Here is a 135,686-nt window from a genome sequence, read left to right on the forward strand (position 1 = left end):
TTTTATTTTGATTCTTCTCAGGCCAGCTCAATACTTACTACTGAAATCCATTAATTTTCATTATTCATGTGACAGCATTGGCCCTCATTCAAGTCTGTAATCCCTTAAAATTTTTCATGTGAATACTGCTTAACTTTAGCAAAGTCCTCTTCTGGAATGCCATCTAGTGGTTTTACCTAGGAAAAGACCAGCTTCTGCCTTGGTAAAGACTGAAAAATCCTTCAAAACCAAACAATGAAACAAAGTATTTTTCACTTTTTTAATTTTCAAAACCTAAAAATTCCTGTAATTATAGTAATAATAGTTGGAGGAAAAAACCCAATGCTAAAGAATGCAGTGAAAATAGTTTTTTATAAGACCTTAGGAATACTGTTTTTCTTTTCTATTGACCTACCCCAATACTATTGCATAAAATATTACATAAATCTGTAATTAATAATTTATAATAATATCACAAGAAAATTTGTAGGCCTTAAAACTATGAAAAAACAGCTATGACCAAGGATATTGCGTTATGTAAGTAGTGCATATATAAATTCTTATTAAACTGCAGATTTTTGTGATATAGCTATATTCCTGTCTTTAAACTTGCAGCAATGTTACTAATGGTCTTGAAAAAAACATCAGTAAAGGCAAACCTGCACAGTACCCTTACATCTAGTTTGGATATTTTAATTTGGATTTATAATATTAAATTTCTAAACAAAAGCTTTCAAAAGAATTATAGACTATCCTGAGTTCCCAGATCACATAATATTCTGAGTTGGAAGGAACCTGCAAGGAATCATCAAGTCCAACTCTTAAATGACTGGCCCGTCCTGGGACTGGAGCCACACCCTTGGTGTCATTAGTCCCATGCTTTAACCAACTGAGCTAATCTCAGTGCTCAACCAGTCTCAGGTTGAAAAACATTTTCTAATAGCAAACCTAGACCCCTCATGATACAGCTTCATGCTGTTCCCTTGGGTCCTATCACTGGCCACCAGAAATTAGTCCCTGCTCTTCGACTTCCCCTTATGAGAATGCTGAAGATCACAATGAGGTCTGCCCTCAGTCCCCTCTGCTCCAGACTGAACAGACAACTGACCTCAGCTCTCAAGGCCCTTTGCCATCTTCCTTGCTCACCTTGGGACACTCTCTAAAGCTCTTTATCTTTCTTGTGGTGCCCAAAAACTGCACACAGCACTTGAGGTAAGGATCTCCCAGAGCAGAGCAGGACAATCCCCTCCCTTGCCTGGCTGGTGATGCAGTCCCTGATGCACCCCAGGACATGGAGGGCCCTCCTGGCTGTCAGGGCACCGCTGACTCAGATTCAGCTTCCCACTGACCAGGACTCTCAGATCCCTTTGTGTGGCACTGCTTTCCAGTATCTCATTCCACAGTCTGTCCATACATCCAGGGTTGCTCCACTCCAGGTGCAGAATCCAGCACTTGTCTCTCTTTAAGTTCCTATGCTCAGTGATTGCCCATCTCTGTAATCTGTTGAGATCTCTCTGCAAGGCCTCTCTGCCTTAGAGGGAGCCAACAGCTCCTCCCAAAGTAGTGTCATCAGCAAACTTACTTAGTATCCCTTCCTCTCCTGCATCTAAGTCATTAATGAAGATCTTGAAGAGCACTGGGCGCAAGATGGAGCCCAGTGGGAGCCAACTGGTGACCAGTAGCCACCCTGATGTCAGCCCATGTACTGCAACACTTACCACTCCAGAATCAGTAATACACCAATCAGTACAAGTCTACACAAGGACTCTGTAAGATCCCAATACTAAGGTTTGTGCCACAGGTGTTATGCCAAGTATGGCAACCTACGTGTTACTACCTGTTGCTGCCATCACTTTGAGTAGCAATCTTCTTTCTCCCCCTCACCTCTCCCATCTTCCCAGTACCTCCCACAAGCCAGAAATAGTGTTTGGTTATGTGGGCAGCAAGGTCAGCCAGTTCAGGACAGGGATTCAGCTGAAACCTAAAAACCTGTTCTTTCTTGGAAGCATTAGATCTGTCATTGTTATATTGCACTTTCCCTGGACACCTCATTGCGGTGTCTGCATGGCCATCAAGACCCTGTCAGGGGGTCACAAAAATACACAATCAAAAGTGGGACAAAATCATCCTTTCTTTCTACAACTTGGATTTTGATTTCAAGTGGCCTGTAATGTATTTTTAACATACAAATACAGATTATAGAAATAACTCAGCAAAAGGCACAAATACCTGCTAATAAAAACAAAAAATTAAATAAACAAAAGGTTGTAGGAATGCCAGAAAGAATTTTCTTAAAACCATTTCTGCAAGAAACTGGCAGCAGCCTTTAGATTGCTAAATGTAGGTGGACAAAATATATTTTAATGAAGTGATTAGCTTTAATTTAAAGACAACTGTAAGTAACAATAGATTAATAATTATTTTTTTCTTTTTACTTTCAAGAGGTTACACCATTTGAAAATTATATTGGCCATCTCCACTGATCAGAAGGAGGTTCTTCAACTAGAGGCTCCCATGGTTTCCACTGCATCATTTTTCTTGCCAAGGACAGCTCATTTTCAGCCTGTTAATAAACACCATACACAAAGTCTTAAATTCTATACAATTGCCAAAATATTAAATTACCTCTATGTCAGTTAATTATCTCAGTGATGTCATTATGTATCATGATTACAGACTACCATAAATTTTACCTATAAAAGATATCCAAGGAACTGTATGTTTTTGGGGGTTGTTTTTTTTTAAAAAATTCACATCATCCCCAATTACCCAAACAGACATTCTGTTCAGCAAGACATTCCAAATGACAACTACATGATATTTTTCACTCAGTTTGGATGATCCCCAATATTATCCAATCCTCTTTGGCCTTTTTCACTGATTTAGACTCTGTAAGAAGAAATGTAGGTATACAGCATATCTGTAAGCATCATGCAAGAAGTAGTTGTTAACTTGTTAGGTTTTAGCAAGGCCATCACACCACTACATGACAAATCGTTTTCAGGGTTTTTTTTCTGTTTGATTGTTTTGCAGCAAAGGAAGATACACAAAACTTGTAATTTTCTGAACAAAAGCTCAGACAAAGGAGCACTAAAAACCACTGCTTTATTTCAAATTTCCCCTCTTTACCTGCACAATGACTTCTTCTATCTGACCACAATTCAGTTTGTCCTGTAGTTTTTGCACATCAGTCTCCTGTGTGTTGAAATACATATAATAAAATGCTTTAGTGAGAAGTAAAAAAAAGGCATAAAAAGCATGAAAACAATAATTTAACCAGATCACACTCCAGTCTTTCTCAGAACTACTATCAAATTAGCTGTTTTTATCATTTTACATTATCAAAGAAATCTCACTTATCTGTTAGTAAAAAGCAAACATCAAACCCTCAATGATAAATACAAAGAAAAAGTTATTTAATGAATCTAAAGAAGTATTAGCAGATAAGGGCTTTAGTTTTTATCTTGAAAAAAAGTCTTCTTCTTGGATTTTTATAGAATTATATGCAAGCTTTCAATCATCACCTTAAATACACAATACCAGTATTGCAGATTTTAAAGTAATAAAACAGAGGTTGAAGGCAAGGATTGTGTTAAGATCCTACATTGGCAAGAACACATACAGTGTGAAAGAGTGTGAAAATTACCACTTTTCTATGATCTTTCAAAAGAAACTATGTTTGCTTCTAATTTTCACAAAACATCAGCAGGAAATTAACAATTCCTTTTCACATACTATCAAAATATCCCGGTCAATAACAAAAATAAACCTCGATCCTTCAGCTGTTTCTGAATTGATACCTGAAAGTTACACGTGCCCCTGAGAAACAGCCAGGCACTCAAAGGTCACTTTCTCTCCTACAATTTTTTTTCATGTGCAGCATTAACGAAACAGCACTGTACTTACCTTTTTCACCAAATCAAATCGCTCATTTACAATCTGCTCGGTGTATTTCCTGTAAGCTGCATCTTTGGGAATGTTTTGCAGGACACCAAGGATTTTTGTGTACAGTATTCGCAGGCGCTGAAGTGATCACAAAGCATGGTTAAAAGACACAACTACAATTATTTAACTTCTTGTCCTATTTCTTGTCCTACTAAACCTACTAAGCTACTGTCTGAACACAAAATATGGTATTCCATCCAGAAGTGTAAGATTAACTAATAATTAAGTCCTACTAAACCTACTAAGCTACTGTCTGAACACAAAATATGGTATTCCATCCAGAAGTGTAAGATTAACTAATAATTAAGTCTGAGCCACTGAACGCAATCTTGGGTAAAGCAGGGATTTATCAGGACTTAAAAATTACTGCTGTCCCATTCCTCAAAGAAAAAAAAAGAAAAAACAAAGACAGTTGTGATCTGAACACACTTGATGCAAAATCAAAAAAAAAAGTGGACTGTAAAGTGGTCTTAAAAGAACTAATAAAAAAAAGAGGCAAATTCATTTCAAACCCATCAGATACTGAAAATTTACCTGATGAAGATACAAAGAGATTATAATGAAGGGGTTTTTTCACTTTTCCTCGTGCTGGTGCAAAGTTCTGAGTAACAAATAGATTTAAATTAAACCTGAAACTTTTATAGCTAGGTTTAAATGCAGGGATAAAGGACACATTGTGGTGAATAAATTGACAGTTTTGTACTGGGTAATTGTATCTACCTGACAATGAATGGATGTCCTATTGGAACAATAAGAAACAGAAGTGCAAGGCAGAAAACACAGGAAGCAAAAAGAAGATTGGCAGAGAATCTGAACTTCAACTGGAACACTGTCCAGTTACTCTTAGCTTTAAGTTGCTGAAAAAACTAAAATGTAGTAAGTTCACCCAGAGGATGTCTGACAAGGCTGTAGACTGAGCTAGAATAATGTCTATCAACCAGTAGTGATTTTTTCAAGGGTTCTTTTGGACAGCATTCTTAAGTATTGGAGTCAAAAGCATTTTTGAAACAGAAATGTTGCACAAGTAATTTCAAAGTGGAGAACCTAAAAAAATTACTGAAGTTATTTCAAAGCTAATGCCTCCTGAATAAGCATGATGTGACAAACACTGCTGAGCCTGAGGAGATAAAAAGAAAACCACATATTGCTAGGAGAACCACCTAATGCAGTTCCTGAATACCACTGAAGTATTAAATCTCAGCACTACCTGCCCTCACAGGGCCTTGGTGTGGCTTTGCACCACATGGCTGGTCTCTATCATCTAAGACTAGGGTATCCCTTTAGTAGAAGTTATTTCAATACTTGCATACACAGCAAAGCAACAAAAATGGTTTTGTCTGTGAAGCAGGAATTACATTTATGCAGACCTGAATTTAAAGAGTTCTTTGTTTTGGTATTATTGATGAAGGAAATCAAATATTGGTTCATAAAGATACTTACATGAGAGAGGTTTTTGAAATCAGCACACGCCACAAAAAGAACATGTGCAAAATAACTTATAATGACACGCATTAAACCTTTATCACTGTGGACAATTTTAATTGTTTCATTAAGCTGGCACCAGATTAATATACACCTCATACCTACACTTGCAAACACATCACAAAAACCTTAGATCTCAGTGAGTTTCCATTATTACAGAACGAGATGTGTGACATACCTCGTGAGGGTTCTCAGCTACAGCCAAGCCTACAAGTCCAGTAGTCTGCAGAGAGCATAAACATAATTAACACAGCTAAGCATCCATTTCTACACTACTTAAGTTGACTCAATATACACCAGACAGGGACCATTGCATGACATCAGCCCTGCCTCCTGCCACGTGCCCGTTATCCCGGAGTTCCAGTGCTCCATGAGGAAGCAGCTCACCTTTCCAGAATCACAATCACAGAATATCCTGAGTTGGAAGGGACCCACAAGGATCATTCAGTCCAGCTCCTGCCCTGCACAGCACCATCCCCAGGAGTCACACCATGTGCCTGAGAGCATTGTCCAAGGCCTTCTGGAATTCTGTCAGGCTAGCGCTGTGACCACTTCTCTGGGGAGCCTGTTCCAGTGCCCAACCACCCTCTTGAATGAAGAATCTTTTTCTAATATCCAGCCTAAACCTCTGTGACAGAACTTCAGGCCATTCCCTCGGGTTGTGTCACTGGTCACCACAGAGATCAGTGTCTGCCCTGCTCTTCTCCTCACGAGAAAGCGGTAACTGCAACGAGGTCTCCCCTCAGCCTCCTCTTCTCCAGGCTGAACAGACCAATGACCTCAGCCGCTCGTCACAGGGCTTCCCCTACAGGCCCTTCACCATCTCCGCTGCCCTCCTTCGGATGCTCTCTAATAGCTTAGTATCTTTCTCAGATCGCCGTGACCAAAACCGCACACAACACTCAAGGTGAGGCCTCCTCAGTGCAGTACAGAGCGGGACAATCCCCTCCTTCGGCCGGCTGGCGATGCTTTACCTGATGCGCACCAAGCGGCCGCCGCGGCAGCTCCGGTGCCCCGGCTCCAGCCGCCCCACACCTCGGGCCCGCCGCCACCGGCGGCCGGGGAGGTCACCCGGGCCCTGCGCTGCCCTCGGCCTTTCCCTCGCAGGGTGCCTCGGCTCGGGCACTCCCTGCTCAGCCCCAAGAAGCACGACCCCGCGCAGGAGCAGGAGCGCCCAGGCCCCTCGGCGCTGCCTCACCTTCCGCAGCGCCCCCGCCATGGCCGCGCTCGCGGCGCCCGCAGAGGACGCAGCGGAGGGCGCCGGGCTGCGCATGCGCCGCAGCGGCGGCGGGCGGCAGCGGTGCGCGTGCGCCGCTGGCCGCTGTGGGGCGGGGCTGGCGCCGGCACCGCCGGGCCAACAGCGGTGTGTGCGGTAATGGGAGCGCTCGGGAAAGCGAAAACCGCCCTAAAACAGAGCTAGACAGAAAATAGGGAACGTAATCAAGGACCTCGAGATAGAGACAATGGGACAAGAGAACAATGAAAAGACAGTTTAAACAATTGGTAGAGGTGAACATGATGTTCATTTGAAGATCCAGGTATCCCTCTATTAAGGCTTATTCTTAGCTGCTAACTTAAAGGGTGAGTTTTGCGTAGTAATACTTTATTATAATCATGTTGTAAGTTTTTATGTTATTCTGGACAAATTTTTCTTTATAATTCCTTTGCCCTGCTCTTGAGCTCCTCTTTTCCATGACAGGTAAGCAAACTCCACAAACTGAGTTTCAGAATATTGAGTTCTCCATGGAAGCCAGTCCTTTTATAGAACATGCACTTCCCCCAATCTGCAACTAAAGCAAAGTGGTTAATACAGTTTATATCAATATTCAGGGCTTGTGTTTCACCGCACCTGGGTCCTTTGCAATTGCATCGGGAAGAGCTGGAGTTTCTTTCCAAGGTACTGAAATTCTTCCTCTTTCCAAAATACCAGTCTTTAGAGTTCCTGCTTTTTTTTATTGGAGCAGCCCTGTATTTTCTTTCCCCTTGTCTCTGATGGTCCAGCCAGATGGTCTATCTCCTGATCACACTAACAGAGCACAGCACAAATGGTTCTGCTCCTGCCAACCTTTTAACACAGTCAGCATCGTTCAAACCAGCTTTGAGTGAGTGTTTAGACAACCTAAGCACGTAGGAGTCCTTGCCACATCCTAACAAAGGGTGAAAAGCAGAAGGCCTTGTTGATGAAAATGTTACTGAAATCAAGCTCAAAGTTGTACTGTAGGAAATTCTCCAAACTGGTCAAATCCTGCTTCAATACATGATTTTAAAATATAAGGAAGCTGAAACCTGCGAAGTATTATAAATGTACAATCAACAAGTACCTGACTTTGAAAACAAACAAAAAAACTCCAAACCACCCATATAGCATTTCACAGTTTATTTATTGTCTGTTTTACTGGGGATTCTGTTAGGAGTATTATCCTATGGGTTAATATTCAGTATGTAGGTAACCTAATAAGGCCTTGCTATAGCTCTTCATCCCATGTTTGTCTCACCAATGAGTTTATTGCATGGCATGATATCTCAAATTGCCATGTGAGTTGGTATCTGGACAAAAATCTTATTTATTCTGCATAAAACATAATTGATGAATTTATATCTAGTAATTATATATGAATGGAATCAAGCACTCCATGCACAATGCATAATGTTATTACAAATATCTGAAAATCAAAACAATACCATGTTTGTAATGTGGGTATGTACTGATTCTGATGGTGTAATGGTTACATAAAGGAAATGAAAGAACTGAAAGTAAATAATTGTAATCTTTGTGTTCTTTATATGTACTATAAATAACATTTTTCATTTTTTACTTAGATAAGAATACATCTCTGTTCATATCATCTCATAGCCAGCAGTAGAGCAGGATCTCAGCATTGTTTCTGTCACCTTCTGTTATACTGGGGTTTTTTAGGGGCATGCCCCCTTTAGTTAGGTTGCACTGGCCAAAGAAGTTGCTGTGAATATTATTTATCATCATTAAATGTTTTTGTTGGTCTCGTGTTCAAATGTTGAAATGCATTTAATGCCTTAGTTAAACTTACACTTTTATGGTTCTATAAATACAAGTGAATTGAAAGTCAAGGAGGAATTCATGGTAAAATTTAATTCCATTAGAACAATAAAAGACAAATTGGAAGTTATGGGGTTTTTTCCCATTTGTTGTGTACCCTTACTGTCTGTTCATTATGGTAAAAATGGTAACTAATTGGTTAAAACCAGAACAACACAGAGGTTTTAAATCAGTGGTGTTTCCAGCTGCTTCTTCATCCCATGGCTGTGTTTAGCTTGCTGGGTACTGCTGTTCTTGATCTTTCTCTGGGGTTGTTCTGTATTTTCATCACTGCTGTCTGTGGTGCCATGCCTCTTGCTTCTTTGTCCAACTTCAAGTTATTAAACTAGTTAAATAAGTACTGTAATTGTCTGTAATTGGATCTATAAAGCTTTGCATCATGTCAGCCTCAGAGATCAGTGTTCAGTGACGTAATACGGTGGGATCTGCAACTAGGTAAATGCTAAACCTTCTCAAATTTGCTGTGATTTATGGAAATATGCTCCCATATGTTGTTAACAGAGTGCTTGAGAATAATTGGCAAATAATTAATTTTCTTAATGGGAGTTGTTTAACCAATGGGAGTACAGATAATCTTATATTCCCCAGACCTCATGTTACATTTGATGAGATTTTAGAGAAGTCATGTGTAATACTTTCCTGAGGGTCGAGTCTGCTTATGTTACAGTTGTACAAGGTCAGACCTTAATTTATCTAGCAACTGTGTATTTAATTTTAGAAGTATCACAGGACACCTCAGCTTTCAGGGCACCATTCCTGGCTGTTCAAAATGCAGGCCCCAGAGTAGCACTGGCAGGATAATGGGTTGAAATGGTGAGACTGTGGTATGCTTGCCAATTAGACTAACAGAGAAATAGTTTAAAAACATAATACTTAAGAGACTGAGTCCAAATTTAGATTGCTAGTAATTATTTTATTGCTATGAATAACCTCTGTTCATGCCTAAGTGCCTTCTATTTATAGAGAAAAGCTAAGATTGTCTAGTTTATTTTAAGGATAAGAAATTAGAATAACATTAACTCTCACATAACTTTATGTGTTTAAAAGCAATAAATGCTTGATATGCTTCTTTCCAAGGAAAGATGTAACTTCCATGATTAGCAAGTAGTTCATATTTTTTTCCTAATGAAAAAGCAGTAGTTTAGAGAGTAAAATTTTTCTAAGTAAAACATCAAGAAGTAAATCTAATTTTTCAGGTATGAATATAAAAAATACCAGAAAAATATCAGGCTTCTCAAAATGTTGTTTAAGGAAAATATTCTTTGTAATATTAAAAGCTAAAGCTCATTTAGAGTAAGGGTTTGCAATTGTTTCCGGTGATCTGGTGTGTGGGTCTGGCAATTCAGAAGCTGCCAAGGGTGAATGGAAGAAGATTTTCCTGCTGAGCTTTTTTGCCTTTCCATTGCCACATCACGTAATGTAGCAGCGATGTTTCTGTTGCTGCTCGGTGTATGGGCCACGCTGTTCTGTTCCCTGTGAGCCCTGTGGAACATCCAGGCTGTGGTCAGACCGTGTCACCTCAGCACGGTGCATCACCAGCAGTGATACAGCGAATCAGGCTCTCGCAGTGCTGCAGACCCTTGGCAGGGTGTCCAGTGCTCGTGCTCTTTGCCTTGTACTTACTCTACCCTGTCAAAGTTACTTGCTACCTTACCAACTTTCTCATTTCTCCATATATGAATTTTTGTGGGATAAGATAATTTAAAAATAGTACACACAGCAATTCTGAAACACCGCTCAGCTGAGACCTTTCTGGTTAAGTTCATGTTCAAGGGTTTTATGATGCCTCTGGTGAAATCACTCAGGGGAGTACAGCAAAGCAGGAGAAAGCTTTGGGTATGGAAACTGCATAACCAGAGAAAGTTTTCTGTAATGTCCTCTAAACTGATTTATTCCTCTCACCTTTTGGAGAGAAAGGAGTGGTAGAAAGGAAATACATGCTAATGAAAAAATAAAAGGATTTTATTACTGAGAAAACCTGTCTTGCTTAGTGTTCTTAACTCTTCCTGGAAACACTGATGATGTATTGATCATCTGGCAGGAGTAGGCCATATGTGAACATTGTTAAAAAGGTTGTGTAATACAGTAAACTGACTTTTTTTCTTTTTTTGCAGTGCGAGGGTCTGATCTAAGGCCTGTTAAATCTTCAGGAGCCTTTTTGGTTCAGACTCTGGGGTAAACATAATATTATATGATGGGCTGGAAAATAATAATTCTCAACTCTCCTAAGGACAGCAACTTTGGAAGGCTGGAGGGTCCATACATGTGGATCCAATAGGGTGATCTTGATTATTAAAAAAAAAGAAATTATCAATGGACTTCATGCCATTGGAGCATTTTCAAAATGAAAGCCATGAAAAAAGGGAAGGTAACTTTTGTCTTGAAGCAGTTGTGGAGGAAATAAGATTATGAATGTTACATATTTTGCCTTAATAAATCGTCCTACATGAATTAACTACCTCAGTTTCATTAGGAGAACCTCTTAGCTGCCAACAAGATATTAATGTACTCTAAAATGTACTTTCCTTTTAGCTGATGGCGGCTGAGGTTGTGGTTCATTGATGTGTACTTCTGAAACTGCTAGTCCAGGAGAGATTTTATCTTTGCTCTCTAAAAGGTTTGTGAGTGTTCACAACAGGAGGGCATTTGTGAGTTAAATGACAGAATCTTTAAAGTGCCATCAGAATTTGAGACCTGTTAATGAAAATGAGAGGAAAAATGCATAAAAGAACCTTGCCTCAGAATTCTCCTGCCTGTCAGTGGAGTGCATTGCCCACAAGAGTTGAGGGAGAGTACCTGTGTCCACATTAGACATCAGTCTAACTTATGTGTTAAATCTTCTTTTGGCCTGTCATGCTGAAACCTTGACTATGGACACAATAGGAGGGGACAGAGGACCTTCAGAAAAGCTTGTGCTTTTATGAACAACATATAAAGGTCTGTTTTTCTAAGCCCCAAATGAAAATGTGTTTGTGAATATTCTTTTATTATTCGTGGACTCCTTTTTTCTGTGTTCAGAGATGGCACTAAAGACCAAAGTTATATATTTTCTCCATCAGAGAAAATGGGATTGAAGTAGAGATTTTTAACATCTTCCTTCAGATTTCTTTCCTTGCAGTTAAAACCCCAGGCTATGATTCCAGTACACATTGAAAGAGATGAGAAACTGTATTATGTGGGAAACTGAATATGAGACCTTTGGTTTCAGAGTCAATCTGAATGTAAGCTCTTACTAATTTAAATTTGGTTTGCCAGCTTTATCATAATATACTCAGTAGTACGGTATTTGTGGATGGGATTATAATCCCATTGCCTATGGTACTTTGAGTGATTTACCGTTTACAAGAGCAATGAAAAAACTAGTCTGAAAAAAGAAGTTGATTAACACTTCCCCTTGAAAATAAGTTTCAGAAGATTTCTTCCAAGTAGCATTTCCAATGTTCCTTCTCTATTTGCAGGATGACTAGAACCATGATCTTTCTGTGACAAACAAGCAACAGGGACTTAGTATAATTGTGTAATATTTGTGCAACATTTTGAGAATGATAAGTGTTCAGTGTTGTAGAAAGAGCATATAACTGCACAAACTGGGGGAATAGTAGTTTAAAAAAAAAAAAAAGATTCAACAGGACAAATGTGTTAAGCCACTAAGATTGAGTCAAACAGAGAAACTATCAAAACCCAAAGCTCATTTGGAAAAACATAGGTAGGTACGGCATATATTAACTTAAAGCTTTTTTCTTTCTGCGTGTTTTACAACATGTAAAGACTGCATTTTACAGTTCAAAAACCCAGAAGGTGTTGGAAAGAGCAACATTCCTGACCCTCCAGATATAATGAGAATTTACTAGTAGGATGGTTGGTTGATGTGATATCATGAGGAAAAAGTATCGTGAACATAAGCCACAGTTACAGCTGGTGATACAAGCAGATTGAATTTAAGTTGATGACTACAGTTAAAAGGTTTGACATACTCTGTTACTAATCCACTGTGCATTTCAATGACTCTCACACCTTGAAAATAATAGCTGGCATGGCTTGAGCATTGCCTGACCTTGTGTACCAAACTCATGTGAATGTCCATTAAACTTCAAGGCTGCAGCAGTAGTGCAGAGAGTCCAAAGTCCTTTGTTTTCTTTAATAGACTGTGCTTTAGCAGTATAAAGTTAAAACAATATTTGTGAATGGTTTTGGTTTGTTTTGGAGTTTTAACATATTAAAGACCATTAAAAGAGATAATTAATGACATGAGATGAGACCATTTTATTGTATCACCTAGTGAGAATAGGAAAATTGTAACATACATGAAGCAAGGTGTCCTAGGGTAAAAACAAAAACAAAACCACAAACAAACAAACAAACCCTAAAATAAATAAAGTAGTCCCTTTGCAAATCTAAGTTTTTGCCATATTACTTTTTCAACTGCATCACGTGTATCTGATCTGATTTCTAAGGTAAAGTATCTGGGCTTCAAGAACTTGTGAACCTGACATATGTTCTGAAAGAAACGGATCAGAGAGAGAGGTTTCCACTGCACGAGGTTGCAGCTCGGCCAATTCCACGAGTATTTGAAGTCACTTTAGAGGACAAGAAAGGTTAAAATATCCCATAAGATAAGGGGAGCAGCAAAGAAACATAGAACAATAAAGACACCAACAGGCTAGAACTGTTACTTAAAAGAAGTATGACAACATCCTCCATGGGATGTCTTGCTTATGTTGTTTAAATGTTCAGGCAAATTTTCTGGTTTTGGAAAAGTTGCATCAATTTACACCAGCAAATAAGTTAGACCATTTGTAACATTTTGTTCATAAGCTTACAGATAAAGCAAAAATTACTATTCAGTATTCAGTGTGTTTGGCAGTACTGGTTAGGTTAACATAATTACAAATACCTTCATAAAATCTTAGCATTTAAGGATTTCTGATATATGTGTATGAGTTAGCAGCCCTGTGCTTTATTTTGTTTTATCTTTTTTCACTTTTTTACCTCTAGCATCTTATGAATCAATGTGGGAATACAAAACACGCAATAGAAAACAGCATTAACTTTGGCAGCAAAGACTGGCTTTGTGGAAAATGTGCAAATGATCCTGGAAAAGGGTGTTTATCCTAATACCATAAATTAGAAGGAGAAACTCCACTTCTTATTGGTAACTTCTGTCTCTTGAGTTTAAGCAACATGACTGGCAGCGCTTCTCTGTTCAACGCTCACCCTGGCACTCCTGTTGCCTTGTGCGGTTTAGCTGCTGGTCTTTATTTTAGATGAAACTAAAAGCCCAATACCTGGTGAATACTCAGCATTCTGTTCAGCACTCATCAGCTTCGGGTGATCACTGAGATTATCTTTAAGATGCTCCTTATGTTTTAGGTGAATACTGAGCTGCTTCTAAAAAAAGGGGACCAATTTTTTTACTCAAGGTACCTTCTCCATATAGTCTGGTGCTACCTTTAGCAACCTGGTCCTATTCGACCATCTTGTTTTGTACATCTTAGGGTAGATGTACAACACAAGAACAGTCCATTGTTTTACCTGGAATGTGCTTTTTCTGGAGATCTGGAGGTCAGTGGAGATTTTTGGTTTTATCAGATGTCTTCTTGAGGAGTAGGCAGGTATTTTGAAAAACTTCTCATCTCATTTCCCTCTCCTCTTGTGCTGAAAATAAATTTCAACTGCACTGTAATACTCCATTACCAAGAAAGATGATTCCTTAGGAAGATTTTATGCTATTGGTAGACTTAAATGAGTTTTACTATACATGAATAATTTAGTTATATTAGCTTCCAGTTTCTGTTAAATGTCAAAATACCTTCATGATTCTGAAGAGAATAAATCTGTGAAATTAATATGAGAAAATAAAATATATAATGCAATTATCAGAATTGAAATATTCATTTATCTGATGTTTTATTAACTTTCATCAGATGCAAATACTGTATTATCATTTTAAGCCCCTGAGTCATTTATAAGGTGTTCTTTGGAAATGTCTTACTTTCATTTCTTTTCAATAATTGTAAGTCTGTGAAACTTCAGCTATATTCAGCCATTACTTTTAGCGAATCTTGCAAAGAGTTAGCTAGAGCTGATGAAAAAGGTATTTCCCCTGATAATGACAATTTAGTTGCCTAAATATTTCTCTAGACAACCTCCTGAAAGTGATGTCTGTCATCAATGTATTGTTTATGCAATTCTTTTTGTGTTTTCCTGTCACTTAGTACTGAAAATGTGGATGTGGATATTGTTGTGCTTCAGACATTTCAATCCTGATTTCAGAGAAAGAGAGGATCGGGTGCTGCTTAACACTTACTTGATGATATGATGCTCATGATTTAGTTACTCTCTAATTTTAAAACTCTGATGAGAGATCTCTTTAGTAGAAAGGTACATGGTGAAGAGATATCTATCTACTTGGGATGATCTGAGCTCCCAGTTACATTTGGTCAGGCTACACTTCAAAGCAGTTGTGGATAATAGTGAAGACTGTTGCCTCTTGAAAACCCTCTTATATAATGGGACATTCACAAAAGTTAAATTTGCTAACCCTGTGGTGGTGATCTCCCTTCAGGTGCCCCACCAGTAAGTGATCTGCTATTCCAAAGCAGAAATTCCTTCTTTTCAGTAATAAAATAAGACTCTTACTCAGGACCACTATTTTATATGTAAATAATTTGCAAGAGTAGTGATCCATGAAAACCATGGAACCTCAAAACAACAGAATATGGCCTTTAAGTATGGCAGATGTCAACTGTACTTTGATGGACAACAACCACAGAGTACATACCAGGATTTGAACTACCAGGTGAAAAAGGAAGTTTCAAGTGGAATTTCCTTGGGACACTGTAATGTTTGCAACAACTTTAAAAGGACCATATTTGAATATTACATGATTTTAATTTTTGCTTTCCTTGTGATACACCTGCTTCTGGATTCTCAGAATCAAAGTAGCTTTGCCTTCCATGCTCCAAACTGAGGCAGTTTTGAGCACTTATTCGAGTACCTTGACTTGCCAAGCAGATGACATTACTATTTATTTGTCATGTATTGGATTCTCAGATTTCTAGGACTGGAAGTCTTTTTAATTTCCTCAAATAGAAACATGAGAGAAAGCTTTTCTAAAGCTTAGAAAAGCCTGGAAAACTTATAAGATGTGCAAAAAACATTGGTCAGCAGTGCAAGAAGCTGCAAAACAGAAATGCAAAGATGATGTTGTTCTGAAGTGTTGTTGTTTAAATTTATGGGGGGTCCCCGGGGAGTGCCCCCCGGAGACCCCCGGGGTCTTTTGGGTTCGTGGTGTTCCCGTGCTGGCAGGCAAGGAGACTCAGATGCTGGTGGGATGCTGATGAGGTGAGGGTTTATTTACTGAGGGAGAGGGAAAGGGGAGGGGGGAGGGGGAAGGGGGGGAGAGGAGAGAGGAGCGTCCAGACGCCTCCAGGGGTAGGGGGGCAAGAGGGGCAGAGCCTTCTGCCTTAGCATTCTTATCACAGAGGTTCAAAGGGGCGCGGTAACATTCTCCAGCCAATGAGGTTACAGATACAGGATACTGCAGGGAGGATACAGACTTGGGATAAACCATACATTTTCCAAGGGTGAGCCAGAGCAAACCATTTCCATAAAATGCAATCCCACACTGAAGAATGATGGCAATGTGAACATTAAGGGAAAATATTGAGTGGCACCATTAGGGGTTACAGCTGAATGTGGTCACTTGTGATGTGCTAGAGTATCTTAATCATAATCATATGTAATCAGGAAAAGAGAAACACACCTCTGCACTGGCATACATCTTGCCTGATTGCTGAGGTCTCTCAGGAAGGAAAGAGAAAATGAGCTAGAAGGAAAGGAGGCATAGGTGAGTGTTTCTGCTAGACTGGAGTGATGCTTACATGTTTCTGTAATGCGTGAGAGGAGTGGCAGAGTTGAAGGCAATCCATTTCAGTCAAGGAGAGATTGCTATACATGCCCTTTTTGCCCTTCTGTGTTTCTCTTTACTCCACTCCATCCCTCCCTCCCTCCTAGCTTTCCTTCAACATATGGAATTACATTGGTATTAATTAATGAAGTATTTTTGAAATATGCCGGTTTGAAAGTTCTCAGTTGTAATGCTTTACAGACAAAGCAGAGCCCACTCAGGTGAGCACTTGAACTTGTGTCTGTACACTTTTTATTTTGCTTTTGAGTTTTATATTTGTCACAACAAATATTTCATGCTTTAGTAAAGTTTTAATTTAAATATATCTGAAAATAAGGAGGAAAGTACTCTTGGTTTGTTTTTATGATGGTCTATAAATCACTTTGGATATAAATATAAGTTCTGTATCCTCCTTTGGGGTGGAGATATCAAGGCCTTAGCAGATGATTGCACATCAGTATTGTTTCAAGCAGCTGAAGGACATAGTCTGGACTGCATAGCTCTGTTTTTGAAATATAGAGGAAGTGGCAATGTGCCTGGTGAGGCAGGACTGCTTCCCATACACAGAGTGGCTTGTGAGGGGTATTACCTGTGAATATGAGCTTGGACTCTACATTTTCTCTAAGAAACAGTGTGGCCCAAGGTCACATCAAAGATGGCTGTAGTAAACTTGAAAACGTATTATTTATATACATTTCTGTTTCAGAAGTACCTGTGTGAAATTGCATTTAATTAACTTTTTTTTTTTTAGCATAAACAAAGCAAAATGCAAAACATGCTCCTTAGAATTAAGTGAAAGACACTGAAACAACTTAAACACAACATCTTATTTGACAGTGCTCAAAACTGGTGTTTCTGTGTTTTGATCTTTTGTAAAATGTCTAGCTGGTAATTCAGGGTCTAGCTATACGAGGGTTATTTTCTTCATGCAAGGAAGTTACACCTGCCTAGTTTTGTTCACTGTTTTTTAGGGGCAGGAAGTATCTCATTGCAGCCATATCCCAAACTTTAGTCCAGGGAAGCGAGCACTGTTCACTCTGCTGTGTATGGCCAGAACTAGTGTCTAGAGCTTGTCATTCAAAATGGTTTGGATGTCAACACTCTCTTGTCCAAACGTGTAACTTCAAATGCTTATGATGACAGAAGGAAAACTGCACTTTATTATGCATAATAATGAGATTCTTTACACCAAAATATTGCTCAAAGCAGGAGCAAATCCAAATGAGGATCCTTTAAACTGTGTTCTCATGGCAGTAAGAGCTGACAGCCATGGAATTGTAAAGCTACTCCTATCTTACGGAGCAGATGTCAACTGCTAATTTTGTTGCTTAATGATACGCATTTCCCTGGTGCACTTGGTATGCTTTGAATGGTGGCATTATGCTGAGGCTGTTGCTCAGTCATGGATATAATGTGGAGATGTGTTTGGACTTCATGTGTCAGGGTATCTTTGGAAATTAGTTTGTGTGGCCAGCTCCAGAGCACGAACCTGTTCCTGGTTGGACTACTTCTTCAGGAAAGGATAAACTAGTAAATACATTCCTTCCTTGCTTCTCTTCACTTTGCTCTTTTCATTAGCCAGGTTTAAACATTATAGTTTATGGTGTTGAATTAAGATTAACGTACTGGCAAAATCCTTTTTTGAAAACACTCTAAGAAAAAATAGCCATTTCTCATTTTCTACTTTGAGATAGCAAAAAGGATGTACATAGTGTGGTTTTATATTTGCATTCATATATTAGAGATTTAATAGGAAATTTTAAGAAATCATGAGGCGGGACTCTGGAATTTCTGTTCCTTTCTTAACCAGTGGAGTAGATGTGTTTCCAGAGAAATATTTCTGTTGAACGAAACAGTGCCACAGATTACAGCAATTTTTTTTTTTTCTTTTTGCTTTCAGGCCTGTTTGCATAAATTAAGGGTTCACAAATGTTAAACATGGAAGAAAATGCCTTTTAAAGTTTGAATGTTGAAGGCCATTGCTAGGACTTTGTTTAAATTATCTTCTGTAACTGCTTTAAAATGTGTTCTTTGGCATTCATCTGCACAAATTTTGAAATTATGACTTGATTTGTTCTTTGTTTCAGTTCTGTGAATTTATTGCTGTTCCATGATTGAGACATTTAGGACTGGAAGCCACTGGAAAAGTGGCTTGTGTTTTTATAGATGACACGGATTATGTTCGTCTAAGCACAAGAATTCAGTTTTTCATAGAAACACAGGAAGAATGAAAGAGGTACCACTGGGTAAATATCTGTCTTCCAGTTAATACTGTTATGATTTATTATAGGAAATTTTAATTGCTTGTGTCAGGTCACATACATCAAAAGTGTTGTAGCATACTTTGTACAGTAAAGATCATGGTACTATATAAAATTCTTCAAACATCTAAATGATTATTTTTAGGTATTTTTGCAAAGTATTTACTCCCAGGTACAGCTTCTGTGTGTGCATGTTTCAAGGCTTGCCAAAATTTAAGGGACTTTAGGTAGGCTCTTTTAAACAAAGAATGGATTTTCATGGGCAAACAAACCATGAAATCCAGCAGCATATCACCTTGGTTAACAAATATTGTAACTTTAATTTTGGTTCCTTCAAAATTTTGGCAGATCAGTTCTTGGACAGACTCACCCTCAGTCATACTGTCATGCAATGCACAGTATGTTTCTGCACATTTAGAGAAAAAGAATCCAACAGAATAAATTTAAAGATGTTTAATCAAAAATTGATTGCAGTTGCTTCCTTTGTTTTTCTACCATCCCTTCCATTTTGAGGAAAGAAAAAAAATTACAAACCCTCCCAACTAGGAAGATGTTTCAGTTGGTGGATGTCAAGATTATGTAGGGCATAATCCATTTAGATAAACCCACAATTATCAAATGTTTGTGTTATAAGGGACCTTAAAGATCATTTAGTTCCAATCCCCCTACCATGGGCAGGGACACTTTTCATTTAGAGCAGGTTTCTCAAAGCCATCTCCAACTTGGCCTTGAGCACTTCCAGGGATGGGGCAGCCACAGCAACTCTGGGTATCCTGTTATTTGAGAGATAGGCTGGTTATCACACACACACATGTTCACACAAACCAAAGCTCAGCTCCAGTATGCTTCTGTCCTGCCCCCTAAACCGGATCTCCACGTTCTTCAGAATTTCCCCTTATTTGCTGAATGTCATAGTCATATAAAACCTAACTTCTGAGTCAGAGATGTAAATTCCACTTCCAAAAGCAGCTATATTAGTCCTTTGTGGGTCTGTCCTTCTTTCATGACTGGAGCAAATGGAAAAAGTGAAAATTACTGGTCTGGGGAGGAGAAAGGTTTCACAGAAGGCTTAATCCATCCTTCTGCTCTCAGTAGGGCTACTGTTCATGTAGCTTTCTGAGACATAACTTCTAGGGTGTTGGCCAGAAACTTTGACCAAGATGAGAAATAATAATTTAGTCACTTATAAAAATTTCTCATCATCTGGGCCAGGCCCCTGACAGAAGGATGCCCCAGGTGACGGATGACTGCAGGCAGGGCCTGAGCACAGAGTGCCCAGTGAACCCAACACAGCCGACTGCAAGTCAAGGCTCCACTGCCAGTACCTCCTGGACATAACAGGATAAATACATGCATGCTTCCTAACCTATAAACTGATATTTCTTTGTGGGGATTCTTAATGAGAAATATGGGCCTAATCATAGTAAATGTTAAATTTTGGTAGTTTTAATACAGTGACTGCAATGCAAGGATCTGGGCAGTTGTATATCTGATACAGTATACTGCAACCAGCAAAGGAAACATGATCAAATAGGGCTTTAGACAGGAGATTTTAAACCCTTTCTGTGGCTAGAGCCAAATTCCATTAGTAATTTTAGTTCACTGGCAAAGGTTTATATTTAGGACTTCGTACAAGCATGGGGCAGTAGTTACATTGCCTGCAGCATCAAAGCATTCAGATGTAGCACTGAGCATTGCCCCAAGTGTTTGAAATACCATGAACTAGTCCTTTGAATATCATTAGGTAAGCTAAAAAGACATGGTATTTGTTGTGTTTATCTTTGAATCAATACAGACAGGCCCTTTTTTCGTTTGGTTGCCTGTTATAGGAGGCGGACTGATACTGGTTTAAAGTTTTCTGTCCTTCACCATTGAAGTTGTTTACTTATGGAAGACTTCTGCCCACCCTCACTTCCCTCCCCTCCCACCCCCCACCCCATCGACACTAAAACATTATGAAAAAGTATCTTTCATATTTTCAAGGCATCTGTGAACTGAATAGAGGGAGAAACAAAACTTTATTTTAAATTAAATATGAGATGAGGTGAGATGGTTATGGAAAGGGAGCTTTTTTCCTCAGGTCACATTTATGGCACAGCTAGGAATTAGTCACAACTCTTTCTACTCCCATATTTTGCAGCCAGACCATTTGATGCTACTTCTATGAACTTGACTATGTGGTGGTAGAAGCAGGAAATGTAACTGGACCAGAACTGGTGGTTGTGTGAAAAGACACAAAGGCGTCATCCCCAGCTGGAAGAATAAATTGGTAGGGAAAAAATTATTTTCCCTACTTGGACTGTGATTGAACCCTTGCAACACCAGAATTTAATTTTCTTGACTATTTGGGTGTGTCTCACAGGCTGTTCCAGTGCAACCCAATTCCATGGCATGCCCACCCCCAGGCAATGCTGTCTACAAGTAATTAAATGCCCTGGCACTGATTCAGGCATGCTGTGGCATAGGGACTCCTATCGATTTGGGGACAATGTTTGAAATCAGAGGTATAATTTGGTTTCTGTTTCTCATAAAATCTGACACAAGCAGCTGCACCAGGCTGTGAGCTCCCCAAGGAGCCAGACATTCAACAGTGGTTACATCAGCCTTTAGCCTTTTCAGCACTCGTGGGATGGACTTTGTAGCTGTGAGTGTTTTCAGAGCTCAGTGAAGGAGGAAGCAAACCATAGGCATGAGTCCTGTATATGACCAGCTCTTCCCTATAGAAGCCATAATGCTGTGTGTGGGTCATCTATAAACCTCCATGCACTGACTACCATCTAACTTTGGGAGTTGGCACAGCAGAGCTTGTTCTGGGTATCAAGGCGGGGGTGAGGCTGAGGTGGGAGATGAACAGTGATTTTACTGCAGCAGTCTGTGTTCTGGCATGGGCTCCAAGTGCCTGAGCTGCCCTTTGTCAGACTATTGCCATTGGTACGGGAGTCACACATGGAAAAACACAGTCACAAAGTCAGAGGCTCTCTTGTGTCTACCTTGCGGTAAGGTAAAGGGATTTTTTGTGACACATACTTAGGGCAGGAAAAAAACCCTACTAAAATATCCATGGTTTGGCTATGGCTTGCATGGACATAACTTTATGATGACTTATCTCTGTAGAACAGGTCTTATCTCTCTTGTTTTTCCATCACTTCTAGGGGCTGGAACATAAGTCTCATAAGGAATGGCTGAGAGAGCTGGGGTTCTCCTGAAAAGCAACAAAAATATATTAGTGAATTGTTAGTAGTCATAAGAATGATATAACAGTGTAGCTCTGGTGACATGTACAATGTATTTACATTTCATTTTCAAAATTCAAATTTTCAGTAGAAATCACTACATCTAATTGGGCAAACCCATTGCTGCTTGTCCACATATGTGGGCATGGTAGATATTCCCAGAACTCCTGTTATCATTAATAGGGACTAACAAAAAATAAAAACAAAACAAAACCCCTGACATAATTAAAGACAGTAGAGAATTTACCTGGTTAGTACTGCTGATTGTACTTAATTCCCTATGAAGTATAAAACTGGTCTATATTGCTGGCATTTCCTTTTTAAAAAAAATCTTCATAAACACACTCTGTTAAAAAAAGTACAAAGGAAATGCTAAATATAGTAAGTGAGTACCTGTTTTCCTCTCTGTGTATCAAGAATAGAGTAATTTTTTAAACTGAATGGCTAACCATAGGTTTGGCTAAGTTGCATGGGAGAATTGTCTGGGACTCAAGTATTAACAAAGGATGAAATCCATGCAGTTTTCAAAATCACAATTTAATAACTACCTGATATGGACACACATATTACAGTGCATTTGCAAATACCACCACAAATAATATAGTTCTTATATTGGCAGATTTTACCAATTTTATTAATCTTCATTTTTTAAAGAGTAGCTGGCTGACTGCATCCCACTGAAATTACCATTCCCAAACTCACATTTTTTGTGCATACAGCAGTTCCTCTGTTACTTTCTTTGCGATACAGTGGCCTCTACTTCCTTTCCAAACCTGTTGAGCAATACTGCGATGTAATTCCAAACAGCTGCTGTGGTCACCCTATGTCTGTACATCAGTAGCAAGTGAAACGATTTCTATATATAGGTTGTAAATCTGTTGGCAATGTTTGCAAAGCAGACTGAGATTCCTCCCGAGGAAAAAGAACAGCTATATGAAAGCAAGAGCATTAAGACCATCCTTGTGTACAAAGCAGTTTATCTTTTTGGTGTGGCAGAAATGAGGAAATGGCCAGTCTGCAGAGACATGAAGAAGCATTTGCTTTGGGCAAAACCCTGGCAGGAGTAGTTTGTTCTGTCAAAGATAAGCAGGTTCACGTCACGCTGTTGTTACAGAACATGACATTGTACTGACAGGAGATGATTAAAAAGTATTGGCTGTGTTGGAAGGAAATAAAACTAGGATTCGGAATGACATTTATTCATTAAGATTTATTTTCCCCTGTTGTCTTCCTTATTTTAGTGTGATTCAGGTATGCAAAAGATGCAATAAACCCCGAGTCTGCTGCACCTTTGGCACCCAGCAGCATCCTCTATAATGAAATAGACTTCAGGATCCATGCACAAAGGTGCCTGTGCAATGTGAGCAGTGAGTTTTCTGTCTTTTAATTAAAGGTTGAGAAATTTCTTAGTTCAGAAATGTTCTCATTTGCACTCAGATGTATTTTTCTCTCCAGTCCTTCCCTGCAGTCAGGTTGACCTCTTGACTCCCTTTCTCCGTACTATTTTCCCATCAGCAGCACTACCAGAACCCATTCACTTCTTCACTCCCTCTTGCTCTTCTGTCTTGATATGTAAGGCGATGCAAACACCCCCACCACTGACATGCATTAGATTAGTGGTTGCCCTGTGCCTTGTTGGTATATGGTTTATAGTATGTCCCCAGCAACTGCTGAGAAAGCTGTTTTCAAAACTGATCTGAGCAATAAGGCAGCCCACATGCTCATATTTTTGTGTGAAGACTGATTACTGTTTGGGATGGTCCGGTTGTTAAACTACAGCCTGGACCTGGAATCTGCCCTTCTGGTAACCAAGGGTGTGTTGCAGGGAATCTGTGGGAAAAATCTGTCTTTGAGTTAGAATGCTCAATCTGATTCCCAAGCAAAGACTGGTTTTGAATCAGGGTCATCTTTGCACTTACCCCACTTTGTGTTCCCCCAGCATGGATGGCAGAAAATACCTTTTTCTTCTGTGTTACTCCCTGTTTACAGCACCACCCGGAGAGATGGAGTGAACAACAGAATCATCTAGCATTGAGAAAAGCAGCTGAAAAATTGTTTCTTCAAATGCCTTCAGTGCATGCTTCATCCCATTTGCTCTGCTGATACCACTGTTAAATGTAGGTGGTGACACATCCTTTTCAGGCACAGTACCGTGCGCACGATTTTCGCAAGTTATGCGAGTCTCCCGAGGGAAAGAGCTGCAGCTTGTCCCATCACTCTGCCTCGTGGTCTAGTGTACTTGCCAGGCTGCTTGACCCTGTGTCTCTTCAGGATGGTTTGAATTCTGCATTCAGCCTGGGCCTGTACACGCAGCATACAAAAACTGAGACATATATAGAGATAAATATATATATTGCTATAGTGGGAGGGGGAGAGCAGGCAGTGAGGAACACGAGGGAAGGACAGAGGAGACGTGCAAGGAGGAGTAGGAGGCAGAGGTCAGCAAACAGGCTGTGGAGGTGGCTGACAACAGTGAGGGGCTTGCAGGGAATGCAGGAGCGGGGGGCCTGCAGGCCCAGGGATGGAGAAGGCAGCACAGGAGCAATAAGGCAGGAAGAGAGAACTCAGGGGCTGGTGCCTCAGGATCTGCTTGAGTGGACAGCACGAGGGAAGGAGCTGGTTGAGGAATGAGAGTTGCAAAAGTGGTGGTGGGAGGCAGGAGCAAGCAGCACAGGAGACATGGGGAAAGCCCAGCGTGCTGTGGTGCATTGTTTTTAATGTGCTCTATGGCAATTGGAGCTGTTCCTGCAGCGTGGGACTGAGCTCAGTATGAGCCAACGCATCTGTCTGACAGGCTGTCCTCGGAGCCAGGACTGAAATAGCCACTGTCCTGCGCCTGAGGACAAGGTTGTACAGCCCTTTCTTTGCCTGCCTGTAGTTTTCCCTGCACTCATCTAAGTGGAAATGTGCATTTAGCTGTGAGCGTTGTCCTGCTGAGGGATGAGCACCGCATGCCACATTTTGCTTGTGGCCTTTAAGCAATTGAGCCAATGCACCCCAATTGTAGAAATGTAAGAAGCAGAACAGAGTTTCCTAGGCTGTTGGTTGAAATAATTAATTGCTTGGAAAGGCAAAAGGACACTTGGAAGGGTTTCTTCTTGTAAAACCAAGAAAAGAAATCTTTCTACTGAGTTAGAAAAGATTGAAAGTCTTGTCTGAAATCTATCTGCTGAAAGCCAGGAACCTCGGGTGCCAAGATCTACAATGACAGAGTGAATCCTCCTCCTATAAAATGGATTCTTCCAGTTGTCGTTTTCTCTCAGCTCAGGTTCTGAAGTTAACAAACCTTTTAATAATTCTGTCGAAGGAGAGATGAGTTTTCATGGCCTCTTGGTGAAAGATCATGAAAGTAATTCCCTGCATATAGGATTTCACCAGGACATTAGGGAGGTGAGTTTGGGTTTTCTGTTAGGAATTGACAAAACACTTCATCAAATCATCACAAAGATCTTCTAGTTGATCGAGTTAAAATGTTAACCTAACACTGCTAAGACCACAACTTAACCATGTTCCTAATTGCCACATCTACACACCTTTTCGATCCATGCAGGGATGGTGATTCAACTACTTCCCTGGACCACCTGTTCCAATACTTGACAACCTCTTCCATGAAGAAATTTTTCCTAATGTCCAGTTAGAGGATTCATCCTGAACAGCAATGTAGCCATTATAAATCTGCCCTCCTGTACTACACATTGTTTGTGCTCTACTCACTGCCTCCTGTGATGGAAGGAAGTTCACTGTGCCACCTCACTAGCACACAATGGACTCTTCCTAAACTGTTTATAATTATCTGGTTGAGAACACAGCTGGGGAGATAGAACAGTTTGCTCAGATTGCTGGGAGTTTTGCTTGGTTTTTTTTAGAAATCAGAACATATATAGTGCCCGAGAAAGGAGACTGAAACAGGAAAAAAATGTTTCAGATAAGAATGTTAATAAGAGGAAAACACAATCACTCCTCTCTTTGCTGAGTTCCTCTTGGAAGTTGGAATCTGTGATTTGAAATGTTGTGGGGGTGGGAGTTCACCATGGCTTATGCCCACAGGAACTGAATCCTGATCAGCTGAAATGCTTTGCATAATGCCATATACTGCCAGAAAGGGAATCCAAAATTCCAAATTAGTGGGTACTTTAAGTCTTAAGGTTTCTGTACCTCTCTTCTTCCTTAAAAAAGTGGTAACACCTTCATGTCCTCTGAAAAGGCCACTGGACAATTAAAATCATTGATAGCTTAATAATGCTGAAGATCAGGGGTCAAATAGAATGCTGAAAGGCTATTAAATGTGTGTTATCTTTCTCATGCAATTAAAAAGAGTAAAGGTTCTGAGTACTCATGTGTCTAGGATCAAAGTATGTGATTGCAGAACTATAGAATTAAGGACTGTGTTTCAGTGTTCATCAGCAGGCAACAAAAAATACTATTCCCACATTTTCTGACCTGTGAGTACTTGTCTTTACAGTTTTAGCATTTTTTTTCACTATGTGTAATTTGCCATGAGCTACAGCCTTATTATTTTTATTAAAATTGGCCTAGAAAGTGTTCTTGGCTCTTCACCTTTGACCATTTCCATGTAAAGAATAAGTCCTAAAATACCATGACTGTCATATAGGATCACGAAGGGGCAAAACCTCTCATTACCTCACCTGACTGCCAATTTTCACCCTGTTTCAGGGAAGAAATGTACAAGAAAGTACCTTGTCAGTCTTTAGGAACATCTTTCAATTATCTAATCGCGTGACTAGAATGGACATCATTGGCATCTTGTGTAGAAAAACATCACCACTGGCCAGGGCTGTATCATGTCTCAGCAAGGAGTAGCATTGAAGAAGTTATTTAATCTTCCTTTGGAATATTATTTTATAAGTGAGTAATACATGCTGCTCTTTGAAATTTCTTTGAGTTTGGAAAATTTGTTTTATACATAGAAAACTTTGAATAGACAGTTCAGGTATCTGTATGTTTGTACTTTGTATATTGGAGTCTCAGCTCAGGAAAATTGAAAGACTTACAAATTTTTCTGTACCTGACAAAAAAGGAAAAGCAGAAAGCTGAGATTTTTTCTGGAAAACAGTGTATTTTAATAGATGTAATTTTTAACAGCATATTTTTGCTCTTAATATTGTACATATCAATGCTGTACATATCAACATTTTACTAATAAAATATAGCACATTTCTAAAAGCATTTCAGTTTCAATCAGCGTTTTCCAGCAGAAAATCTGTCCAGTTCACATTCCCTAACTCCATCAAAAAATGTTTGCAACAATGTTGTCAGCAAAAATGTGCTCAAGAAAGAGAACTTTATTGTGCTGCTTCTCCGGCTAACTCCAATGATAACAATGTAAACCATTGTCCTAGATATACTAAAGAAATAAAATTGCTTGGAGTGCAGCTATATACAGATAATTAATGCTTATGTCATCTCTACCAAAAAGCATTGATGATGCCAAGTTAAAAGAAAAAAGATACTTGTTATATTTTCCTACTCTTTCACATTTTTCAGAATTTGGCCCAGACTTCATTCTGCAGGTGCAGCTGAAAGAGTGAACAGAACTCCTATGACTGACTTGTCTGTGTGCACTTGACCCATCATGGGACTTATACCATGAAGGTATGAGGGTGAAGGTAACTCTCTTAGCTCCATAAGCCAAACATCTGCCTCCTTTGTATTGTATCCAAAGATTCTGTCAATGTAAATGACCTGAAAATATTTATATTAAGGTGTCCAATATTCTTATGTCTGCTTTATTAATGTATTTCGTAGGTTAGGAAAGACTAAGGTTTTAGGCTTTTGTATTTTGATCTTGATCAATATTTCTTGATCAAGATAACTGCATGAAGTTCATATAGACAAATGACCAAAGGAAAAATATAATTTTTTAATGAAATCTTTATGAAAATCATGCTCAATCTCCTTTCTCTACCATCAGTAAAGCTGTATGCATAATAATGAAACTAAATGAGAAATTTGGCTAAACAACATACGTCAGTTCAGGTGTCCAATCTATACTGACCAAAAAGAGATGGTGTTGGACAAGAACAATACTTCAAATTATGTTCACTTACATTTCCATTAAATATTGGCCTGTCTAAAACATACTGTGTGTTATTGTTTAAGAAGGTTGTTATAGAAGTGTTCCAACTTCCGTGTACCAAAACCTTCTCTCTTCCTCTCCCTCCCTCTCTCTCAGCATGGGTTGGCAGATATTGCTGGCCTGCATGTTCCAGAAAATGTTGCTAGTTCACATCATTCACTGCTAAAAGAAAAAACAAACAAACAAAAACACAACCAAAAAACAACTACATCAGAAAAACAATAAACAATACAAAGTTTAATCTTTCTTTTTGTTATTCTTCTTACTGAAACATGCCTGTCAATAAAAATAATATCAGAATAATATATCATCTATTAGCAGAAACTATAATGTAGCTATACATTTAGAATAAAGAACTGAAGGGCACTCTCCAGCTGCACATCAGTCAGTGACAGTGAGCAACAGCTATTAAAAGAATAGCCACTAGAGGCCTTCAGTTGCTTGGCCTGTCAGAAGTGATGAAGGCACAGCCCCCCAGCCCACCAGGGCTTGCTACCCTTAAATCTCTGGGTGACTCTGTCCCTTCCCCCCAGTGGAGCACAATTCTCCACGTGGAAAAAAATCTCACAGGTGCTCCAAATGGACATGTCCAGCTGATTCTGACTCTGATAGTCCTAGAAAAAATAAAGGAACTGATAAAAAATTCAGTTGTGTGATTTGTTACAGGCAACATGTGACACTGCAGGAGCAGTGCTCCTCACAGCTGCTGGCACGCCGACCTCCCCCCCTTGGCTGCCCTCCACTGCCTGCAAACACCTTGGTGGGATAACAGCAAAAAAACATGAAAGTGAGAGGAAGTCCACTGAACATCAGCAAGGGTGTTTTATTTCCAGCCCCTGTGACAGCTCAGGGTTAAATGGGTTTTCATTGTTCTTTCCCTAGTGCAATTTGGACATGATGCCAGTGTAAGTGCACCCAGGGTTTTATTTGGTGCCGCCCCCCCGTCTGTGAGGCTGGTATTCTCCCACTAGCTGCCTGTTCTAAATATGGCCATGGCCAGTGTGTCAATAATCCCTCTCTTTAAGGGACTTGCAAACATTAGTGTTGGGACATTCTTGCTGTTCAGATGTCTAGCTGACGTCTGATGCTTAAAACGGAGCATGCTTTCATCCCTTCATGCATTGTCGTAAGCCCCCAATGATTACTCTTAAAAGGGTGCCTCTGGCTATGCAGGGAAACAGTTGCTGACCACAGGAGACACAGCTTGCTCGCTTCAGCCTTCTTGAATGCCTAGTCACTTTAGCTTTGTACCAGCCTGACCAAGCAGGACCATGTCTACCTTTGGGTATAGAAGAGAGCTCAGTAAATATGAAGACATTGATGAAGATGAACTCCTTGCTTCTCTCACTGAAGAGGAGCTCAAGGAGCTGGAGCGGGAGCTAGAGGACATAGAGCCCGACCGTAACCTTCCAGTGGGACAACGGCAGAAGAGCCTGACAGAGAAAACACCCACAGGGACTTTCAGCAGGGAAGCACTGATGGCCTACTGGGAGAGGGAGACCAAGAAACTCCTAGAAAAAGAGAGGTTGGGTGCATGCGAGAAGGTAAGATGCTGAGGCATTTGCTGATTCCTATAGATACTTGGGTTTATTCTTCATTGGCATGATCTCACTGATGTAATTTCTTTTCAGTCTCTTGCAGCATTTTTAAGAACATTGTTAGCCATACTTGTGTGCCTGCTAAAGCAATGACTATTAACTCAAAGAGTTTTTGCTCTCTGTGGAGGAACCTTAAGTGCTTGGTTCAGAACAGAAGAAAGTGCCATAAAAACTATCATTAGTGATTAAAACAGGAAAAAAATTAAAGAGAATGTTAGAAATTAATAGGTAGAGATGTGGGCCTTTGGGTAGCATTTGACTTTTTAAGAAAGCTACACAAAATGCCTTTTCCTTGCCTTAAAAAACAGCCAGTGTTGACTGCTGAGAAGCACGTAAGGAAGAAAATTTTGAATACGTGTTATTTCAGAAGGTGAGTAAGTGGATGCCAGGCTTTGTGCTCGCTGGAAGAAAGCAGTTTATGTTGCAGTCAGCAGCTTGTATTGCTTTGTTCCTGCTGAGGATCCTTGGCATTGTTCAGGAGTCTTCTGGCAACTGTTGTCAGGGGGCAGCTGTGCATTATTTAAAAAGTGGCCTGGATAGAGTTATCAGTCAAGCCATTTAACTGCATTCCTAAAAAAACAACCAATAGTGCTTGTTAGGAAATTCATCCCCCCAAATAAAAATGTTAGTAATAAAAGCCATTTCCTGAAGTGCAAATGAACAGTACAGCTGGGCAGGAGTGAAGGGCTCAGTCTTGGCAAGCAGTGAGCACACTCAATCTCATCTGATGTCCGCATTGGCACTCCTGATCCTTGCTAAAAGTATATGTGAGACTGAGGCCAACTAAAAAGCATCTTCTATTTTCATGATGGCTCCGCGTAATTTCAAAGCAAAGTGGGAACTTGCAAATTTTTAAGCACTGTTTCATACCAAGCTCTTACTCTGTTTATAGGGACACATTTTCCCATGTTTAAGCAGATAGTAATACAACAAAGGCAAAGACAGCAAAACTGAACTCAGAACCTCTGACAGCCTTGATTCAGGAGCTTATTTCATTTGCAAGGAAATAACTGCAGTTTATACATTAGATAAAATATTGTCCTAGAGGAAAGTCAGATAGATTAATTTACCCTGCAATATTCAGGATGTTTTTACATGTAAGTATTTTCTCTTGTTTGTGACTGGTGGTATAAGGTCTTTGCAGGCAAGAGCACAGACCAGTAGCTGTCATCAGACCATTAGTATCAGCTTGCAGACATCAACTTCCCTCCCTGTTTGTCAGTCCTAGAGAGTAAATGGCAAGATTAGTGTTTATTTCCAGCTTAGCCTGGAACTCAAAACCTGAGCAGTTCTAAAAAACCTGCTGAACAGGTCTAGGTTGGTATCTTATACAATGGCAGGATCTTTTTTTTTTCTTTTTCCATGTATATAAAGCATTAATGATGGGTACTGGTTAAACCTCCAAGTCCTGGCAAAAGATTCTATATTTTTTGATCTGAGAAAAACTTCCCAAATACATCCTTAAATAAGAAAAGGTTGATATGCTGATATAAAAGTCACAAAGACTCTCTCCACGGATGGTAATAAGAAAGCTCCATGAAAACAATTTTCTTCTTGCTTTCAACTGTCTGGAAATTATGCACCTTTATCTAAGATGGTTTTTCATGCTCCTTCTATAGTTAGTGGTGACGGATCAGCTGGTCCAAAAGGCAAAGTACTTGCAGATAGCCTTTTAGGGTGAATAACTTGTCCTCCAGAGATATTTACCTCTGCATTGACTCTCTTAGTCCTACTTTTCATAAAAATCCTCCCACAAAGTAAGGTGAAGCCCTACAGGCTGCCTGCAGCAGTCCAGTACCACAGTGCTGCCAGAGTAAGAATACGTCTCTGTATTCAACTTCAAAATTATCATGCAGATTATTATGACACCAGACAATGTACATGATGGGCAACTAAATTCTGCCTTTGACCTCAGAAATGCCACTTTAAAAAAAATCAAGTATTTTTTTATTAATCTAGCATCACTAAACATATCAGTAGTGCATTTAAAGGTACCTCCTTCTGCTCATCTGTAGTATAGATTCCTCAAGATATAAAACCAAAGCCGTGAAGACAGGGTTTTGGATACCTGATGTTTTGAGGTCTTAAAGCCCTACACATCTATAGAAGATACAGATATAAATCTTAATCTCTTAATAAGCCTATATGTAGCACAGTATCTCTCAGCATAAGGGCCTTTCTGCACATGTTGTACAGGAGAAGCAGTGGGGCTGGGTCCTACAAGATCTCTGTGTGCAGGCCAGTGTAATCAGACCCTGCAAGACCCCCAGGTACTGAATGCTCAGATACATCAGGCAGAAACAGCTCAATGTCCTGTTTCATTAAGACTCATAGTTCTGCAAGCATTACAATTAGCACCTTTTTTGCATATATCCCAGCACAGAATTCTACTGAAAATTGTAAACAGTACCATGCACTTTAACAATTCTCTATTTTCAGAACCTTAGATAACTTAGCAAACCTAAAACTGCACAGGTTGTCTAAAAATAGTCTGTCCTGTTAGTAACATTTTGGTTTTCCAGAAACAGAATCACTGTGTCTCTGCAGAGTGTACTCACTCTGGAAAATACACTCTAGTATTTTACAGAGATTAAAACACCAGTGTTGCTAAAGTGCATACAGAACAATTATATTAATCTAAAATTTTATAAATATTTACAATTGTAAAGAAAAATGCATACCTATTGTTTTTCCAGTAGACAAAACATGACATGGAAGATCTTTTTGAGCAAGAGGTTGAAGGTTGGTTGTAGATTCTGGGTTCTTTCACACCCTATAGGTCCCCATCACACTACCGAAGTCTTCCATGTTGGGAGTGAGGCTTTCCTTGGGTGAAGACCTTTTCCGGCTCCTTTGTAGAGAACTCTATTTTGCAACCATAACTTCTAAAGGCAACAAGCAGAGCCTTGGGGCATGGTTCCAAATTTGCCTCCCTGGTACCCACCAAACACACTAAAATAACCTTGTGTTTCAGAAAAACAATGCATTTCCTCTGTAGACAGTGAGTGATAACCTGTGACATGTGACAGCTGGCCGTGAGCACTGGCTTAGCTCTTGAAAAACACAAAGAAATTCAGGTGTTATCGACATGTGGTTACATGTTACCTGTGGGAATGCATCTCAATCCTTTCTTCATAAATAGTTTATTAGTATGTACAGCCCATGCAGTACATCCAAAGTATTTTTGACATGACTTCTGTAATTCTGTATTGTTTTGCATGCTGGTATACCAGACAATAAGTGCAGACACTATTTGTATTTTAGATCATGGACACTTTAATTTTTTTAGACATACTAACATATCCAAGGGAGTCTGAGATGTCTAATCCTCATGAAATGAAGAAGCTTGTTGCTCATGTTCATTCTGAAATTGTTGTCTTATGTTTCTGCTGTCAAGGATCCAAATTATATCCCCTTGTAGACATGCCAACTCATAGAAAACCTGATGTTGGTGTTGTAATACCTTGTATCAAGTTTTCTCTTAGCAGAAATCACCGACATTGGTAAAGTGGTTGCAGTCTATACTAAGCATTTTCTAAAGAATGTAAAAGAAATAATGTTGAAAAGGTGTTAGATGAAACATTTTCTGTTCTCCTAACTGTATTTGTTTGATTTTAGATTTCAATATTAACTTATATAGTGTCAGTATAATTATTCCTGTGCTAAAAGACTGTAGTTACATTACTTCAATAATGTTTAACACCCACACCTACATTGCTGTTCAGGATTCTGAGCAAGAAGAAGACAATTCAGAAGAACTTCAAGAAGAATGTTTCACAGAAAGCAATAGTGAAGTGTCTGAGGAGGCATATACTGAAGAGGATGATGAAGAAGAAGATGAGGAGGAAGATGAAGATGAGAGTGATGATGAGACTGAGGAAAAGCAAAATGCTGCAGCTGGCAGGCATTCTGACCACAGCAGACACAAAAAGTGTAATGGTGCAAAGGACAGTGAAAACTTCCTCAATGGCCATGATGGAAAAGAGAGTGATAATAGGAGTTTAAAAAGCAGTGCCATCCACCCTTGTGGAAATCCAACAGTTATTGAAGATGCTTTGGAAAAAGTTAGGAGCAACGACCCTGACACCACAGAGGTCAATCTGAACAACATCGAAAACATCACTTCACAGATGCTTATACAATTTTCTCAAGCCCTGAGGGACAACACTGTGGTTAAGTCATTCAGCTTGGCTAACACCCATGCTGATGACAATGTGGCAATAGCCATTGCTGGTATGTTAAAGGTTAATCAGCATATAACTAGTCTGAATATTGAGTCAAATTTTATCACAGGCAAAGGCGTGCTGGCCATCATGAGAGCTTTGCAGCATAACAAGGTTCTAACAGAACTTCGGTTCCACAACCAAAGGCACATCATGGGCAGCCAGGTGGAAATGGACATAGTCAAATTGTTGAAAGAGAACACCACTCTGGTAAAGCTGGGGTACCACTTTGACCTCGCTGGCCCAAGAATGAGCATGACAAGTATCCTGACAAGAAATATGGATAAACAACGGCAAAAGCGTATGCAGGAGCAGCGGCAACAGGAGTCAGGTTGTGACGGAGCTATCAGTCCAAAGACCAAAGTTTTGCAGAAGGGGACACCTCGGTCCTCACCTTATGTATCGCCTAAAAGCTCACCATGGTCTTCCCCAAAGCTCCCTAAGAAAGCACTGCCAGTGAAATGTCAGCCTTCAGCACCTGCACCCCCACCTCCCCTTCCCCCCTCACCCCCACCTCCCCCTCCTCCTCCCCCTCCTCCGATTATTCCAGAGAAGAAGGCCCCTACCAGGAATATAGCTGAAGTCATCAAACAGCAAGAAAGCTCCAAAAAAGCCTTACATAATGGACAGAAAAAGAAAAAAGGCAAAAAAAGCAGAAAACATGAGAACAGCATATTGAAAGAAATTAAAGATTCTTTAAAATCAGTCTCGGACAGAAAATCAGAGGAAGGTTCACGACCCTCCACCCGGCCATCCACTCCACAAAGGTCTCTCCACGACAACCTTATGGAAGCAATTCGGGCAAGCAGCATAAAGCAATTAAGGCGGGTAAGTAAGAGATCCTAGTTCAGTGACTGATTGTGGTCCAAATTTAGCACAAGCTCAGTTTATTTTAGTACACACATTTAGTTAAAAAAAAATCTTAGAAATGTGAGCATAATAAAGCACTTGGGAGGAGGCTTCCCTCTGATTAGGCTTTTCTCAGCACAGTGATTTCTGTCTGACTGATTTTGACAGAAAGTGGGGTACTTTCCCAGGCTCAGTCTTGTTATGGGAGATGATGTGTAGCACAGAGCTCTTGGCAGTGTATATCTGGCAGGAATTTCAGGTATTTTGCAATCTAGACTGTACAGCAAATGTAATGAATGCCCTTCCCACCCCTGTTTCATAGGTGGAGGTACCAGAAGCCCTTCGGTGAAAGCCTGGATAACAGAAGCAGAGCAATGATCAAGGGGAGGCTGCTTTTCCTTTCACTGGTGGTAACATAGACTGTCTAGAGAGCAGTTTCCAAAGTACACTCTTAGGTTCAAGCCATTTCTCTTTAATTCAAAGAAATAAACCCGCTAAATACAAAGTAATGCTTTAAGGATCCATTTGCATTGTAATCTGTAAATATGGAAATAATGTTCTTTTTTATTTAATGAGATTTATATTGAGAAGTTGTTGCTTATTTAGGTATTCTTGTCAATATCTGATTGCACATCACTGGACAAGTTCCTTACACAGAGATGTAATAGTTTACCAGCCTGTGGTTTCTTCTTTTTTTTTTTCCATGAATTTACAATAAATGTGGTTTGAAGCTTTCAAGCAGACACATAGTCCTGGATTTCTGTGAGTGAAAACCCACCAGATGGCTGCATCAAGCTCATGAGCATTTGGGAAGTCTCCTGGGAAAGAACCTGAGATCTTTCTCAGCTGCACCTGAGCCTATGTGGAGGATAGTACCTGAGCCCATATGTTAGTGCAGTTTCATATTTTCATTGGAAAAATGGTTTACAAGGCTAAATATCTCTCAAACTAAGCTATGGGTTGTGTCAGGTCACCAGTGTTGCACACCAGATCCTGAACCTTGGCCTAAAGAACTGGGAGATGAATAGAGCTGCAATTCACTTTGACTTGTAGGCTGATAGTTAATGTCAATATTTTAGGGATGCAGCAGAGTTATTCAGGTGAGATCCATTCAGTACAAGTGCTGTCTGTAATCAGAACTAACCTCACTGCAATCATCCAGTCAAACAGAGAAACTTGAAAAGCAGCCTACCATCCAGGTGGAAAAAGGCTTTCCTGTGGTATCAGTTGAACAACAAGCAGGGTGTGAACTGTCAATATGATACAGTGGAAGCAGAGCCAACATCACTTGGAGATGCACGACTGGAGGTATCACATCACAGGCAATGGCACGAATAGCACTTCTTCATGTAGCACTAGACATCTCCCTCTGTCAAATTAGTTATGGTTCTGGGTGCTTCAGCTAGTGTGAAGGCAGTGATAACATGAGGAAAACTGAGTAGTGGCCAAAATGTTGAAAGGCAAGAAGAGAGAGATATTCAGAAGCACTACCAGTATTAATTAGTTTGCTCATTGCTACTATAAACAACAGAATTAGTATTTATTTTATATAAAGCCACATCAAAGAGAATTACTTAGGGTTACCTAGTAGTGGTACTTCAAAAATATGGGTAAGTTTGTCCCTACAAATATTAATGAGACAGATTTTCCCAGAAAGAGGAACAAATTACTGGAGGGAAATTAAGCCTAATGGAGAGAAGGTCTTCTAATGTATTGTCAGAAATATTACTGCCATGGCAAGAAAACAGTGAAGACACCTTTTTCTTTTGTATTTATTGACCAAAATGTACCAAAAGCAATTTATAACTAACTGAAACACTTTCCAACTATTTTCTTCTTGCTCAGGATCACAACTCATGAATATTTCTAGATCCAGTGTTACAGGAACAATTGTATATACAATTAGTCTTTAGCTGCCTTTATAATTGCATAGGCTCCCATTGCATAAAACCTACGGTCAATCTCCCATGACCAAATGGAGGGTAGAGCTTGGGATCTTCTAAGAATGGAAGCAGTACTGGGATGCAGACCACATTCAGGAGTAGCCCCGTGGCCCCAGACCTTGTATGCAGAAACTTGAGAAGGATGAGAAACATCCTGGATGTTTAATCAAATGGCAAAAGCAGCTAAGCAGCTGTAAGGGAAAATAGAAGGCAATGAGGGAATTTAGGGAAAGCACAATTGAGAGGATTTGGACAAGACAAGTAAACATTTTTAAAAAACAATACCATACTTTTGAGGAAAGAAGTAGAGCGACAAGGGAAAAAACTGTCTGTATGAGAGGTGAAAAATTATATAGAAAAAGGATATGATAAAGAAGAAAATTATAAATACTGAAAAATGGCAGATGAGAGAAGAGAAAAATGTGGAAGAAGAAAAAGCCTAGAAAAAAGGAAGAGGGTAGAATCCATTTTTCAGGTCGGTAAGAGCTGTTGGAATTACCCCTTTGCAGAAGGAGAGGACAATGGGCACAGCTCCTATGAAGCTTTGTCCAGAGCTACTGCCTGTGGGGCTGTCAAGTGGCCATCAGCTCTAGGAGTGAGCCCTGCTCTGAGGTGCCATGCAGCCACCTGCAGTTACAGAAGCTGCCGTGGCACACTCCCTCACCAAGTGTCAAGTCCTGTGCCTTAGCCAAGGTCTAATCTGGGCCATTACCTTGTGCCTACATACATTTCACAGCAGCTGCCCTTGGAGGCATTTCAAGGCACGGCTCCTGTTTGCAGAGCCACAAGGCATCCCCAAACACCTTGTTAAGGTTTTGATGCCCCACTCAAAGGAAAACCAGTCCCCTTCCCTCTGGGGTATCAGCTCTGCTGCCAGTGTTGTTGGCTTCCTCACACCTGTGTCCAAGAAGCAATCTCTTTTCCATTCAAACAGGCACGAAGCACTGTATCACAAGCATCCCAACCCCTCTGGGAGCTACTGTGCTGCCTTCCTGGATGCTAATGTGGTTTAGCAAGAGCCGAGATGTGCCAAGATATGTTGGGAACATGTCCTTGGGAACAGACACCCCTGGGCCATTTCCCCTGGGGCCCACATCCTGCCTGACAGCTCTGTTCACTTCTTTTTGGTCACAGGGAGACAATTGATCTCTGCTGGAGGCCTGACTGCCTCTTGTTTCACCTGCGGGAAAGGTGTCCCAGAGTCAGCTCCTGCACATCCTGTGCTATGCTCCCATCAGAGTTGGACACGGGAGCCCCAGGATGCAGGTATGCTCCTCATCTGGACTCGTGAGGCTCCTGCAGTGGGTGGCCATCCATTTTCTCTGAAAGACCCGTCAGAGAAACAAACACACCAGAATCCATCATCTGCGTGTTCCACGTGTAACATGGGACAACTCAGCACCGTGAGGCCGCACCTTGAATCCCACATGCCTCACTGCAAGAAGGACACTGAGGGGCTGGTGGAGGAGAAGGGAATACAGGTGACCTCACCCCTGATTAGTAACAGCTGTGTTAATTAACCACTACAGCCTAGCCCCTGATGAGGAACAGCTATATCCAATAAGGATGAGTGAGTTAAAAGAGGGAGGGAGCTGGCAAGGGGAGAAGAAACCTTAAAGAGTGTGAAGCAGGCAATCATGAAGCTGGTTCCTAGGGAGAGGGAATTGCTGCTGTGAGGTCTGTCTGGGTCTGCAGTTACAGCCTGTTGCTGGAACCTGCAATCACGGTCTAGACGGGTAAAAGCTGCAGTCAGTCTGCAAACTCATACCTGCAGTCATAGTTTAGCAGGAAATAACCTGCAGTCAGAGGCTGCAAGGGAAACCCACAGTAGGAGCTGCTGCAGCCAGAGTCAGTGAATAGTTGGAGTTAAGATGAATAAGCTGTGAAGTGGAATAAACCAGGACCCTTTTTATGCTGTGTTTAGCAAGAAGTCTCTGCCTCAGCTCATTTTTACCCTCTAATAAGAGGGCTGGAGGATGTCCAGAGAAGGCAACAGAGCTGGTGAAGAATCTAGAGAGTGAGTTATATGAGGAGTGTCTGAGGGAGCTGGGTGTGCTCTGCCTGGAGAAAAGGGAGACCTTGTTCCTCTCTATAACTGCCTGACAGAAGGCTGTAGCCAGGTGTGGGTCAGTCTCCCTTCCCACATAAAAAGTGACACAACAAGATGAAATGTCCTTGAATTTCACCAGGGGAAATTTAGACTAGTTATTAAAAATAAATTCTTCAGCAAAATGGTGATCAAGTAATAGAATAGACTGCCCAGAGAAGTGGTGGAAATGTCCCTGGAAATGTTCAGAAAAATGTGTAGGTGTGGTGCTTAGAGACAAGGTATAGAGGTGAATCTTGCAGTGCTGGGTTAAGGGTTAGACTCAATGATCTTAGAGGGTTTTTCAAACCTTAATGATTCTGTGATTCTATAAAAGAGCTGACCTTTGCAAGAACTAGAAATACTAGAGCCTGACTGCTACCTCTAAATCCAGTATGTGGCCCTTTAGCTCATGCCTCACCACCTAGGGAAGTGTCTGAAATTATAGAAAGAAAAGGAACTCACAAAAGAGCACGAAATTTTATTTTCACGTCTTCTGGAAGTTCTGCTGCCTCCTTCTGAGTCCCCTGTTGATGTTCTGGACTCACCTTGCTAGGGCTTGGCTGAGGGCAAAGGTGCTGGTCCAACTGCCCTGCAGAGGTGATTCCTTCCCACCAAACAGGGCAGGTGGCTGTGGGGGGCTCCTGCCAGGTGAAGCCACATCCATTTCTGGAGGTCAAGTCTGTGCTGCACGCGAGTGGGGAGCCAGAAGAGCTGGTGTGGGAGGGTCGCTGTATGGTGTGGTGGGAGAATGGATATCCTGCAAGGCTGTGAGGCAGAGAGGAGTGGGAAGCTGTAGCCAAGGCGTCTCCCTTGCCCACATGGCAGTACAACACAGTTACAAGGTCTTGCAGAACACAGTAGAATCTGTGACTATTGCAGACTTCCATGCCACCACTTGTACATCTTTCTCTGAAGTCCAGCAGTTCAGTGGAAGTAATGATAAGGCAGAGCAGCTCCACACCCAGAATAGAGAGGACTGTTGTTATGATTTTTGGACGGCACAGGAATAACAACATGACTCTCCATGATGGTAAAGATGAGAGCACACTTTATTCTTCTAAATTCTACTTTTATAGAGTAGTTCGGTACAAAGAACATGATTGGTTGTTCAGGGTATACACCCTTTTGTAAACATTTCTTTTGCCAGTAAATATGTTGGAAAAACACCACCTGTGGATGGTTTCTCACTTCCCAAGGTTTGTTTGAATTCCTCCTTAAGATTTCTCAGGCTAACATGAGAAAGTTGTTCGCTTGCCTTTCACACAGACACTGGCAGAGCCTGAAGCCTAAATTCAGACCAACGTCAGCCCCACAGAGGACTTGTCTGCAGGCTCTTTAGAGACTGACACAAATGACCACCATGAGTTAGCCTCGAAGGGGGTACTTGCAGTGCCTGGAGGTAAGGGGAGAGGTAGCTCCAAACAGTATTTTCACAAGTGAAACAGCATCTGGAAGGGTGTGTACAATTTCAGTGACTAACAGCCAGGAAAAATTGTTTTGAATTGGAAGAGGGACAGAAAATGGCTGGGATAATTGGGGAACTGAAGAGGCTGTCCTGTGAGAGAGATGAGAACAGGTGGTGGGATCAATCTAGCCAAACAAAGGCTCAAAGGGATTTCAGCTCATGTCTATAAATACTGCAGTGTGGAAAGAGCTGCAGGACATAGTTAGCAGTAGGAAAAAACCCCAGAAAATGTGCATGACAGCATTTGGATCAGAAATTAGAAGACATATCCAAACTCTTAGAACAAGAAGGTGCTTGGAATAGCCTTCCCATTAAAACAGAATGGGCAAATTCTTACTGGTAAAATAATGCAAGAACCTTATGAAAACAGTAATATGGTTTGATGTTTTCAGAAGCAGAAGCCTAAAACTGATGAGACAAAATCTCTGCCATTATTAAATTAATGCTCTTAAATGTGATAACTCCACAGGATCTGAAACCTGGAATAGTACTGAAAGTTGTAAAAATCTCCTACAATTTTTAGTAAGATGCTCTATTCTCAAATCCATGTAAGTAAGATTTAACTTTAGACAAAGACTATCACATGGAAACCAGTCTTCTACTAGATTCTGGCTTAATACCATCCACACTTGAGGCCAGCAGGAAACTAATAATTTACTAGAGGGAATAGAATTTGGTTCACATATTGATAAGCCCAGCACTGCACGTACACTCCCTGGTTCTGACAGGTCTGTTTGTCCAACCCTGTACTTACGACAGAATTAATTTTTAGATTCATTTCTCAAAAGTTATAAAACAAGCTTACTTTGACTTGCCAGTTCAATTACTTGGGTCTGAATTTTCATTTCTTAAATAGGACTGATAATCGTGCCACACACAGAAGGAGAAGTACTGCACCCAGGAAAAAAAGCCTTGCTTAGAAAAAAATAGTGTGCCTGTATTACTAAGATGCTCTTTAGAATCACATGGGGATTTGTGGAGTCCCCTTTTATATAAGTGGCATGAGATGTTTTTCTTTTCACACATGTAAAATATCTGCTCACTCACAGTGTTTCAAGTTAGGCACTAAATGAAGTTTCTGTTCAGGACTATTATTTTTGCAGTATTTTAGTAATTTTATTTAACTGACAGTTCTCTTGCTCTGGGAAGTACAGAGGACTCGTGTTTAAGAGCTGTTACTCAGAAAACACCATTATCAAAGGAAAATATCTCAATATCCTATCTCTTGGCTGGGACTTGAGCTTCCCAGTCCTCAGCCTCACCCTGAGCTGCCAAGACCTGGAGCCAGAAAGGAGAAGGATTGGGGACAAGGGGTGCTGTCACAGCTTGGGTAGGCAAAGTGAGGGTGTAAATCTGGACAACGCAAGGGGTGATTGATAAGAATGGGGTAGCTCCCAGCATGGACTGACCATTAGCTCCAGCTCCACGTTGCTCCCTGCCTTGCCAGGGCTGTCCTGCAAGGGCAGCATGGGCTGAAGGTCCATGGTAGTATTGGGTCTGCTGGGGGATGCAACCTTGCACTGAAAATGGAAGGCAAAGGGGAGAATTACAGTGAGAGCACAACAGCTGTGGGCTTTCTTTCAGTGTAGATAGTGAAAAAAACAGGGCAACTGTCATGCACGGGCTGCAGGTCAGCTGGGGCACAATCAGATCCAGATGTAACTCTTCTGTGTGAAAAGGATGGATCAGTCCAAAAGAAAAATGGAGACATGAAAAATTCTGTCTTTGTGGAAAGCAAGGAAACAGTCTATCTGCCAAATGCATTTATTTCTATCTGTGACCTTTGGCTATTTTCAGCTTCAAATGAATATGAATTTTATAAAGCCTTTTTAATAGCAAAAAATTGAATTATTTTCTATAGAACTATAACACAGGGAAAGATGTTTTTCTATTATTAAAATACAGGCACAGTAAAAATTCTTACTGAGTGTCTGGTAAGAGCCCAGATATGTATCACAAAGCCAGGACTGAGGGTTATGTCCTGGGCTGTTTGTTTCCTCTGGGGTATATTTTTAATTTGTTATGCCTCTACATTGCCTTGGGGAGATCAGTACTGATCCATCTCACAGTACTGCAAGGTTATGTTCACACAGACTGACACTCCAAGATCCTCAGGAATCAAGTGCTATTGGATCCATTATTACTATATTTATTTCATTTTTATTTTTGCTAACAGGAATACTTTGACTGGTGGAACATAAGTGAATATTTGTAAATGGTGAGAGAAGCACAGCCATGATCCAATGCAGGAAATTTTGTAAATGCAGATGAAGCAAGCCATTGAGGACAGGAGTCTCACAGCTGACCTGGCCATGAAAGAATGCCTGTGAAAAGGAAGACAGGCCATTTCTGCCATTTCCTCACTTAAGAAACAAGCATCTAAGGAACTGGTAGTCAGAAATGCTTATGCACTCTGAGAAGGAAAAACCTGGGATGATTCCCGGGAATGGCCTAGAAGATATTTCATTAGACAAACCAAGTATAGCCTCCATGCATGAGATTATTGTTCTTGCATGGGACATACTTGAAGCTTCAATTCTATAGGTAAGAAATTCATTCCTTCTGCACCCCATTACGTCTTTCTGCTGAGGGCATAGTTCAATCCACCCATGAAGGACTAAGTGTTTCCTGGGCTTTTCTTTCCAGTTTTTTCCAAGAAACGTTTGGAGCTATAGGTGTATTTTTTAATTCTCACACTCATGAACGTTCTTGAGGGCTGTCAATGAGCTGCAGTTAAAGCAGTGAATTTTGCAGGCACCTGAAGGAAGTGTTTATGTGTACACAGTGTGGGGTCATCCCTGTTGCTCGGTCTCAGCTTACTGCTCTCTAAATCTGCGACCCATGCATGTGTTGCTGTGTTTCACAAACAAGCTGGAAGGCAACAGTGCTCAGGTTTCATGCTCTTAATCACTTCTGCCGAATTCCAGCCCTTTGTTTTCCCCTTCACCGAGTGTGCCGGGGTGTGGCAGGTCCAAGCGAGCTCTGCCCGTACTGCCAGTGCTGGGCAGGCACCTGCACCAGTCCGGAGGGGTTGTGACTGCACAGGCAGCACCCAGACAGGGCAGGTACTCCTGCCTTTCATCCCAGTTTAGCATGGGTTTGGGTGTGTTACAAGCCCTTGTTACAAGATTTATGTCATCCTGTGCCAGGATTATCTTCTGCCTAGCCACTCATGAGCTGAACTTTTCAGTCCCTAGTTTAAAGTGACTAAAATCAGTTTGAGATCCAATCACACCAAACATCCCAATAGTTGGATTTCAGGTGCAACACCAGCTAGTGCAGCTCCAGGACAATTTTGTAGCTGTGGACCTGTACTGCAGAAAAAAAAATCAACCAACAAAGGGGAAGACTGTTCCAGTTTGCTTCTCTAGACCTCTCACTGCAGTTTCAGAGCTGTGTTTCTGGTGCAAAGGAGATGCTGGGGACCTCTAGCTAGGAACAGAGGAAGGGCAGTATTGGGCAGCATGGATTTAGCTTGGATTTAATTTTTCTGGATCAGTACCCTAAGCTCTTTGTGACTACCGAGCCACAGATGTTGATAGTTGATAGCCCAGCACAGCTGAGCAGCCTGAATAACACCACCGTGCCACTGGCTCCCACTCTCAAATTCCCACAGCAAAGAATGCCACAGGTCACATGGAGAGCTGAGCTCACAGCTGGGTGTCAGACAATCCTGAGCCCTAATCCTGCTCTGACAGCTCCCTGCTTCAAGACATGGTGTTACCTCAAGGGCACTGAGATAACTCAGCACGTTTTGTCAGCTTCCTGTCTGTAGAGCATAAAAACTCCTCCAGGCTGGCCTTTGCTCCAAGAAAACATCAAAGATAATTATACTAGCCCTTAAAAATACATAGTAGATGGACCTCCTAGTCTCCCTAAACAATGTCCATTGGAAAGTCTTATTTAGTACTTTTTCATCTTCTTAGGTGGAAAGTAAAATCACTAATAACTACACTGGACATGGAGGACCATTCACACTGGATAGCTGTCATTTGACTACCTCAGAGTGGCAATGAATCTGTGAGTGACTGTACAGCACGTCAATACTACAACTTCTGTGTTCATTCTCATGCTGAATTACCTGCAGGGTGAGCAGACCTGCTCAATGCAGAGGGCACCAGGTCCTCAGACAGCCACCCTCAGGGCCCTCAGCTCCTTTCCTGTCAGCCAGCTGTGATCCCACCTAGGGACTGATTCTGAAGCAGCCAGCTTTCCCCCTGCAGAGTGTTTCTCCTCAGCTTTATTCAACACCAGAGACATGTGGTGCTGAGTAACTGGGCGTGTGGGGTCCTTATCACATTTGGGGATCTGCATTGCCCATTACCCTCCCATCACTTGCTCTGCCTGTTGATTGTCTGATACCGTCTCATCCTTGTATTGACACTGGCAGTGCCACCTCGGATAAAGGGGCAATGGGGTGACAGATGCAGAGGTTCTTCCATCAGAGATGGGTCAACTCATCACTTCCAGGGTGGAATTTCTGGGTCTTCAGTGCTGCTGTTGTGATGAGACTCACATGCCTTAGATGGCTCAAAGCAAAGACCTGAACTTCACTCTTCATATTTCAATGAATGTTTAAATACCTGCTTTCCACGGAAGCTCAAATCAGCATCTTTCCAAGATGATAAATATTTAACCCCTCCTCCAAATGGAGGAGTGGTCTCAAAAGATTTTCAGTTTAACTATAGCTTTGTTTATAGGATATTTTCTTCTTTGAAATTCAAGGTTAATGCATTTCTTGGGCAAATTCAGGGTCTCTTTCTCATTTGATTTTAAATTAAGAAGCCTGGAGAGTTCATTACTTCTCAGGCAAATGGTAAAACTGCTCAGTTCTTCAACAAGCCATGAGGTGGAAAACTGGAGGGTTGTTCAGTCTTCTTGCTGGGCCTGGGGGAGCTGCAATGATCTGTGAAAAGAAGATTCAGATGTGGTCACCTTGTTCCAGTATTTGTCAGCAAAGGATGATGCCTGCTGTCCTGAGGTCATGGGAGGTTTCTGGGTCTGTCCTGGCATTTAAAAGCAAGCAGTGGGCTTGAGTAATTTCTGACACAGAGTATCATACTTTAAAAGCAGAACATCTGGTTTAGCTGAAACCAGCTGGGGTTGACCTGAAGGCAAATCAGGCATTGCATAATTACACTTAGCTTCTAAGTGAAATTAGGGATTTAGTGTGGAAATTCTGTTGAAGCTCTCACTCTACTCTGATCTCCTGCCTCTTACACCAGATATATTATAATCCTTCAAAATGCAAACCCTGAGCTAACCAGTGCTGGCAGAATTTCCTTCATGGCATCTGTACAGCTGCTTGTGAGCAGGGCCCACACTGTTCTGCAGAGGGGAATATATTCAAATTTATGAAGAAGAAGAGCACACCCCAGCACAGTAAGGATATCTACCTTGAAGCAAGTCCAAAAGAGGCCATCAAGTTGATTAGAGGGATGGGGCACCTTTCCTGTGTGAAAAGGCTTAGAGAAATGGGATTGTACAGCCTGGAAAAAAGGTGGCTTTGAGGTGACCTAATTGCAGCCTCCCAGTACCCAAAGGGAGCCTAAAGAAGTTTGGAGGGGACTTTTGTAGATCAGGTAGTGATAGGACAAGGGGAATGGCTTCAAACTGAAAGACAGCAGGTTTAGATTAGATATTAGGAAAAGATTCTTTACTGTGAGGGTGGTGAAACACTGGAACAGGTTGCTCAGAGGATTTGTGGATCCCCAACCCTAGAAATCTTTAAGGTCAAGTTGGATGGAGCTCTGAGAAACCTGGTCCAATGCAAGGTGTCCCTGCCCATGGCAGGAGGTTGGAACTAAATGATCTTTAAGGTCCCTTCCAACTCAGGCTCTGTGACTCTGATTTTATTTGCCTTTCCCGCAAGCAGTGTGTGAAGGATCACCTTGCTATAGGGCAGAGGTGAGCACCACCCTGCCAGTGATCTGACTTCTCACTTGAAGGGCTTTCTCACCAGCTTGGCCTCCATGCTGCACAGCACTAAGAAAAGCTTGACTTTTCTGAAGGGCCAGTTTTTCTTTTGTCTTTCCATATCTCTTGCCATTCCTCCAATTACCACTTCCAAAATTATGGAGAAATATGCTCCATCCCTTCCATTTTCTTCTGCTGACCCTTCCCTTCATTGCCGTGTTTTGCATAGAAGAGGCTCGATTTTTTTCCATGTTTGCTCTGGAGCTTTTTTCTGTTTAATAACTCTCGGAGACATAATCAGTGTGATTTGAATATTATCAGCTTGGGCTCGGGGGCTCTCATCAGTGTCAGTCCTTTCCTCACAGGTCTGTCTGCTGAAGTCCACATTTTTATGTCAAAAGACACCCTGCAACCTTGCAACCTTTTTTTTTCCTCTTTAATCTTCATCTGGTAGTGGTCAGGTAATGGGAGATGAAAGTACCTAAGGTAAGAAAAAGCCAAGCCTAACCCGTGATGACAGCCTGAATCAAAGCTTCATCAAGCTGCTTTTTCCTTCCCACTGGCTCTGAACCAAAACAAAGAATAAAACATCTTTTCATCTTATGTCTTGCTTCTGATGAAGAATATTGTCTGCTAGTAAATACCACACAATTCCTCAATAGGAAGTGTGTTTCAGGTAAAGGGTCGTGTCCTTGTGGTTGTGGTACCAAGCCCCTCAAGATCTGAGCCCCCAAAATTTGAATCAAACTGATTTTTTTGTTGTTGTTAATCAGTAGCTAGAGCTCGACAGTCACGATGAAGCAATTGCATTGTGAACACTGTGTGCTTGACTAATCTTTCAAGGGAAAGGGAAGACAGTCCCAAGCTGAATGGGCTGCTTGGACAAGAGCCACCAGGAGTGAAGTCAGCAGAACTGAGCAGTAACTGGGGGAAAGGTAATTTCAGCAGTGGGAGATCCTGACCACCAGCCCATTGACCACCTACTCCAAATGAACCCAACTCAGATGGAGGGAAGAACTGTGCATTCAGACTAATTAGCATGAGAATGAGAGAGATAACTTGGAAATAGGAGTTTCAGAACTAATTAATGAAAAAGTTATATAATCTGTAACCAATGAATGCTGATGCCTTTGTTAAAATGTATAAATAGCATAAAGTTTTGATGATTGAGGAGCCAGCCTTTTGTGAGTTACATCCCAGCTCCCTACTTTGCACAACTAGAATATAAAGGAGAAATACCTCATCTCGGTGTGAACTGGTGCTGTGCACCTGATAACAAGCCTGTATTTGGGACAATAGCTAGAAATGTGATTAACATAAATGAGAGGCTTCCTTGGCATATAAAGATAAAACTGAAACTTCCACTGTGAATCTAAATAAATGTTCTTCAGCATTAATTTCTCTAAAGCAAAACATTCACAAAGCATTTTTTAATATAGATTTGCTTCTGGTTTGTATTCTAAAAATCTTTTTTTACAGACTTTACTGGAAAGCAGTTACAGAATCACCTGCACCACATATAAAATATGTAATTGTATCTTGGAGGAAAAAATAGGCTTATTCTGGTAACAAAAATTCTCTATCGATAGAATTTTATAAATACAGTGCAGCATGAAGAATTGCCTTTTTTTTTTTTTTAATGCCTTCTCCAGTACCACAGAGGTAAGTCATCATGTAGCTCCAGTCTCTGGTCAGCCTAACAATGACCCCTGTTACTAATGCCAAATGCCAGTTTGCAAGAACCACCAAAACTGTAGCAAGAACTTGTGGAACTCTTGATATAACCTTGTACACACTGATAGCCTTCTGTGTAATGGGGCACTGCTTCAGATAGCCTGGCAAATCCCTTCTGAACTCTCTAATTCCAGTCTTTGTTTCACCCTGTGAATTCTGCCAAACCCTCGTGTGCCACAGCAGAGAGAAGGGGGCTTTGCACACTCTGCAGATTGCTTCAGATGCTCCCATCTGCAGTGTAAGCTTGTGTCTTGTATATCAGCTGTGTGCTTCTCTGAGCTAGTATACACCTCAGAAGAGAAACAGTGATGAAACGCAGAGACAACCTCATAGCACAGGTAGCTATGGCACAGGGGAGCTGCTCAGTGGTTATTAGGAAAACTAATCCTACAGGGACTCACTCTGCAGACTAACAACTCTGTTCCTGTGGTTGAAGTATCACACCAATTAAACACATATTCTTCTCTGGGACTGAGACTATTGCTAGGGAAGTACAACTGTACCTCTGCACTTGCTGCTGCAGAGCTCCCATCCTGCCTGTTTCCAGGACATCCCAACAGCACGCTCATACATGCACAGTACAACCAATATTTAAACTAAGTGGAAAAAGGTGTTAGTACCTCTATGAGCTTCTGCTGAGCAAGAGCTTAAGAAATCGTGTAGGGCAGAAACATTTTGCCAGTTTCACTCAAATTAGCAACACAAAGGACAAAGGTTTTGTTTCTTTTTTCCTTCTTTAATACAACAAAATACATGCTCCTAAATAAACACCTGTCTTCACCCCTGATCAAATAGGAGGTCAGATTTAAAAACTGCGCTTGCCCTTCTGTTTCTTAGAAGCCTTCTCTGCCTCCATGTTGACAGTGCAGCTGTTCACTGAAAATTATGCAGAAAGATTAATAAAATCTTAGCTGGAATCTAAAGATGTATGGCAAGTCCGAAAATTTTTTAAGTAAGCATGGATCATGTTGTTCAGATGCAATAGCTGACACATTTTTACCTTATGGCTGTAGTAGTTATCAAGTGCAAATTGTAAAAAAAGAAATTTAATAGAGGAAAGTAAATCAATCTGTCTTCAGTCACATCCTGTCACAATTTCTCCTAATGTCCCATGATGATCCAAGAGGCCAGGGAATATAGTGTGACTATCATCCAGCAGCAAAAATATTATCACACACTTCAAAGCTACTGTCTGCCTTTCCTCTAACAAAGCCAGGGCTCTAACACGCACTCTGATGAAAACAGGATGACAGTGACAGACAAGGCAGTAAGACGAAACCAGCAGCAGCCAGCACACACAGAGTTGCAGTAAATCTAAGCCATAAACAGAATGCCTCTTGCACTTCAAACCTTCCAAGGGCCTGCACTTTCTGAAAGCAGGGCAGCAGCACTGCTGCACCTTTGACTTGCAGACCTATAGACAGTCAGAGTAGCAATGATTCTGGCGATTTTAAAACTACTCAGGCCCATGAAACTCTCTCTTTTCACATATTTGGGGAGAAATGCGTGGCTGCCGGTGGGCAGCCAGGCAGGCAGCCTGGTGCAGCCCCGGGCACAGCCATACGATAGGGCTGCCCACACTCTGCTGCAGGACTCCCTGTTCAGGATCAGTTAAGCTTCTGACACCGTCACTCACGCCGAAGTGCTCCTGATGGGAGCTGTGCTGCAAACCTGGCTTGTAAACCAGGGGATTAGCAACTAGTCTGTAGGTCCCCAAACTCCTGTCTTTCACACAGTGTATTAAAACATTTTTAGTTATTAAAACTAAATCCATAGGGAACTGCATGCTGTGGCTGGGTTTCTAAAATATTAAATCGAAAACCAGTTTGATGCAACACTAGAGCATGACCCAATATTTGCACATACAAGTAATCAATCTGCTCAGATTAACTGCTCTACAGACATGATTCATGTTGTTTTGATTTTCATTTTGAGAGCCTAAAAATGGCTACCGATTCTGAAAACCAGACCTTGTAGAAATGAAGAAGTCTTACCTAATGTTTTTGTTCTAAGAACAGATGACTAAATTTGAACAAGAAAAATGGCATTTAAAAATATTTTAAGTGTCAAATGTCTGGACTGCAGTACATGTCTGGACTAGATGTATTTATATGCATTGTGCTATTAGCACCATTAGAAAAATGAGCAACTGAGGCACAGGGCAAACCAGATTTGGTTTCAGTTAAAACACCTGCATCCAAGTGTCTGCAGTGCAAGATGGCTCCTGCTCAGTGTCTACAGCTCATTACAGCGGGTGGAGATGGGTAAGGGTCAGGAGAGTGACTGAGTTGGACAAATGCAGTATTCCACTTTGAGCTGCATCCGTGATTGCTCAGTTACACATCACATTACTGAGAGCACAGCTACCCCTCCTGAACGCTGGGCCGTGGGGCCTGGTGTATGGGACACAACCCCCACACTGTTCTCTATCCTTTCTGTACACACTGCTGAGATAACCTGTGCACACAACCTGCCCTGATGGCCTGGTGACTCTTTGGAGTCACCTTCAAAAGAGCACCAGCAGAGAGCCTGCTTGAGGTTAGACAAGATGCTTGTCACACACAGCAGCAGTTTCATTCAAGGCTCTTTCCTCCTGCTAACAACCTGAATTCCTTTTATGGCAAAGAATGGACAAGACAGCAAATGGACAGATAGCTTGACTTTTCTGTCTTTCAGAAGGCACTAGTTCTATCTAGGCAGAGAAGGAATATTTGAAGAATGGGCCAAAGGTTAAGAGGCTTAGTACTGTAAATGGCTTGGGAAAGGTGAGAAAGAAGCATATAATCTAGTTTTGGTGGAAAGTCAGGAACTACTGGAAGATCTGTAATGATTTCATACTGTAATGATTTCATGCTGCATCACTCTTCTGGAAGATTTTAGGACCAACAGAAAGGCTATTCTGACTGAAAACACAGGCAATGCAACTCACAACTTGATCTACCACAGTATTTGATTTCAGTCAGGAGGTTGAAATTACAGCCTTTCAGAAAACAAAGACATCTTGTGTCTCCAAGTAACACTGTGACAATTCACTTCTTCTTGGCAGAATACACAGGTCTCACCAAATCGTCCCCAATGCAGCGTAGCTGAAGGTAACTCAGGTAAAACCTATCATCCAGGACACAAAGTGCAAGGAATCTGCTCTGAGCTCATTCCCAGTCCAGGCAGCTTGACTGAGGATGCATATCATATATATAAAATGCTGGAATGATGATCATCAGCCTGACTGGTTGCTGCCCAAGGTGTGCATGGTTTCCTGAGGTTTGTAAGCCAGGAGAGTGAGGCCACACAATGAACCAGGCAATGCGTCCAGTACCAGAGAAAGGCTGTAGTATTTTTTGTTTGCTTTCTATGCCAGCTGTGATCAATGTTGGGTTGATTCCTTGAAGAATGCTTCTTGGATTCCACCTATCCTTTAGCCAGCCATCCACCTCTCACAGTGCTCATGAGAGCAACCAGCACAGTGTTTTCCAAACTGGTCATTAAGGATCTCTGTTGTTCTTCACCTTGGTACACAGGTAACACCATTTTTTCCCCAAAGAGGAATCCACATCAGGACAACTTCTGTTCCCTAGTGTTAGCACACAGCTGTTGTTAAGCTGCTGAAGGTATTCTACCAGGAGGTTTAGGGGCCTTGTAGTGAAGACAAGAATGGTCAAGTAGTAAGTGCTGAGATGTGGTAACATCTGAGTTATCCAGGCAGGACATTAGTGCAGTGAGTCAGAAGAGTGTCCCAGCTTCAAGCATAGAAAATACTACAGCACAAAAGGGATCCTTTAACATTACAGAATGATTTCATACTCTTTTTCTTCTACCAACTGCAGGCCTGAGCACTGTGAACACATTGCTGACAGCACAGAGGTTTGCTCTTCAAAAACTACACTTCTTACCTGTCTCAGAGACAGCAGGTGAGTTTCAGTAGCATATTCTCTGGGGTTTAGATACTAGAAGCTACTACAGGTGAAAAAGACTACTACTAACTAGCAGATTTCTGCTTTAACCATGGGCCTTTCACATTCATACACAGGAGATGAACCACAGGAAACATGCTTTATGTTAATTCAGTGTAGTCTATTTTTTCCATTTCATTTCAAAATTAAAAATAAAGTCAGATTCTCTGTTGACAGTTGGAGAGCTGTAACTCTGAATGATTATATTCCAAGGATTATTTCTTTTCTTGATTATTAAATAAGCCCTTTTTTGATCCAAAGAACTACTACTCTGTAGTATTATTGAGAAAAGAAAAAGAACAGAAAATGTGCAAGCTTCTCAACAGTTTGTCAACCCGTGCTCCTTGTATCTACCAATAAAGTGCTCCAAATCCAGCTCAGATGCTCCAGCACTTCCCTGGTTTTTGGCATCAACATCCAGAAGAGCCAATTCCCAATTCTGTGTTCCTGCCAATGTCATTTAAGCAAATACTTTGTGTCTGATATATGATACAACCGTTATCTTATTTCTTAAGCTTTAAACATCAGATTTCATTGTGTTCCCAAAGTGGTACATACAAAAATATAATGCTGGTAATGTCTATTTTTTAAGCAAAACTTGGAATCTCTCATCTAGTCCTTAAGTGATAAATTTAGAATTCATACTGCACAAGTAACTAAACTCAAGATGATTAAGCTTCAGGGAGGAAAAAGCACACACATGAAGTAATGGCTCAAGAATCTCATTCCAGAGAGACTCCAAAAACCCTTTAGAGCACAAGAAAAAAGGCCTTAAAATATATTTGTTGATACCAATAGATAAAAAAACCCCAAAACAACCCACAATAAATGTAACATATCAAATTTCTAATTTCAGACACTGTTTATAGATGGGTAAGTCCTACAGTTGTTACCTAAATGTACGTTAGAGAAAATTTGAGTAACTCATAAATTACTAGTCTAATTCATTTTAGCAGGTTACACCCGCAAATACTGTAAAATTCAGCATAAAATAAAATTTGTTAGAAAAACACCCCACTTATTATATTTAGGCAATGATTCTATTTCTCAACATGTATGAATTATTTTCAAACAAGGAATGATTTGTTTGTCTTTTTTCTTTCAAGCACAATATAGCAGACAAGCCATAGCAATTTGGCAATTAAAAAAAAAAAAAAAAAAGGCTCCTTCACAAGTGGGTAAACATCCTCAAACTTTCAAAGACTGTCTTAGATGTGTCAGGCTAGAGGCACTGACAAGGTGCTTAAAAACATGGATATTAAACCTCCCCAGCTCACGCTCTAGTTCTGACTATCCCATCCTTTCCATCTTCTCACTCACACGAAAATTCCAAGCAGTAAACAAACACATAGCAACAGGAATCCTTACTGCAGTGCTAGAGGGTAACACTGGTCCTCTGAGAGACAAAGGCTGAATATCTTCTAAGCCTCCCTAAACCATTTTCACTTTTCTATAAATAAAGCTGCTTATCACTGTACTTAAGCTTCAGGAACTTTAATTAGACCAAGAATTCCTCTAATGATTAGATAAAGGCTGTTGCAGTGGACTGCTAACAGTCTTAAAAGCAATGGGATCTTTCCTCCTTTTTCCTCTTTACAAGAATCTTACTTGGGAAAATAACCTCTGTCAAAAAAAGTGCCTCCTTTCAAATGCCTGTTTAACCTTCTGCTTATGAAGTGGAAAGGAAATGATTATTTACTTCAGCTCATCCTGCAATTAACAACTCCAACTTCACCACACACTTAAGGCCTAGAAATCAGATAAGCACTAAACCTCAAAACAAAGTGTACATCAAGTAACAATTTGAAATGCTGGACTCTTCAGATGCTTTAGGAGACAGAAGCAAACTTCTGAAGTATCCTGAACTCAAACTCTACAACTGCAGGACAAAGATTTACATCTGTATAATCCAGGTTAAGTTAGAACATTCACTGACAAGAGTTAATTATTTAGAACTTCTTCTAGAATGTTTATTAATGATCCCATGTTTGTTTGACCTTGAAATGTTGCTGGTTTATCGCACTTGCCTGGAGCAGTAGCTGTTTCCAAGGAAGCTGCTTAGCAGCGGTGAGATCTGCCAGGAGGACAGGGTGTCACATTCTTACTCATTGTGTTTACTCAGCAGCACAATCCAACTTTCCAGAGACATGAAACTACTGCGATTTGACAGTGGCTATTTACTGCTTTGTGAACTTAGCCAGGTGACCAAAGTCACTTTTAAAGTGTGCAATCAATCTACAGATCTATTTTAAAACCTGTGCCGCAATCAGCACTTAAAAACCACACAGTTTTACACTAGTTGGGTCAAATTAATTTTATTATGCTTCATGATGAATTGCCACCAGTGCAACATCCTATTCACTGTACATTTCAAAAATTCACATACTAAAAATTTCAGTTTGATAAATGGAAAACTGAATGATTGAGAAGTTCTTACGAATTTCATACGTACAAGTGGCTAGCTGATATTGTCTATGCACATAGAGTGTTGAGATACAAAAGCCTCATGCTAGTTTGTTAATTGCTAAGGCTATCTGGACAGTCAATTAACCAGAATATATGAGAGGCCTTCATTACAATGTTTAGCAACAGTGCACCAGTATCATGAAATGCTATTTTCTGCTCGGAGTGCAAGTGGCAGAGTGCTGAAGCATGCAGCTAGGACTAACTGAACTGCCATCGCAGCCCGTACGCTGAAACTTACCATGAACAAACACGAAAGGAAATACTAACCCAGACACCACAGCTGTGAGTGTATTTTTTGTATGAAGAAATAGAAAACCCAAAAACTTTCTTTGGCCAGTATCTACAAATCAAAGTTTTATTCAATAATGCAACTTCAGAGCTCCCAAAATCCAGAATAGAAATTTGATTAATGAACTGTGATGCTTAATTATTAACTATATTACAGAAATTCCAATTCTGGGAACATAACAGCTAAACATATCTAGTAAGTAGCATGTTAGGAAAACCTCTAGGCCTCATCTGCTTAATTTTAAAATGCCCTATATGCAGTAAAAATATGAGTGCAGTGCCAGAAGTTATATGAAAGCCATACAAATATTTTCCTTATACACAAGTTGTTAACTCCACTGCTGTTAGCTACACCAGGCTGCACTTGCACTTGATTCAAAGCTCAAGCCATTACAGCAGCAAAGCTAGCACAAAGTGTTTCCAGCAAAGGAGGCCAATGCGAAAGTTACTGCAAGAAAGTGAGACCACTTGGCAATTTTTTTTCTCAAGTTATGTGCTTAAATTACTCTCGGAAGAAAGTTAGCATCCTCTGAATAATTTAACTACAACCTTACCTCTCCCACTACTTTTCAGCAACTTTCTTTTCTCCTCCTACAACTAAATTAATTTGCTAAAGACTAGGTTTTAACTGGGTTAGAAATCTGAGCCGTATCATGCAGGTCCAGCCTGTCAAGATCAGGTCAACACTGGGTTTCAGTCAGTACTTTTCTGATAACTTAAATTTCTTTTGATACCCTGACTACACTCAAAGACCCAGGACACTATGTATAAACTACACTCCAAATGTAACTGACTTAACTAAACATTCTGTGTCAGATAATGTGGTTTTTAAAAAGATTTTCTACCTGAAAATTACACTAAGTACAGTAATTAATGCTGCAGATATTAAATACCCACGTAGCATAGATTAGTACTTCATAATAGGCAGATGTGCCAATGTTTACTGCACTACAGTGTACAATGTATATAAATGTGCAAGCTGTGAAATGAAAATCCCATTTTCTGTCCACTTATTCAGATACTATTCTTGTGAATCAGGTTCTTGATCTTTATCGCAACCCTCGGTCTTAAAGCCAACATATGAAGATAAAATACTGTCATAAAGTTCAGTACTTATCCAAAGTATATTAATCTGAGTTAATGACTTTCCAACCTACAGGATGTAGGATTGGTGTTTCAGCATCTGCTGTGTACCATAAAGCAAAGACTGCAAAGTAATACCACTTGTATTTATTAGTACACCAATGTCCTACAAATTTTAAAAAGGTAATTAAATGCTATTGAAGCAAGCTTTAAATGCAGCCCTTCAGCCTAAGAACCACAAAAAACTGATTTTAAAAACAGATCAAACTGTAGTGATTGCCAGCTTCCAGTACAGCCCCCAGTAATTTAGACATCTTCATTCTGAAAGTAAGAGCAGGGAAGAAAAAAGAAACCAAACAAACAAAAAAAACAACCAACCAACAAAACCCACCCGCTCCAAAATCCCCCAGAAACCCTCCCAAAGACCCCAAACCAAAACAAACCAACCAAAAGTTGAGCTTGTCTGCATCAATGTTGCCTTTACCACTATGACAATATAGGGCCACCCTGTTTAACTTCAGATGGAGGTCCCCAGTTGAAGAATTTAATTACTACTGCTGTTCAATAGCAGTCAGTACTATAGTTAGGGCAAGGTAATTTTCACAACTAGCTGTGCATTTCTGTAGTGCTTTTGTGTTCTGTAAAGCAGACTGCTACGACTGCAATGTTTTGATGTATTTGAAATCATGCAATAGTATAAACCAGCCTCAACATTCATATAGCATTGCATTTGAAATCAAGGGGCTAAATAAACTAAGAGCTGCATCACTTAAAGAACATAGTGCTATACTAGGCTTTAATAAGAAAATTTAGATACAGAAAAAGTAGGGTATGAAAATAGTGTTTTCCTTCTTGCATTATAACTAAATTACATTAAGGTTTTTGTCAGTCTCACATATTACATTTAAACTCCCTTATTGATGGAATGGAAAGTATTCACATGTACATGATCATCCAGGTGTAAACTTGCACACATTAACAGGGAGTAGCTTTGTAGAGGATTATGACAAACCTTTACAGATTAAATGAGGTATTGCACAGATTAATAAAAAAGCAAAAGGCAACAAAAATATACAGCAAATTGGTAGAACATTTACATGATAATTTTACAGAATCCATAGACAGAAAGCAGTGTTTAGTATATCATTCACCTTAAAAAATATATATATAATAATATATGATCAATCATCCCATTCGTCATCATCCTCAAAGTCTTCTTCATCATCTTCATCCTCATCTTCATCTGTAAGACAGGAAAAGCAAGTCACTTGCATGCACAGAATTAACAAGATAAAAGTATTACTGATTTCTACCACACTCTTCTGAAACGAGAACGATCAGTTCAAGGTCGTCATGACAATACATTTCATAATACTCTATTTTAAGATTGCTAGACATGACATCCAGTTCAGATCATTACTAGATGGAAGTTAAATCTAATTTGTTTATTTTCTCACTCCTTTCTTTACATAGGAAAAACGTGTTTTGTTTTAGAGAAAAAGAAACAGAGGTTCTCATTTAACCGTTACTGCTTATTAGTCTTTCTTAAAGAATGTCCAAGTTGCCAGCTTGTTTCAGACTGGGTATTAGACTTCAGAACAGAATAATTTCTGGAATGTATAAACTGCTTCCCCAGGTTTACTACATAATGGAATTTGTTTACCTTACAAGCAGATAAAAAAACAGCCTCCCAAAAATGTCTGGTAAGCTAAAACCATCATGGATACTGGAATATTCAAAACTGTAATGAACATCAACTTCAAAGTCAATGCTTGTTTTTGGCCTTCCACTTTTTTTGTATGCATCATACTTAAAAAAATGTAGCCTGTTAAAATTAAACTACTTATCTGTTGGACAAGAGCATTTCCTTCCCATAGGAAAACACTGCATTTAGCTCCCTTCAGGTATTTAATTTATGTTAAGCACCAAAATTGGTAATTACTACGTAGGGTAGCATATCAAAGAAACATACTGCACTTGATCAGATGCTCTGCAGACTGCATACCCAGTTCTGATATCAAGGCAAGTTCTAGAAATGTATCAAAGCCTAAACAGGACAGATGTACCCAAACGGCTGCACTGCAGCTACTGAACTACATTTATCACAAGCTGGTATTTGAGAAATGCAAATCCTCTTGCAGCCCTAATTTCTCCCAGCACTTAAGCATGGAAAGTTGATTCAGTCCTAGTAGAAGCCTAGTCAAGTAACACTGAATATCTGCTCCTTATCCAGGAGGTGGCAGCCAAAGCCCACTGGGAGCCACAGCGCAGGAGCTGAATACTGACAAGAGATTTGGTGTCAACAAACAGAAAGCATAAAAAACTTTCTTCCAAAATACTTTGACAACTTATTTCGTCAGACAGCAAGTAAATAAAAACAAGTCAGTTTAAACAACAACAACAACAAAGTCTTTATAAGGATATTAACCTTGCTTAGTAACTTAGTTGAGGATTACTGCAAATTGCTACATCCCAGTAATTCAAAGCAACATGAAAGAGCCATTCAGTCCAATGCCAGGGCGCTGCTGAGAACATTCTGCCCTGCATTACATGCTGGAATCCATGGTTTTCCCCAGGAGTATTTTATGATAAATAGATGTGCTAAGTTTTGAAAACCTGATGCTTTAAGATCAGAAAAATTCCATCAAACACACCTGAAGAATGAATGGCTTTGCTCCTTTTCTGCATAACTTCCATTAATGCACCCACGATTCCTGAGGTGGGTGCAGGTGTAGGTGGTGCACTCTCCTGACCATCAGATACCTTGGAAAAAGGTTACAAAAGAAAGATGCAATTAGCAAAACAAAACCTCTGTATTGTGAGACAAACTTCCTTGTACGATTAATGAGTTTATTTTCCACCAGAAGAAAGTTTGGAACAGCTTGTTCTTTCAGCTCAAACTGCAAAATCTTTATTTAAAAAAAGTCAACTTTTTTACCATACAGCAACTGTAGTTAACCACAGGTTAACCCGAGGTTAAATATTTCAGCTTTTAGAAGTGAGTGTTCATGTAAAGGAAAGCTTCTTAATATGGTTGTACAGGCATGACTCGGCTGCATAACCATTATCTATCTTTGGTATATATCACAAAATATTTTGCATTGTTTGGGTTTGTAAACTGAGACTGCTTTGGGCTGAGAATCCCTTCTGAAGCAATTAAATTTGATAATGCCTACCTCTAACGGCAAATAAATATAAACACACCCTTAAACTTTTTACAGCAGAAGCCTCAAGTGCAGAGGAGTGGCAAAAAATAAGTACCAACAGGCAAAATAGTTTTCAAGATATTATTTTTAAGATAATCAGTGGCATCAGTAAGAAGCAGTAATAGCCTGTGCTGCAGCAAAGACAGCTAAGCCATGTCTTATGGGCAGCACTTGTCCAGCCACAGGCAGTTGCCTTCTTATAAACGTCAATATTTGCAGAACATAGGTCCATATTAAGATGAAAATAAAAACAAACTAAAATCTAGTGTTTGCCCTCCACTACCATTACTCCTAAACTCACCACCTGCGGTTTAGATTATTTTACTGAATAGTCAGGAAAGCTGCAATCTTTCATAATTCTTGCAAAAGTCCTGTACAGCCATAATGCTACAGCATCATCACTGTAGGATTTACAGATTTTACTCAAATGCGAGAAATGAGTTTGAAAGGGTAATTTCATGCACCAAGACTCATCTGTAGCAAATGTGTGTTCTTTGCATTTTCTCACTACTACTGTTTAGTCATTGCTTCAGAAACTCTAAAACTTACAATCCAGCCCCCAAAGCAGAGCCACATTTTACTGTTCACACTGCATTTGCGAGTCCCAAGGGGACCTGGTTGAGAAAGAGCTTTTACTCACAGATTTCAACTGTATACCCTGTCGTATCTGGTCTAGCAGTGCATCTCTTCCTGAGCAGGACACCGGTCGACTGTTCTGTTCTACCTTCTTTAACTGAGCTCCTTCTCTGATTTGATCCAAGAGCGCTGCTTTGTTTCCCACAAGAACTGGGAGCTGGTGATCAACCTCAGAAGGAAGGCCTGGTGGTGGAGGAGGACCAGGAGGGGGTGGAGGAGGCGGAGGGGGGGGAGGAGCAGAGGAGCCGCCTGCAGGTGGCGGTGGGGGCGGAGGAGGGCCGGACGGGGCCGATGAGGAATGCACAGGCGGTGGAGGAGGATACATCCTGTTGGGAGGAGGCGGGGGCACTGTTGCACCAGGTCGAGACGGTGGTGGGGGTGGTGCCGCTGTGGGAGCTCTCGAAGGAGGTGGAGGTGGTGCCCCTCGGCCCCTGGCAGGGGGAGGAGGAGGGCCCGAGCTGTGGGGAGGGGGAGGTGGAGGCGGAGGGGGTCCTCCTCTGCACGGTGGTGGCGGAGGTGGAGCTGAAATGAAACAAAACAACTTTGAATTACTAGCTGCTCAATACCTGCAAGTCTTTCAGAGACTAGCAGAAAAGGAACACAGGCTGTGCCTTGCCTTTTGCAAGGATCTCTGTGCCTGTGCAAATTTTACCAATTCTGGATTAAATTTGATACAGCTGAATATAAACTATATTTTTTGTCCTATAGAGCAAACCAAGCTAAACATAGCCTATGTCAGTTGTGTGTTTTGTAAGAGTCAACCACTGCAGGAAGCAGGTGCAATACATAGAATGACTGATAAAAATTCAGAAGAATTCTGTAAAATTTTGTTGAGCTAGGAAAGAATAAAAGAGAAAAGCTTTTCAGAAAATACACTGAAAGTGAAGTACAGAATTTCCACTTTCTAATCTATCCATTATTTTATTAGGTAATTATAGAAGCAAGCATTTTTTAAGCAGTATCTTCTACTAACCCCCCCCCAATGCATTATAACAGACCATAAAGTGACTCTTAGTCTCTTTTACTGAAAATTACTTCCAACAATATCTTTATGGCAGGGGCTGTAAAAAGGAAACAACTTTAGGGCTACACACAGGACCATTTCTCTGTGAAGTGGCCTTGAAATGTACTTGCTTTGCTAATGGCATTTTAAATGGCACTGTTTCATTTCCTCTTCCATTAAGCATCTAATGGCTCATGGTACTTTAGGTTGTGTGGTTGCTGCACATAACTACTTAATAATCCAGGTGCCATCATATAACTAAGAAAATTAATGTTTGATTTCACATGCCTTTATAACAAAAAGCGTATTACACTCAAGAACATACTTCTTTACCCCTTCTATTATCCCCTTCATGTCACTTGCAAAGAAAGCAGGCTGGCTACACTGGCATAGAGAAAGGAAATCCCATAAAAATGGGATTTTGGGGAAGTAAGTAGCAGTCACTAGTACCTCAATGCCTCCTTCCCTGCTCATCTTTAGAGAAAGATACTACTCTTAAAATCATGTATTATGTTCTTAAGTTCCACGAGCTGCTGTTTTTTTTCTACCCCTCCACAAGAGCAACACGGAGAGAATTGCCTCTGAAATGCCACTTGTTTTCCAAGAGACCTACTGCCAACATTCTTGATTTTAAAACCTGCCATTTTCGGCTGATATGGCTGTAGCTCCGTTTAGGGCCACTGGAAGGCGGTGTTACCAAGCGTAACAACCCGCGGAGCGACACAGACGAGTGTCTGCAATACTGAGCAGATACTCGGCACGGTCCCGGCTCCAGAGCCTGTTCTGTCCCTACATTTACAGCACAAAGTTTAGATTTTCCTGTGGGGAAATGGTTTATTCGCATTATAACTAGAGAGATATGCCATATCCAACCTGTGGAAACAGCATTCTGCCTGTCTGCACTCAACTGTAGTGAAATGAGGGTGGAGCAGCAAGGAGAGAGCACCATTAATTCATCCTCTCTCCCTTCCCCCTCAAACAGATGGTACAAGCAAAGCAAGAAAAGAATTTTAGGTTTTTTCATAAATGCACGCCAATCTGCACACTGATATTAAGAACAAAAATTGTATAATTGTCTATAGATGGTACTGTCACACAAAAAACAACCACCAGCACCAAAACTAGGGAAAGGGCAGGGGAAACAGGAAAATAATTTCCATCTCAGCAGAATAGCTTGTCTGCAACTCTCTAGTCAGCATCCTAGCAGGGTGAATATGTAAGCACAGAAATTCTTGCAATAAACACAGAAAATGCTTTTCAGTTGAGAAAGAACACTTCAAACAGCAGTCAAGCCTATACATCAAATAACACAATTATGGATAAACCCACTGAAATACTGGAGTATTTATCTACCTCTATCAAAAAAAGCACAGAGGTAGATTATCAACATGCATATTATAGATGAGGCAGTCTTTCTTTTAATTGCATACATGCAAATGGATATAGTGTGAAGTTAACACATACAAAATAGAAAAATAGGCATTTTAAAAATATTTTAAGCTAGTCATAAGACTCCAAGGCAAGTCTCCTTAAACTAGTTTTAAAGTTAGCAATCTGGGATCAACAAGCCTGTAAACCTTAAAACAGAGTTAAAATTCTATAGAGAAGCTGACAGATTTCTTACTGAGAAAAAAATTTCATAATCAGGAGTTTTGCTTGCACTTTAACTAAGAAGTTCAGATGTAATTTTTAGTATTGCATTCAAACAGGTGCAGACTAAGGTATCAGCTAGGAAAAAACAATCACACAACAGCATGAATACTTTGAAGCATACGCTTAGATGCCAGCTCAAGTACATACCGCTCCACCGCGGGGGACCTAAGGAATAAATGTAACAAGTCATTGTACCCTGATTCTGTATCTCTTCCTTCACTGAACAATTTACTCACTGCTTTCAAAACACTATAATTTCACCTTAGGTAATTTTTCTGTTGAGAAAACCTCTAAGCAAGTTTTTGAAAGTTTGACACTGGCAGTATAATTTTACATTGACTTGCTGTCTTACGCTACATAATGCATTGGCTGAGGTCACATCTAAAGGTTAGGCAGGTAGCAGCTTATTTGAGAATTATTTTGTAGCAGAAGCCTGTTCAAACCTAGTATTTTTAATTTCAAATTAGAAAAAAACTAACTTAAAAAAATATAATGGCAGGTCTGTAGCTGTTGCAAGGCTCTCTACAGAGTGCTGCCAGGGTAAACAGGCAGCATACATACTTGCCAGCCATCTACTACCACTACAGCTGACAACAGCATTATGGCTTCCAACATTTTAATTTATTTATAAGATTGAGATTATAAATAAATATTTAACATACACAGTCTGAAAAATCTGTATCAAACATATTGCATAGCTTTGCAATTAGACTAAGTGCTACTGGAAACTACTAAATTGGCATCAATATCCTTATTCCTCAGGGACAAGTACTCTCATGGGTCACGCCTGAACATTTTTACATGGCGTATAGTGTATGGAAACATGATCCAGTGCAACTGCAGTGACATGAAGCCCAGAGAAGAGAATCAAAAACTGCTCACCATCAACAGTTTCTACTGTGATCCTTAAGGCAAAAAATACCCTGTTAATTTTTATGTAGAAATAAATGGAATCCCACCTTGTCTGCGCAGTTCATTTTTAACAGCTTCCACACCTCCTGTTTTTTCAATGAAATCATATATGACCTTTGAAGTTTCTTTGTCTTTTAGCTGAGCCTCTGAAATTCCACACATATCAAACAGATTTTTCAGTTCTGGGTCTAAGTTGTTTACCTGCAAGTCAGATACATTAGTTTTAAATAGCTTGGAATGTGGAGATATTTTTAAAATATTTTTATTAGGGGAAAAAAAATCCACCCACAAACCCTCAGCCCCCCTGCTTATTCTCTTCTACTCCAACATCTCTCTGTTTACATCGTATCATAAAATCCCAAGTTATAACTATTTAATTGTACAGCTAACTTTTTCTTTAATGCAAATCTTTAATGCAAAAAGTCTCTAAAGTTTAAATCACTGTCTTCAGTAACTTATTAAATTACTTACATCAAAACCTGTGTTTGGATCCCAACCAACATGTCCAATATGTCTAGAAAAGCAAAAAAGTCCATTTAATCAGCATAAAAAGATCTTGTTAACTAAAATAAAAGGACCCCAAGACAACCAGAGACGACTACTAGCTTCTAAGCAATTCTTATTCCTCAGTGCCTCACTTGAGAATGGAATAGTAAAACTTCTTTACTTTCACTTTTTGTCTCACATCCAGAAGACAAAGTGGAGAATTTCTCTCTTTAGGTTACAATCTGTGGCAAAACATGAAGGCTTCATTCCACCCTGTGGTGCATACAGATAATGTTGGAAGGACTGCACAGCCATCAAGAAGAAGTTTAGCCTTTACACAGCAACTGGACCTTGAGCTATTGCCACATTTTTCAGTGCCATGCAGCTGGAAAACCTCCACCCTGCCACCACTGTGTGTTCTCCTATCACCCCTTTCCCATTCACATCTCTCCAAGATAAGTCAGGACTGTTTTCAGCTGCCATCCTCCTAAGCTTCTAGCAGCCATTTCATGTGGCTACTGAAGTATTTTATGTGATGCTATAACCAGTTAGAACACAGACGAGTTTTGTGCCCCTACAAGCCCCTTCTCACGATACTGCTATTGGATATGGAAAAGAAAGCCATCGTTTTACCACGACTCCACGTTTTGTGACTCTCTTCACATACAGTGACCTCTAGAAGCAAGATACAGTTTTCAGGAAGTTCAACTCAGAGTTATAAAAAATACCAGGTGAGCTGCTAGTAACCAATGCAGTCTAGGTTAAGCTTGCTAAATTACAAAGACTATTCAGCTTCTGTTAAACAGTGCCTTGCAAAATAGACCTTGTATTCTTGCTTGGTTCTGTTTTTATCAACAGCACAAGTTTTTGTCATTAAAATACTGAAGTACAGTGATCAGTTTTTGGTTTGGTATAACTATGACTAATTATTTTAAGAAGCAAGAAAAGTAAAAGGTTTAGTTTAAAGTGACATTATGCCATAAGAAAGGAAAACCAACAAAGTCCCCACTTTTCCTAATTATTTAAATGCCTTTAAATAACTACCGAAATATGGGATGATTTGTTGATGACAGGATTCTGAATGCTAATGAACAGTTTGCTTCACATAAATTAGACATGCATTTCCTAACAGGATCTCACAGCTGATCACAATGTATTAACCTGGCATATGTAAATTGACATTAGTTTACCACTAATATAATTTTACTCACATATTTGTGCACATCTGTGCAACATGGGATGCTCTTTCAAGAGGTTGTGAGGGTACAACTCAGAATTTAGTGCACTTAATTGACACTAAAGTTTTATATGCCATAGTTCTAGAATTATTTTTCATTTATTTTTCACCCTTCAGAGTAAGATAAATTACTTGTACACAGTGACTGTAATACACATTCTTCAGATCTTTTCAATGCAAATACGTACTTATGAGGTAACCCTAAGTCTTATGCTGCTTAGACGAATGTATACAGTAATAAGTTACATTTATGCTGAATACAGATTGTTGTTTTTGTTTTCTCAAAACACAAACTCCACATCTGTCTAACAGAAGGCATTTAAAAATTCTATCTACTGGTATCATCTTTGATCTGGCATAAAGAGTAACAGTGTTGGTCTTCACAAGTATCACAGCACAAGTGATACAAGTTACCCTACTGGCTTCTTTGGCTAACAATACCAAATGCCAGTTTCCCTATGTTTCTACAAAACCAGTAACTAAAGTATCTTACACAGTAAGATAACATATAGCTGCTGCATCTACAGAAACTTACACAGACCTTAAGCCAAAAAGACTTTCAACAGACTCCTTTTGTAAAGGTTCACCATTTACAATTTAATGTTACATTTAATGATACTGGAACATATCTTTTATTTGAATTGTATTAAATATTTTATCACCTTACTCTCAGCTTCTTTAGGTCACAAACTGATAGACATCATAAACAAAGTGTCAAAGTAATTTTATATCTATGCTGCTGCACAACCTCTTGCACCAATTCCGAACAGTGGTCTGACAGGGTAACGCAAATTTTGTCCACATATGCTCAAGTCTGCATCAGCACAGTCACAACAGTGACCAGCACTCTTCATTTTTGTTTCCTTCTTCCTTCTTTTCTGCATTTTCCGTTTAAATGACACTAACAGTATCATTTCAGTGATACTCAGATCAGTAAGAACAAGGTTGATGATTGGATTTTCTAACCAGAGTCTGTTTAGGGAACTGTTTGAGCCCTCCTCTTATGTTCCATCCACTATCCCATTCCCCAGAGCACTGTCTCAAAACACTGTGCAGTAATGTTACTGTAACTAGTAATATCAATATTACTTTAATGGAATTTTGTTCTGGGAAAACACATCAGTGTAATGATGCAACACACCACTTCAAAAGAATAAGCAATTCACTTGGAATGTAAACCTCACACTGGTTTTCCCATGCTTCACAGCAACTGATCTCTCCTGTAACTAACTCAAGCTCTTTAAGTTCCTGTGGCTTCAGCAAATAAAATACATTTATTTTAAAAAGCAGAAGATTATTATATCAATTAATGTTCAGGAAAGCAAAATTAATTGAGTAAAGTGACCAAAACCAAGTTTCCTGAAAGTGAAACTTAAAGTGGTACGTCGTAACTACTCCAAAAGATTAAAGACACGTAAGAAATGACAATAGAAAAAAATCCTGAAGGATATATGTTGTACTTTCATCACAAGATACAGGTCCTAGCCCACACATTAGAAAAAGTTTCTAAACAGAAAGCCAAAGATGAAATTATGGCAAGTAATTTCTGCAGTTATGACAAGACCCAAATGTGTATTTCACATGACAAAGCCCAGCTAAATATGCGCAGGTGTAGGAATCAGTGTTAAAGAGTTAACCACGGAGGCTGAGTATGAGTCTCCACTGAGCTGACAACCTCAGTAAGGCACCTCTATGCAGCTAAAGTGTTTTCTAAGCTGATTTTGGATAGCAAGTTACTTTTTTGTTTACAGCTGCAGGAAAATCCTCATCTGCCTATAAGCTAACTTCTTTTAAACCCCCCAGCATTCCAGCTAGCATTTACTTAGTTCAGGTTACACAGATTCAAGAGTTAGCCATTTTCAAGTGTAACTGACACACACAAAAAAAAAAATCAGAAAAGCAAAATGCAAACATCCCCCCCACCCCCCAAACAACAAAACTCCCACCCATCCAAAACCAAACTCAAACTCAAGAAAATACTTACTGAAAATTAGATGGAGTTCCAATATCTGCCTTTGTCAATCTTCTCTTTTTAGTTTTTCCTTTCTTCTTTTCTTTGGTATATGAAATATTGTTGACTTGTGGAGCATAAAATCTGTTAGTTGTAATTTCTGGGTTTTTGATATCAACAGTTGCCATTGGTAGATTTGGGCCTGTGAAAGTAAAGTACAGGATTTTTAAAACTGTGTTTCACCAATGCCACATTCAATCCACAAACTTTGGGAGTTGTTTTTGAGCTGTAGAATACTTGTACTCTGGCTGTAGCTCTACATGCCACGTGCATCCAGATGGGTTCTGAATGTCAGATGGATAAACTAAGATATTTGATGAAAAAAAAATGTTGCTAGAGCAGAGCAACAGGAATATTTTCTGAACTACAATTTGTTTTTTGCCACATGCACAGAACACATGTGATGAGACACATTAAGTAAGACACAACACAGCTACAATCCTAGATAAGATCAAAGATGTGACTTTCATAAACAGTCAGACCCAAAGAGGCAGCAGGCCGTTACCTGGGCAGCACTCTGAACTGATCTTTCAGGAGACAGAACCTTCATTTAATAACCCCAAGTGGAAATGCCTTCTGCCACCACACACAGAACCTGAACATCACAACAGCTTCAGAAGGCTGCTCTGGACACACTACTGTCTACAAATACAGGACAATATCTGTGGAACTATTCAGGATTTCTTATGTCTTACTCTTTAACAGGTTTTCAAACCAGTGGAGTCCCAGATAAGAAACAGCTTGCAGAGATTGTAAAAAGAGCACTAGAAATACAATTCGTAATTTGTATGTTTATGTTCTCAAACTTTGTTCTTAATTATAAATAATTCTGAATTATTATTCTAGTTATTTAAAATGCATCTGAATGATGCTTCTGCCAATTTTAGCATTTTAATATTATATTACTTGTGTAATACTAGCAAACAAACACACCTAGCACACGTTCCACTCAGGTTTTTTAGCTTTGATAGAAAATAACTCTTGACATAAGCAAGCGATAGCAGTACTTAAATACTAAGAGGCAATGTATGAATTTATCATATACATACATATGTATACATACATATATACACAGATGGGTAAGTAATTTTGGTTTTGGAAGAATGAGATTAAGCAGGTCATTTAAAACCTGTTTGGCCAGAAATAGTTTGAAAACATTTCCTACTTCCCTGTGAGTTAAGACTCTGGTTAGCAAATCAACCAAAGTAAGACACAGTCTTACTGGGCAGACGATAAAAAAAGTCTAACTAGACTTTGATACATCTGAACCTTGTTTTGACACTACCTTTTCATAACTGCATTCAGAAAGAAACAACAAGCCTTAGGTTCACAGTCCAATATAAAAATCAGACAGGACAAATAGACAACACTACAGATAACACATGACATTTGTAGGTAAACACCTCAGTGGGAAGCATCTAGTATTGGCAAGGACAAGAAACAAGAACAGAAACATGATACTGGGCTAGACAAAACTCATTTAAAACACATGACAACTCCAACAGTTCTGCAGGAGTCTTAAAGGACAAGATTGAAAACTGCATTGAAACTGCATGAAAAAAAATTAAAATCTTTTCTGCTAAGCAGAAACGCTTTTATCTAGAAATGTTTTGATTTAGACAACTGTCCTTTGAGAATACCAAAACAAATTGACCATGTAAGACTACACAAAACAATTTGCATTGCTAGAGTTTCACTTAAAATTAGTACTGAACTGACTAATCATCAAATATTACTAGCTCTAAACTTAACAATAACTTCAGTAAAATCTTCAGAATTAATTGAAAATTACAGTCCTTATTTGCTTGGTACAAAACAAAAAACACTTGGAGTTAATCTTCATTTTTATCACCTATTACATTTTCTGTTATATTCTGCCCATTTTCACCTATTATATTGGTATTTACAGTTTTAATAGCTGTACTGACACTCAAAAAGAAATAGGTACCTTTATAATGCTAGTAAGTTGGTGATATTCTTCTCTCAGTCTCTAGCAGTCTTTGAAATGCATCTTTTTTGTATATAAAATCCTGACCTAACCAAACATGGTCAGTTGTATGTAAAGCAGCAGCAATTTGCAAACGGAAGTTTTATTCAGCTGAGCTAAAATCAAGGACTGATAGCCTGATTCCTTGACAATAATATTTATACAAGAGGTCATAGTAAACTCAAAGATGAAAATTTTTCTTACCGTCTGGTTTAGAGCTTAGATGTCCACGAGGGATAAAAGAACCTTGGAAAGAATTGTACTCTTCTAGAACTGCCATATTTATATCCAGTAAAATTTTTCCCATCATTACACATGCACCTTCCCCAGCAGGTGTAGACAGCTCAATAAACGAAGATGAGAGAGGCATATAGAGCTCATCATTAGGAAGTACCTGACAGTACAGTGGCTTCAAGCATCCACTGTTATCGATATCTGTGACATCTTCAGAAGGGGCTCCAGAAAACGTTGTACAGAACATTTTGTAATGTTAATTCTAGTCTATATTTTATTTAGAGCCTCTCTAGATTTCTGTCACAGACTACAGACAGCCCTACAAGAAATGCAAACTGTTCTAGTTAACAGCTGAAACAAAATTCTGCCACATGATTCTTCAAGATTCCCTCAAAACCTAATACTCTGACAAATCCTCGTTTTATCCAGTACTTCATACTAGGTCAGTTCAACCACAATAACTCTTCTTTATTTGCATAAAGCGACCTAGCTATTACAAATGAACAGAACACAAATCCCAGGAAATTACAGACTAATACGTTTTACATAACTGTTAATGCCAATTTGAGTTTAATCCTGCAATTCTACAAAAAAAACCCCTAAAAAACCAAACTTAAATCCCTATCATTGAAAATGTCATACAAAAGAACAAGTGCTTTTTCCATGCAGCTTCAATGTATGCAGAAAATCCAGACTAACAAGCCCCAGTAAAACAAAATTCCTCACAGTATTTCAGCCATGGGTCATGTGAGTACAGAAATGTGACTATTCTTGTTTTTCAGTTTTAAAGCTAATAATGCATTAATACCCAGCACAAAAAAGCAGCTGTTTCATCTTTTTCCCCCAACAGAATTTCTGAACAGAAACTGCATATAGAGAGTAAAACAAAAACTAGCTGTTATTACAACAGATGAGGTTTTTATTTCTTCCAGTGTGGGAACCCTAAAAATCCCCTTGGGGAAACTTCCACGCTTTGCCTGGAAAGACTCACTGTAGAGTTTTCCCTACCTAGACTGAAAGAGAAGACTTCCCTCACAGTGCCTTGCAGAACTACTGCCAATCTACCTTGGATTGCCTCCCCCACCGGCTACTTAACCCTGCCTACCCCAATTGTTCATCCATCATCCCCTCTACAGGTTGCTGCCCTTTGTGCTGCCCCTGTGCCCTCAGACCATTGGTTCCTGACCCCTGCTTAACCACCGAGTACCACATGGTCTGTGTCTGCTGTCCCTGATCCCTTCGGCATGCTGGAATGAACCCTGCTGCACCTCCAGCATAACGGAGGCCCCTCCTGTCCTTCCTCCGCTGGGGGATCTGTGGCGCGGGCGTGTGCATGGACTTGAAATGGCTGTTCCTGTGGCCTGCTCTGAGCGCTTCTAAAGGAGAACCTTCCAGAAGGTAGCAGCGTTTCTCCATCCTGCCATGCTGCTACATTCTAGTTACGTGCTGATAGTATGTATCTCCTCTAGTCTTAATTCCAAATACTGAAATGCAAAGTTCTGTGTAGGGTATAACAACCTGAGGCTATAATCCATGCCCTGACCACGTTTTATCTGTGACTACTCAGGACATGGCCATACAACTTTTCACCAGCAGAGAAGCTAGGCATTACAGAATTTGATAAAATCAGAAAACAAAAAGGTTTTGATAGGTTTTGAAAGGGATGTGGATGTCCGAGGAAAACAATTTATTAAGAAACAGATGCTGAAACCCTTGAAGTGATTATAAATCTGAAACACTGAGCATAAACCCTATGTCCTCCACAGAACATTCAGGATAAACTCAGCACAGGGACAATGACTGCAAGTTTAGTATGAGAGAATTTTTCTCAGAAAAATACTGTTCCCAAGGTCTTACAGCATGAGTTATGGAGAGTATTTTAAGCACAGAAGTTTTTGCAGGCTTAGTTTTCTTAAATCTTATTCTATTCGAGGATAGCAAACTAGACCAATAAATTGTTTGTGTTATAATAGAGACAAAGGCTAAATTTTTTGAGGGAGGTGTTACTAACTGATCACCACTGCTGCTGTAATTCCCATCTGCTCTGCAGACACTGCTATCAGGGATGTACTGTTTAGGAGAGGAGAGCAGTTAAACCTTCTGAAAGCTCGGAAAAGCTGGCAAGACTATCACAGATGGTGTGAGTGTTGTTACTATGAGTGTTTCAAAACTTAACAGCCTAGTCAAAGTTTAATCTATACTAAAAATGCCTGACCTAAATTGATGATCGCCTGAATTTCCTCAGAACTTGAAATTTATGAAAAAGCAATTTTTTGAGAAGTGTTCCATATGAGGGAGGTTTTATCTGGGTATATAAAAGGAATCATTAGTTCCCATAATTCAGGAGTAGTTATGAATTACCTGTTTTGGTGACCAGAGAAATGCTTGAACGACTTGCTTAGAACAAATTTGAAGGCTACCACAAGTCATAAGCAGATTTTAGAAGATCAGTTGACTCTAACCTTGCTCAAGCAGCAAACTCACAGATACATGCTATGACCTGTGATCTGGATCACTGACAGAAATATGACAGGAGAAATCCCTTTTTAACTTCAGTGTGAATTCAGGAATCAAAGCCACCAAATTTCATATTCATTGATGTGTCTATCATGATTTTAGAATGGATGGTAAAAGAAGCTCTGTATCAAACTGATACATAGTTTGATTCCGTCCATCAATTTAATAAGAGGATCTCCTGAAGAACCTGTATCCTGATGCTAGTGAGACACGTTCCTGAGAGGCAAGGAGATTCAAGTAATTCTTCATTCAAAAGGAGTTTAATATTGATGAACATATGACAAATGCAGAAGACTATGTTACATGGTTTGCTAGATATACTGAAATTGAAATATTATATTCTGTTAAATTGCATCACTATTATGCCTGCCATTAAGACAAATGGACTAACTTTGTACAGTGATCCTACACATGCATATTCTGAAGATCAAGCAGCAAATGCAAGGTACAAAGTTTTCTTAGTTTAAACTGAAGGGCCCTCTCTCCTACTTGCAACAAAACATGCTCCTCCAGAAACATTCTTTACAAATGCCAGCTAGGCCACAAAGTTTTCAAGCCACAACTAAACAAATACCAAAGAACAGAAACAAAAAGAATACTGTAACCTCCACTTCACTGCTTTTGCAACTACATGACTATCCTGAATAAATCTGAAACAAAGCTATACATAAACAGTAAATGACAGCAGAAGGAAAAAATAAAATGCAGTGATTCATGCAAAAAGCTTACCATTTGGTGGGTCTCGTCTTTTTTCTGTTGAAAAAGAAAAAGAGCCATTTAATTATAGGTATCACAGGAAAAATTAATTCTACATTTTAATGTCTAGTGAACCTTTCAAGGACCTTGACCTCAAAATTAGGAATCTATTAATATCCTTAAAATCTACTTGTGCCATTGAAAAAAAGTATTACAGAACAAAAAACCCTAATCTTAGATATTAAGCACTGATTTCAAGTGTACAATCTGAGCAGGAGCATAAGGCAACAGCTACCTACTTGGTTTCAGGCATTTCCAACTATGAAGTAGAGTGAAATATTCAAAAAGTATCTGTTTTAAATACAGCCTATCAAAGTAAGATTTTTTTAAGCATTGTGCTTTCTGATGTCCACTGAATGAAACAGTTCATTTTTAACTGAAATGTAATTAGCACTTTTATAGAGTATTATTCCCTCACAGAACTTAAAATTTAATTAATTATTGCTTTATGCATAAGTAATAGGACACATAAGGGCAAGACACTTCACCTATGTTATCCAACAGGTAACTGAACAATATGGAAAGAACTAGAATCTCCTTGATACTAATATGATATTCTGTTCACACTACCACAGTGTTTTACAGACTATGAAGAATCTGGCTTGAAGATTTAAAATGTAAACATTTCACCTCAATATTCTCAGCCTATAATAGTAAGTTGTCTTTTAAAGAGATTTCCCTCACTATTAATTCCTATCCACCCCCAGTACACATTTACACTGTTTGTGTATCTATACACATACTCTTAAGAAATTTGGATTTAGCAGCACCCATAAAGGCAAGCAGTTTACCACCTCAATACAACAAAAGCCACAACTCTGTAAGGATCTAGAGTATCTGTAGTCTAATAGGAGCTCCCAAGAGTTGTATAGTAAGAATTTGTAACAGGCACTTCAGTTTCCAACAAGCCCCAGAATAACTGTTAACTTATTATATTTTTCCAGATTCACAAACTTAAGAAGGGAGAGGGTACAGACGGTGCTGACCTTGTCCTAGGAATACTTAAAACCCCCAAAATATGCAATCCTAAGAATGCAAGGAAAGTCAGCCTCATGTCAGTCTGTTGATCTTCAGGTAGGAATACAGGAACCTGTCAAGATCATCAAACCTTCATGGGAAGGTGACCAAAACCCATTGAGAATCAACTTTTGATGAATAAGCCTTCCAAAGACAGTTGATTTTTAGGTCACAGCAAGTTAGTTTCAAGCATAAAGGTGGAGAACCTCTGCAAGGGTGCCTCAGCATAAGGTATCAGGTCTGAGGTGAGAAGAACAGAACAGGCTTTTTAGCCAAGACTGTACTCTCTCTTCCTACAAGATTCAGTTTAAGAAACCACATCTTGTACTGTCCCCTAGTAATAAATTAAAAAAAAAATCAATTCCCAACTCAACCTTTGGACCATAATCAGCGTTCTAGACAGCAACTCAGAGACAGCAAAGGAGAGTGCAGGACTGTTTGCAAGTCATCTGTCAGAGGATGGGAGGATGGCAAAAGCAGGAGGCATTCATAGGAAGTGTTAGGTGGCCTTAAGTCAAATCATGGGAATCCTTTACAATTTTCATTATAATAAACAGCTCAAGAGAAACAAACCAAAACATTATATACACTTCCTGTCCTGCCCAAGAGCCTAGCTCTGTTTCTCTGTGGTTACCACTGCCGACAAGAAAGTATGCACTTTTGTTCCTGAAGTGTAGATGACCTGACGAGAGTGGCAGATTTTCTGTTTTTTTGAAGATGAACATGCCTACTGATCTAAAACAGATGAATACCTGTATTTACCTGCCTGTGTATAAAAAACACAGCTCCCCTCAATGAGCATTCCTGGAAATGAGAATAATCTCTACCAATACTTGAATCCAACGCAAACTGAGCAGGTTAGAGATGCTGTTGTCACCCAGGTAGCAGAAACAAAAGCTGTGACGCAAGATGAAAGAAAAAAACCCAAAAAAAACCTAAGCAAATAAAAAAAATCCTTCTCCATATGAAGTATCTACCTTGAAACTTATGAAGTCCATTATGAAGGTACTCAGGAGTTAAAAGCTCGTGAAAGAAAAAAGCAAAAAGCAGTTTTGTGGAAGGTTAACAGAGCTCCCACCCAGAGCTACAAGCAATACATAAGAATTAGTCAAGAAGCCTCCTACTTCAGAAAGAACTACTTGCAGTTAAGAACAAGTGTCTGTTTCCCTTTTAGGGATGAGTGCTCAGCACGTGGAGAAGGCACTTGTGTGTGTACATATATCAACATTCTCAAGGCAAGATGATAACAATAAAAACTAATGGTATCTATGTGCAATACCCGAAGTTGAGAGTGTACTACAGTGTCAAGCACTGAGATGAGACACACTGTGTTCACCTTGTTTACTGGGGCAACTATTTGGGATTGGTTTAAGAAAGACAAATTAATGAATTATAGCAAATTCTTTCTAATCTATGGTTAAGAATTTAATAGACTAAAAAAAACAAACGCAAAACCAAAACCCCCAAAGCCCCATAATGAAAAGGCCAACCTAAACCAGAGTTTAGCTAGATGAAATCCCACACTATTACAAAGATTAGGACAACAGATCAGCAACTCTTTCTCTCTCTTTGTCCCTCATTCTATTCTTGATATTCTGTACTCGGTATTTTGTACATTTGCAAGCTTTTGTACATTCTCTCTTTGGAGCCAAACTTTCACCTCTCTGGAACTCCAGATGCACTTACTCAGAGGTTGTCTGTATACTGGAGTGCATTTCATGCTGAGGAAGAGCAGAACACTGTTGTGTCTTCTCTTAGCTGTCAGACAGTATTTTGTGCATTAACCTCAGCACCAAGGCATAGCTTTGTGAGCCAGAACTGCTGTTACTGCTACCTTTCAACAATGTAAATTTTACGTAAGACATTTAGAAGTCTCCTAGCAAGCCCTGAATGGCATAACAGGCAGAAAAATGATCACATGGAGTGCTTAGTTGAGTTGAAGGCATCTCAAGTGCCTTCATTTCAAGGCACTACTATGAAATTAAACATAGTTTTGAAGGTAGAAAGTAAAAATCCCATTAAAATAGAAAAACATCAAAATCATTGACTATTACCTCTGTGATTGAGAAATTAAGATGTATTAATATTGTAAATGATATACAATTCTGGTATCATTTGTACACATATAAATCTATATGTAAATTAATATATGTTTTATATAAGCATTTATAAATAAATAAAAGCATAAATCCTAACAGCAAATCAGCTTTGATTTGAACAGCGCAAAGCCTGTTATTTTAGAAGCAGAATTAAATAGTCATAAGGACAAATACAGAACTCCATCTGGTGGCTTGACTAAGCATCTCGTAACCGTTTTAAATTCTTGGTTTGCAGCTCTTAACAAGGAAAACCCTGAAGTGCTTTGAGGGTTATTTTTTGGTTTTCATTTCAATTTCGTTTTTAAATAAAACCCGTCTTGAAGTTGCAAATGTTTGGGGAGGTGGAGTTGTTTGTTGAAAGAATATATAAAATAACATGAGCTTTAGCATACAAATCAAGATATTAGTTCAGAGAGTGAACAAGAAAAATTTTATGTGGTCCTGTGGAAAAAAATTGCTACATGGAAGAAAAACTCTGTGAACAGAAGATTTGCCTGAACCACCATTTTCAAACAAAGTTTGCTATGGCCAATGCAAACATACTTCTTCCCACAATGTCTGTGCATTAGCATTATGTTTCACACATGTAGTAGAGTAAAACTTCAGGAACACTAGATGCAAAATTACTTTTCTAATGTGAGTGTGAGAAACTTTATAATTGTGACATCTTGATGATTCCACTTCTTATTGAAACCTTATGAACTTACTCTGAGCTGAGGGAATCTTAAAGAGGTCATTAAAGCTCCCGGAACAAGCGCTCTGCTCCTGAGTCACCAATGCCTTGGTGAAATCCAAGTGAATACATTCAGATAACGCACATTTACAAGAGTACTTGCAAGGACAGCTCTCCAAGCTCTCCAGGATGAAGGCTTCCTCCTTTGACTTGACAATGCAGTAGTCTGCACTGCATTGCTAGTGCAGTTCCAGAATGGATTACAAAAACACATCCTGTTGCTCGCACACAAGTCCACACTACATCTTACAGCAAGCCTGAGCACATCTACTTGTTCCAAGCCTGTATTTTGCATCATTTTATCCTTCATGGACATACGGCTATCAAGACAGGAAAGTTGTTTATGGGCTCCCTGGAAAATGACCAAGACAAGATCTGTAGGAAGCCTGAGCTGCCTTTAAAGCACTAACCACATTCCCAAGGCATCTTGCAGCTGGCAAAGAGCATGCTGTGCTTCACTGTCCTGTACTGCTAAGAACAGTATAGGCACATTATGTCTTCTGTTCTTGGCCTGAGCCAAGATCACTAGTTCTGAATAAAAGATATTTCTCTTTTAACTGCTAGTTCAATGCCAAAAATTCATGAACTACTGAACATACCAGATGGTAAAATTTTTGTTACAACCCACTTGGGCTGAATTTAACAAATCAATTATAAACAGCCCAGGGCTAAAAGAGGGTTTATTCAAATATGAAAACAACTTTAAAGAAATATTTCTAGTTTTCCCATTGTCCACTTAGAATTTTTGTTTCCCCCAGTCTCTATTTTCAAATCAGAACCCTGGGGTCTCAGCTTACACAGAGACTTATAGAACAGAACACCAAGGTGAGTTGTTTCAGAAAAGTATAAATTTTTGCACAGTAGAGAAAGAAGCACAGTTTAATAGCATAATTACTTCAAAATACAAATACGGCAGTACAGCCTCCAGTGGCTTTCAGACATAGCAGTAGCTTCCTGCCTCCCCCCCAAAACAATATAAACAAGCCTGAGTTTAAGATTAATTTGAATATTTACCAGATTTTCTCTGCCGTCGTCCAAGTAAATCTGTTACTGTTTTGCGGAATAGTTTAGCTTCTTCTTCATTAGCAAAATTAAGACCAACTTGACATGTCTGAAAAAGATTAATATTTCCCACCCCATAACTAAGAAAATGTTTTAAAGGCTTTCTTAAATATTGTCTTACACCTTTCTAAAGGTATAATAAGAAAAAGACACTGCAAATTTGGAACCAAGTATTAGCTAAACATTGTATCTTAGAAATGTCTGTCTACTAATCAATTTTCTAAAGATCATGGCTAACAGATATGAGCAAAATCTTTTATCTTCAAATCAAAGAGGGGAGGGAAAAGGAAAATTTGTGCTTTAAGAATACATGGTATGTCATAAATATCATCTGCAAGCCAAAATGTAATTTCATTAAAGAAAGTTGAAAATAAAGAACTGTGTTTTATGCTTCTGTACTATATATTAAATTTTCTAGTTGAGATACCACAAAAATTCTATTAATAAATAAGCTTTTACGAACAATTAATAGAATTAATTAATAACCTCAGTTATATTAAAATAATATACTGTTCAAACAAAAGACATTTTAAAATAGGTATTCAAAGACACTGAGACTCACATCTCCAGCAAAGGTATGAAAATATCCTCTAGGACTATTATATACAAAGTTATTGTACAGCTCCTGCTCCCACAATAATTTCCCATCCTGAAAAGAAGAAAACAAACAAACAAAAAGACTATAAAACTCCACATGAAATTGCAGAGTTTAACTTCTTTTACAATAGAACTTATTAAGAACTGGACACAGCATAGTGTTAAACATCTGCCTTGCTATTAACCCATTGGATAAGCTCAATCAGAATCAATATAGAGCAGAGCTTGTGGAAGAGCTGTGAAAGCCTATTCTATTGGGTCACTGTGCTCTGCTCAAATTCCTGGATGTTTCCAAAAACTTCAAGTTCTACAACTCTGCAACAGTGATACTGAGAGCAGTAACAGTGACCACACAAGAATACAGTGATGAAACAGCAACAGCAACAAAGGAGGCTTCCAGTCTCTGGTTCTTATATCAGGCTTGACTTCAAAACAATTAACTTGAAGAGAACAAAAATCTCATCGTTTTAAGAAGCCTCATGTATTTAGAAGACATTATAGTTCAGCATCCAAGGAGGGGGTCTTAACAATCAAGTGACCAAATCACAAAGTCAAATGCAAACTGGCAACCCTGAACAAATCTGCGACTTCAAGCACTGAATGCTGACAGATAAGGAGCTGCTCCCTGGCTGCAGAGATAACGGGAAACTTCCCTAAGTCTCACTGCAGTCTGACTTAGGTTTCTCAGCATCATTTTTGCTATGAAAACACATCTTGGAGACTTTGTCTCTCAGTTCCTACTCTCTTGAGTGCAACGGGACAAAGATCTTCAGTATGAGTCTATTTTTTGTGGAGGGGGAATGAAAGAAAAACCACCCCTCCCCCCCGAAAGTCAGAACACACAACTTGTTTATCCTGCAGTTTTCACATGTACTAGCATACTGATCAAAAAGATTGTTTCCACCCACACATAAGACAGCTTCTATTTTCTTAAACCATCTAAAGTAGTGAACCCTGACAGAATTTTAATAGCTATCCGTATCAGTGGCACTATAATAATTTCCACTAATGTGACTAATGTAGAGGACAGCTTCTTAGAGCTGTAAAAAATTTGTTATTTATTTCATCCATTAAAGATGACATATATGAAATTGTTTAAATTTAGAGTACCTGAAAAAGTTGCAATTGCCTATTGATAACTTCAATTGTACGGCTTAAAGCACAACCACTTACTTGAGAATTTCTATGAATGCATAGCTACAACCTATACTCATTGAATTCAAAATGGAGAATAAATACAACCAAACTTAAGAGGCTCTGAAAAAGAAAAAAGATGCTTACCTTAATGTCAAATATTCTGATAAAATATGACCTCTGCGGATTGTCCTTTACAAGGCAAGCTACACCACAGCACTTCTTTGACCACATGGCATTGCGATCTGCTGCGTAGATCTGAACAACTGCTGAAGACATGGTCTGAAAAGAAGAGGTAGCTGTTACTTTTATGGAGAAAAATCATAAATTCTATAGCTGATCCTTTCCCAAAGCATCTCTTAGTTTCCTTGTTCTAGGCAACAGCTTTGCTGATTTCCCAGGTAGTTAACACCATAAGGTTCAAATGACCCCAAATCACTCCTATGTTTTAGATTTTCACTTCTATGCAAGATTTAGACACCTTAAGAACCCAAATGAACTTTTCATTCTTTTTCATTACATTTACCAAAGAGGTTTTGCCTGTAAGAAGCACATTCAAACTGAATACAAACACAATACTCAAGAAGAAACTCTAAATTGTGCAGGGCCTGGACACACTCTGGGGTACTGGAGTGTAAATGGAATATATTGCTTAATTGTTTAAGTGGTCTCTGGCACAATTTTAACCTATGCCAACCAGTGAACTCCAAAAATTTCTGGGCATGGTTTGAGAACTCACATGAGCTAGGCTCATTCCCAGCTGGCAACCAGAAATTGTCCTGTTTTCAAACTGAGATTTTTTTTAATAAGAGATAAAGATTATTCCACACCAGATTGCTTCAGTCACTAGAACATTCTTGAGCATATTTTCTAGTATGTATGTGTCTTACCTTAAGAGTCCCATAAGGAAAGGAAAAGAGAAGCCCTCAAAGAACATGTATTTAGTGGAGAAGTTATAAGGGCGTAAAACTTAAATGATCTGTAATGGGGCCAGACCAGAGGCTGTCTAGCCTAGGATCTATGCTCCAGCAGCACCAGATGCCAAAAGAAGGTAAGAATACAAGAATATACCATTATAACTATGGAAGCATGTCCCCAGGAAATGCCAGGCTGAGGCTCAAAGCTCCCAGGCCACCAGCACATACTGCATTTTTCCTTTGTGAATTTGTCTATTCACTCTTCAGACCCATGTGAAATTCTGAGCATGATAACACTGGACAGGATTGTGTTTCACGGGTTTTTTAATGCACTGCATGAATAATTAGCCCTTTTATCTAGACTTTTGCCACCTGCTAGTTTCAGTTGACTGTCCCTCCTTACACTAAGAGACGGTGTTGATGGCTTCATAGTTGTTCCTTTATGCTGCACATCCTTTTATAGTTATTTCTCACACTTCTTTGGCCTCTACACTCTCTTCAGGAAGTTTAGGAAGCAACACTTTAATGTCATTCTTGTACTAGGAAAAAAAAACAACTATACTACACATTACCCTTGCCACTCTTACGTGGATATTAACTAGTCCTACTATGTCCTTCTCTGCATGGGGATGAGACTTATGCTACATGAATCCAGTTTGTTAGCCCTCTGAACATAGGGTCACAATATTATTTTTCTGCAATGTCCTTTTATTATTTCATATATTTATGAAATATTAAGCAGATGTTTTCTTAAATCTGTTATAGTTTCAAGACCTTTCTGGATGATTTACACTTAATTTTAGTAATGGGCTCCCTACTAGGTTTTCCCCACCTCCGCAATGAGGATTATTTTGCCTTTATCAACACTGACTACTTGCCAAAACCATAGACATCTAGAATACAGGCATGTCTTCTTGCATTGTAAAATTATCTACTAAATATCACTGTCACCATGGTCATACTTTTCAAATGGCTTAAAACCCCAAAAGAACAGCCTAAGTTTCATTGGATTTTTTTTTAATCAAAAAGCTTTCAGTTTCGTTAAAATAGAGTCAACATAATATTGTCAGACTGACAGCTACACCTTAGGGAAGCTATATAACCTTTACCCAAGCAATGAGACGCTTTCACAAGTCAAGATATATTTCCATTTCTCTTTGCAGCCACCTCGTCAGAAGTTGTCTGACAGACTGCTACTGATTACTGCCGGTAGCCTACGGAAGAAGTTACAGCATGATTGTCTGATGAAAAGAGTGCTTTGTAGTTGCTTCCTCATGTGCTCTACAACTAAGTGTGAAATAAAACCTCTCTCCCTATAATCTACAGAGTAATATGAGTAATTTAATCATAACTGCATTTGTCAGATGAGTAAAAGGGACCTAAGAATTAGCCACACTACCACAACAAAACAGTTATCTGCAGCTTAATGTCATCTAAGAAGGTCAGCTTTTAAGAGATGCCATTTTCCTCTCTGTGTTGGTAACAGACAATTACCTGATTTGGGGCACCAGCCGGGCAGATTTTGTTCAAAACCTCCACTTCTCTAACAGCCTTTTCCCCTCATTTCTCAAATATTGTCTAATTGTTAAATTGATAACCTTGTATACACAAAACACACAGAAGCAAAGTGGGCCATTCCACAGTTCACATTTAGCCACAGCAACTATCGTGCCACCCGGCAAGAAACCTTCTTAACATTCCAAGAGAAGTCCAGCTCCACTGACCTCTACCCACAGGACTTCTCACAGAAATGGGTGGTCTTGGCAGGAATTACACAACTTAAATTCAGGGCACAGGAGATAGTGACCTGTGTCAAGATATGGCTCCCTAAGCACTGCTTATTATCATATCTAACGACAAAAGCATCAACTGGATCATCTGGGTAAACCAGAACTGTCATGACACAACAACTGCTTATAAAACCTGGAACCAACACCTACCTCATGAGTACAGAGAAGAATATTACACAGAGTGTGCCCTCATTCTGCATAATAATATATTTAATGTATACTTAGTTACCCTATGAGTAGAGCTTGATTTACAAGTTAGAAAACATTTCACTGAATCTAAAGTAGGTTTTGTTTTGAGGTCTACCAATTTTAGAGTTCAATTGCATTTTAACTTACTCATTAGCATTGTACAAATTCCGAGTGTTCATAAGTTGTGAAGAGGCTCTTGCATATTAAAATATAAAGTTACAAATCCTGCTGTCATAGCACTCAAGGGGGTTTTTTCTGTTTTTTTATTAAAAGGGCAATACAGGAAAAAAATACAAAGTGTATTTTGGGGGCAGGAGGAAAAGGACAATAAAATCCATCTCCTTTTACTTCATCCCTTGTTCATTTTCATTGGCAGCAGTGACAAGGTTTCTGCTATTCAGCTTCTGGAACAAAGATGATAAAAGTAATCATCCACACCATTTGGAAATTTACAGACTCATAGTGAAATTCTAAACTTGAGAAAATAAAACTTCATCTACTGCTATTCAATATGAATCCTAGCCACATAAATTCAATTTAAAAAGTTCAAATTTAATTGTACAATTGCAGCATCTGAGAATTCTACTGCATTTACTGGGTGAGTATTCACTATTTTGAAGCCAATTAATATACCCAGCTCAGTTTCTCACAGCATTCTTGAAGAGAATCTTGCAGTTAAAAGTATGGGGTTTTTTATATGTAAGTATTTTTTTGGAGTCAGATCACTGAATCAACATAATGATTGTATTTTTTTTCTGACATGTAGTAGGTCACTTTGTTACTACTATATTTTCAGGAAGAGGATTTTGAAGTTGTCACTACTGCTTTTTTTAAGAGTTTTGGTGAGAACTTTGTCATTTTTATATAGCTGTATATTTAGAAAAGGTGCATAGGGGAATGAAATAAGGTAGTCCACCAAAAACCGATGGGCCATGGAGGTGAAAACCAACCCTGCTCAGTTCCCATTACTTTTTCCACAGTCACCCTCCAGCTGGAGGACGTACCATTGATTCCAGGAACCTGTCACACCCTTGAAGCTGATGAGCTATGAAGCAGTAAGCCTGTGTTGTCAGCTGTACACTGACTGTCTCACTGGAAGAGCTGGTCCTACCCTTTGACCCACACCGCAGGATATATGGTATCAACTAAAGGCTCAAGAAAACACCTTCTGCCTGCAAAACTTCGCCACAACCAGACATCACACATTTGCACTGACAGTTTCTGACTGTGCAGCAGATAGCTGTGTACTTTGATTGGTTTCTGGTGTGAACATTTGCTGCAGTGGCCTGTCAAGTTAATGACTTGCTGTAACTTAAGTGTTTCTCAAAAAACAGTGAAGCAAGCCAAGGCAGACGGTGGCACATCTCATTACGAGAAAGAATCATTACAATGCATGGCTTATGGCTGACAGACATTAAAACATAGTGAGCTGAAAGTCACAACAAAGAGTGGCAGCAAGATTAGTGCTGCAAGATATTCAGCCACCTCAGTATACACCAGAACAGAAAGCAAGACCCATTGGGATGGTTTTTTGCAGTGCTTACATACAGCTGACAACAGGCTGCGGTGCAAAGATCAAAGACTCCTAAAATGACTTTGGTTGGATGGGTCCTCTGTAAGTCTTTCAAGGCCAAGATGCTGCTCCAAAAAGGGTAATTAAAAGTCTAGAGTTCATTTGCTCAAGGTCCTGTCCAGTTAAGTTTAATGGCTAGAAAATCACCTCTGTGCTTAATCACTCCCATTTTGGTGCTTCTACAAATGCATCTTGGTTTCATGAATTTCTTTAAGGGTTCAGTATTGTTATGTGTTACATGTTGACAGTACTACTGAAGACACACAAGCATTAACTTTCAACCTTTTCCCAATCTTAAGTGTGATGATTTTTTCCCATAAAGGTGCAGAACCCTGCATACACACGTTAGTCCCACATGACAGGGCTTGCTTTTAAGTTATCCTTCCCAGCCCCTGAAAAAGTCTTACAGATAAAAAAAGTGTCTTACAGATAAAACCAGGAAAAAATAGATTTAAAAAAAAAAATGAGAAGACTTTGTCCTCTAATGCAAGAATGCAAGTAGCAGCTGCTACCAAGCAGAGTAACCTCTTGAAAAAATCCACTCTCATACAATGACTGTAGCTTCTTCACGATGTCAATCTGAGGGCTTTTGGCTCAATTAGCTACTTCTACATTTCTGGGTGAAAAACCACGCTTTGGTGAGTAGTTGTGTGCAATCCAAACCCTGTAAGAACAGAAATCAGTACTTCTATTCTGTTTTCCATAAAGCAGGTATCTGGAAACATTGTCCTAATCAATACCAGAGCTGGTGAGAAGGTGCCTATGGCAGGTATTTTAGACATGCTACGGTGGAAATCCTCATCACGGCTAAGCCAACATGCTGCAGCCTGACCAGACAATGCTGGGTGCTCCTGGGTCACACTTTCCTTCTTTGATACAAGACCAGGAAGATAGCCCACATTTGCTTGTAGGGTGACTGTTCAAGAACCAAGGGCTGTTGCTATTCACTGACATTATAACAGCAGCTAAGTTCTCCTCAGAGAGCAGGGTTCAGGAACACAGGCATGCTAACAGCAAGTACCACCTCACTGTAGACATGCTTAGTAGGGCCTAACTTTAATCCTGACCACAAGAACAGCAGGAAGTACCAAAGCAAGCTCTAGTAGCCTAGCATTAGCTGAGTCACAAAAGAACCTAAGGAAACAATATTATTAAGACTCATGAATGAGAAAGACCAGAAGAAGTGAGATCATGCTCTATAGAAAACTGACCTTCATTCACAGAAAATTAGGCAATTAGATAGAATTCAGTGGCTGACATTTTTTCTCCAGATGACAAATATTCTGAAGGAAAAAAACCCAACCAAAATAGAGCACTGACTAATCAAGTTGAGACAGCACTTGAAATCTTAGGTTTTTTTCCAAAATAAGGTTAGGTTTTAGCAATTATACTTTTAAATGTTGGTACTTTAATGATTTCATGTTATTCAATGCAAACAAAATTGTCGTTAGACAGTGATAATAACAGCGTTGTTTTGCAATTGCCTTATCTTCAGTGTCATAAATATATAGAGATTCCAAAAATGTTTCTGCAGTGCTCAGTATAGCTATGCATTTTATCAGTCAATACAGAAACATAAAACCTGCTGCAGGGACCAGGCCTACAGAGGGACCTCCACCCCCTTCTCAAAGGAAGACTTCAGTGCCCTACACAATCAAGCTCTGCTTGTTCTTTCTGGCGGTTTAATTTTCCTTCTACACAGCAGTCCTACTTCAAGAAAAAATGTAGCTTTTTTTCCTTGGCATTGAGGATTCTCCTATGATGTGGGAACAGTATGTTCCCTTCCTGCGAGGAAGGGCTGATAACCAACTTCCAGGGAGAACGTTCTCTCCACCATGCACTCCTACAGAAGGCATGCACTGCAACCTCCTCCAATGGCAATTTTACATGAATTGACTAATTGACTGCCACTATTGAAATGACCCCAAACTGACTAAGCCAACATAAAAAACATGCAAGTAACTCTTCCCTAATAATTGCAACATTTTAAGCAGTAGAGGCATTTGCTAGAGTAGACAAAAGATTTCCTAACACTTTCATAGAAACTTAGAACAGTTTAATTAGGTTCAGAATCCTACAGTATTTATTAGCCCTGGACAGTAGGTAAGCAAACATTCTTAAGTGTGGTTGTCCAGTATGATACCAGTGCAATTCAGGCCTAACAGTGAGAAATATGAACACAAATTAACAACGACACTAAATTTTAGAAAGCTCAGGTAGTATTCATAAGTGTCAACTTGTAATTAGTTTTCAGTTACAGATGGGAAAGGATTGAGATGGAAAGAAATTGGAGAGAGAAAGGACTGGGGATGCTGAAGGCAGACTACTCTTGCTTACTGCTGACACCTTCATCTGAAGGACTACAAGGATGAGGGCCCCAGACGACAGAATAAGTACAACAGAGCACCTGTCTTTTTAGGCTTTTCCCCTCTAAAAACAGCGCATCAGGCTATTTATGGTTACTGCATCTTGTACAAAGAAAGTGTGATGACACTGACTTGATAGCACGCACGCACGTGTGTGTGCTAAAAACACTCTTCAGGGACTCCACAACATTTTGACTACAGAACTAGATTTTCATCAGTCAGATTTTGCAACTCTCAGACTGTTTTATAATTTATGTTTTCACACCAGGTCGCCTCCAGAATCATCACAACTGAGTCTAAATGTGACAGCATTCATCCACTGGGGATTTGACTACTATTCAATTTTTAATTTGGACAAACTGTGATTACATTGATTTTTAAAGCTATTACAGCTTCTAAAAATATATTTAGCAAATTATTAAGAATCTTTTCTTTAAAGACAATTGTGTATTGCAAAATAGTTACCTTCAGATGTTACTGACATGATTTTAAACTAGCTCCCCATAGGAAGAAGACATACAGAACTTTAGAAGTTTGCTGGCAGATTTCAATAAGTTAAGCAGCTAGAAACAATCTTCCAATTTTTATGCCATTTACAGGACGTTGTTTTCCAAAGACCAACTGATTTCTCCAAAGACCAGAAAACTAAAGCAAGATTTCACATTATTTGACAGAACTCATACCAAGAAAGCCTTTTGTAAATATCCAATCACATGAGCAAAATTTTATGCTGTGCAAATGGAAAAATTACTCAGCTGAAAACACTGAGGCCTCACCAGTTCTACTGCTTGTGAAATTATTTGCTGCAATTATCAAGTGTTCAATTTTAAGTTCAAAGCGTGCTTTTCATCTTATTGATTTCCCATGATTTGAAAGTGCCACATATATAGATGGCAAGAGAATGGTAATTTTTTTCCACCTATACATAAAGTTAGTCTATTAGAAATAAAGCCACTGTGTAAGACATGCTACTTTTTCTTATTTGAAGGCAGAAGGAAGAATTTTTTTCAGAAATAACAAAGCCACTTCCGGTATTTCTTATCACTTCTGAAACATGGTAAGACAGTCCTGCTTTACACATAGCCAAAACATTTAAGGAAATAAGAGACCAAAACCAATTTTAAAAAAAAAAGTTTATACCTAAGAACAGACTCCCTGTCTTGCCTGTGCCCTGATAACCAGACAAGTCAGCTGCAATATGCTCACTGAAGATCTTTGACTTACGTGAAGAAGGTACCAGTGATCATTAAGTGATATTACAACAACAAAAAAGGGATGAACCAAGGGAGTGCTGTTAAACAAATCTAAGCCATAAAAGTACTTGTCTGAATTAAAGTCTGCTGTTGTCCAGTAAAGAGATCCTTCACTCCTAATCCTCAGTCAACCAGTTACAGACAGCTGACATTTTAACAAGTGTCTTCAGATACAAATTCATCTGCTTTCCCAGTACCTCCCACAATCCCCCAGCTTGGTTAGAGCTGGCCAACTCCTTTTCAAAACATTGCTCAACAGTGGATCACAGAAGACCAACAATTAAGTTGTGGGTAAACAGCATGGCATATAAAGCCTAATCAGGCAGCACATGATTAAGAGAGACATTCTTTTATTGCACACAGCATGAAGATATTTTTAAATCCTACAACCTCAGTTGAGGACAGCACATGGAAGACTTCAGCCTTCCTGAGATATGACATAACCATAACCACAAGCATGCTGCAGATTATAATATTCCAAGCTATCTGTTTAGCAGATCATTTACCAGCTGACATACACAACCTGGGGCTTCCACCGATGAGCAAACTGAACACCGTCACTTCCTGTTTACCTGCCCAGCATCACTCACCCAGCTGCACTTCACTGCTGAATGCTGCTGAAACCTTGGCTGGCCACAAAACAGCACACACGGCAAAACAGATACTTGTGTTCTGGAGCTGAAGTTGTTCATAGTAAAGTTACTTTCAGAAGTAGAGGATGTGCTGCATTACAGGCTTTCCACAGATTTGTCACTGTCTACTGCCATGGAACAGAAATTCTCACTAAAGAAGAGTTTTTTCTTGCAGTTCCACTCCCTCTCCAGCATCCCAAGAACACTCAGATTCAAAGCATATAAGACTGTTCTTGCTAAAGCTCAGGGAATTTTTAGACGAAATGCTGAAGTCTATCTTTCAATTTTGATCCATTTTAAATTTATCAAGACTTCCAAGGCTAGGATGAACCTTACACAACCAGACCATTTTACAGATAAACAGATTAATCAGTTCTCAAAACTATGTTTTATGATCATAAACAGAAATTGCAGACTCAAGTCAAGAATCACGAGTTTCATGTAATGCATGGGATAAAATTTGAGTTCGCCTGTTTTGTCATGTTCCACTGCTCATCCAGCTACACGAACACTCAGCTTCCTTCCCTCAACATTCCCTTCTCTTCTACAGCAACTCACTGCCTTCATGCACTAATGTCCTCTTTCTTCAGCCTTCACCTATCATTCTATTCTCTGCACAGACACATTTTGTAGATGTTGAACTAGTTTTTGCTAGTTCCATATTAAATGCAGATCCTTACAAGAAAATCCTCACACCCACTTTGAAGATATAAGAGTGCTTTGAGAAAAAACATTAGACTTCAGGTCCATATTTTCAGAGTTAGTTCCACTGCAGTTCCTTACTGACCCACCCAATGATATAGGTATCATGAAGTTCACAAGTAAAAATCTGTAGAACAACAGTTAAATTGATTAAGGAAAGAATCTGAAGCATAAATCCTGGGAATTCATGAATTATCCCAGCTCTGGAACACCTACTAATGAACCCTTGAAAATGCTATTCAGCATCCACTTTGTACTCCCAGATCCAGATTTAAAATACAGATTTTAAAAACGAGTATTTGCTTTGCAGAGATGATGTTTAGGTGAACTTCACTTACGATCTTTACACTTGAAGACAGAAAATAATATGTAATTTTGACTTTTGATACTTAGGGAAGATTGAAATGAAACAGCTTAAATTGTTTTTAAAGAACTCTTTTATAAGAACACATTAATTACACGCCAACATAAAACAAAGAACTCCCTTCAAAATATTAAGAAATATGAGAAAAGGCTATTAAAAGTAAAACCTCTTTGAATAATAGCCAGCAACTGGTCTCGCAATTGTGTATACAACTTGTGTCCTGTCCTGTAAAGCAGACTCAATCCACTTACATAAAGGTACTTAGAAATGCAACCCCCCCTCACACTTTCACTGTGCCACAATTCAACATGTATTAATTCCTCCTTGAGCAGTTCACATTTGAACAGAAGAGTTATGGTAATTCCAAGTCAGATACAAGAAACCATAACTGCATGTAAGATTTTTTTTTTTTATATACCAGCAACTGAGTCTGCTATGAATAGTTATTACTAGTGACAAGTCTTAAAACGTAGATATAATATGGGGGGAAAAAAGGCATGAAGATGTGTTAGTTCTATGATCCCTTGCCATATTCAAAGTTTACTGCAGGATAAAACATTAGACACCAGTTGAATGCCCAGGAGACTGCTGGTTTTCACTTCATTTGGCAACAAGAAGGCGCATCCTAGTGTGTTTCTCCCCTGTGCCTCAGTTTCCTCATCTGTAACACGTAAGGGAGACACTGACCTCTACCTCTGTGAAGTGCTTTGAGAAATACTGATGAAGAAGTATTATGCTGACACAGACAGAATTAATTTTTGGAGGGCATGGGATATGTGCCAACATTATTGTCTTTGCTAATAGCAAGGGTTAGGATTGGTTAATTTCCACATCTGTTTTAGATAAAGAAATTGAGATATTCTTTTACCATGGGGGATGCCCCTGGAGTTTAGGGACATTTATTACAGCTAACAGTTTCAATTACCACTGCCCAAAGGGTCTCCTTCTTTGCAGGTACCAGCACTACGTTTACCAACATGCTGGGGAAGCCAAAAGATACTAAAATTCACCTGTCTGTTAACAAACTTCAGTGGTTTGGAAGCAGTGTCACAGAATGGTGGTCTCAGATGGCCAAATGTATGTAGACCTCAGGCTTATGATTTACATCATCTATTTCCATTCTAGGCAAAACATGGCTGCACATTGTAACAAACTTGCCTTTGTAAGTCACCATCACACTTATTTTTTACACAGTACATTTAACTCGTGAGTCTTAAAATGGAAGACTAAAGAGTACAAAGAATATGACTCGAAACTCCCTGTGTACCTGGCACTTCAGTGGTCTGTTCCATGACAACCCCTGAGCAATAATAATCCATGAAGTCTTAGTATGTAAGTACTGAAAGAAATCTAAGACAACACACTAAAAAAAGAGTAATTTTGAAAACTAGGCACTCTATCCTAGTTCTGTCACAACTCTTCAGTAAGGGCAATCTCATCATCCCCATATATCTAGGTTCACCTACAAAAACATTAAGGCTACACTGAAAAATGCTAGGGAGGGTTTATTTGAGCTTTTGGCATTGCTTGGTCCCTTACTTAAGAGCTGAGAACTCCACTGTAGCACGGCCTTTGCAGCTCAAGATTTGTGTTTAAACTCTCAGGTCAAGTATTACAAACCCTCCATTTCTACTACTAAAGAAAGCCCCTGCCAAAAAATAACTTGTGTTTTTGTTACACTCTCTCCCTTGATTATCTAAATGAGTAGTACAAAGGTAATATTTGACTGCAGTTTATTGAAGGGAAAAAACACCCAACCTTAGGGAAAGAATTGCTGAGTTTGCAATATTCAGTTTCCAGGGTGAAAAATCAAATTAATACAACTGAGCTCTGCCAAGCTGGAACTTAGCAAAAAGTTTAGATTAAGAATTATTTTGAAATTCAGATATTAAAAATGGAGTTGACAATTTCCTTTCCAAACTTACTGCCCACTATCTGAAAATAAATGCAGAGGGCTGATGAATGGGAAAACGCCTTCCCTTAAGCCAAAATTCTTCTGTAACTCCTTATGGTGTCAGAATGTTTCTTATAATGAAGTTGCCTGCTCTACTGAACACACGTAGAAGAGCAAAAACTGTAAAGAATCTACTTATTTAAAGTTAATGAAAAAGTGTTTATTTATACAAGAAAAGTGTTGTAGAAAGAGGGCAGCAGGATGTATTTTTCTACTGCACTTAACACTTTGGTGTCCATATCCAGCCAGCAGTTTTAAGAAAAAAATTAAGTATCACGCAGTACTTATTTTTTCTTTCAGTGCAGAGCTGGTAGTAAAAGTTCACATAGCAAAGGGGAGGAGCGAATACAGTGATATTGTTCTCAATCTTTAATTCTTAGATATTCATGTCTGGATGATCAGAACAAAATCCCCCTCATCTTCATTTGAAGATAGCTACCTCCCCATAACTGCTGTGTGCCTGTTGGTGGCTTGTGAACATTGTTCAACAGCAGTAACATACACGCTACAAGAGAAGTTACGTGTACCAACCTGAATTTACAAGTAATCTAAAAATTATTTCACTCTACTTACAACAGTACTAGTAGTACTAGAGTTATGAGAAACAAAGCCTACAATAAAGAAAACCAATATTTATTACCCCAATATAAGAGTTTAGAATCCACAAAGTCACACCAATACAATTAACAGGGACACAATAAAGCTATTTTAACAACTCTTAGGACAGAAAACATTTGTTCCAAAGAACAGCTAAAAGAAACATCTGGTCTGAAACTGACCTTTAATTTTTTTGGTGAGTATTGTCTGAATCAATAAAATACAGCACACTGAGCTGCAATATTAACTTAAATGAAAAAGATCTTAAGATAGCTTTGTTTGTGATCACAGTGAAGTTGTAACACACAAACCACCAATCTGTATTGCACTGCAGTCCAATTAGTCAGTGTTATTATCCTAATCAAGCATCAGATTTGAAGCATTACATGCTTCAGTTTCTGAACTACTTTTCTGCAAGTCTCCAAGTCTGTTCTGAAGCTGACAGAGGCAAACATGCTCAATCTTACTGAACCCTGCTGCCTGGGAGGACTGGCAACTAGTTTCTTGTCAGGTCAAGTGTTTGTCACTATTCTGAAAACCTGCACATATGCAATTAATTACAGTGCTTTTATGACAGTATAAAATCAGCAGGTAAATTGTTACATCATACTAACATAATACAAACACACATAATAAATCTTATGCTAGTTATAATCATTGAACAGAGGTTATTAGTGAAATATTATTATTTTCAGATGTGTAACACTTTTGGAAACAAGATATTTCTCTGTAAGGGCAAGGGCACTGATGCACCTTAAATCCCAGTGACTGAAAGAAGATACCCTTTGTCAAAGCAGACTTTGCATTTCCAGTTTTTGTGTGGATATTGCCTTCCTTTGTGATCACCTAACTACATCAATTGCTCTGAGCAGCTGAACAGCCTCAATCTGTTAATACAGAAACAGAAAACTCTTAATGTTGAGTGTATGACAGATAATACCACTCCCAGAAGCATCCAGTTTAGACAAAAAAATAAACTGGTTACCTCACTAAGACAGAATTCAAGAAAAATTACACCCCACTCGAGAGACTTTACATGAATATAGCAATAGGATATCTCTCCCCATCTCTTGGAATTAGTTATCACAGGTGTGGCACCTAATAATAGCAATACATCACTACAAGTTCAGTATGGTTGACTGTATGCACATCAGATTTAAGTCTGTATAAATGGGTCCTCAAAAGACCTAGAGGATGAACTGCCAGAAGCTTTAACACTCTGGTACAAACACTTCCTACAGGAAGTTAGTGATGGGAAGTGGCAGTAACACAGCTGGATCTTGAGAAAGTCTTGCAAGGCAAGGGGGATTTGGGTAAATAAAAAAATCTTGATTTTTTTATTTTACTAGACTATCTTTTCTGATAGTCTAGTATCCATTCCTGGGCACACAGTGCAGACTTACATAATAAATTGAAGGTTGGTCAGCTGGGTTGTCCCATCGAACATCTGTTACTGAAAACTGCATCCTGCAGAAGGCCACTGCCATCCTTCATATTATGTGCAATATGATACACAGCTTGGGAGTTTCTTACTAGATTATGTGGAACCAAGATCTCTAAATCTGCCAATCCCTACACAAAAGCTTCAGTTCTGCAAGAAATGCAACAATCCTCTGCAGAATTCCAGAGTTCAAGAAGTGTCATGTCAGTCAGCTCCTTTCAGGACTAGGTTACTCTGACAAACCAGGCACCATGCTGCACCTAAAGTGCCCAGAGCACCTGAATTGAAAAACAGCCTTGATGATGCATGGCAGACATTCATATTCATGGCTGATTTATTTGGACTAAGCCAACTACGTAACACCCTTTGCTAACTGAGACTTGCATCACAGTGATATTTTTTGTATGCCTTGGAGAAGGCATTTCCAGTCAAATGGATATTGGTAGCATCTAGAATCACCTCATTGCTAGAACAATTACCACAGCCAGAACTGACATGTAAATCACCATGCTGAACTAAAGCCTAAAACCACTCAGCTTCTAAATCCATGACAGATTGTTATCTCCCTTCTGCTCTGAACCAAATGCTACCTGTTGTAGGGGAGAACTGCTTGCACAGCACCAAGCTCACCAGGGGACCAGTTCCTGCCAGGGCTGACTTATAAAAGTGACATTGGGAAAAAAATATGGTCTGAAGGGAGAGAAATTTTTTCAGCCAGGGGAAAAAATTATAAAATAAAAAACTTCAGAGAAATGTTTACAGAACTGAAGCATGCAAACACTATCTAGCAGATCTTGCAGACACAGAAGATAGAATGAACTGAAAAGTTTCCTGAGCTCATACCTTTATACCCCCCTAACAGAACCAATGATTAAGGTGAGATACTGGAACAGACAGAGTATGTGATGATTAAACTATCACTAATTACACTACTTCACACCCTAGAACGGTTTCCGGAGTTCAATCAGGGAACAAATTACTGCATCTGAGCTGACTGGAAACTGCTACAACACTACAAAGCGCAGCTTCAGGTAAGACTCCTAGAGAACTGCACATCCCTGGAGGCTCTGAAGTTGCACAGAACTTTTTGTAAATTACTTATAAACTACTCATCAGAAAAGAAACCTTCAGATAGGATACATTTTCTTGGTAGGCCATCACACTGCAAACGAGAAGTGAAGTGAAAGAAATGCAGCATCCTTTAAGGTCATTCCTGCTGTACCTCATGCACTCTGTAGAAGCACAGCTACAAGTCAGCTACATCTCCTTACCAGAAGGCAAAATCTCTTTTTTTTTCCCAACCTGAAATCAGAGATCAGAAACCTTATGAGCTTTTGTTCACAGTATCAGTATCAAACAGACTTGAAAATCTGTCCACTGCAGCAGGTGATTACATGCACAGGCACACTTTTGTCTGCTGTAAACTTCTAGGCACCTGCATTTTCTCAGGTTTCCAAAAGCAATTTCTAGGAGCAGAAAGACAATGTTGAATTTTGCTGCTGGCAGGAAAACCAGGTTTGACTCGAACTTAATGTCAGAGCAGACAGTTATGTGCACAGCAGAAGAGTTGACCCTTATTCTGTGATCTACATGCTACTGACAATGCCAGAACAGACAGTCCACATCTCTCCATCTCCAGAACTGCTTTTGTCTCCTTGCAGATTTCCCTGGTTGTGTAGATATGAGTTACTAAGACCTGGGCCACTTTCTGGATATGATGGGAAATGGTGCAGAATGCATATATGCATAGAGGAACAAACTCTCTTCCCAACACAACAGAAATCGGGCAATGATGGCCCTACCCCATATGAAGTACCAGGAGCTGTTTACATCATTCTCATCTCCAAACCACACTCATATTAATTTAAGCAACTACTCGGCTAGCACTCGAAATAGTGCCAACAAATTGAGCACCACGGATGGTCATGAACAGTGCCTGAGTTCGTGCTACTGCCCCACTTAGGTTTGTCAGCCATCAGTATGTTAGCACAGCTGGCTGACAGACCGGAGGTGAGAAAAAGGACAAGGTGCACGCTTCTGCCACCGAGCTTAAATGTTACCAGCAACATAAAGGTAGGGTCCTCACAGGTATGGCCACTGTGAGGAGAGACAGACTCCTTGGTAACACAGTGTGAAGCCTGGAGCAGCAGCATGAACACTCATTTTTTCGATAAAAGAATAAGCAATATGAAAAGAGGACAGAGAAACAAACAGAATTTGTCATTTACAGGCAGAAAAGACCAGAGGTGTTCAAAGAGGCTCCTAAGGAAAAGTCTCAATGACAAACAGAAGCATTCAAAGCAAGACCTCCTAAATGACACAAAAAGATGAAGTTAAAACTGCAACATAGAGAGATCTACACATCCCAGCAAAATATTTAACACCAAATCCATCTCCATGCATCCTATCAAAAAAACCTGTAATAACTACAGGTATGTTACATCTATATGCTTGAACTAAGGCAAAGAAGGACATGCCCTGAGCAGAGACAACAGTCTCTCAGCTGCAGAAATACTGGCACCTGAATAGGATATGGCCAAATTTCTTAAAGACAAAACTATTTTTTAAAATAAAGAAATATGTTGAATCGCTACTGAGTTCTAGACATCAAGTGCAACCAGCATTTCCTGTCACAATCACACTTTAAATTTAAAGCTACACAAGGTTTTAAATCCCAGCTACACAAACTGAGCACAGTTCTAACAGTACAGTGTAACACAAAGAGGCCAACATTGTTTAAGAATGGTAAAAATTACAACATCTATTGTATGGCTAAAAAATATTAGTTCACATAACATCACATAAAATTAAGCCCAAACCCTAATTTTTTTAAACTATTGCTAAAAATATAAATGCTAATAAATGCATGTCCAGTTATAAAATGAATTTCATACCTGAGATACTCTTAACTAAAATCTAAGGCAAATAAAGAAAAAAGAGAGTCCTGTATTTAATTTCTTAGAAACAACTGCTTCCTTCTCTGCAAATGCAAGGGGAAGTTTTTGCCTGTGGTATTGCACAGAACACACACACCACTACAGGATGTTCATAGTTTTCTTCCTCTTTTCAGTTAACCACAAAAGTCAAGCGCAGTTTTACAGAGACAAGCTGATTTGGATGCCTTTGTGTATATTTAGTGTCATAAGCCAAATGATGTTTCTGTTTGCTTTGGCTGACTGAGGAGGAGTAAAGGGAAAAAATGTCTACTTAGAAAGAATGACCACATCTTAGCTGTGCTCAGCGCCGTCACATGGTTAGAGGGGCAGGAAATAACTTACAGTTCAGTCGAAGCCGGACTAAGCAATTCTGTGGTTTCAAATCTGAGCTTGTAGAGTTGCTGAAGCTCTATCTCCCAGTATAAAGTTTCTTAATATAGCAGCTTGCAAACTGGAGAGTCCGGTCCTGCCTGGAGAAGCAGCAGTGAAGGGTGGAGCAGTGCAAGAAGCCTGAGGAATACCATACTCCTGTTTTTGTGCACCCTTCTCATATCCACTAAAAGTTCTCTTCCCTGTAACAACATTAACAATGATTTTGGCCAGTGAAGCCAACATAGGTGAGAAATGTGTAATGGCCAGGTTTCAGCCTCAAGTGCACGCCGTGTGTGCATCAGCAAACAGCTGCCTGGCACAGACACTACCTCCTCTCCTCATGACTTTCCTTGTGCGGTGCTCTGCTGAGCTACAACGCACGCCAGCACTGCATATGGGCAGGACTACACATCTGATGAGACAAAGCAGATCCTCCTTTGTTCATGCTCAAGAACAATGCACTTGAGGAACTGTGGAGGGGGAATAAGGGAGTGAAAGGGAGAACGGTGAGGAAGAGAGTCAGTCCTACCTGGAGATCTTTGCGCAGCTTATGGATGCAGGAGCTGAAGGGAGAAAAGAAGATTCTAGAAGCACTTGAGGTGCAAGAGGAAAACAGGAAAGAAGGAAACCCTGTTACTGGGACAGGACAGAAAACTTACTGAAAACATAAAAAGAGCATGTGTGTTAAAAGAGTACAAGGAGAACATGATAAAAGCAGAGACACAAAATTTGGAGGGCAGAGGTCACTAGGCAGGACTTCAAGGTACATCAGCAGGATGGGGTTTACAAAAGAAACAGTGGTTAAATTGATTCCTAAAATAGAAAATTCTTTCTAAGTCAATAAATTACTGCTTCTGTTACAAAATGTATTAAGGGGGCTGTAAAAAAATCTCTCACTTTTCTTTATCTCCAACACAGAAAAATATTAATACAACAAATGAATTTCTTATCCACAAATCACACACAAGTAAATTGGCTGTCACCTTGAGAGGGGAGAAAATATTTAAAATTTACTGCCAAATTCCCACTTTCAAATATCCTTATTCTTCAGCCTAGACAGCAAGAAAAGTACTAAGGCTTGTTACTTAAGCTCAGCAAGTGGTGACTAACTCCTGGGAAAGACATTACCACCAGTAATACTTAAGGTAAATGTGTTCTTTAAAAGGATTTGCAGCTTCCGAGGTAAGAGTTATCTTTGCATAACTGAGAGTTCAAATAATGAAAAACAATTTTCTAAGCTGTTCAAAAATGCAAAAGTCAAGCTTTCTTTTGCTAGAGAGTACCTTCACATGCAAAATATGCTTATATGGGAGCATATCTGTGCTCACTAAATACACCACAGTGATGCTGCAGAGTGGCTCATGAACAAGGGGAGATAAAGGCAAAATAAAACATTTGTACTGAAGGGAAAGGAGATAAATGCAGGGAAATTCTGAATTACACAAAGTTCTGCAGGGAAAAACGGTGTGTGAAACTGTCTTACAGGAATGGAAACACAACTTTAGTATGATCTTTCAGCTTTAAGGTAGACACACTGGAGAACTGAAAAATGTATTAACACTCTTTCTCAGAAAACCTAAAAAGAAAATGCTGCCTTAAGAGTGAGGATTTTAAGGACAGCTAAATAAACAGTAGAGGAAAACAGCCTCACCAAGGTGGAGAAGCATGTATGAAAGCAAGTGCCTAAAGTGAGAAGCAATCTGCAAATGTGTTGTGGAGCTCTGCAGCAACAGTTTCCTTGCCAGCAATGATCATCTCCACAGAACATTATGTCTACAGGAATTGAGTAATTCATTTAATGAACTTATTCCAGAATCGTATATTCTTAACACAGACATTCTAATCTGAGATGTCTGAAGTGTCATTTACTGCACAAAGAGGTGTCAGCAGAACTGTCTACCTTTAACTCAGAAGTGTCTGAGAAAACACTACTAAATTTTATGAATTAAGTGAGCAGCTTTCTAAGAAAGTGTCACTGTGATTGTTTAAACCGCATCTTTTATTTTTCTATTCTGACCTTCTAGAACACTGCTCCTGTCATGTGATGATCACACTTCAGGATCTTCAAATTTACCTACAATTCCCCCTGAAGGTAACTGCACACCTAGTGTTCCCATTTTATTGGATATCCAGGCATCAACAACACGTCTGGAAGCCACAAAAGATAGTGTGGCAGTGTACCCAAATACCCTGAGAAACTAAACTATCTTGTACAGCATCTGAGTCATGTCCCAGTACAGTGGGGTGTTTAAAACCACCCATGAAGATACACTTCTAGTTCCACTAAACCCACTCTGCAAGATTTACTGTTACAAGGAAAACAAACTAGCCAATAAAAAAAAAAAATCCCTCTGCGCATTAGTAACACGTCAGCCCTTCTTCAGGAAATTGTACCCAAACCTACCAATAAGCAATTCTGTCTAGTGCCTGTGACACACTTTTGTTACTTCCTGTATTTTATTATCTAGGTATTAGGTAATGAAACCATAAGTCTCCTGTACACTAAGTTTTATTTCTATACTACAAAGATAACTCAAGAGACAAGCCTATGAAACACATTCACTGGACGAGAGGACACTATAAATCTTACCACACAGCTTCAAGTCAACAGCAATTTTTCTCAGCAAACTAAGCATTTAGAGCTCCACAAACCCCATCTACTCTGCAGACAATTCTGCCTATAAAAGGTAAATGACAGGATTGGGCCTTTTTTCACATTGGTTAATGAACTAGTACCAAGTTCCTAGGTGGCACTCACTCATCACACACAAATATCTTCAATGCTTCACTCCAGCCATTCCAGCACTACGCTAGAAGCTGCCGGTGGCAGTTGCTGCCACTCCTGGCACCTGCAGCCACTATCAATGAAAGCCACAGACGAGTTCTTAATGCTGGCACTATTAAAAGTAGAGCAGTAAGGGTCATAGAAAGTTCTAAAGAAAAAACAGGTGACTTTTTTCAGGCAGAAGTACCAGAACTCTTTCAAAAAAAGAAATTCAAAATCTAAAATTAGAGCATTCCCCATTATCACATTTTTAGCCCAAAACTGCATGGTTCTTATGAGATGGCCCTTACACTATTCACTTGCAACAAATTCAGCTAGTACTAAACCTTTCAGAACCCCACAAGAAATAACTAGAGAGAAAAACATTCTAGTGATAAAAAATTCAAAACTGTATTTACAAGCAGATAATGCCAAGAAATCACACCAATTTTCCATTAGAGGAAGAACAAAGTAGTCTTTACATTTACAAACTTGTATGAAATAGCAAACTCTATCTTCTAACAAGAACCTACTTCTTCCTTGGGTGTTGTCCTAAATAAGGACTATCTGGACATCTTGGTGAAAAACCTGCAGTCAAAACTTGACTGTTCATTTGAATCCTACATTAGAACTTTGCCCTCTTCTGAATTCCTTTATATGAGTCTCAGTTGTGACAAACCAGTAAGTTACAACACGACGGCTTGTGACTACAAATTGTTTTCATCCTGTTGTGTATGTATACCATAGGATTCCAGAGGACTTATCAGGAGCATGAGTGGTATACTTAACCATCTGATTAACCACAGAGATGCTGAGAGACTTTCAGCCCTTGACTGCCTCCAAAACAGATAAAACAGATCTACAAAGGTGCTCAGAAGAGAATGCAATAATGCTGAAGCCTTAAGAGAGTGAGGTGCATGTTCCAGGTCTATCTTAGTAGATCACCCTTCATTCAGCAACACATAATGCTACACAACAGACACACACAGTGACTGAAACTTGTAGCAGGACTCACTCCTCATATCGAGACACAATTTGTCTAGCACATGAGGTACAAGAACGGCCAGGAGAGATGTAACCACAGCAGTCACTGGAGCAAAGATAAAAACTTCTGTTAGCTCAGTTTCTATCTTAAAGTCAGTTGAATAAGAGATTTAGATAACTGACAGTGAGGTTTATTGACAAATATGGGATTTTAACACCTAAATTTCTGTCTTTTACTCCTTAACCATATCCCACTTTGTGAATTGATGCTTTGTCTCAAACACATACAGCTATGAGATGCACCAGTACCTTCTAGACTGTTCCCAAGCAGTCTCAAAACATTTCTCATCCATGGGTAAATAAGCTAAGGCAGTGAACTATGCTGTAAAGACATTAATAGCAAGCTGTGAGGAAAATAAGCATGAGAAATACACTGTGATAAGGACGATGGTTGTACCACTTGCTCTACAGAGTCTGATATGATCCATTACTGTGAAAGTCAGTTTTGTAGGCACAGGTTTGATTCAAAGAAACTGTTAAAATCCCACTGTCATTCCCTCTAGAATGGAAGATTATTACTGGTAAGTCGTTCAGGGAACTCACTCTAATAGATACTAGTGAGGGGTCTAAAGATGCTACATGTCTTTTGTAGGACAGGGCAAATCTCAAAAGAAATCCAGGCATAATTCCCAATACTCTCCTGTTCTACAAGACCTCATCCTATATAGTTTATCTTCTCCCTCCAAATCTCATTTAAAAACAAATGAAAAGATAAGAGAATCACCACTGAGTTAATGACTCAGTTCTCCCTACTTGTACAGGGGATAAGTCCTTTTTAAACTGCAATGTCAATGTTTTTTGGATGTACAGACTGCAGCCTAAGCTCAAACTGAGGAGTCCCAAGACTTCTCAGACATGTGAAGCTGCCCATTACTTAGACCTGTAGTCTACCTTTAAGTCTTAGTTCATGCTGTTTTCATAAGCACAAGTAATCTTACAAGTCCTTTCCTGATAAAACATTTAATTCTTATCGATAAAGAGGTATAACTGCCATTCAAGTTTTTGTTTTGTTTTATCTCAACTATTAATGCAATTTGTTCTTTGGCTCTGATATATACACTTATTCTGGTCACATGCACTTTTAAAAGCAGCCAAAACAGTTTTCTTAGTTAGCTTACTGCTGTGTCACTTCTCTTTCTGCATTCTTCACCAGTTCCTGTTTACCATATGAACAACCACGGCAATATCTTACAAAGAACAACATATTCCTAGCCTTATTCATTACACCTTATCCAAGTGTTGAGTCCCACTTCTAAGCAGCACAAAATATTCATATTCCATTTTACCTACTTCTAATGCTACCAAGTGCATATTTCTCATGGTTTTTTTGTTTACTAAGTCCTCTCAAAAATTATTTCTATGCAATAAACTAGTTTCTCATTACTGATGTCTCTGACCAATATTAATCATGCAAATTATAAAAGTTACTTCATTACAGAGTATAAAAGGGACACCCAGCATTTACTTTCTCTTACAAAACTCGTTATTTAAAGTAATGATTTGTAACTAACCAAAACTTCTAAGTTGGGCATAATCACAAAAACCCCCCATTAATATGCACAAAACTAGTCTCATAGCTTGCCTTAGTATAAGTGTACATAAAATTTTATTTCTACATTATTATTAAGAAGTTACTGAAAACTTTTTACAGACAGCAAATTTTGCACCTGACCTAGATAACAAAGGTCACATATGTGAATGAAAATTAGTTACATGCCTAAACAATGGAAGTCCTAAAGGGCTTTATGCTGGACATATTCTGTAAGCAGTTCTACATTTGGATTCATATTTCAGCCAAATTAACTCTAGCTACAGCTTGGACTATTAGCCAGTGGCTTGGTTTTGAAAGTCTGATCTGTCATGGGCAAAGGTATTTTAATTGTTTATAAATTCAGATAAACATTTTAAAGCTCAGCAAGTGGAGGGGAAAAAAAAGTAGAAAAAAAATCACCCTCTGTATGTACACTTGCTTACTAGTGAGTTTCTTAAAGTACCAGTAGTAGTCTGCAAAATGGTAACAACCTCAGCAACACACAGAGTGAGGCTCTCACCATTTCCCCCACTCACAGGAAATTTTTTTATCAGCATCATTACTTAAGATGCCATTGGAACTATGTCCATTTCCAAGTTCACAGACTCCGAGTACTCAGTCGAAGTTATACTACTTGATAAATTCCTTAGCTTTTCCATAGAACAAAAATCAGAGAGTTGAATCCTCAATGTTATTTCAAAATCGCTGCCTTGTTACCAGTCAGAAACAAAGGAAAGACTGAAATAAGTCAGATTCAGAGCACCACAAGCATTTGAAACCAAGCCCTTCAGGCCTGATAACAGCACTATGGCGTCCATTAAGAACTCTATAAATTATTACTACAAAGAGTATCTGGGAGCATGGTTTAATGTCTCAATTTTCCTCTGGTATTCATTGCAGTAGTGATCTGAACATGAGGTCTAGTCAAACAAAACCTAAAATTATGCCAATGAGGCTGATACACATCACATCTGTAGCCTCTCCATGCCCCAGAGTGACAGAAACACCACCTACAGCAGCAAGGCAGCCCAGATATCTCAGGTGATTGCAAGAGCAAGCACTTAGCATCCTACAGAACTCACAAAATTCTCCTTTCTTAACAAGCAGCACTTACAGTCTGAAACTTTACTAATGAGTAATTCAGATATGGATGAGATCAAACTTCATGAACATTACAGCACAAAGGCATTTATCAGCATAGCATGTTGAGTCAAGCTAGAAGGTCAAGAGTACCAACAGTGCTACTGGGCTCCAACAGATATTGTGGTTTCAAGTTAGACAGCCAAGGCTGTTACCATCTCCAGGTACTTATTCTACTTCTCTGCTTGAGATAATACCCTCCAAGGGGCAGAATATTCAATCTGTTCACTTGTTTCTCAATTTCTGGCTCATGCTACACAGTAAGCAAAAAAAAAAAAAACAAAACAAAACCTTTTTAAATACCTCTAGACCTGCAATGCAGAAGTCCTCAAGATTGAGCAGAGAACCTCAACTGTACTAAAATAAGCCTATGATTAACTTAGAGAGCATAAAGGGCTGGGGAAAAGGGGAAACAACAGACCACAATTGTAAGAATCACAACTGGAAAGTCATCCAATATTCAGTGTAAATCATAAGAATGTGTAATTTCAAGCAAGCCATAAATCCCACAGCACCCAGATCTTGTGAAGATATTTACCAACTGTCTGCTATCAACATACTATTTATGCAGAAAAGTTGGGAGCTTAACTAGTTGAGTTTTACAGCTAAGTATAACAGAAATTATAACTGTATTCAACTGACAAGAAGAAAATCAAGTTATAGAAAAGCAAACTGGAAATAAATTTACACACGAATTCATGCACTATTTCTTATATTTAGAGAAAAGTTGATACTGTTTTTCTTCTTTCTTAGCAAAGAAGCTGAAGATACGAAACGTTGCCTGAAATTAACTGAGGCTTTTCTACAAATCTCTGCTTTTCAAAACATATAGAGTCATACCTTCTGACACACAACTCATTTACTGTGACAGCATCTTATCTAACCCATCCCAATGTAAATATTCTCTACTTCCTGTTCAGTTGCTGCATCTTATGTTTTCCTCGCAGCAGTCAGTTTGATCAACAATACCATTTCAAAGTCCAGAGAGTTATGTAGAATCAGTATGACTACACGGATATCCTGCTTTAAAGTCACAGTTTTAAGTTCATGAAACACCCTCCACAGCTTTACAGCAAGTGACTAACAGTATTTTAGGTACCGGACACAATGCACCCGCATAGTCATTGTTTTGAAAAATACGAATTTTTAAAATCAGCTTCTTTTTTAATGAAAGGGGTTATACTTTGAAGCTTTCAAACAGCTCTTTGATACAGATAAGTAGTTTTAGAACAGCTTTACCTTACATGCAAGAAGCTATTCTGAAACCAAACTTACTGATACAGAAATAGGAAAATATGCAGTATTTGAGTATACGAGGCGGTCTCGGAGCCGCCCGGCGCGCCCGGCTTCGAAGAGAGCAAGGCCGGGCCCGGCGCTCGGGGTCGGCAGCTCCGCCGGACCGCGCCGGCCGAGGGGCCGCTGCCGCCGCCGTTCATCGCTCCCCGCCCTGCGCTGCGGGCGAGCCAGGCGGGCAGCGAGGCCTGCGAGGGCCGCCCCCCTCCCGACGCCGGGATGGGACAGTGGAGCAGGATGAAACTTCCACAGCCTCAACTTCCCAGCGCCCGGCCGGGCTGTCCTCGCACGCCCCCGCCCGCCCCAGGCCCCGACCCGTCGCGCCTTGCTGGGGCGGCCGGGGGTGCCCCAGTCTCGTCGCCCCCCTGGTCGGGACTTACCACGCATTTCTTGCCGAGGAAGCCGAAGAGGCTCTCGTTCTCCTGCGGGGTGAGCAGCAGCGAGCCCACGTTGGTGACCCGCCGCGGGGGCTGCTGCTGCGGGGCGCCGCTCATGGCCGGGGCCGGCCCGGCGCTGCCCTCGCCGCCCTGCGACCGATGGCGCCCGCGGCCCCTTCCTCCCCTTCCTCCGCCGCCGCCGCCGCCGCCGGGGCCTCACAGCAGCCGCATCGCGGAGCCTTCCTCGCGGGGCCGGGCAAGGAGGGAGGAGAAGAGGGGAGGCGGGGAGGGTGCCGGGGAGGGGGGCGGCCGGGAAAAGGAGTGCCGGGCAGCGGTGCCGCCGCGCCGGAGCCGCTCCGCGCCGGGGCCGATCCCGATCGCTCCCGCCCCTAAACTTCCAACTCCGGCCCGGCCCCGGCGGCCGCGCGATCCAACATGGCAGCGGGGGCGGGCGAGACCACGGCGCGCGGCAGCCAAGGGGGAGCCAGGCGAGCGCGCGGCCGCCGCGACCATGCGCCGTGCGGGGGGAGGGGAGGGCGTCGCCTTCCGTGCCCGCCCCCTCGGTACCTGCCGGGCCGGCCGGTGCTGGGCATGGGCGGGCAGCGGGGGCGAGGGGAGGAGGGTGATCAGAGCACGAAGACGAAGAAAAACAAGAAGATTATGAAAACAAGGAGCCGTCGCCGCCATAGGGCCGCGGCTGCTGTCCCGAAGCCGTGGGAACTGCCGGGGCGCCGTGAGGGGCAGTGCCGCCCGCTGCTCCGGGCAGAGGTCGTGGGGAGCCCGGGTCCGTGCGGGGAATCGCCCGGAGCGCGAAGGGTCCCGACAACATCCCTGAGCGTGAGGTGTCCGGGCCGCCCCCGGAGATGCGGGAACCAGCGTGTGCTGGAAGCCCTTCAGCTGTCAGTGGAACCCGGTGTACTTTGTAACCCAAAAGTCTTTTCTCGTTTTGTGCCAGAAAGGAAGCGTGTTGCCCCCGCAGGTCGCCCAGCCGGGTGTCGCTGTGTGCAGCCAGCGGGGCGGCCGGGCGGGGGTGTCACCCACCCCCGGCCAAACGCTGCCTGTCACAGCCTGAGGTGAAACACCTCAAAATAATAGGTGCTTCAGGCTCTCCAGGGGCCAGCTGCTGAGCAGAAATCACGTATACAATGAACAGCCTTTGTCAGACGGATTTCTCTTCCCCCTGCTTCTCTCCATGTGACAGCAACCAGCTGCGGTGAAGGCTGAAGACATTTCAAAACCCAAAGACCTAAAGCGTTGCTGCTTGCACTCAGCTTTCAGCTGCACAAAAGGAACGTTCACAAAAGAAACGTTTCTCACGTGCAAGGGAGAAAAACAAGACATCAAAGTGAGCACCTTGCTAGCTTTCTGTGGTTTTAGGTGAGGAGTGCGTCTTGTCACAAATTAATTGTCTGTCAGGAAGGTGCTAGTTGGAAGATGGAAGGTCCCCTATTGTAATTTACTGCACATTGTAGAGTAGAACTGAGGAAGTACAAGAGGAAACAAACTAAGAGAAAGGAGAGAACAGGAGAAGAATCTGGGAACACAAGTCTTTATATGATGGCAGCCCCCTCTGCTCTACTAGCAGGCTCTTCTGCCTGTAGTTAAGAGCTTGTAAGTGTGTCCACAAGTGTAAGGAAGGGAGAATATGGAAGGAAATCCTGATTTTACACCATAAGAATAGTTTGAGATGCATGCATATGCAGGACTCCTCAATCTGCAGGTCTCTTGGAAGTGACTTGAGTCTTAATGTAAAGGAAAACCTCTAGGAACCAAATGTTTCCAAAGTACTTCTCAGCAATCCTAGGTTCTTCAGTTTTACACACTTTCGTAAAGTACACACTTTCTGTGTGTTTGTATATTTTTATTGGAATGGGAAATGCTTAAGCTATAGAATACTGGCAGCATTTCTTTCACTGCAAATGTATGTAAAAAGATAAAACATTTGGAAGTACTGTACAGGATGGGATTCTGTGGGATTTTTTGTGGGTTTTATTTTTTTGAGGTTTGTTTGGGGCTTTTTATTTCATAAACCAAACAATTATTATATAGCTTAAGTAATTTCAGGGAAATTTATATGCTTCCCTTGCTGGTGGTGTAAATAACAAAAAATATAGTACACCTTCAATGGGTATATGCTGGTACTGTCATCATCTTCTCATCCCTTGTATTGTTGCCTGGGTGTTACAGGTGATGCATTTTGCTTCATACTGTTCTTTTTAGACCAGATGGCTGGTAGTTACTTTCAAGGGACTTCTAACCTTCAGGTTCTATTGTTAGGATTTTGTTTGCTTTTTTAATAAGAGGAGGCAGGAAAGGGAAGAAAGGTCTATTTTCAGTCCCTGTGTTTCATTAATTTTTCAAAAACTATTTCTGTTTTTATATCATGGCTAAGTAGCGAGTCCTGAAGGAAAGGGGAAATACCAATATCTGTTAATACATCCAAAGGATTCACTGAAAAGTAGATTTTTGCCTTTGAGATATATGTTTACAGTAATTTCAGCAAAAACCTCCTGTTTCTGCATAAAACATCCAATTTGAAGCAAAGTTCTCTCAAGGAAAGCCACCAAGTAGAGTTACCTGCCTGTATTTTGAGGATGTAGGAGTGCTCTTGCTGACTTAGAGCAATTGCTATTTATTGGAGGCTTTGTTCTGAATTTCTCACTGCTCTCAAATTGTGTTACCCATTGCTGATGTCTATGAGCTTCTTGGGAAGCTGCTCTTTCATAGTTTTCATTTCAGGATACCAGCTCATAGCACCAACATACTGAAATACATTGGAAATTGCATAATGTGTATCAGTATAAGTAAGTGTCATGATTTTAAAGATCTGTATTATAAATTATCCTTGTCAGAGGATTTGACAGAAAATTAAATTTTGTCTTTTAATGTGAACCTCTACAGTAATAGTTCATACTTTGAGTTTCACAGTTTAAATATTCACACAATTTCAGAAGTAACATTCTACAATTGAAAATGGAGTAAGAATGTGAGGAAAACTTTCTACCTAAAGTTCATTTTTCTAGAGCTATGAATTATACCTAAATGATTTTATTAATGGCTGAAGTATATAAGTGAAAAAAATAGTTATCCAAGGATTTTTATTTTTAGTAGCATCACTGCATTTCCCAAGTCTTGATCTTGTCACAATTCCGGTTTTATATGACAGTCTGGTTTTCCATAAAATGAAGAGACAGTTGATTACACCAAAGAACAAGCAAGGGTAACGGAGAATATGCCTTTCCACAGGAAAAAACATTCCTACTATCTCTTCTATCTCTTCAACCTCATGTTAGTTGCAGTGACAAGTGGAACGGTCTGGGACAAGTGCAAACCTCGCTGCAGTGACCACAAGAACATGGCTGGGGGAGATTAGGAGTGAGAGGATGTGGTTACTGTGACCACACAGGAGGGGTATGTCAACAGGGCAGCCTGGGAATGAACAAAAGTGGAGCAAGCTGCCTTTCCCTCAATACCCTTTTGGTTGGGCCTGTAGAAAAACACCAGTCTGCTCACTGCAAAACCGCTTGTGGTAACTGAAAATGAGGAACTGTCTTTGTGGTTGGCTGGAAGTGGATTTGCAGCTGTGAAGGCACAAGTTCTCTTCTTTGAGTAAATCAAGTAAAAAAAAATATTTTTCTCAACAGAGACCCTGTTGAAGAGGATTGGGTTTGCACTGTTACTGAGTCGATGTCAAATAACATATTAGTTATTTTACTGATAGTAGCCTCATTCACTTCTGCTCCCTGTATTCTGAGCCTTTAAAAGTTGAGGAATCACAGCCCCGAGAGCTACCTCAGGGAAGTAACTGAATCACCTATTAAGTTAGGGGTCATTTTTGACTTAGTCACTGCATTTCCTGTCTCAGAAATTTTGCATTATCTGTTTCAGGTGAGGAATAGTCTGGAAGAAAGAGGATCAAACCTATGGTGTTTTATTTTCTCTATATTGGATTCATATGCTGTAGGTTTCTATAACAGAACAACATGGTTTAGCAACAAAAGTTGCCAAAGATGACAGTAAAGCTTTATTTTAATTGGTCAATGAAGGCTCTGCTGATTCCATGTGGATGTGAAAGCGTGTCAGTAGGAAGCAGCCTCCCCCTTGGTGGGCAGGCTGTGCAGCAGTGTCCTTGCCGCAAGAGTGAGCAGGCTGCAGCCTGAGAACCAGTGCTGTGGGACAATAAGTTCTTTCATTTCTTGCACAAATCCTATCTTAGATGCCAGCTAGAACTTTTCCTGTAGTGGCCCATTGTATATGTCATTTGTTTGTATCTTTTCTAGCCCTTATTTTTGACATCAGACTGCTTACTTGAAGAAAGTAAACTTCCAGTTTACTCAACAAAGGATAAGGTTGGTTTTGCTTTGGATATGGAATTGTACTTTCGAGTTGTGGGGATCTCTAGCCCTTTTCAAGAGCTCCTCAGCAATTCCTTTGTGCCCTGAAGCATCAAAATATATTGCTCTCCTTTTCAAGACTATGAGGAAGATGGACCAAAAACATGCTGGAATTTGAGGTGTCCTCTCTCTCCTGCTTACTGTTAATTGCCTGCAGCAACTGTACAACAGTTCTATGGCTGCTCTGCGAGTTAGAGGAGAACATTTTTCTTTCCCTAGCCCAGGTAGCATCTAGCCTTGCATTAGAGCTTGTCTTCAAAATTGTATGGCACAGGGTTTGTTGAAACACTCTTTATTCTCTTTGCTCAGCTTGTAACTCAGCAAAGGTATGACTTCTTGAATTTTACCCTCAGCAGTAACCATGAGTGGAGTAAATAAGTTAATCTTGTTTTATTTGCAGGTATTAAAGGGAATATTTATTCCTTCCTGTAAGCTTCCTGACAATTTTTTAATTCAATGTAATGAAATCCCCTTCAGCCATTAGTCAGCCACCATGGAGCTCAAGAACTTTGCCAGTTAAAAGCAAAAGAGAAACTTGTTCTTTCCTTACTGTGATCTGCAAATCTGTTGTTAGAGCACATTTCCTTAACAACAGAAATCTTGCTCTGGCTTTGAAACGTCAGTTCTTATTTGCAGCGTGACTGACCTCCCACCCTGAGCAGCATGGTTCTGATCAGGAAGCCTGGTCTTTACTGAGAGGAGGGAAGCATGGGCAAATGCATTCAAAATCCACCTATTTTACTCTAAGTGCTAAGAACAAAGTACACACTTGCCCTCTAAAATCTGCCTTGAGGTCAATAGTTTACTCCCAACAGGTCAGTGTGCAACTGGGAAATATGTAAATGCAAATTAGCTTTTTGGATCCTGATATGATGATTTAATAACTTTTATAGCATTTTTATTTCTTTTTTTTTTCTTTAATTCTCTATCTGGCATATAACAACCTGAAGAAATAGGCATGAACTACACCTTTGTTCTCCATTGAGGTTGTGCCGGGGCTCACACCAGCAGATCCTTACTGCAGCCCTATGGTGTGTCAGGGCTGGCCATGTCCTGGCAGTCCTGCTCTGCTGCTGCTGCTCTCCAGGAGGCCAGAGACTGAGATCCTGTCAAAGGACAGATTTGTGTCCAGACCTGGGACTTCTCTGTTGCATCATACAGTCTCTGGTACTTCTTTAATTGTTTTGCTTCTGTGTGGGTTTTGCCAATGGATGCAAATATTTGAGGGGGAGGGGGAAAAGAGAGAGCAGTCTTTATGCATCAGTGTTCTTGCAGGTGTATGGCTCCACCTCATAAAGCAAGATTGAGAACATGCATATCTTGATCAGCCTGATTTTTGTGTTTGGGGAGGTGACTTATATAAGCTGCAGGCCAACTAGAGCAACTGGTACCGTGAATTATATTCTTTTTATAGGAAGAAGAGAATATACTTTAAAAAATCTAAAAGCTTAACAAATGTATACTGTTGGAGTTTTAACATATATAAACAAAACAAAATTGAACATGCTTCAAACTGGCTTGAGAAGATGGATGAAAATTATCAATTTAAGTTTTTTTCAAAACTAGTATGTTAGTTAATGCATATGATCTATAAACAAGAAAATCTGTAGTTTGTGCAGTTGTTTCATCTCTGAGAGAATTAAGTCTAAAAGTACTTCTTTGTTTTTGATTGCATTCTAGTAAGTAAAGACGGTTACATTTCCTTAAGACCTTAGGAATATCTGGAATTTAGCACAGACAGCCGAGTTATTTTAATTGGTACATTCCTGGCTACCCTATTATTACTTTAAATTAAGGAGTCTTCCCATGATATGTTAGGATGGCACATACAAATTATGTCAGTGCTTTGTGTGGATATCTACTTTGCTCACCAACTCTACCTGAAGGAGAAGTTGTCCAATAAGAACATACCTACCTGATTTTTATAACTAAAATGCTGGTATATGTGTAGCGTAGCCTTGATTGAAGCCCTGTATAGTTTTCGTGCCCAACTGCCTTCTAAGCACAATAGAGAACCCAGTGGCTGATCTGTGTAGGAACTGTTGAACTTGGAGGATATCCACACAGTCCCCCTCCTAAGACTAACTAGCCTTTCATAAATACTAATTCTGTGTGCTACAGCCTGAAGTAGTGAAATTTAGTTCAGTTTCTATATTTTGTGACAAATAAATTTTGGAAGATGCATACCCTTTTTATTCATAGATATCATAGTTCTTCAAGGCTATGTGTTAAAAATATATATTTATATTATATATATATATATATATAACAGCTTCAGACCTACCATTTTGAAATGTAAATTTGGTTTTGTAGTGTTTGCTGCTACAGCATAACATGTAATGCTGACCTGTTTTGTCCGATTAGCCCTCTTGACCTTGAGTTTTCTCATGTCTATTTAAAAGATGAAACCCAGCATTTTTATTTAAAATACTGTCACAATAATTAAAGTGCAACGAGTTGCTGTTCAATAACTAGAAACTTGCAGCACAGCTAATAAGGCTTTCTGAGAACATACTTGCAACTGCTATAGCAGCTCTTTCACAGAGGTCATGGCGGGGAGCCAGAGGAGGTTGGTAGACAGCTAGGCAACCAGAAAAGAACAAGTTTGTCAGCATGTACAGCTGATTAACGTGAGGATAATTTTCCATAAGCATAGCCTGCAGTATTTGCTTAAGGTGGGGGGGTTTAATTTTTCACTAAACTTCCTAAAAGCTAAGCCAGTTTTAACTGTGATAGAAAGTAGTTTGTTCAATTCAAATGGACTAAGGCTCCGTAAGATTTTTATGCTCTTTTAACCCTACTTACACATTGCAACTGAGGTGTATTTAATATATAGGCAATATAAGGTTATTCTCATGAAGATACGTTATGACAATTATTTTTGATAGGTGTTTTTTCTACTAGTTAGAGTGATCAGAACAAGAAAACACGAGAAAAGTTTAGTGGCAGAAGAGGCAATCTTTAGTTATTATGTTCTCCTGCTTGTGAATGTCATCTAGATTGCCAACATGTAACAGGAAATAAATTAACTGGGTGGCTTATTGTTCTAAATGTTACATAAGTCTGTGGGAATATGAATGGTCTTCTAAGTTTTATGGTGTTCTGTAACCCAGAATCTCTTTTGAAATATAACTGAATCATAGTTCCAATCTCCAAAGCAGGTTTAGGTGTATTCAGCTGCTGCACTGAATCTATACTTCTCCTTTCTCCAGCTCTCTCCATGTGCAAGGTCAAGGCTGAAAGGAGAATATTACCCAGGCCTGTGTCATGCAGAGACTTCCTTCACACTGAAATAACCCAGTGTTTGCCTAAGGAATGGTATAATGCAGATGGACTAAAATAAATGCACAAACTATATACTTTCAAAATAATACAAAAATTGATTCATATTTACACTGTTGGGTTTTTAAAAAATGAACTAATAACTCACTCAATTCTTAATATTGTTCTTGAATATACAGGATGTTTGCCAGAGTCTATAACCATGTGTGGTTTATTTCAAATATGATGCAACCCATAACCTGCATTCTGCTTAATTTTGCTGTATGAGCTGTCTTTATCCATTATTTATTGTGTTCAAATATGAGGAGGATCAGAACATTAGACAGAAAGAGCAAAGTGGCTTTGAGGATGACTTGTAGAAATGAGATAAAACTGAGTTGTAAAAACAGCAGTGCTTAAGTGTCTGGATTGAGAATGACTGAAGGGGAGATCCAGGAGTGGTTGAGAGTTGCCCTGGCACTGTGACCTTGGAAAGGTGAATGCAGGTCCCTGGGGCTTTTGATGAGAGATTCCCACTAAAGCCAGGGAGGCATTAGTGCCATTGTGCAAGGCCCTAAAGAACCTTATCAGGAGTAATGTGTGTGATTCTCTCTGTCCATTTTCTAGAAGTGAATTTAGGTTGGAACAGGTTCAGAGGACAGATAGCATGTCTGGGAGAATAGGAAAGAGGAAATGAGATGTCATGGCAAAACAAAATGACAGAAGGCCAAAGAAAAGATATAAAAGTTTAGGTATAGTATATTTCCTGATCAATGAATAGGTAAAATTTCTGTTGACGATTTAATTTCTGTTCCTACATGTAATTTCTTATCAATTAACACTGACTGAACTATCATTTTTCAGATGGTGAAGGACTTTATGAGCTACAGGGAAAAAATGCATTTTTTAAAAGTAAAAGATGATGTTAGTTCCAGAAAAGTGTTTAGAAATTAATAACAGATACATTTCTAGAGAAATTTACAGATTTCTCATTCTGAGGATAGTCTGTAATGTGTCTCCAGCAGAATTAAGTGGGGACAAAAAGATTTTACTGCTTTAAAGCTGGAGCTCAAGACAAAGTGATTCTATACAATGTTGCTTTTAACACCAAAAGACAGGACTCAGTTCAGAAAAATCCCTTGAGTTTTTCTGTTCATCTTTGTCCTTTAGATATCTTGCCATCTAAAATGTAATAATAAACCAAATTACTGCTATGGAAGGAATTTAAAATCCTTCTGTCTGAAGCTGTCTAAAACTAATAATGATTTGGGGCTCTGTTGAAGAACAGTAGCTACTAAACAAATCTGTCAAATATAAATTTAAGTCTCTGTTTAGTCTACAGCAGTGAAATTGCTTTGAATAGAAAATACATAATAAAATACGTGTAATGGGTCTTGTCAAAAAGCTTTTTCATTCTATTTTGCATTTTCCAATAACAGACAATCTTCACTGCATTTAATAAAAAGTAATGAAACTTCTGGAGCCAGACCTGATTGCTGGTTAATTTAAAAGAAAGGAAAGTTTATTACGTCTCTTTGCAGTATACTGCTCATTCTCTGCATCTAGAAGTCAGTGGTTAAATAAAGTCTCTCTGGGAGGAATTTTCCACTGTGAGTCATAAGCATTGGATTGACAACCTTTATAGAAATTTAAATGCAGTCCTATTAAACAATACACTTCTATAAACGCTGAGGGATGAGTTTCTCTCACTGGGTGCGGGAGAACTAAGGTGCAGTATCTGAGAGAATGGCTTGTAGAGAGTTCAAGTAGCTATGAGAAGCCATAAGATTGGGATCTGCCTGGCTGGAACACATGTAGTATCCCATCAGGGGGACAGGATATCTAATGGTACAGAGCCCATCAGCCAGCAGCAATTATCTAAATGGTGTTTGCCCACAGGAATAAAGCAACGGCCACATAAATAGTTGGGTTTCTTTCAATATCACATTAGAGCTCAATATTGCTCTTGCAAACATCACTTGAAACAAGTATTTCAGTAAAATGAAAATAACTATCACATTATTTTGAATGTACAAAATTTAGAAAAAAATGTCCTCTAAAGTTATTTTGTGTTTTCATCAACTTTGTCTCCCATAACTGTCAGTTTGGATTAATTCTGAGTTTTCCCCTATAAACTCTGGGTAACCTATAAGTGAAAAATGTAAATGTGTGCAAAATCATCAAAAATTTCAAACATTATTCCTGTCACAAAAAAAAAAAAAAAAAAAAAAAAAAAAAAAAAAAAAAAAAAAAATAGGGGAAATTACTGTTTCCCATATTTAAAATAATTGGCAAATGTAATGCCAGTCAACCCACTTGGGATGCTGAGCACACACATGAAGGAGAAAACTAGAGAGATCACAAATGATGATGCACAGGAAGAATGCTGAGAAGAGGATATGTGAGGATGCTGAACAGCTTTTTGGAACAACAGAAAAGGCATCACCAGCAGGTATTTTGGGACTGTGTAACATCCCTGTTCTGACTGAATCTGAGCACTCATAAATGTCAATGTGTGACCACAATTTTGTGAAGCTGCCCCTGGTTGCTGGGCTGGGCTCATGGTGAAGTTTTTGACATGGACACTTCTTGGTGGTGGCAATTCTCAGAGCAGTTCTCAAAGCCTATACAGCTACATGAGCTTAAAAACCACCACTCCCAATGTCCCCTCTGACATCAGGTTGGGCACATGGTGCTGTGCAAGTTATTTCTTGTTTTCACCCTTCTGCTATCACAACCTCTAGATCGCTTCAGATCTGACACTGGTAGTATCTTCTGGGGAAGGGCATTGCAAGGTGATTGTGAGCTATGTGTGTGGGCACAAACCCCAGGCAGCTCAGCAGTGTGCTTCTCAGAAGACAGGAGTGCCAAAAGAGAAATGCAGTGAGGCTCTCCCACTGTTCAAGGGTGTCACTATTAACATTTTCTGTCTTGCAGCAGTAATTTTTGTCAACATCCACTTTTACATGTTATTTCTTGTTTGTTAAAGCAAATTAATTTTACCACTAGTGATCAGTTGCTCTTTCTCTTCTCCCTCAAAAACAGCTACTAATAAATCATCAAAGTTTGTGCTTTTGCTGTACATATCTTTTTCCCTTGGTAAAACTGAATAGCTAAAGCTATGCCAAATGTTTGAACAAGCAAATGAAGAAAACCCAGTAAAGAATCTACACAAGTGAGTTGTGTTTCAACACATTCTTCTGAGCCAGCAGAGATTTAAAGTATTTGGAAACAAAACAAGCCTTTAACCAATGTAGTCCATAAAATTAATCAGCCATAATATACTCCCTAAGATTAGCAGTAATTTCCCACCAGCCATAACCTCTCTCCCTCCAGCAAAACAAGTGCTTTACAGGTCTGTATCAGTCTATGTCTCATGCCAGCCCACAGTCCAGAGAGCAGCACAGCTAGAACTGGTTTCACTAAAAAAGAAGAGAGCGTTTGTATATGTATGTATGTGTTTTATATATATCTATGTATTATTTGTACATACATAATCACTGATTTTTTTGTCCTGCACTTCTATTCCAACAAGGATGCATCCTGGCCACTTGAGTAAAGCAAAACTCTCACAAGAGAAGATCCATTAACTTTCAAGAGTCTTGTAGAGCATCACTTGTCTTTGGCCTTTCCAGTGCATTTTATACTGGATTTCTGCAGCAGCAATGGCTGTAACTGAACTTTTAATGTGACTTTACTATCTGGATGAGGTTTTATAACCCAGGGCCTCAGGACAGGCAGGATTTCCAAGATGCATTTTATTGGAAAGGTTTGAATAGTCCTGCTTCTTCACATGGATTTTTGAAATCATAGCTGGTCATGCAAGATAATTTGAATCCAAAGTCATGTGGAAAACTTCCCACTCTCAAAGTCCTGATGTATTTGCTAGTTTTGTAAGCAGTTGGCCTATAAATGTAAATTGCTTCCTATGGTAAACAATTACAATGAATCAAAGAGATCTGTAGTGGGTGCACGTTGATTTCAACAGATACATGAGACTTCAAAGGCACTACAAACATGACTGGTTCTCCAGTGTGGAGTCTTACCTGCAGTAAGGTAGATGCTGTTTTACGAAGGAAGGGTATGGGAGTATTTCCTGCCCAGGATAGTGCAGGAACAGTTTCTAATCTTGGTGACATTTTCTACTGAAGAAGCACAGCAAGAGATAAAAAGGTGGGTGGAGTGGCTGGCATTTAGATGAGCCAGACTGCTTCTAACATCAAGAGTTTCAATTCAGTAATTGGCCAAAGGGTCAACCAGATTCTTGCCTTGCCTAAGGCAGTATTTCTGTAATGGTTTTGGCCTGTGCAATTGCTTCCATACAAACATGGAACCAAGGACCCTAGGCAAACTCCTTAATTCCTGGAGGGATTTGCATTGGGCTAGGTATTGTAATTTCCTTTAAGATTGAACATGTAATTACACGGTTAATCTTCCCAAATATTTATTGTGTAGTTCTGGTATCTTTTCTCATTGGTTGAATAATTGGTCTGGTTTGCAATGAACATTTTTAATCTGTGTTGCCTACCTTCTAGGTAATTATGGTCTTGCTAAATAAGTTTTTATGGAAGCATTTTCTTATGATTTGCCTTTACAACTTTATACATATATATGTATATCTGTATATCTATATCTTTATATTCTTTTCCTGCCTCATTTTTAAATAGTGTCATTGTATTTCAGTGAATAAAAAGAACATTTATTGTTACATCCCACATTAACCTTTGTTAATACCACTTTCTACATATACTTAGCAAAAGCAAAATGAACAGAAAGTGCCTGTAAATGTAAAGCAAGTGGTGCTATAATATATAGTTCCCCTTGTAGGTTCACCACAAAGGATAATGCCAACCTCCTGACACAGCATGTATAGTCAGCTATTTTATTGTATTAAGCTATTTTAATGGCTCTTGATTTGTTTTTTATTTTTAGTGGTTGTTACTGAAATATGTATTTAAGATTCTCTGTTTAAAGTAATTTGGAGTTCTGAATTTAATATCATCCACAGGGCTCAAAAAATCTTGATAATGTTATTTCTATGAGGCACCAGGGGTAGGATTCATTGGACTGTGTTCAGATCTCTGCAGGAGTATCTGCACCTATGCTAATCTCATCATTTTCCCTTTATAACCAAAGAAGAGAACTATGAGCCAGCTGATCTACTTCTGATACCTGGTACAGGTTGAGATGAACTGCACCTTAAAAGCAACCCTTGCTCCCTAAAGACTTCAAAACAAGCATTGGGTGACCAGTTCAGGTATAGACATTTGCACTGGTGATATCTAAGGAGAAGTGAATCCCACCAAGGTTACTGACAGTAATTATGAGCACCCGTTTAAACAAGCTTCAGCACTACACATTTTCTCTTACTTGTACAGCTGTTTGCATATTAAACAATCTGGTAATACTCAGCTTCCACAACAACCTTTTTCTGTTTTTTTTTTCTATCTTTACAGTTGATTGCTGAAAATTCTGGCTAGTCCTTTAAAAGAAGAAATTTAGATATTAAAAAAAATGTCTACAGCTTGTAAGTTCTAAGAGTGAAGGCAGGGGTATCAGTTTTTAAGTAAATTGCTATATAGCTATATTATTAGGTTTAAACTTGCAGTAACTTTACTAATGGTCCTGAAAACTCATGAGTAAAGGCAAGCCCACACATTATACTTAAATCTAGTTTGGATAATTTAACTGAGGCTTAAATTTTGGGCTTAAATATGTAAACAAATCTTCTGCATGTGAATTTGAATAATTTTGAATCACTTCTTGGAGTAAGACATTTGCCTGTAGGCATTATTTTCTTAATGAACATGTTTTGGCTAGCCTTTTTTTTTTTTTTTTTTTCTTTTAACAGAGCTGACCTCAAAAGAATTTTTCAAAAATCTTTCTATGACATTAGTCAGGGTGTCAGAAATCTGTGTGGCATGGTAAATAATCATAATATGGTGCATTTTTTGCTTCATAGATCTCAGCTTTGTGCTAAAGTCTTCTGAAACAATGATTCGTTTTGGGGTCAAAGGGGGCTGCTCTGTAGAATTATGAGAACCAAGAAAAAAAACAAAAGGGGAGAAATGAAAGAAAAGTGAAAAGCAAGTTCATTTGCTAAGGAAAATACACTTTCATTTTCACCCACAAGATGGTGCCACTTCCTCAATTTAAAGTACCATTTTCTTTTGAAAAGGGTATAAAAATTGCATTTACCAAATTAATCTCCATGGAAAAAGTAAAGGAGCAGAGGAGTCCTACTAGTGCCTTTAAAATAACATTTAAATGGCATTTAAATGACATATGGTCCTTGTGCTGGCCCTCTGCAGAAGACTAGGGTACATCCTGCCTGAATTCAGGGACATATTTGCTAATTTGCATGACAGAAATAGCCTTTTAGTGCATATGGTCACTGCCAGCTCCTCAGCAAGTCATGGTGCTCCATATGAGTGGTTTCTGTTTCTTACTGTGTACCACAAAAACAATTATTTTGCAAATTTCAAAGCGCTCTATCTGAGGAAGTGTACTGAAAATTGGTGATCTGCACAAATACAACTGAAGTCTAAGAAGTGTGTGGCTGAGAATCCATCTGACCCATCCACAATATTCTTTTTAGAGCTATTTCAGAAGAAGACCTTCTGGGATAGTAGCTGTGCTTTATTATTCTTTTCACCTTATATGGGTGAAAACCTGAAAGAGAAAGAAAAAACCCCTATGATTTGTGCAGCACTTTGTCTATAAAATTATCTTGAAGTCAGATGCTGAAAGAGTAGAAAATGGCAAAAGAGGCAGTCCCTTGGCAGCTGTCTGCTCCCTTGCTTGGCTCCACTTTGCCCATCCCCACTGGTCCCTCTGAAGGCCCTGGCCTTTGCCTCGACCTTCTTCAGGAATCTTCTACCTGCCTCCCTAATTGTTTGCCCTGTCTGCTTCCCCTCACATTCATTTGGTAGCTGCTTCCTCTGTGGTCACCCCAAAAAAGTACAGGGGAGCGAAAAAGCATGGATTGCCTCCCTGCTTTTACTTGGGGTTCAAGTACCCCAAAAATAGAGTGTAATGATGAAAAAATGTTGGACAAATTTGACCATGTGCATCATTACTAGTACAACACATGATGAGACTATGTTTGACTTTACTAAGAATAGAGGTGTAATGTGTTTTACCATGGAAATCCTAGTCTGTATTTTAGGTGGAAAAATCAACCTTTCATTCAAACGAAATGTGTGAGTGATTCCTACTGAAAGTCAAAACACTTAGCCTCCTACGTCTCTCAGGCAGTCTTGTGAGGTTTATTTGAGAGTGTAACCCAAAACTGCTTCCCTTCACATATATAGGAACAGCAGTGGGAATAACTGAAATGCTTTCAAGCATTTTTATTGCCCAGTAAACTCTTCTGAAATGTAGAAACCATAATATAGGCAGCCCGGTGACAAAGCATGAGGCCACCTCCGGCCCAGGAAGCAAGTCATTGTCTCAAGGTAGTTCTGCACTCACGCCCTGGCCAGGTGATACAGGTCATGCATGTGGAGGAAGCAAGCTATTCACCACCTGGAGCGTGTCACCGTCCCGGTGGGTGTCAGAAGAGATCCTGCAATTCACATTGCACAAGTGTGGGATTCTGTGTGACTCACAGCAATCTGGTGACTCTGAGCCTCATTTGTTTAGGCAAGCTGCAAGCCCAAGGATGTGTCCCAGCCTACATCATCCAGGCTGCTTCTCCTGTTCCTTATGGGAGTTCCCCACATGCATATGCTGCCTATGCTTGAAAAACAAAAACTATTTTAAAGATGAGACATGAAATTTTATGGAAAGTGACTGTACTACTTTCTTGAAATCTGGAGTTGATCTTATGTGGCAAGGGCCTTGGATTTTACTAGTTATGTAAGAAGTAAAATTGTATTTTTTTTTTACTAAAATGACAACAAAGGGAAGGTAAATAGAGGGAAGGGGGAAAGAAAACAGAAAAAGCTTTGCAATTAAGATTTTTAAGGGAGTGTTTAATTTCGTTTAATTTGAGTTAAAGCTTATTAAAAAACTCAGTACACCATATTTCTAAATAGCTCCATTTTATATTACTGGGTTTTTTTTAATATTATACCATATTTTAGAGGAAATAACCTCTCTTGGTAGTCTTTAAAGTCATAATTAATGCTTCCTCTGTGAAAAAGTAGTATTAGTTTGAGACCTATTCTTTTGTATTTCACAGTTACAATTGAATCATACTTCCTTGTAAATCAAAATAAAGCCCTCTGTTACAAAGGGAAAAGAGGAAGGCATAGCAAAGGCATAGCAAAGGCAGGAAAATATAGCTTCTGTTTCTGGATAGTTTTAGGAGCACATGATTCAAACTGTGATCTTCATACCAGGAAACACATTTGCATTTTTGCTCTTGTTTTCCTCTCTACAATTCATGGAAAACCTCCTTTTTTTCCCTTTTTAATCTAGATCTGATTGTTAGGGACAGGTTTTTATCTTGCTGCACTGGGCTAAATGTAGCAGGGTTAAGGTGATCTGCCTGGTGAAGATGAAATCTCAATCAGACAGAAAGCAGAAAGGAGAAAGGATTGGGAAAAAGTACTACAAAGAAGGGAAAGAATCTGGAAAGGAATGTTAAAAGGATGGTTATTAAAAAGGCATGTGTCAGAGGCTTGGGGTGGCATTTTCCCCTCCACTGATTGCTGCTGCTCCTTTGGAGCAAAGGGCTGCTGAGCCCTGCACCCGGCATACCCAGCACCCCCAGGCTGCCAGGAGCATCCCCTGTGTGCTCTCCGTTGTGGGTGTAAGGAAGGCATGCAGCACCAGGGGGGCCTGGGTGCTGCTTCTCTGTTCCTCCACCCCTTTTTCATCTTCAGCACTTCTTAGAATCCTTCCTCTTTCAGTTCTCCTACCCATGGAGCTTTTGAAAGGTCAGGGGTCATGACCAAGGGGAACACTTCTGCAAATATCTATATTATGATATTATGATATTATGATATTTCTACTAGCTGACAAACAAGTTTTTGGCAAGAGTTTATGAATGTGAATGTTCAACAAAGAAAAGGATGGAATAATTTCAAAACCCCAAAATTCTTGATTTTATCAGTAGCTTACGGTTACCCTCCCTACTTACCCAAGTTTTGGTTAACAGCACAGACTTTAGAAAATGAGTCTAAACTGTGAGATGTATTTTGTGCATAGTGTATTTCTGACTGTCGCTTCTGTATGCACACACAGAGAGAAAAGCAAACTTATTCTTCACAAAAAAGTTTTTTCTCAACTGCTGTCATTATTTTTTATTACCATTCAAAAATACTTACTGTTGCAGTTAAAAATCTTCTATTTCAATATAAAGAAATAACTTGATCTCCTGAAGTTTTTCAATGATCCTGCTTGCCTCCTTATCATGTGAGAAAATACATGAAAATTGATGAGATGTGACCTAGCCACAGGCTTCAGCTTCTGCTTTCTGGCTATACAATAGAAACAGAAGAAAGTTGCCATGCAGAGGTATGTGGGTAGTCATGGCTGTTCTTTAACTTCCTCTTTAGTCAATATAAATTGACTTTTTTTTCCTCTTTATTCATTTATCTCCTGCTGTTTCCTGAAAGTACCATCAGTCGCACAGGCCTATGAGTCAGCCACCTCTCTGCATGAAGCTGAACAATAAATTCCATTTCTTCCTCCTTACACTTTAAATATAGCTTCATTCCTTTCGTTCTTCTGTTCCACTGGGGCAAGGTCTGTTATTTTTTCTCTTCCTGTGTGATTGGGTTACCAACTCCCTTTGGTGTGACAAGGAAAATTAATCTGCATTCATAAAAAAATGTATCCACACATCTTTTTCTAAACCAGTGCCAAAATAATGGGAATATCACAGAAATAATAATAATAATAATAATAATAATAATAATAATAATAATAATGACGAAGGGTTCTTTGAGGAAAATCTCTTCAGACATCACTGTATCAGACCTGGTAACTTGTATCTTCAGACCCCACATTTCTGTTTGAGAGATGTCCAAAGAGCAGGGACACCACAGACCTGATTTTGTGAGAGCTGGTAATAATGCATCAATTTCTCCAGAACTGTGTTCTGAGAATGATAATCTTATAAATGTTTGCAGGCTTCGAGATTTAAACACATCTATCTTTTTATTGTAAATGACATTTGCCAAAATAAGATCATTGGTGCAAAGGCCCAGCATGCCAAATGTGTTCTCAGGCTCTCCTTGCAAGAATACCTAAAAACTAAGATTGACCAAACCACTGGGCAGATCCAGAGAATGTTACTGAAGGGCAGATCCAGAGAATGTTACTGAAGGGCAGGGTCTTTACATTTGCCTGTGGAATTAAACATTTGTGAAAATGCAGAGGCATTGATGTAAGAGATTCAGTCTTAAATGGATTTTTGGCCCTTTATAAAACACAAGGAAAGTGAAGGGGAGGTTATCTTGAGTTTCTCATGATTAGTATTAGACTAAGAGTAATGATGTTCCTTGTGCAGAACCTCTCACCACATTGCAAAATTTCCATGTAACACTATTCAGCTCCTGATCTTTCTCCCAACGAAATCAGATTGCTAGCCCAAACTTCACATTGATGTTGACTGAATTGTAACTGCCCTGGTATACACAAGTCTGACCTTTTTTCACCCTAAAGCTGTGTATGTCCACTGTCCTTTCCTGTGTGGCAGAAGTGCCACTCACACGTAGGTTGCACATATGTTTTTCAGAGACACTCCTATGTGAAAGAGTGTGTGTATAGATATATATATATTAGTGTTTATGTGTGCTTTGGCATCTGGGGGTTATGTTGGCAGTTGCCTCCAAACAAACTACGTGGGGTATGTTGGATTTGGTCCTGCAGGTCAAAGGAGGTGGATATGACTCTGGGTTGGAGGCTGGCAACAGGGACCAAGCACTTTTCTGGTGGAGGTGACTTGAGCATCCTTAGCTTCAGCCAGACCTCACCAAAAGCCTCTCACAACAGGTTCCCCAAAGAGTGGTGATAAGTTGGTGGTAAGTGTAGACAAAAAGGTGGCTAACAATTGGTACCAGCACTCCAACCTTGTCCCTGTCCAAATAGAAGACTGGGAGAGGCAGCTTACTCTGTCTTGTGGTTAGCTAGATAGGTTCAGGGTGTGTTTTAGTCGTAGTTTATCTAGCCATAAAATCAAATATCTGTCATGATTAATTGTGTTCAGAAAGGCAAGAGAGGGACTTAATCCTTTAACCCTTGAAGGGATAGATTTATAAAAGTACGTAAGGGCTTAAAGTGCAGTTAACTATCTAATACTTCAAAAGTAGCAAATCTGGTTCAGTGCCATCACTCTTATGCCCAATGATAACTAGATGTCTCACTGGACTGAAATTGGCAATAAATAAGAATGAAATGTTTAAATATTTTTACGTATATGGACCCTTAGTCCTATGAGGCCAAATAATTTAAACTGCTTTTAACAGCATCAGTAACTGCCTGTTTGCATTTTTAGTCAATGATGCAACTTGGAAATCTGATTAGCCCTCTTACTTCACATGAACTTTCAATAAAGCAGGTGCAGGAGCAAAAGTCAGTTCTAGAAACATGTATGAGCTTGAAATGAAAGCCACAGTCCACAGGTCTAATTAACCTGACAACACTGCTTTTAAAAATTATTAAAAACCAGACTAATGTTTAATTATTCCCATGCTCCTTCTCACCCTTTTTCCCTAGCTATGAAGCAAAATAAGTTATTCTGTAGGCAGTATTGAACTTTTTTTTCCTAAAACTCCTAAAAGTAATTTTGTTATTAAATGCATATTCTGGATAGAATTATTATGCTACTCCAGTTGTTAAATTACATGTGAGTTTTAACAAGCCTTTATTTTTTCAAATGCATTTGTGACATGGCACAAAACCTGGGTTTTAATAAATATTAGGACTTGATCTTTTTATTAAATTCTTTAAATACTGATGTTAATAACCACTTGGTAATTAATAAGAAAATATGCATTCTAATAATTTTGTCAATTGTTTCAAAAAAAACACCAACAAATCAGATCAGTTTTGTATTTGAGAATATATTACATTTTATTCAAGTGGCAACCCACATACCTACTGGGATTTCCTGAGGCTTTTCTTCCTTGATGCGTTGGAAGCTGAATTACATTTATCAGGAAAAAAATTCTAAATAAAAATATTATTCCTACATACATAATAAGAAGCTGGAGACAGCTGAGCTTGCTCTCCACCTCTAAACAAATGCTGTTTTACATAAAATATAGCACTCTCTCTCAAATTCCTTTCACTACAAAGAACTTGGTTTCATTTCTAATTCAAATAAAACCAAAGCACAAGTGTGTCTCTGAATTATTTATCCAAATGTGTCTCCTTATAGTTCCCCCTTGTCTGAGTCAGCCCATCATTCCTTCTGTCCCCCAGAACATTTTCTGCATGGCTGGGGATGAGGCCTGGCTGCCAAGAAGGAGCAGGACCTTGGAAGACTCCTGATGTAGACACCCACCCCTCAAGTTCAGGGTGACAGAGCAAGGCTGTTCTGGGCTTTTATTTTTAGCAGAAGTTTTGTATGGCACAGGGGGAGGTTGGCAGGAGCTAGACTGCAAATCCTGGTGTCATTCTGCTCTCCGTCAGAATTATATATATACACACACAGGCATCCTTTGTCAGATGGTGGGAATCAACAGCTGCTGACTCACGGCAATTGTGGCATCTCCCCCATGATCTCAGTTTCTCAAATATCAAGTGAAACTACAATATCAAGTAAAACAAACAACATTTCAAACTTGTTGTTCTTTACCACTTTAGTTGGGGAAATGTAGTATTTTCTACTGGTTTATCTAAGTAATTTCTTCCACCCTTCACTCTGTTTTAAATGTGTTCAGTTCTATTTTTTGCCTATAGCAAAGATTTTACCTACAAATGTATATACATGTGAACAGCATGTGTATATTTTATTTTACATACTGATATTTTACTCTTATGTAATGTTATTTTATTAATATTTAATTGGGAAATTATTCTTCACATGATATTTTTAACAGAGAAAAACAAAGAGATTAATGGGAAAAAGTCCTCACAAATTATGCCTCTGTTTGCTTCATATTCTGAGTGCAGATAAGAAAAAAGGAAATGTTTAAGTGAAGTGAAATGAGACCTAGAAGAAGAATGAAAGTAAAGGAGAGGGTTGCAAATCTGTCAAGGCTGAGCTGCACAGAGCAGATGGTCCAAGCGGATGCTAACCCTTGCCAAAAAGGTAAGTGTGTATTAAGGAGGAGATGGGCAGTACCTGCAATAGCAGCCACCCGCCAAAGGAAAAATTCACCTAGAAACACATGGAGAAAGAGGCATTTCAAACACGTGTCAGATTGGCCTTCACTCCCAAGCCTACAGGATGAGATAATTTGGCTTGAAAAACAGATGGAAGTAAGGCCAAACATGAGAAGCTGTCTGTTGAATTTTACCCTTCATGCTATAATCTATTTTAGGCAAATGGATGGCCCTTTGTTTCAAATGAGGTGTTGCTGAGGTGCTCAGGAAGAGCAGTGCTTGCTGGCTGATGCTGCTGGCTGTGCTCTGGACAGGACTCTGAGCATCGCCAGGCTGCAGTTGGGTGCTGAGGGACACCTACCTCAGCAGCACTGCAGGGCTGCACTGTGGCATGGCTGGGACAGCTGCTAAATGCACCTTCTAGCACAACTACTGATGATATTGCTTAACAGTCACTAATCAGAAGTTATTTCAGCATTTCCCATTGTAGGAGTGATCTTCAAGCCCTCGCTGACCATACAGATATGAGCAAACCCTGTCTGTTTGCATGTCCCTCCCTGACAGGAAGTATCAGACACTTGAGAGTGGCTTAGGTTTAAGATACCATCTCAGAAACCAACTGCTGGAAACAACCCGCTGAGTAAAAGGCAAGAAAAAAGGGAGTCATGCTGCAAGCTGGAGAACCAGTGCAGGAGAGATCTGTGCATGACTCAGCCTTGGGAAACCCTAGTTTGGATGAGACAGACCCATAGGAAACTTGCCTTTACCATTTCCAAGGCTCAGGGAGCTACTTATTTCCTATTTAATCCAAATAGCTCTGCAGATTCAGAGACAAATGTGGCAACAACAATAAAAAAAAATGTCTGTAGTTGTTCCAATGGTTCTTTGTACTTGTTTCCTGTATTTGTTTCTACTTTAATGCTTAATTGGCAGCAATCCTGCTTGACAAGATGAGGAAGCCCAGGGTTTCCTTCTTTTACACTTCAGAGTTCCCACGTGGGGTTATGGACATTTTTGACCTCTTAGTCTACTCTTTTAGGATACACAAATGCCCTTGACCATCTAGCTAGACCCTAGCTCTGTACACAGGGACTCTTCCTATCCACCCTGTATGTCTGATGGGGGTTTGATTGGTCATGGAGGTGGCGTATAGCTGTTGAAGCTGTTGTCATGCTGAACCACTTTTAAAGCCTCTTTATGGAGCTGTGATGTCACTGGTCCCTTCTGCCTTCTTTGGTAGCTCACACCATCCCATGGCATGCAGGCACTGGGATCAGGAAATGATGGTCCCTGGGGTCCCTTCCATGTGTCATGTTCAAGGCATAGCAAAGACTGAGCAGTTCATATTTAGTTTTAGGGAAGATTGTGAACAAATGATAGAATCATGAAATCAGTTTGGAAAAGATCATCCCTGGGGAACACCTCTAGTGACTAGCTGCTGGCTGGATTTGAGTCCATTCACCACCAGCCCTTGGACTCAGCCATCCAGCCAGTTTGTAAAATAACTCTTTGCTTGGTTTTGCCAGCATCCCTGCCTCTCCCCGAGCCGCAGTGACCTAGATGTCCCTTCTGCTAATGCCTGTCACTGCTGAGTCCAGAGTGTGTAACTCTCAAAACACAACTTAATTCCACTCAAACACCAGTCTGGTTGATCCCATATCAGGTCATAAAAGCAGGCAATACAAAATTATTACAGAAAGGGATGCTTACAAGTAATACATCTACATTTTAAATGAATTTATTTACTTATTTTACAATTACATGATGAGTGGTAAAATTCTGCTCTCATCTTCAAATGCCCTCAGTTTCTCATTAGTTAAAAGCCCACTCATTAGGAGGAGCACATTCCTGGGACAAACACATCAGCTGTTGTAAATTGTTTCAGCAAAGTTTTCTGCTTTCATTGATTTTATAGAGGTAAGTGCCATGTTATTTACTCAATTAACAATCAGTAAAGACAAAGTTTTCACTTCTGCTTGTAGTCTATCAGTTAGGAAGGATTTCTCTGTTGTTTTCTGTATCATGTCAATTCTGGACTACATTTTATTTCTGGGTTTGTATTTTTACCTGTCAAATAGCAATTTGGTGCTTAACACTCCAATGTGTAACAGCAATTTTAGGTTAGAAAATGGATACTGACATGTTTGTGAATAAAATTCACATTTCAAAAAGAAAGAGTAATGTTTTGACTTAGTGGATATTTCAGAATTTGATTTATCAGTTTAGTACTTAAGTGCACTAGGCTGTGCATGCAACACTGCTCACCCAGAGGACAGCTAATTATATGCTGTTTGGGTATTTAATCCCATATGAATAATAGAAAAAATATTCTTTCATTAGAAGCAAATCATTAGAAGCAGAGGAATTGTTTCAAAATGTCAGTCACACCTGCAAATAGTACATTTTAAAATAATCTCAAGAGGAGCCCAAAAGAAGATGCAGTTCGTTGTTTGAAAATGAGTTCTATTCATTAATGATTTGTGTCAATATATTGTGCTAGGTTTTTGCAGAGCTAGACATATTTTAAATTCGTTTATTTCAAACAATGTAGACAACAAACTAAGCTGTGTATTGGCATGCAAATAGAGTGTAAAGTTAATTTCACCTCAAATGCTTTATGCATATTTTCCAAATTGTCTTGTGTTTCTATCGCCAAAGTGTAATATTTCCTTTTATACTATCCAAAGAATAGTAATTATTTACTGTAAGCAGAGATTTACAGTGGAAATACACACGTTTTAAGAGTTTGCCAACATATTAGGACTTTTTTAGCTGACTAAAGGATAATTTCCTCTTACAAGATTATAAATGCTTAATAACTCCATGAATTCAACTGGAATATTTCCAGATTTATACCCCTCAATTAATTTCAATTGAATTTTCTTGAATTACACTATCTGAAAGCATAATTTATCTTTGTGTGAGCTAAAGTTAATTTAGCTTAGAGCATTTTCTCAAGAATAAGACAAGGCCTGATAGTAGGCATTCTCTCTGTTATCAATTTGACTTAATTTTCTCTCTTATAAGTGCCTCTAATAACAATAAACCTTTCAGAAAATGAATGTGTGAATTTAGCAGATGTTGTGAAAGAAGCTAAATTATTTTAAATGCTTTACAACAATGTAAACTCATGTATTATTTATTGTACGGTATTACCCATTAATTCATTCTTATAAGCTATTAAAATTCCATGCCAGAAGGTAGGATGTATTCTATTAGTGCCAATTAATGTTCATAGTCTTCAGTTAAGAATATTTAGTCATAAAATTAGAAGGAAAAATCTATAAAAAAGTGAGAACTTCTTTACAGAATGCTGGTGGTTGGTACTTTAATTTTCATCCATTGAAGGTCAGAGCCAGAAGAGTGTACTGAACAATGCTGAGGACATTAGTCTTGATTATTCAGAGAATTAAAGCTTTAACAGCTCTGATAATCAATATGGTTCCTCTAAAAGATATAACCCACCAATTTCTTTTTCTCCTTTATTCTTTGCATATGGAGAAGAAATAAATATAAAATTGCATATAAAAGTTCATACTTCTGACATAAATTTAGCAATTTTAATTTTGGAGTATTTATTCCTAAAATACCCTTGTCTTCAGTTTATAATGCAAGAGGAGCAAATGGACTGGAATTGAAAATAACAATGCATCAGGCTTTAAAAAAAATTAGATCAGTGATTCATGTATTAGATGCAAGCTAAATTCATGTATTTGATATATAAAATGGTATAATACTCCACATGTTATGTGGTTTTTTCCACCCACAGAATACTTCTTTTACTCAGTCCTTTGGTAATTGAAAAATTGCTTGTGGCACATATATATTTAATGTCCCTCTACTACACAGACAGATTTAAACCATATTACTTTATCTTCCTCTGGTATTCAAGGTGTCATCAATAATCTACAGTGATTTTAAATGACAGCACAATCTTTTAAGTAGAATAATACTGGGATTCATGACCTGTATCTTTATTTTCCCTCTGTCACTGTGCTGAGTAGCCCTCAATCTTGCTGGTACTAATGAAACAGTTTGGCATAAGAAATAATGTGCATGAACATATAACAGTCTGGCCTCTAATAACTAGAGACAAGGCATTACAGGTAGATGAAGATAGACCAGGACATAGGAAGTACTAGAAGAATAATTTCAGGCTCCATGGGAGCAATATCTTGTCAATACCAGTTTTTTCCCCTTTCATTTCCATGCTTCCTTGCAGTCTTTTCTCTCAGTTTAAGGCATGACACAAGCTGCACATAACAGAAAGAATAAAACTAAACAGGAAATGCCTAAGCAAAACTGCATCAAAAATGATTAACTGTAAATCTGTGATATGCACCAACGAATGTCCTCTGACATTTTCCATTTGCTTTTACATGAATAATCCACAGTTCACAAAAACATCAGCAATGATAGTGTTTGCCTGGATCCCCATCTCCTTAGTCTTTTAATTTTTTTCATGTATTTTGCATGAAAATAAAGAGATGCTACTCCATGCTTTGCAATCTGGTATTTATGCTCACCTGTTGGAAGTGAACTATAATATGTAATCATATGTTCATTTCTGAAATTTGATATTTAAAGAAGATTACAAGCATACAATCATTGAACCACAGAGTTATAGAATGTTTTGGGTTGGAAAAGACCTTATATATCATCCAGTTCCAACTCCCCTGTCATGTGCAGGGATGCCACCCATTAGGTCAGGTTGTCAAAGCCACATCCAGCCTGGCCTTGAACATTTCCAGGGATGAGGCACCCACAGCTTCTCTGGCCAATCTCTGCCAGAGCTTCACACCCTCATCGAGAAGAATTTGTTCCCTGCACCTAATCTAAACTTACTGGTTTTCAGTTTGAAGTCATTCCCCTTGTCCTTTCACTACATGCCCTGGTAAAAAGTCCTTCTCTGTGGCAGTGTGCAAATTAGGTTTATTAGGTTTATTGTTTATTCCTTTGTTCTCTCTTGTTGCACACTGCCACACTTCTCCATCTCTCTTGTAGGCCCCTATTAAGTACCAGAAGGCTGCTCTCAGGTCTCCCCAGAGCCTTCTGTTCTCCAGGCTGAACAACCCCAACTCTCTCAGTTTGTCTTTATAGGAGAGGTTCTGAGCATCTTCATAACCCCCTTCTGGACACACTGGAACAAATCCATGTCCTTCTTATACTGGGGATCCTGGAGCTGGATGCAGCATTCCATGTGGGGTCTCACGGTGGCAGAGTGGAGAGGCAGAGTCAGCTCCCCTGACTGCTGGGCATTATTCTCTTCATGCTGCCCTGGGTGTGGTTGGCTTTCTGGGCTGCAGACACAGGATGATGGGTCATGCTGAACTTCTCATCAACCAACACCTCCAAGTCCTTCTCCTCAGGACGTTACTGTCCTTCTGTTCACTCTTTAACTTGGGATCTAATCTGAGAAATATAATTGGAGAATTATAAAGATACGTGAGTTGAGAGACTGAAAACTGGTATTTGTGAGGATACAGTGAATGCTTAATCTCTCTAATGCAGTTTTAAGTTTGGACCATAGGTTTCAGGATAAAATACTTTTCCTAAGATGGTGTTCTCTATCCATTTTCCAGCTTAATAATGCAAACCATTATTCAATAAAAACAGGAAAAGCAAGACTTCTTGCATCATTTTCAAACAGAAAAATAACAACACAGTAAGACCAGGACAGAGGCAGGCTGGACAGTTTTGGTCATTGAATTTCCTAAGAAGGCTGAGAATACAAACATGTGTAAATAGACACATGTATGCATGTATTGTAAATACATATGATATACATATACATTATACCTCATAGGAAATAATGTATTCATGCAAAAGATTTTTTGAAATATTTGCAGACAACTTTGAAATGTGATTGTGTGGCAAAAACAACCCCCTAAATACAGTTGAAATGTCTGTATTTCTTAGCCATAATTTCTACACCAAATGAGATCAGCCTACATTTAAAAAAGGGCACGTCTAGCTGCCAATTTTATATGTTCCTTGGTGGAATTCAAACAATTTAGTTTCATTTTTTCCCTTTTTGTCATCAGATTTTATTTATTTTCCTAGAAAAATAATTTCCTACAAATGTAAGAAATACTAGTTAAAACAAATATGATTCTCGCAGAAAAAAAGTGCGAAGTACACTCAGCAGTTTCAAGACAGGAGTCAATAGTACATATGAGAGGCTGATAACAAACTTGGAAAAATGTGGTAAATGTGATTTAGATTACAAAACATCACTCTTTTGTTGGAAAAATCACCTTTCCTCTGTGAGTTTACTGCACTCTTTCCTACCCTGGACTTTAAATTATGTTAATCATATATTGCTTATGAGGAAATCATAAGTGGGTGTTACCATAGGAACTAGAGATTTTTTTTTGTTTCTGAATTTTGAAGTAATTATTGAGTTCAATGACAGATGTTCAGCATAACATGTACTTCATAGATTAAACCAGTTGCATTATAGCTAATTGTACAGACTATACTTCAAGTCAGCACATAGATGAGTATAAAATGAGAGGATGAATTTGCTGGCTGTTAGGACGTTGTGTTGTCTGGTTACATGACCGACATAAAAATCATAATAAGCAGCAGCTGATATGTCAGGTGTTGCAGTGCAAAAATTGCACTGGGATAATCAATAAAAACTATTAGAGAAGAAGAACTGTCCATCTAGAGAACACCATTGATCTGTATTGGAACACATGGTGTGCAAATGGGTTTCTTTAACATGACAGTCTATACTTTTATGAATTTTAAGTGGTATATTTTGTAATCAAAGTTTGCAATTAAGATGTCTAGTTCAGTTATTTCAACTATTTGGAAATCAAAATAGAGTGGAAGTCTGACTAATAAACACAGTTTAGCACAGGTTGGACTAAGTTAACAGCAGTTGCTTGAGAAAAGTAAATGTTTGCAATTTTTACAAAAATTGTAAGAGGAATATGCAGAAATGAACTGTTCTTTCCTACTCAAGAAATGGCAAAATTCAAACTTACTACTGGATATATTGAAGTCCAGCCATAACCTGCTTCATCCTAAACTGCACAACAGAAACTGAGGCAAATAGAAAACTACATGTAACAACGTGTAGTTTGTGCAACGAAAACACAGTGATCCAGAATTTCCTGAATACAATAGAAAAACCTCATGAACTTCGTGAGATTTGTGATCAGACCCCATTTCATTTACTTATGAAGAACTCATTTTTGTTTGTAGAATATAGAGCAGAATCTCTGAGAGCATATTCTGCTCTAAAAACACTGCAGTACCACAGAAAGCTATCTGCATGTTTGAGAAGTTAAGCTGACCATAACAACGTGTCATTGAATGCAAAAAAGGGAAAAAAGGGAGAATTTGAACAAAAGTTGATAATGAGCTTCAGGGAGGAATCGTTAGTGTCTGTGCTCATTAAAAACAGGGATTAAAGCAGTGCAATTAGTGCCCATGCATGAGAGTAAAGAGGATGAAGTCCAAAGACAGAGCAATGGAAATTGTAATAAAAGATGTTTTGTTCTTGTTTAGAGGCTCCTTCATGCATTTGTGAAACAACGGATATTTATTTTCTCATCATTCAGAACTATAGGCTTGTCTGCTTCTTTGAAAACTTGTTTCACTTGCCTTCAGAAGACTTTTTAAAGAAAAAGTATCTGTAATTAAATTCCCATCTGCAAATAACATCAGAATTAATTGCAGATTAATGCAACCATATTGGAACTTTTTCAAATGACTTTTTTTTTTCTTCTAATTATCTCCCCTTTAAGGAACTGTGTATATGGTAATGCTTCCTGTGTGGAATACAAGGTAGCATAAAAAGTGAGATGCTTTAGCCATCTAAAAGGTAGGCATGTTATCTATGCACTTAGCATAGATAGCTGGGTGGCTAATTCCATATAGCTTTAAATAAGGAATTTACAGCAACTCTCAGAGGTATCAAGTATTCACCAGAGGATCCTGAATGACTATCCTTGACCACACCCTAACTTCTAAACAGCTTGATTAAGATTAGATAGATTTCTGTATTTTCTTTCCATGGGATTCATCTTGTAGATTCAGAAATCTGCATGTCTAGAGTTGAGCAACATGTCTAGCCTTCTTCACAGTTTCAAAGATCTGAAATCAAAATCTTGCACAATCCAAATCTTGAGAATTATTTGACATTTCCTGAGATAAATGTTTTCATTTTTCACTTGTGATGTTTTGTCCTGAATGACCAGCTCTGGGGATGAGCCAGGTGACCTCCAGAGGTCCCTTCTAACTTCAACTACTCTATTATTTAAAGTCATGTCAGGGACTTTAAAATCTTGTCAGGCAACAAGAATTGCCCAGGAATTAAAAATATATAGCTTAAAATTACCCTGCAATATTATCTCATGACCTAACTGTTGTGATTTATTATCTGCAGTGTTCTAGGGCTCTCAGATCTAGACAAGAACTGTACTGTATTAGTCATTAACATCTAACAAAATGTTAGATGTACATAGTAACACAAGGCTGAACAGTCCAGCCATTGGATTGTGGGAATAGGAAGCTGGGATCTTTTCCCAGATCTTTTCTTACACAGAAATTCACTAAAGATATTTTCCTTTTTCCTGGTGCTTTTCCCATTTCATCTGAGCTACCACTTTTGGAAAAAATCGGTCTTGATCTTATGGATTTGTTCACATGTACTGCAAAGCAATCCAGTCCATCACAAAGAATCATGTACCAATGTAGTAAGATCATTTGCTACCTCCAAGAAGAAATGCAGAGTTCTGTGGTGCATTCCTCAGTTTGTATAAAACAGGAAGGGAAAGGCAGTTTTTGTGGCTAGTTAGTTTGGTTGGTTGGTTGGTTGGTTGGTTGTTTTTCTCAGGCCATAGCATTACTTAGATGATTATGCAAGACTGCAGGAAAATGGAGAAAAATATACCAGCTGCAAGCATAAAACTTCCTTCCAACAGATCAATGGAGTGAAAATAACCTTCTCTTCTTTTTCAGCAGGCAGGCTTTTAAGTAATGTTGGCTTGGTGGCAATTGCCCATTTCACTCAAGGATGTTGTCCTTAAGAGGATCTAGAGGATTATGAACAAAATTTTAAAGCTTGGATGCTAAACCTATATTTAGGTCTACAGAACAAGCATTCAGAGAGTGGGTGAGGAAACAATGGAGCATAACTCTCTAGCTTGGTAGTGAGGGCTTGCTCCTGGGGAATTCTGCATTTTGGCTTCCTGCAGTCCCACTCTTCACTCCCTGCCCCAGCTGCTTTCCATGAAAGTTGCCTTCTTCTCATCTTGGGAAGGTGCTCCCATATCAGACCATGGGTGAGGGAACTCAATGCTTTTCTGGGCCTGAGGATGGAAAAAGACAAAACTGAGGCTAGAGAAGGGCTGTTCTGTAGGACACATAAGGACAAAGTAGAGTTTAAGGGAAAGCCAAAAAAGTAGAAGAGCAGTGTCAGACAGGAAAAGATCTATCAAACCCAGAGGATGAAAGAATGGCAGGGAAGAACAAATGACAGAGGAAGAAATCCTGGATTGTATAACTTATTACAGCAAACATATTTTCAAACAGGGGAAAGCTCTTCTAGTCTAGAAGAAGAATTCAGTGATTAACTGATGTTAACTGAGGAAATATCAGGGACAAGTAAAGTTAGACTTTACAGGCAAGGAAAGAAATCACTGAAATGGATGTAAAAACAGGTAAACGTCCAGCTTCAGGACATTTAAAGTTGACATCTGCTGCATGAATTGAACCTGCAATGCCTGAAATGGTGAATGATAGAAAATAGCAGCTGAGATGATAATCTATGTCATACTAAATATAGTTTCACAGAGAAACCTTTTTAATGATCTCTATATCACACAAAGATCAGCAAAGAAACTAGAATAGCCAACCCAGGACAGAGCTAAGTTATACTTCTTGGTGACAAGATGGAGCAGAGACACTTTGGAGCAGATGCAGATTCTGGAGCAGCCACTTGAGGACAGTTGGCTAACTGCTCCCCATGGAGTGCAAAGTAGGGGAGTGTCCAGGGTACCAGCAGCCTTACAGCTCTGGCAACTCCCAGACTACTGCAGCCCCAAGCCAGTGTGACTATCAAGGAAAACATCAGACCCTGAAAGGAAAAATTAATATGAATATCCCTCATTTCTACAAACTAGCCCCCTTTTCAAAGATGCAGCATGTCTTTCTTTCAGCTAGTTCAGATCTGCTTAAAGTAATTTAACTTCTTTAAAATACAGATACTTAATTTGTCTTCAGAATAAGTAGCTTAGACCACTAAGTCATTAGTAGTATCATTCTTATAGCCTGCAGATTGATTATCACTCTTGCATCTATTAATTTAGAAAATGAAAATGAAGTTCAGGGGTAGATAACAATGTTTTCATATCCTGAAAATTGCAGTATTTCTGAGTTGTCTTCATTAATCTGTGTGTGGTAAAAGTTTTGTTTAAATTACATTTCCTATTGTGACCATTTGAATATATAGATAGTAAAGGCTGTAGCCCCACTCTGATGATCTTCTAGGCAAGTCAGACTGACCATAGCAGAGCTTGTTTGGAGGCTGAAGTTTCAAATGAGTGCACATTCTTTTTTTATACTATCACTTTAGGTTATTACTTTATTATCTAGTTTTGTAGACTAGATGAGAGAGCAAATAAATGTTTAGGAAAGGTCTGAATCAACTCTGTGAGGAGTCTGAGTAAAAATGAAGTGAAGTTTCCAGA

At 39.4% G+C, this 135,686-nt stretch overlaps 4 protein-coding genes across 4 annotated transcripts; 2 read left to right on the forward strand and 2 right to left on the reverse strand.

The window, feature by feature from the left end:
- Positions 1–2,310: 2,310 nt before the first annotated feature.
- NDUFA5 (NADH:ubiquinone oxidoreductase subunit A5) lies at positions 2,311–6,720 on the reverse strand. Its single transcript, XM_063396771.1, has 5 exons — positions 6,605–6,720; positions 5,585–5,629; positions 3,886–4,002; positions 3,109–3,174; positions 2,311–2,542 (listed from the first exon to the last, which is right to left on the reverse strand). Exons 1-5 carry the CDS (start codon positions 6,677–6,679, stop codon positions 2,441–2,443), a joined length of 405 nt encoding a protein of 134 aa, XP_063252841.1. The 5' UTR covers positions 6,680–6,720; the 3' UTR covers positions 2,311–2,440.
- ASB15 (ankyrin repeat and SOCS box containing 15) lies at positions 6,678–28,780 on the forward strand. Its single transcript, XM_063395002.1, is given in 20 exon segments — positions 6,678–6,778; positions 7,408–7,508; positions 10,597–10,657; positions 12,762–12,796; positions 12,937–13,077; positions 13,478–13,513; positions 13,516–13,643; positions 14,762–14,771; positions 15,584–15,695; positions 16,106–16,187; positions 16,189–16,217; positions 16,809–16,982; positions 17,363–17,413; positions 17,415–17,558; positions 17,560–17,705; positions 17,708–17,746; positions 17,749–17,921; positions 18,479–18,637; positions 27,391–27,498; positions 28,649–28,780. Coding segments are annotated over 18 exon segments (1,707 nt in total). The 3' UTR covers positions 18,623–18,637; positions 27,391–27,498; positions 28,649–28,780.
- LMOD2 (leiomodin 2) lies at positions 27,520–35,493 on the forward strand. Its single transcript, XM_063396770.1, has 3 exons — positions 27,520–29,526; positions 33,306–34,631; positions 34,975–35,493. Exons 1-3 carry the CDS (start codon positions 29,254–29,256, stop codon positions 34,999–35,001), a joined length of 1,626 nt encoding a protein of 541 aa, XP_063252840.1. The 5' UTR covers positions 27,520–29,253; the 3' UTR covers positions 35,002–35,493.
- Positions 35,494–54,048: 18,555 nt separating this feature from the next.
- On the reverse strand, positions 54,049–104,511 carry WASL (WASP like actin nucleation promoting factor). Its single transcript, XM_063396772.1, has 11 exons — positions 104,105–104,511; positions 79,014–79,148; positions 77,698–77,784; positions 77,088–77,184; positions 72,198–72,221; positions 66,704–66,872; positions 63,468–63,510; positions 63,044–63,197; positions 59,433–59,950; positions 58,241–58,349; positions 54,049–56,829 (listed from the first exon to the last, which is right to left on the reverse strand). The coding sequence occupies exons 1-11, from the start codon at positions 104,216–104,218 to the stop codon at positions 56,768–56,770; spliced, it is 1,512 nt and encodes a 503-aa protein (XP_063252842.1). The 5' UTR covers positions 104,219–104,511; the 3' UTR covers positions 54,049–56,767.
- Between the last annotated feature and the right edge of the window lie 31,175 nt (positions 104,512–135,686).

The sequence above is a fragment of the Prinia subflava genome, chromosome 4, assembly GCF_021018805.1.
Source record: "Prinia subflava isolate CZ2003 ecotype Zambia chromosome 4, Cam_Psub_1.2, whole genome shotgun sequence".
Lineage (NCBI taxonomy): Eukaryota > Metazoa > Chordata > Aves > Passeriformes > Cisticolidae > Prinia > Prinia subflava.

Bases quoted from the DNA above. Each gene is read 5' to 3' on its own strand.
- LMOD2 (XM_063396770.1), top strand. From the start codon at position 29,254: ATGTCTACCTTTGGGTATAGAAGAGAGCTCAGTAAATATGAAGACATT. The intron at 29,527-33,305 runs GTAAGATGCTGA...ATTGCTGTTCAG, and splicing joins GGTTGGGTGCATGCGAGAAG to GATTCTGAGCAAGAAGAAGA. The intron at 34,632-34,974 runs GTAAGTAAGAGA...CCTGTTTCATAG, and splicing joins GCATAAAGCAATTAAGGCGG to GTGGAGGTACCAGAAGCCCT.
- WASL (XM_063396772.1), bottom strand. From the start codon at position 104,218: ATGAGCGGCGCCCCGCAGCAGCAGCCCCCGCGGCGGGTCACCAACGTG. The intron at 58,350-59,432 runs GTGAGTAAAAGC...CCTTTTTCCAAG, and splicing joins AGGGTATACAGTTGAAATCT to GTATCTGATGGTCAGGAGAG. The intron at 56,830-58,240 runs GTGTGTTTGATG...CCTGTCTTACAG, and splicing joins CAAAGCCATTCATTCTTCAG to ATGAAGATGAGGATGAAGAT.
- NDUFA5 (XM_063396771.1), bottom strand. From the start codon at position 6,679: ATGCGCAGCCCGGCGCCCTCCGCTGCGTCCTCTGCGGGCGCCGCGAGC. The intron at 5,630-6,604 runs GTGAGGCAGCGC...TGCTCTCTGCAG, and splicing joins TGGCGGGGGCGCTGCGGAAG to ACTACTGGACTTGTAGGCTT. The intron at 3,175-3,885 runs GTAAGTACAGTG...TTCAACACACAG, and splicing joins GATTTGATTTGGTGAAAAAG to GAGACTGATGTGCAAAAACT.